Source organism: Cygnus atratus, chromosome 1 (assembly GCF_013377495.2).
Source record: "Cygnus atratus isolate AKBS03 ecotype Queensland, Australia chromosome 1, CAtr_DNAZoo_HiC_assembly, whole genome shotgun sequence".
NCBI lineage: Eukaryota > Metazoa > Chordata > Aves > Anseriformes > Anatidae > Cygnus > Cygnus atratus.
This window is the reverse complement of record NC_066362.1, coordinates 125,509,369-125,629,020: the sequence shown is the minus strand read 5'-3', so window position 1 is coordinate 125,629,020 and position 119,652 is coordinate 125,509,369. Positions and strand designations below refer to the sequence as shown.

Below are 119,652 nucleotides of genomic sequence, written 5' to 3'. Positions count from 1 at the left end.
TTCAGAGCAGATGCACTAGCATCTATCTACACTAACAGCGCTTCATGGTGGAGGGTGGTTTCCACCTGCTGCGTGGGTTCTGCTCCCTTGGTGGCCCGATGGCACCAGAGATGCTCTGCATCCAGCCCTTGCTATCCCCCTGGGCCAGGCAGCAGTGCCCATGCTGCAGCTGGGGCAGAGACGGACCTGCAGCCCCTTCCCCAGGGATTCCCCCTCTCTGCATCCTGCATCTGCTCAGAGACCATTGTTGCCTTCTGACCTTGTGCAGTGGGAACAAGAATAGCTCTCATGGAAGCTGCCCTGCTCACAGATCACTTCTGGACGCATGGAGGCCCCCCAGATACAAAAGCAATATTTCTGACACCCGTGAAACATGCCTGCCTCCACAAGACCTTGCAGCTGATAGAACTGGGTTCCCAAACATTATTTGCTTGGGTACTTCTAGTGGCAAAATGGGCAGCTTCTGGCTGTGTGACCACTAAGGGCAGGTCACCTGGGTCTGGCCCATCTGCCTGTGGCTACAGGTAGCCCAGTCCACCCTGACATGATTTCTGTGCTCCTAGAGATACATGTACCTAGTACAAAACCGGAGTAACTGTGGGATCCTCACCTCAAGTCTAAGAAAATGATAAGGAAATGGGGACTGGCTACTCATGGTCTCTCAATGCATTTACTTGTGATTAAAACTAGGATTTATTTGTATAGAGACAGAAATGCAAGGAACAGCCAGTGCTCTGGAAACACAAAAGATAAAACACCAATGACCTTTTCCTCTATTAAAACGCCATGTAGATGAAGTAAAGGTATAAGAGAGCCTTCACAGTTTGCTGCAGACTGCAGAGCTCTCTCTGAAATCCAGGTGCTTTTGACATAAGTTGGTAGGGTTTCACCTCTTCTGTCCTCTTCCATTCCTTAATTCACATTCAAGCAAATGCCCTGTAAGATACAGACTGTTGCTTAGCAAAGTAAAGGTCACAGCGTAATCAGCTGCTCTGTTACTCTAGGAGATAATAAGAACCTGATGTCCACACTCAACTGATCGCTAAAAGTGTTCCTAGAATCTGTATGCTACTTCATTATCATCATCATCGTTAGCATCAGCAGCATGTTAGCATGTTACTCGGTGACTCCAGACCCAGCTGCCTCCCTAGTCTGAAGCTCGGGCTTACCCTTGGGACTGAAGGGACTGCACCTGCTCCTGCTATTCCTATTTCATTTGCTCACAAGCACTCATGTTTGAGAGACTAGGATATGGGTAAGAAATAGCACCCAAGCACTCGCACCAGGCAAAGTGCAGCTGGAATGAATTGCATGTGTTGAAGGATGGGTGATGGATGGCAAACCAACCAAGTCTGTAGAGCATTTTTTGTCTTAATGATGTCTGGGTGAATAGAGCCATGCTAGAGTGTGGCAAAGGCATTGATGGGATGTGTTTTACTCACCCTCCTAATCCTCATGAGTTACTGAATGGTGTGTGACCAGCAAGCCTCACTGATCATTTGTCAGGCTGAGCTCAGAGCCAGTCAATAAGGGTAGAAGGTTCTGGTGGTCTTACTCACCAAGCAGAGACATTTCCCTCCATATTAGAAACATTCCTGAATTCCACTTCTGCAATAGATTTCCGGGGTAGCTATAGAAACTAAACTGCGTATGTCAAGTTTTCTTTTCCAGGCCAGAATCCTGGAAGCCCATGGCTTCAGTCACCTCCCCTTCTCCTCTGCTATGAGCTAGATGCAGACTGGGGCATGCATATAAGCTGTGGATAGTGGTAAGCCAAACCCCTTATCCCCAAGACACCTCCCAAGAACTAATGTACAGTGAGCTCATTTTTATTAATTTTTACTTTAGAGTTCTTGTGGCAGCAACAAGCCAAATATTGACTTCTTTGTAGCAGTGCAAGGATTTTTCTGCCCTCAAAAACAAACAAAAAAACAGTCTACTTAAACCAGCTAGAAATGCTGCAGAGATACTGACTTCTCTTTCAGCAGGTTTACTTTCTTCTCATCTGCCTGGGTAAGGACTGACATAAGTGGCTCCTGAAGAGAGTGAACATAGTTAGTTCATGCTCTGAGCCTCAGCAGTGTGCACCTGGCATAGCAGTGCAGCACCATTTTCTTGAATCAGCAGCAGAGTTTTCAGGGGACCTCTGGATTTTTCCTGAAGTAGAAGAGTCTTCAATGTATGTTAGATCTTCTGTCACACTGAAAAAATGAAATTGTAGACAGTTAGAGAAGAGCATAGGGTAGACAGACCTGAAACCCATGAAAGCCACAGGGGTAGGTGGAGGGGAACACAAACTTCAAAACAACCTAAGACCAAACTGCCTTTCCAACACTGCAAAAAGCCATCTGTCCATTGGTCTCCCAAGTGGCCTGTCACTCAAGGCCACTAGGTGTCTCCCAGCAGAACATCAGGATGTGTCTAACATTAAAAGTCAGCAGCCGTTGGATGGACTGCCTCAACCTGTCAGAGATACCAAGCAACACACCCAGGGTAAGCACATGCTTAGATTAAACTAAATGCACATGCTTCGAAATCATTAACTTGACAGGTAACCACATTACTAGTACTTTCTGGAGGTAGTTAACAATATAACAGGGTATCTGGAGGTAATATAACAATGCAGTTGTTTATGCCAACACTGACCATCTTGACAGGATAAGACTATGGCTTTCCTATGTTTTGGTCTCTTTCAGTCTTCCTCTTCTCTAAATTATGGGTCATTAAGCAAGTTACCACCAAGGAAGTTTCCTTAATTTACACCATGGAAATGGCAAATCTGATCAGAAGAAACCTGATTTATAAAAGGTAACTATGTTGAATTATGCAGAGGAGTAGATAATCTCAGTACTTAGATTTTAATTGAGCTCATGGTAACATATGTGCCTATGGCCCTGGCAAAAAAAAAAAAAAAAAAAAGTCAAAATTAATATATTAGCTTCAGAAACTAGGCTCGAGGCAGACTTCCAGCCCATCACTATGCACAGAGCTACTGCGCATTGCTATTATATAGCTTCATTACAATAGCTAAATCAAAGTTTTTAAAAACAAAGATTGCATTACGTATTTTCTCCCATACTTCTCACCATCAGCACCCTACAAGGAACCCTAACATCATTGCCAGGGCTGGGTAATTACATTCCCTTGAAAAGAAAACACTCAAGTTCAGCAGATGCCTTGACATGGCCATACCCACTCAGTTCTGATGCCCGCCAGCTGTGCTTTTAAAATAATAAGCAATCTATACAAACAAACTGTACACCCTGGTATTTCTACTACTCATGGCTATGGTTAAGAGGATTTAAGTGGAAATAATAAAAAGAAAATAAAAGCAATCACCATTCAAACCACTTGTCCATTTTTCCCCAAGTGGGTTTATTTTCCTTTGACTAAACAAAGCACCTGTTAAAAGTCTGACAGATCATCTGCAGGGGGTTATATTTTGCAATTTTCTTAGAATAAGCCTTGTCATTTAATAAATATTTTCCACTTCAGAGTTTACAGAGTTTTAGGGAAATAGGGGTTGGGTTTGGTTCCCTTGAAACCAATAAGAATTTTGCCATCAACTCTGATACAGGCAGAAACAAAATATTCTCATCACAGAGAAATTTGGGGGACCATAGTATCTGTCCTAGCTTAATTTTTCAGCCTTATATACCAGCTTTCTCACCTGATTTGAGGCTATATTATCTCCTAGTGGTCCTATTGGAATAAAGGTTGTGTTCAAGATCAAATACTTTACAGTTAAGCCTGCTATAAAGGGGGGCTGATGAGTTTCTACATACAGCATATCATATTTTCATGTGTTAGCTCTTGATGTGTAGACACAGCAGCAGCCTGCATGGGGTGAGCAGGCCCTAGTGAGTATGCTGTGCAACAGGGGGAGGACAGCAATTGTCTCTGGTCAAACATTCCCTTACTGCAGCTTCAATGATGTTTTGGGGAACAGAGTCCTAAGCACCGGCATGACACATCTGCACTTGCTATTGCTACCACTGATATCACTTGGGTTACTTTAGAAGTAGAAAGGCTTGCAAGATTGCTTTTCAACTTCCTCACCTTCTAGAAATATTTTCATTAAGTGATAAAAAGGCTGGTTTGTGTTTTTTTGGGGGGGTGTTTTTGTTTGTTCGTTGGTTGGTTTTGTTGATGTTTTTTCAATTAGGCAGGTAGAGGCTTCTGCTGCTCTTTCAGAATAGAGTTACTGGAGAAAAATACGACATTTCTGCAGCCTCCAGAATTACTGCACATTACCAAAACCTCCAGAAAACAGGTACTATAAGTTACTTAAGTTTCTATAGACTGTTTGTGATTCCCCATACATTAAAACTCTCAACTACAAAGATGAATGGAGAGGATAAATAGGCATCTCTAAGCCATTAGGAACAAAAGTGTTCAGGGAATTTTGAAAAGCAGAAAGAGCAGTCAGAGGCCAAGGTCCCTTTGGGTAGTTAAACAATCCTAATGACCGTTCCCACTCATGACAATGCCCTTCCTACTTACTGAAATAAAGCAATTCTGTTATCAAGGTGACACCGCAAAGTCTGCCTTGGTTCAGGACAGCACCGTGTGTGATAGACACTTCAGAAACATTCAGAAAGTGCCAGCAACAGCCCTCCCATGAACCCGCTGTTGTAAATCACTGCTGTCAATAAATCTGGTTGCTCTTAATTGTTTGGGTTTCTCTTGGAAACAAATATTTACCAGCTTCTGACTTGCACAGTCTTCTAAAGGTCACAGATGTTAGCTCCAAGGGGAGCCAAACTGTTCAACCTTAAACTATTTAACAGTGGCTTCCTGTGCAAGCCTGTGCTGCCATAAAAGCAGGAATTACTATGGGACTTATGTGTAAGGATGGAGGAGTAAACTTCTCCTCCTCCTGGCCCATTTCAGCATGTTATTTTTAAAAGCTTATGTATTCAGTGATTGAAAAAGCCACCTTCATTCTGCCTGTCCTTTTGGATAGGGTTGATGTGTTGCATGCTAATAGAGTCTGCTGGGAAGTTAGAATTACTTTCTCATATAACAAGCCTGGATGCAGGGTAGACAAAAGGATTTTAATTGGACTGCTATTAGTGACAAAAGTTTGCATCAAGAAGAAAAAAAAATCCAGGTTTTCCAAACCTATTACAGCCCTTCTATGTATGTCCATTCCACAACTATATGTAGTAACCTGTAGCTCCTGAAAAGCTTCTCATCTTGGCTGCTGGCCTCATCTCAACTTCCTAAGATTATTACAAAGATAAGAAACACTTCCCATCAGTTACTTCTTACATCTACTTTTCATTTCATCATGACCAAAAATCCAACAAAGGGAATTGCTGGGGAAGCTATTACCAAATTTTGTGTCCTGACCCTTTTCACGCTGTTCATTTAAATCATAGAAATTATGTAATTTCTAATGACACCAGTCACCTGCATGCTCATCTGAACTACTTGGTCTGCAGAGCTAGATCCTCACCCTGCTTCTAAGGATGGTTTGGGGCCTGAGTTTCAAACTTTTAGTTCTTTCTCCTTTCCCTTTTCCATCTTGCTTTGATTTTGGTCTTCAGAAAGAAGGCATCAGAGAAAGTGAAGCTTCACATGACTGAGAGCTACATGATTTCTAACGCCAGTTCTCCTGACCGAGATCATTCAGCTCTTCCCTGGGTTCAGCAAGAACCAGCTCATCTTTTTTTAAGAGCTATTATTTTTCTCATCTGACCTAGAAGAATCACAAGAGACCAAGGCCTTCGCTTAAGAACTGCTTGCATGCAAGTTAACCATGCCTCAGGGAACGTAATGTTGCGTTCTCACCCCCAGCATGGAAATTTAGAGGATTGACAAAATTTTCTAATTTGATTGCTCAGAGTTACATTTCCTGCACAGGTATCACTCTTAATATCACACATACATGTTACATTTATGCGGGCCCCTAATACCAGCTTTAAATTAGGAAACAGTTGCTAACAGCAAGGGTAATGAAATGCTAGAATAGGCTGTCTAGGGAGGTGGTAGGGTTTCTATCGTGAATAGGTCCTTAAAATATGCTGTAACAAGTATACCTGGAATTACACAACTGTAGTTGTTTGGGCTTGGAGGCAAAGATATGGATTGGATGGTCTTTTGAGTCCCTCTGAGGGCTGTAGTCTAAGATTTTCTGCTAATGATAGACCTTAAATCATGGAATCCTCTGAACTATGAGGAGTGGGTATTAACAGGCCTTGGTGATTCACACAAGTGATTTTCTAAACAGATATGCTTTTCTCAAAAACAAAAGCCTTAAACAGGAAAAAGTTTGGGATGCATGCTGAGGTGTGATGTTTTAGAGACACCATAATTGCTCCATGTGGAAAATTTAGTGAGCATGTCAGTAAGCTGAAAATGTACAGGACAAAAGGTATCTGTCTGAAAGCACCACCTCTCTGCACAGGGAGAGCCATTGAAAGGTCACTGCCCAACATCACTGCTGCTTAAAAAGCTGCTCCCTGGGGATGTCACAACTTGAGCACTTCTGCTGAGATCAATCTGTAAAGAATGTGTTTCTGACAGCTGACCGGAGTAGTACGGAAATGAACTCCACCATGGCTGAAGTCAGATTTCTTTCTTTTTTCCAGCCTCACGTACAGAAAAAAAATGTGGGTATTTTTCTATCATAGTTGATTTTTTTTTAGAGTAAAAGTAGTATTTGTTCTGGATGACAGGAATTTGCATTTCTGGATGTCACTTTCTTTCTGTTGTTTTTCCTTAAGAGAAGTATGTAAAATATCAGTAAGCCAAAAAAAAAAAAAAAAAGCCAGTAACAATGGCCACATTCTCCTATCTGACTCATTCTGTCCCAAGCCAAATAGGTATAGGTGCAGGGGAGAGATGCCTCACAGAGCTGTAAGCTGATCTTGTTAAAGATTTGCTCCACAATGCAACACCAGCGTTCATGCTAGGACAAACTGAGGACACAACGAGCCAAATTCTTTAGGAATAATGCCTCTGCATTGACGTACCAGTGTGTTTCCTGAAATAACAGTGCCATCCTGCAATGCAAAATTATTCTCCAGTGTGCCAGTTCACTTGATTCTCAACCAAGCCAGAACGACCTTGCAGTGGAAAAGCTGAAGCAATAAGCTTCTCCATGGGTGCAGGGAGTTCCTTCAGGGTGCTGGGCTGGACAGGGTGGTGGTGGGAGAGGCCAGGCTTGCAGAGCCTTGCTTCTGCTGAAGCAGAAAGCAGGAATTCAAGCACGGAAAAACCACCAAAGGGAAGGCAGCGTCTGCTGCTCCCCAAGGTGCCCTGTGTGTCCATGTAGGCTGTCCAATCCCTGCGGGACACATTGTGCTGACCTAAAGCACCACCATTAGTTTGGCTGCATCTTGTCCCAGGGCTGAGCTGTCCTGACTGGATGAGGTTGGTGCTGGTCTGAGGGACCCATGTTTCTTGGTACTGCTTAATTAGAGCTCAGGCATCCAGCGCTGCAGCCCTTCATGGGAGGCTGCGCTACTGTGCTCCACATGGGCCCAGGCCTCCCTCCCTGCTGCCATTCCAGTGGGATGGGGCTTGGGAGGCTGCGGTGCCACCTGATTCCTTTCTGGATCATGCTCTTCCTGGGGCTTCTCCAGAGCCCAGGCTCTGCTGCAGCCTTCAGCCAGGTGATGAGCTATGGTGAGCCACGTGCTTCGTAGATGAGGGAACAAGGCTTGCCTTCCTACAGGGTGGAGAGTGCTGTTCGTCTTCTTTACTCCCCAGAGATAGCAGCAGCAGACACTGTTCTGAGCATTTCTCTCTTCAAAGTCTTCAGTCAGAAGCAACTGCCAGTGCAAACCACCATGGCTTCAGCAACTCATGTGGTGTGATGCCACGCTACATTGGTAGGTGACCTGGCCCTTGTTTTTAGCCAGCAACAGGACTGTAGCACATTTTTCACTTGCCTTGCTGGACAAGCAATGTAGGTGAAGTACTTTCTTCTCAAGGGCTAGAGACGAGCACGGATGTCCCATTTGTGTCACAACGACTATATGAATTTCACGCTGAATTTTCTCAACCGTGTGGTACCATCCAGTGTCATTTCCCTGACCTCCAGCTCTCAGAGACAGAACAGTCAGCAGCATTTTATTGGAGAAAAAGTCAAAGCAGGGAACTAAGACACGGCCTCATTCGGAGACATTAGTGCCTGAGTCATTGGGATGTCATTCAGGCGTGAGGACAGCCTGTGAAGGCTTTCAGATCACATGCGTGCATGACATTTAGAAGAGGTGGGTGACCTCATGGGAGATTATCTGAGATCTAAACTGGCCGTAGAAAGTGGCATTGGAGGCTTTCATTTATCCTCACTAACCTTCAGCAATAAAAAAGGAGGATGAGTGCACGGATGTGCATGCAGGAAGTATGTGAGAAGCGCTGAGAATATTGTGAAAGCCAGAGGACTGGTAAACCATACCCCAGCTCCAGTGACACATGGCTGTCATGGGAAGAGAGGAGAAGGGCACTATGTGTTTCACGGGGCAGAGCGTTTTATTTGAAACTTTTTTCTTGTACATTTGCTATGTGACTGTGCAGTAAAACAATTAAGAAAGTATGCTCCTTTCCTGGTTTATGCGGGAAACCATGAGTTTGGGTATTCTTCTGACCATAATTCTAGACATGGCCACCAGGTCAGGCCAACCTTGGGAGCAACCGTGAGGCCAACCAGCAAAACTGAAAAGTAGAGTATGAATTATTCATTCCCCCCAACTTCTTCCATTGCTCACCCTGTATCTCCAAATCAGCACCTCATCAAACACCAGGCTGTTGGTAGGGGGCAAAGAGCAATGTAGTTTCCCTGGGTTCAGTAATAATAAGGATCCAAAGGGCCACAAGATGTCTCCTCAAGTCTATGGCCTTCCTCTAATTATTCATCTATCCTGTGTCAGGCCAGCAAATACCTTTCTCCAGACTTCCTGCCCTGCTCTGGAGTTCCTGCTGAACTACAAGTTAGCAAAAGTGAACAGCAAGAAAGAAGTGGTATGGGATCTTGGTAGCCCTGAAATCACTCTTAGTCCCCAACCTGTTTCTCTAGGCAGTAACCTATGACCTATGTTCTCTTCTGCCTCTCATCCACTGCTTTCTCAATCTCAATCTCTCCAATTCCATCTCTCTTGTGAGTTCTCCCCCTGCACTTGATGAGTCCATCTGCTCATCAGGTCCAAGCAAGTATGTGAATCCTGCTCAAACTCATCCCACATGGTCAACACCTATGCTCTGAGAAGGACAGAAAAGGCTGTATGCTGCATCATTACAATGTCCAGTTCAACCATATGCTGACTTCTGCATTTCTACTCAGGTCAGGGCTTGCATTATTAGTCTCCTGATGGGAGGAAGATCTGTTAAGACCCATTCTGACCCTGTAAATGATCAGCTAAGAAAATTATAAGTATTAGATGAAAATGAAGAACTACTATATTAGATGAAGGATACTCTTAATAGAAACTATTGCTGTACCTGTAAGAAAAATTACTAAGAATGACACATCTGTAAGGAACACAAAAGTAAAAGCAACAGTAGAAAAGTGCTCAGTTCTCCCAAGCTCCAGGTACATGTGATAGACAGTAGTCATTCATCCCCCTGATGAAATCCCATGTAGATGCATTACAGTATGGTGGGTTTCACAGAGTAAATGATGGGATCCCACGGCAACTCCACCCTCAGTGAAAGGGTTTAGATTGCTCCCAGATATGGGGCCACCTATAATAGATATTTCCAACTTTGTTAAAGGAGTGGCATGATGTTTTTGGACATTTATTTTATCTTAAATATATATAAATATAAAAAAATATATAAAAAAAAAGGTTTTGTCTTAAACTACTATTAAATTGAATTTCAGTTTCAATAAAAATACAGCAAAGGATTCAGTAACCTTTCCAGATAAAATCAAATATAATTAATTACCAGACCACATTTACCAACCACCAGCGTGTATGAAATCCACCATTCAGGGCCAGAATATTGCCACTTCATTATTACATTGCATGACTTGCACTTAGTCACAAGTCTTCTGTATCTTTGAAAACATCTACTTCGTAATTACTGCATAGTAGCATAGTGGGAAGTGAGTATAAGATCTGAACAGGCCTGTTTGTTTTATAAATGACTTTAGTCTGCTTCCAAGGATTCAGAAAAACTGAATTTTACCAGATTTATCTTATCTTACATCCAACCATTACTTTTTTCTCTCAAGAAAACTATTGGAGTAAAGTAATGAACAAAGCTGCAGTACTTTTTGAGGGCTGAAAAACTGGTATTAGTGGGAGTTTCCTTCATAGTTATTAATGCATCAGTAGTACTAGGCAGCTCATAAACCAAAATAAGGATTTTTTATTATTTATTTATTTATTTGCCAAGCACACAATTTAATCTGCTTCACCTATAAAGCTAAAACTCATTCAAATGAAATGCGCACGCATTAGGGAAACCTGGATTTAGTCAGATGAGCAAAAGAAATTTGTTTCAACATGTTGGCCCTAAAACTATTATCAAGAAAAATACAACTACTTTCCTCAGACAGCTCTCTCTGATTCCCTTCTCTCAACAACATCAATTTTTTATAATACAAAATGGCCAAAGTGCAGCATTTTTATTACATATTCCCATAAATAATTCACTGACAACGTGGAACAAGAGATAAATGAAAGAGCCATCCTTACCACTGACGTGATCACACTGAGCACAGTCCCGGTAAGATGCCACTGAACTCAGTGAACTGTCTCAGGGCTTTGATTTTGGGAGTTCACTTCCACAAACACCGTTGCCTGTAGCTACAGATGTTTTACTGGTAGATCCCATTGTGAGAATACCTCTCAGCATTTAGATGGGCCTCCCCATTTCTGTGTTTTGCCCAGCTGTGGCTTTTAGTCCTTCATTAGTTGGTGCTTCTGCCTGGGAGTCAGCTCCCTGTCATGTGCTTGTAAATGGATGAGTAGAGCGGGTCCTTCTTTTTGCTACTAAATATAATAGCTTATACCACCAGAGAAATACAAAACCATTCTATAATTCAAGAATGCATAAAGCAGAGCCTCCTGAGTTTTAAGGCAAGCAGCACTATTTGTTTTAGAAATACAGAAGCATTATAATCTTTTAATTGGAAATCATTAAACTAGAGTCATCACTTGAATTATATTCAAACTCGTCAAAATCTTCCGGGTAGCAGTAATCGCTACTTTTTCTCTACCTTTATCTTTACCTCTAAGTTAAATGTGTTTGGATTTTTCTGTGCAGATGATCAGAGGAACCATTAGAGCACATTTTTGCTCAGTGACCAATGACTGAAAGTGTCTTCCATGTGCTGAGGTTGTGATGTCTCATACTAAATCCTTTTCTGGAGGCACAGCAATAACTACTTCTGTTTTTCTAAGAGAACATATCTCCAGCATGTTATTGAATAGTCTGTCAGAAAAATATATTTGATTAGATTAAAGAAGTCCCTCTTTCAGAATTTGTAAACAAACAAACACAAATTACAGTGCAGAGAACCAGGTAGAAAGTTAGCAAAGGAAACTCCTCCTCCACTGTACATGAACTGAGCTTAGTGATGCCAGGGCAATACTATTCCTTTGATTTACTGCTATGCCAGCACCATGCAGAGAACAGAGCAGAGGGATGATATTTAAATCTCATAAAGTATGTTAGGGGATTTCGGGTGGAGGGGAGTTTCTCTCTGTGATTCATTTATGATAAATGTCTATTTTGCTGCAGCCATTTCTCTGTCTTCACTGCCTAGAGGTGGTCATGTAGCATTTCATTAGTGAGGTGTCAGATAGCTCTTAGTGAGTTTGGTTCACACCCACGAAGGCTGATGGATGTGTAACCAGATGAAATAGTATGATTTTAGCAAGATCTGTTATGTATTTTTGTGCCCATCCTTCATTGTAAAACCTCAGTCTTTTCTTAAATCTGTGACAAAATCTAGAGTTTGGGGTGCAAAATTTTGCATGCCAGAAGAATGCAGAGTTAATAGGATATCTTTCACTGGTCTGTGTATGTGTATGCCCCACAGTCAGACCCTTACATAAGATTTAGATGAAAAGTAACAGAACTAGCACATGCTGGTTCAGACCATTTGTTATCAGTTTGCTAGCTAAGACATGGAGATCCTTCATGAGCTCTTTTTGTGTTATTTTTCTTCCTTCCTTCCTTCCTTCCTTCCTTCCTTCCTTCCTTCCTTTCTTTCTCTTTCTTTCTTTCTTTTTTCTTTCTTTCTTTCTTTTTCTTTCTTTCTTTCTTTCTTTCTTTCTTTCTTTCTTTCTTTCTTTTTTCTTTCTTTCTTTCTTTCTTTCTTTTTCTTTCTCTTTCTTTCTTTCTTTCTTTCTCTTTCTTTCTTTCTTTCTTTTCTTTCTTTTCCCTCCCTCCCTTCCTTCCTTCCTATCCTCCTTCCTTCCTTCCTTCCTTCCTTCCTTCCTTCCTTTCTTTTTCCTGACACTTAGTTTCTGACTCTATGCTTTAATAGAGATTCATTGCAGTGCTAAGACATAACTTGGGGTCTTAGTGTGGGAATCTCACTGATCCCCTGTGCCCCCATAGTTTTCAACTTCAAGACCGTTTAAAATTATATATATATTGAAATTTCATTTAAAATACAAATCAAGCTAAGAAGATTATTATCATTATTATCATTATTGCCATTAAGATGTTTCTATGGTCACCAGTGGTACTACTCCACTTTGGAGTATGTTGAGTATGTTGTATGTAAAGTTGAAATACGGCAAAAGAAGCACACTTCTGTGTCAGGAATAGATATTTTCTTTTACTTACTCATTCAGATGTGATGACTTACACAGGAGTATCTGAATCTTTACAGTCCTGTAGGTTTTATAGGTCATCCTACAAGAGGATAGGCCATCTTCTACAAAAGCAATTATGAAACAGGACTTGTTCACTTCCAGAGTGGAACAGGATCTCCCTTGCTGTGGTCTCTGACCACACGCAATGTGGGTCTAGCCTTTGAACCATGGAGAGGGCAGGGCTAATGGGACATCTCCCACTCATCCTTGTGTAGTGCACTAACATACAGAAGAAAGCAATAGGCATCTGCTAAATAAAGGACAATTCAAGGACAATGATAAAAAAAACCTTTTGTATGGGAAAGAAAATTCAGAGTGGATTGAGTCAGTAGGAGTAAACAGTTACTCAGTTTATTTTATTTTATTTAATGGGGCTTCCCCATCGCTCCCAATTCTCCCCATGCCCTGCAATTTCAGTTACGAATGTTCCTAGTTGTGAAAGGAGGGGGAAAACGTGGCTTTACCTTTCTGCAGTTCTCTGAAGTATTTTTAAAGTGAGTAAGGAATAATAAAAGCTGAGTCCCTGACTCATCTCGCCTTCAACATGCTTTTGGCTCAAAGGATTGTGTTTTCTGCTCTTTTTATCACTTCCATATTGGCAGGAACAATGCAGTCCAGTATCAGTGACTGATAGTGAGTGTGTGGGAAAATTGTTCATTTTTGATTGAATAGACATGTTAATCTCATCAGTATGTAAATGAAAGGTGCTCCTGAGGCATTCTGCCTCTTGCCACTTTCACTTCAACCTGTCTTTTGGGGATGTTCGCCTCCAAGGAATGCATTTAGAGAAATCAGCCATAAGCATATAAGGATGAAGCAGGATACTAAGCAATGTTGGTAGCACATATTGAAAGTAAAAAATACAAGAATGTCCTTTGAACTAAGCTGCAGTGAGTAAGACTCCTTTCTAATTTCCTGTACAAAGCCATGCAAGTATGTGTAACAACTTAAAATATAAAAATATTGCCAGTCAGTATTTGTATTTTGTCAGGTAGCAGACAAGAATTAAATGGATGTAATTGTTAGCAACATTCAACTTGAAACCTGTTTTCTAACCAGAATAATGTTCTTTATTTTAACTAAATAAACAAGAGCCAGGCAGAGAGTTTCAGAGCACGTCGAATATTTTCGATCAGTGGTAGAAGAATATTATTACAAAACAGCTCTTCTCATCCCTTCACAGTAAACAACACAAGAGAGACCAAGGAGACACAGTGTATTAAATTTCTCTGACAATAAGATGTCATTTCCAAAAATAGAATCTGCATTGAACAATCTTCATTTATGTACAGTTCCATATAAAACAAGTGTCAGGGACTATTCATTATATGTTGGTGTGATCATACATGATTTTCACTTAGCATCAGTATTTCAATGTCCCCCTTTTATTTGTGCTTTTGAAGATAGTGATCCTTGAGCCTGCATTCATGAACATGTTCCTTCAAGGCTGGTTGACCTGTTTATTTGTATAAAGGTTGCAGGTTTTTTGTCAGCCAGTTCACATCGTGTACCTTTATTGTACAATGTAAGGGTGAAGCATAAATATCAGAACATCAGCACATTTTTAAATTCCCAGGAAAAAGAAATACTTCGGCTCTGCCATGAGAGAAGAATTTAACTAAACTCACTATAAAGACCACCCCTTTTAATATTTTATCTTGCTATTACACAGGATTCATGATTCCCATTCTAAAACCAGGAATACAAAACTAGAAATCAGACATTACATTCCTCACTCATTCTGCATTTTGTGAAATCATTTTTAAACTCTTTTTTTCCATGTTAATTTTTTTTTTCAAAAGGAAGGAAACCAAATTAATTGGAAATAACAATTTTTTTTTAAAAAAGTGTTTATTCCACCTTTTTTCAAACTTCTAATTACACTATTCCCTCTTCTCAGATTAAAATCATTCCTGAATATATACACATTCAGTATTAGTTACTGCATTCTGTTTTATTTCATCAGTGCTTTTCTATATCAAACAAAATGGACAAGAAGAAAATGTTGACATAAATGTACAAAGAAGATGATTCCTATGGGGTATTGCAGAGTTAGGAAGTTCATAGTGTTTATACACAAATATATAAAACATTTCAGACGATCTCCATTCACTGGAATCTGTTCAGTTTCTCTTGTCAGACCTGTGTGACAAATACAAGACCAGAAATTAATAATTTATCAGGGAACTAACAGATGTTTTAAGAGAATGCAGAGAAGTACCCGTAAGTTGTGAGGGGGTGTATATTCCCAGCACCTGCAATTTTGCTTTCACTGAGTGTACTTGTTTACACCTGAGCTTGGGGAATACAGAGTGGGTGTGAAACAAATCGTTTTGATCCACTAGCTTTTTCCACCCACTCTCCAAATCTCCATCTGATGAAACTTCATGACACTCTTAAGAGCTCATGATCTCTTTGCAGAGTTATGTTTTGTCCTCAGTACAGGGTATCTGCCACTCCTGCCCCATCCCATTTCCTTGCTGCCCCCAGCCGCCTGGTGGGCCATGGGGGGCTCCTGGGCTCCTCCAGCCCCAGCCCCAGCCCCAGCCCCAGCCCCAGCCCTATATCAACCCTGGGAGGCCCCTGAACTGCTTCTGCAAGTGCAGGCAGCAAATCCTGCAGCACGGCACAGCAGGATTTAGGATTTAGTAGGGACGCATCAGCTGGTTAGAAATCAAAGCAGTATTTACTTTTACCAGTGGCACATGTAAATATTTAAGATGCATATAAATATATATATTTTTTTCAACTGCATTGATTATCCTCTTCCCTTGCTTTCTCTGTTCTGTCCATTTGACCCCTGAGTGGTAGCAAGTCTCCTTCTTTGTCTCCTTTCCAAACTGGACAGTCGCAGGGTTTTTCAACCTCTTTTCTTATGGAAGTTATCTGTCCCTATAACTATTTTTGTCACATCTTCAATCCTCCCCTCCTTCTGCTTTAATTTCCAGGAGTTGCCAGCACTGAACACAGTATTCTGGATGTGGCAGCACAGTATTTTCTGTCCTGATTTTATATATCCTATCAATGTTCATTTATTTACTTATGTGAAGCAACATAGGGGGGTGTTTAGCTGCTGTCTGGAGAATGAGCAATTTCCATTGACCTGTCTGCAGTGACTCTTCCCTATGTTGCCACAGCTAATTTGAAACCCAGCATAGGGTCTATTCCTGTTCTCTTTGAAGTTAAGAGGTATCAGTGGTTGCTGTTGATATCGGTGGTTCCAGATGGTTCAATACTGAGGAAAAGAGGTTATGAAAGTAACTTCCAAAAGTTCAAGACATTACCTTTCACAGGGTATACGTTTAATTAGATAGGATGTAAATATTTGGGGTGAAAGATTATCTCTAATTTCTTATAAATTTTCTTGAACTCATGAACCTGTATGCTCAGAAAATAAAGAAAAAGTCATAGGGCAGTGAAAAATTACAACCTTCTATATTTGATGACGTGTTATATAAACTGGAGTTTTGCTGCTCCTGAGCATGCTGGGGGCTGCACACATTTGAACAAATATTGGAGGGACATTCAAAAGGCTGGGACTGCTAAGCTTTGATAAGAAACATTTCACTGGAGAAAAGAGGTGCTCTTCAGAAAAATACTGCATGGCTTATTCGAACTCCTTGAAAGTGTTGGTGACTTTTGAATAAAGAAGTTAAAAGTTAATTAACTGGGCTTGAGAAAAGTGAGGGGGTGTCGATGTCCTAAGGAAGAAGGTCAAAAACAACACAGTGCCACTGGCACACTCCTGCCATTAGCAATCAAACTTAATCATCTCTTAACCTGACTCAGTGAGGCAATGTGCTAGTCTGCTTCAGCTGAAATTTCCTTCCAATCAGGCAATTTTATGTACTTATGCTTCAGATCTCAAAATCAAAATCAAACCTTAGAGCTGTATTTGATGGCTCCCCGGGATATGCACGCACGTGTAATCCCGTCCTGTATAATTACCGCCTGCCTACACACGTTCTCCTTGCGTTTCAATCCAGTATTCTCTTTCTCTTTCAAACTGTGCTGTGCCTGTTCCTGAATATCACAAGGTGACTGTTTTGCAGTGGTGGGTGGATAAAACATTACTAGCTATGATTAAACATAAGCACTCGAGCCTGGGCTCAGAATAGAGGGTATCTATTAGCACCGGTGTGCACAGCGCAGCAGGCACCTTGAAGTATAATTGGGCACTCGGTGTCACAAGGTTTTCCTGATCCTTCCACCAAAAGAGGCCAATGCCATGCTCTGCCTCTAAATATATTGTGGGCAGGTTCATGGAGTGAGTGACAGCTGTAACTCAGCATTCTCTTTTATGAGGTTATGACATTTGTTACACCTTTCCAGCAGATTCATCGCCTCAGATGACAAGGCTGTGTTTCCTGCAGGTGTTAACCTGTGGGAGACGTGTGCCCTGCACAGGAGAGCACCATGTTCATCTTCCCCTACCTTGCTCTCCAAGTAGTTCAGCCTTTCCGGAGCTTTTAACACCAACTGTTCTGTGCCATGCACACCAAGGCACCAAACCCCAGCGATTTTGGTTATGAAGAAGATAGAAATGGACATTCCTCAGAGGTGCCCACTGACAGGACAGGATATAACAGGCACAAACTGAAATACAGGGAATTTAATGTGGACAGGAAAATAATTTATTTTTTTTTTTTAACTGTAAGGGTGCTCAGGCACTGGAGCAGGTTGCCCTGAGAGGCTGGGTAGTCTTCACCCTTGGAGAAACCCAGCACCTGATGGGACACAGCTTGGAGCAGCCTGCTGGAGCTGCCACGGCTCTGAGCAGGGGCTGCACTGGGTGATCTCCACCCTCAGGTGGTCTGTGAGTCTGGGCAGAGCCTCTGCTGGTCCCAGGAGAACTTGTCCTCTGCTCGCAAGGGTCAGGATGGTTTTGTGATCACGGTGCAAGGTCCCTGTTTGCCCCTGCTTCTCTGTGGGCCTGCCAGTGCTAACAGACTGAAACAAAAATGTGTTAAGTGCCATATTACTGAGTAGGATTAACAAGCCAAGTAATCTGGCTACTTACTTAAATTACTTTTAGCCTCAGCCTCCATTACATCAAACACTCCCTTTTCCCTCCCCAGTTTTCAAACTTTTTTTTTTCTTTTTTTTTTTTTTCTCATGGCTCACAGACATTTGACACCCAGCTCCTGATGAACTCAGTATCATTTAATACTTTTTTGACCTCAACCCTTAAGGTTCCCAGCTGGCACAATATTCCATCCAGCTGAACAAGAACCTCTCTTCTTCCCCCTCCCATGGCACAGAACTCTCACTAGGCATTGGATCCACCAAAAAGGTCCAATGTCTCTGCCTCAGAGCTCAGGTGCTGAGGAAAATCAAGCCCACTGTTCTCAAATTTTGTATGAAGCACACTGCTGGCAAGCAGTGCTATTTTAACATCTGCTAATAATATTATCTTTCTCTCAGGTGTACTTCCCGCTCTCTGGTTGCTTATAATTGCTACCTGAACTCCCTTGGCAGTCAGTGGACCTTCTATTATCTCCCCGTGATGTTCCAATCCACTCAGACCTCCCTCTGGCCAGCTACAATTCTCTCTCTCCCAGCTCCCAAAGGCATGTTATTTTTAGAGCTCAAACTCCTCCAGAGATCAATGGGAGTCTATAAACTCAAAAATAGTTTGCTTATGGTACATTAATAATCCTCACAGTTATGTTCCCTGGTTATCCTTTCAGCCGCTGCAGCTTATCTATCAGTGCCTCTCTTGCCACTCCAATCAACCTTATTCTACTGAACAACACTCTGCCATTTAAAGAAAACAGAAAAGTATGTACTTGACAGCAAATGCAAGCTTAAATGTTGTCATGATGAAGGACAGACTTAAGCACATGCTTAGGAGCTTTCTTGAATCATGGAATGAGGCTTTTTTTTCAGCCCTGGAGACTTTCTTCATTCCCATTTTGACAATCTGCAGGGCTCTGACTGCAGTCAATGAGATGCCAGTGCTAGCCTCTGTGGCAAAAAAGGCTGGGTCCCAGCATTTTCCAACCATGGGAAAATGTGTTACTATTTTTATGTAAGAAATCATTTAATTTATGTGTTGTTCAACATAGATGCAGCTTGAAAACAAATTTTTAAATAAATTAATGAATTTTAAAATCTCATTTTTTTTCCAAAGGCATAGTTTTTCATGTTGCATCTCTTTTTTTTTTCCCCCCTGAAAATGTACCCAAACTAGTTAAGTCCAAATGAATGAAAGATTTCCTCTAAAAAAAAAGCACCAGTAATTCCAAACTGTCAGCATTTTCTGTTCTTCTAAAACTTGTTAGCTAAAAGTAGAAGAAACAAGAAATGAACTCAGATTTTGGCTGTATCTCCATATATGCAATAAAATGACCATGTTCAGCACTAGTATTATATAATTAAAGACTGAACATGAATCACCTGAAGGCTAAGTAAAATGTGTCTTTATCTGAACAGTTTCCAGCCCTATATGTTTAACCCTAAGATTCTGATAATGCAGCTGGTTTTATGAGAAGTTCCCTTACAAAGGAGAAAACAGACATATCCCATTAGCACTTCATAGAAAATCAGTGATTATAGCAAGTGCACAAAGGTTCAGTAAATGCCTCCTACTCAGCAAGCTTCCAAAGTGAACGACCACATGATGTTTACTCCTCACCAGAACCCATTTATAGATCTCTTACTCACCACTATCACAGTCATACATGCAATATTTAAGAAAAGACAGCAAGAAGTCTACTATTTGGGAGAGGATGGGGGGTTACAGTGGGAGAATGGGGTCTTTTCTTTAGAATATTATTTCACCAAGCAGTGAAATGTGATTTAAAACATATAAACTCTAAAGATTATAATAATCTGAAAGCATTCATTACGTACCCTGGGCTATACATACTGTCAGTAAGCATGACTACTTGGAGAAAATTTTGCACAGGAAAAATTTGATAAAAAGGATCAGAAATGTCTCTTCAAAAGTGCAAGTGGGAAATGAAGGTAACAACTTCCTATGGAGTTAGGAGGCCCAGGAAAGGCTTTCATTCCCACAACTTTTAAGTGACATCTGGGCATTCCTGGTGAATAAGCACCATGGGAATGAAAAGGGTATTCATTTCAGTAAGGTAAGAAGGGGACAGAGGTCATGAACTTTTATTAGTGTGGAGCAGAGTTAGCCTAGAATTCCCAACACACCAGTCTTTAGAAGGAAAATTTTGTGAAAAGAAGCTAAATCCAGTGACATGCTTTCTCTGATTACTCTAGGGAATTTGGAGTGTGAAATAAAGTTCTTTGACTCCCCAGTTCTATTACTCAGCTGATAAAAGCCTTGTCCTTCCTGAGATAGTAACCTGAAGTGCCAAGGGATCTGCTTTAATTCAACTGCCCTCACTTCCCATCAGTGGGCACCACTTGCAAAGATCGTCTTCTCCTGCGCAACTGCTCCAATATTTATATCATGTCTGGGTCACTGTCTGTATGGACAGCGGAAGAAGCAATAGGAAGTCAAATGTGCTCCAGGTGAACATACTTATACTGTGACGGGGCATCAGAAAGAGGGTTCGGGTTGCAAAGGGGGGGTTCATCCTTTGAATCCCTCTCAGTGGTAGCTGGTTGACTAAATTAAAAAGTCTACTTTAAATTAAAACATGTTTTGCTTTCTTAAGTGCTCTTTGCAAATTATTTCAACACATTTGTTAAGTTTCTATCAGGATAAAAGTAGTGAGTCTCACATATTTGAGCACCTCTCATACATCTCAAATATATTTTCTCTCATATACATCTTTTCTTGACGTGGTCCTGGGCAACCAGCTCTAGCTGGCAGTGCTTGAGCAGGGGGGTCAGACCAGATGACCTTCAGAGGTCCCTTCCAACCCCTGCCATGCTGGCACTGCGTGATTCTGTGAAATACTGAAAACACTAAATAGTTTCTCCCTTTTTTCTTCATCTTACGTAAAATGAAATATATTGGGAAGCAGCTAAAAAATAGAGATTCAGGTTACACACATGCACACAGAGTTTCAGTACAAAGAGGGTCAGTTTTATATTTTTTTTGAGACTTATCCAACAAAGAATATTAGACACAAGTGTTGAAATATGAAAGTCTTTTTTTGTTTGTTTGTTTTTGCTAATGAGCTTTTCTTATCTTTGTCATTAAAAAAATCCTGAAAGCCATATGTGCTTTCTCACACGTGTTGTTCCTCCAATTAATTTACATCTGTCTTCAGACAGTGTAGGATGGGCAGCTAAAGGCAACGTTGACCCTTTGTACTCTCTGTAGTTCAGTATGTGCACAAGGAAGCTGTAGCAGAGTATTGTGTAAGACCATGTCCAGTCAATAACAATGGACCTTTTCATTTAGGACAACAGCAAAAATAATAAATAAATAAAAGCCAAGCAAAAGCATTCCACACATTATATCTTGCTACCTACACTGACACAAAGCTTAGTCAGCAAAGAAACTTGCAAAAGAGAGAAATTCAGTGTGGTGGCTCTGAAGTGACAGCTATTGAATGGAGGTCATTCAGATCAATATGTTATGGCAGCAAATTTATCTCCTGCCAAGTAAGGAACAAATCTCTGACTTTTTTGAAAGGTATAAATTGGGCACTTAGCCAACATAACACAATTAAGAAGAATGGCATTGCGCTGACCTAATGGCTGCCATAACAGTTTAAGTGGTAAAAAAGATTAGATAACAGTATGTGTTGGAAGCTCTTTGGAGGATTTTTGGCTCAGTGCAGTTGTATTAAACCATGCATGGTTTCTAGGCTGTTCTCTTAGTTATTTGGAGATAGCAACTACTTGGGCACAGTGGCTGTGTTATGCAAGTGGTTCACGGAGAGCTAATAAGCATGAACAAGAAACACAAAATCATGAATATTTTTTATGGTGAGGTTTGTGCATGGACTCCTGGTTGAAATCAGCTGAAGAAGGAGCTAGGCTTCTTTACCTTCTAGATAACAGATATTTTTTAACTTTCTAAAGCAAACGATCAAGTACTGTGTAAGCACAGAATCCTATCAGTTCCGTCAATGACCAATATTTGCTATGAGTTGTCAGTCAATTAATCATGTAACAAAGGTAAAATCTGTGATTTTAGTTGAATACTAAGGAATCTCTCACGCTATCTTAGTCATACAAAGGATGGATTGGTTGTTCTTTGGGAACAGTTCTTATTCAGAAGGAAACAATCCATTATGAATTTTTCAGGTGGAAAATTTGTTCTTTACTAATTCAGCTGCAGGCATCTCATCTCAAGTAGACAACAGTGCAGCTGGCTCACCCAGGGTGTAACATCTTGAAGTTTTCCTCAAGTTACTTTTCTTTTCTTTTTTTTTTTTCCTCAAGCCTTGATCCCTGCAATGGACTGGAGAGCCAAACAGAGATGGCAGCTCTTAGAGACTCCAAGCCAGGACAGCGTCCCACAAACTTGGAAACTGAGGTCCTTCCTCTGTCTAGGGATTTCAGTGCTCTTACTTACATGTAGAGGTTCTGAATCACACAGAAATTCTGGGCTCATCCAGGTTTCTGGTATCTCCAAGTTCCCAGCCCAGCTGAGGATTTGCAGTAAGGAGCTGGGCAACCCTCTAATCCATAGGTGGAGCTGGAGCCCTCAGAGCTCCTTGATTCTGTGTCCAGATCGAGGAGTTTCAGGGCAGCCACCCCACACCTGGAAAGTGCCCAGTTTGCCCTCACCTCCCAAGACATGCCCAAGAACAAAGACTGCTGCAGTCCTTGGGAAATATAAAACTGAAATATTTGTATTTTCTATGATTCTTCACTGAGTTACACTGCTTTTCCTTTCTCTTGATTATTGGAACCAAGATGCAGACAATGCAAATTTCATATGCAGTTTCTAAAAGACCAAGGTGTAGTAACTAGTAGCAGTTTCAAAAGTGGAAAAAAAAAAAAAAAAGGACCAGATTTCAGCCTTTCCAGTGAAAAAGAAAGAAATTCTACCCATAACAAATGCCTCCACTTCTTGACTTGTACTAATTCAGAAGGTTTAGTATTTGTATCATGTCACAGACATTATACTCTCTAGATCATGGAAATGTGCTCTGAACTTTTCTATCATTTACTCAGTTGCATCGGTCTTTTTTTTTTTTTTTTTTTTTGGGCAGCTCTTGGCTCAGATCAGAAAGCCACCGAAAGCAATACAACATGGGCTGCTAGTTATCATCATTTAAATGAAGTAGCACCTTACTGAACACATTTTTTAGCTTAATGATTCACAACAGTAAATTTACTGCTATAAATATGTTGGTTTTCAGGATGAAAATCAACAGTTTCTTAAAATTGGGAAAGCATATCTTGAGGTTTATCATAGCCGAACAGTTCATAGAAACTGAATTGATAAGGACTGATTATGCATAACATTTCAAAATGGTATTACAAAGAAAACATATGAGGTCTGATACAGCTTTTATTATTGCCATTTCTACCTCTGCTGTGACTTTCTCTGGAACTACCTTTCATATTCTCTCTGCACAGTTTACGTGTCTGAAAAAAAAAAAGAAAAAAAAAAAGTGCTTGTTGCATATGTTTACATCATGTTAAATTCATTTTTTTGCTTCATTTTTTTGCTTCAGTTTTATGATTTTCATTAATGTTTACCCTCTGATGTCTTTTAACCTAAAATGTCATCCCTATAAAAAGATTTTCAGACTCAATTTCAATTGCTTTGTGAGTCTATGAGGTCATTTATGATTTTTAATGGGAACCAAATACCGAGTTGTATATACTAAATACTTTGATTAACATTGTTGATGAGAAGCTGCAATAGCTCTTTCTACCTCTGTCAGTGAGAACTGTGCTGCAGTACTCACTACCTTTGAAATTAATACCTTCAGAAGGGAAAAATACAGCTTTTCCTTTGTGGCACTTTACTAAGGCCTGTTAGGTTCATGCAGGTGTGCGCCTATAATTACTATCCTTTGTAATTATAAATCAATATAGGGGGGAAACTGTTCTCTGAATGCATGTTAAGCTATTTTCATCCACCTATACCACCTCTGCTTTAAAAAAGCATTTGAGTTTTCCATGTAGGATCGCTCAAGGGCTTGTTCCCCTTTAAGGTATCATCCTGATTGCACAAGCAAGTATGTCCAAACAGCCTGTTAATGAAGCCACATGACTTAAAGGGCTTAAGTAGTAAAAAATTTATAGCACTAAGATTAGAAAGGAATTTCCAGGACAGTCTAGTTTTATTTTATTTTCATTCCCCGTAATAGCAATTTGGATTCTCAAGACAAAGCCTTACAGAGACAATGAAAGTTCAGGAATTATTGTTGTAGCAAATTTATCATTAAGAAACTAAAAGTCTAAGAACAGAACCTGCAAAATACTTATTACCTCCTTTGAGGTGCTACAAATCCTATTGATTTCTCCAGTGATAGCCAAAACCACTTATCAGCTTTCAGGCACAGGTGAAAAACAGACAGTAGAAAAGCACCTGGGTGGTGGTGCACCATGAAAATAAAAAGAAGTTGCTAGATCCCACTAAGAAAAAATAAAATAAAAATTAAAATTAAAAAAAAAAAATACAGACTCATAATTTTGGTGCCTTCAGATTGAAGATATACACAGAAAGAGCCAGGCTAAGCACTATAAGGAATAAAATAATGATTGGCAAAGTATATAAAAAGCAGCAATAAAAATCAACTACTAAAAGAAAAAGTCCAAAAAAGCAGTGCTATTTGAAACAACAGGACATCTTTTTTTGTGTGCTGAAAATGATGAAGGCTCTGTAAGGAGGCACTCATTGATGCAATATAAAATGCACATACTGGGAGTTAATTACATGACTGGGGTTTCTCAACCAGGATGTGTGTCTGAAAGCAAAGTTTCCAGCTAGGAGAAAATGTATATGGTGGTGACTACTCTCACTGCACAGACTCCCTACAGTCAGCTCTTGGTCACCCACCACAGAGATAACTTGGGGGAAATTCCTCACAGGTGTCTGCAGGTGAAGTACAGGAGGAGGAGGCAAGAACATAATGACTGATATTGCACTATGTAACCTGGATTAACCATGGGCAAACTATTATAAAGCTAAAAAGCAGAATTCATGGTTTTCAAAAGTGACTAATGATTGGGGGGGCATAGCCTTTGGGGAAGGACGGTCATGAGATAACCCACCACAAGCAATACAGCTCCAAGGAGCCAACCTCTCTCATGTCCCACGCATGGCAGTGCAAGCTGTGGGACCAAAGTCATTTTGCACTCCTCAGAACCTTGTCACCTGCTCTCATGGCATCCTCACTCACTTCGGTCATAGCTTCACCCACAATCGCCAATTCCAGCACAACCAAAAGCCCATGCTTCCCATCTATTGATTTTGCCATGGAAAGTGTTGGAAGAACTTATTCTCCTTTTTTTTTTTTTTCAGGGTGGGCAGGAAGCTGGAAATCTAATAAAGCTTCTAGTGGAAAGTGCCTGATGTAGTTTAAAAAATATATATATTCTTTAACAGGAAATTGAAAATCCTCAGATGTTCTGTGCTTTTCTTTGAAAATTCAGGCCACCTAGTTTTGCTTTGTTGTTGTTGTTGTTGTTGTTTTGTTTAGAAAAAAGGTTGATTTGCGGGGGCTGAAATTTGGAGAAAGGTGACTGTATTTTTACTGACATTTTTATGGTTTTATAATGACTGTTCCAGTTAAATCCTTTCAGCAGTCTTATCATAGTCAAACAGTGCAATAAAAGTTTTGTAGGGATGGGTTATCAGCCTCAAGAGTATGCTGTTTCATGCCATATGAACTCTAAAATGCATAACTGTGCTGTATAGTTAAATGGTGAACAATGGTTTGAGGCACTTGCCTTAGACTTCTTTTATGCTTGCACTTCATTTGGTCCTAGCTCTCCAATCAAATATTAAAACTTTAAATTATACACAAAACTTTCTCGCTACTCTAAATGCAATGTATCATACAGCAAAATGCTGCTGCTGGAAAGGTTCTCCGATTTTACACCTGAATGCTCATGTCTTTTGTTATTGTCACACTGGCTGCCACTTAGTACCACATATAAGTTGGCGTTTTCTTCAGAGTGCACGCCCAGTGGTAAGCAATACTGCTTGGTATCTGCATGGTTTTCACATGCTGAGAAGGGTTATAAAGTCTACATCTTCCTCGCGAGGGGGAGTGGAGGGGCAGGGGACCTATTCTCTGTAAACACCAGTGATAGGACCCGCGGGCACAGTGTGAAGCTGAGGCAGGGGAAGTTTAGGCTGGACATCAGGAAGAGGTTCTTCACCGAGAGGGTGGTTGCACACTGGAACAGGCTCCCCAGGGAAGTAGTCACTGCACCAACCCTGTCTGAATTTAAGAAGAGATTGGACTGTGCACTTAGTCACATGGTCTAAACTTTTGGGTAGACCTGTGCGGTGCCAGGAGTTGGACTTGATGATCCTTATGGGTCCCTTCCAACTCAGGATATTCTATGATTCTATGATTAGCTGTATTTTTAAATACAAATTTGTAAGCAAGAGGTAATGTATTTTTATTTTGTGGGAGTGGTAGAATCGCAGGGGCAAAGGCTGTGGAAAGTGAAAAATCTGGCACACTGTGGATTGCCATAAAGTCCTCAAGCAGATCCCCTCACTAATGGCATTTCTAAAATGCCACTGGTCTTTGTTGCCTACTCACATCTGTGGAGTTGGTGGCTTTTTCCTTTTCAAAAAAAAATTGAGAAACTACTTAATAATAAGCACATATTAAAACAGTATTAAGTTGATAAATGACTCACACAAGCATCAGCTAATCAGTTAAGACTGAACACATAGCCTAATAGTGCTGATTTGTATTCAGAAATTAAGATATAGGTACCAAATTTTCTTTCATCTGCACTTCAGGTGTATAGTCAGGTCATTTACTTCAGAGAAATACTGGTATGTACACAAGGTGAATTGGCATTATTGCATTCACACAAAATTTTGCAGATATGAGATGGTCAGAGGAAAATTGTTTTAAGCTGTAGTCTTCAGATAACACTATATAAGGCTGTACAGGATGTTAACTCATCTGCACCAGTGAACACATAAACACGCACCCTTAGCTTCCTGACTTTTCAGTTCCTACCACACTTCAACATTGTCTGAACATTTTTATTTCATTGTTCCTCAGAATTCACATATCCTCCAGGATGCTAGTTCTGCCATTCATTTTTCATCACAGACACTTTCCATCTTTCATGGAACTTTAATGTTTGAGGGGAAAGGTCTAAGCATTAGATGTTAATTCATTAGGCTTTCAAAAGCCACGTTTGAACCTTTGCATGGCAGACTTTGTCTTTCATTTGTCCCTGAAGAAAATGTGCACTTCATGCTGTTTTTAGAAAGGAATATTTCCAAGCAAACAAAAATGTTTTACAAAACAAAGTCTGATCATGTGTGTCCTGAGAGTAATTGAATTTTAGTGCCATTTGTACATACATAATTTGGGATTAAAGCTGTATGTATTTATATCATGACTGTTCATGAATTTCAAATTCCTGGGCAATGAAACTAGAAGCAAACAGCAACTTGGTGTACTGCAAACACAACCTTTCTTCCTTCAGTGAAGCGAAAGGGGAAAATGGCAAGAGAATTATTAGGTTGGATAATTACAGGAGAAAAAGCAGCGTTTGCTTGATTTGTTGTTTGAGAGTTGGCATAGTCTGAAGCTGTTGAAGTCTATTTAAAATGCAATGAGCTTTTGTACCTTGGAGTATGCCAAGAGTCAAACTGGTCCAATATTTTCTGATAGAACATCTCTCCACTGGGAAAGGTTTATGCTTTGCAAGTGTAACTTTTTATGGAAACATCTTGCTTTCAGCAATTCTCCTGATGCAGGGTGGAACATTGAGCATGACTGGGCTGGGCAGTTTCTTATCGGCCCCCGTGTTGGCTCCCCGGCAGCCTGCCAAGGTGCTGGCGAAACTCTTCGAGATGGGCTTCCAAGGGCTGACAACTTCTGGCCTGCCAGACTCCCAAACCTTAATTCCTGCTCAGCACTCGTACCGGCCAGAACTTGCTGGAGACAGTTTAGTCTTGCTAATCAGGGGAGAAATAGTCTCTTTTCAAAATCTCTGTAGTATGGTTTAACCCCAGCTGTTCTGTGTTTGTGGTCCTGCTGACGGCAGGGCCCAGCTCTGCAGAATAACATAAAATTGGCATTTCCAAACTGGCCCTGCAGCCCCCGCCTCATCTCTGCTTCTCGCAACGTTGATCTCCAGCTTCATTCAGATGTGTGTTGCAAAACATTTAAACACTGCCTTCAAGATTATTCATTTAGACAGCTCCATGTCCTGAAAAATTACAGAGTATGCCCCATCTCCCCCAGACTGTGAGACTGGCTCATGAGAAGTTAAAACCAGGGGTGGGTGGGGTGGGGCTCTGTTTGTTTAGTTTGCTTCTTGGTGTTTTGGCCACATAGGTTCACTTCTCTCCATTTTCCTCTGCCACTGCAGGGGTCTTTGTAAACATCCCACAATGAATGGGTCAGAAGCCAAGCCCCATTCAGATGCTAAGCAATACTCACGCATGTAATAAAAATAAAAATGAAACACAAAAACAAAACACCTCTCCAGTCCAAAGTGATTTCCAATACACAATAAGACACAATTGATGAAAGTAACCACTTTGAGACATAGGGAGGGATAAGAAAATGCCAACTCAGTTTTATTGGATATAATAATTAGCAGAATACCAGCTACTTGGCTGTTGACACATAAAACAATGAATATATATATACATATATTTATGAAATAGGCTTCCTGAGCCATATTAGGACAGTGTTTTGAAAGTATTTAGCCAGTTAAAGATGCAAAACCCCCACGAGTCAGACAATTAGCATGTTTTTGGGAAGTCCATGAGGTACACCTAGCCGCATCTTAGCTTGAACTGTTTTAGAAGTCTGCCCTCTAGTTGCCTATAAGAGTTACTGGTCACAATGCATTATTTATGTAACCGTTTTAACTGTGATTAACCCCTCACTAACGACTTCATCTTCTCTACCTAAAATAAAATAAAATAAAATAAAATAAAATAAAAATTAAATTTATGAAATTAAATGATATACTAAAAATAAAAAATACCACCAGCAATACATGGTGTAAAGCACCTAGATTCAGCATTAACCCTTTGGGCAATGTTTTGCACTAGAATCATAGCGTAGCACTGGTAAAAGCACAACTTCATTTGCAAACACATGTTTTGAAGAACAGCCTTTATTAATGACATAGCAAGCACAAGCACAGAAACAACTGTCAGAAAAGAGCCTTTTGCATTTTAGCACTTCTGACTGCTGAAGGAGCAGCAGGGCATGCCTCTCATGTACATTATTACTGAGGAGGGGGCGAAATAGCATTAACTTGTACAAATCCCCTTCCTAGAAGGACAGAGAGAGATGGCAAGAAATGCCCAGCTGCCTGTGTCGGTAAGCACAGAAAGGTCTCTGGCAGTTAAAAATCACCATAACAAAACAGCAGCAATAAAAAGGAGCCCTGGAGTCAGTGCAGTGCCCAGCGGGACTGTCACAGAGCACTCCCGCTGTCCTCTGGCCTGCAGCCTCGGCCTGCCTGCCCAGCCAGGCCGCAGCAACAGATAGGGCTACAATGGGGTTGTTTCTGCTGGTGGATTGCTTTGTTTCAGAGGCAGACATTAAGGTAGCAAGCACTCTGCCAAGATCTGGGTTTATTTTAAAGGGATTTCACCAGCACTCGGACAGTTGAAACACGGCAAGGCACAACACACTGCACCATGCTGCTCACCAGCTAAAAGAGAACATGTGCCCAGCAATGGCAGGGCCAGACCTGTTGGGTGAAGCTCTTCCAGTGGCCCTTCCTGAGGTGCCAGGGCAGAGTGGCTTTCCTCAACTGGGAGGGTGATGTGGAGCCATGTGGCTCGCCCTGTCAGCGGGGCTGTGCTGTGGGGCTGAGGATGGGGAATGTAGGGGTGTCAGGGCTGGGGCAAGGCAAGCGCCACCACTCATGAAGTAATACCCATCACTGAGCTCTCTCAGCTTGATTTTGTTGCTGTTAATGCAAGAGCAGCAAGTTGTTTGATCTTGGAGACACCGAGAAGGGGCTTCTCTCCAAGAAATGAAATAGAAATCTCAGCCTTCTCTATCTCTGAACAGCAATATCCAATTTATTCATCATGAATTCTGCCTCTTCTGCCACCTTACCCAGGCTGTAATGCAGATAGCCCACATTTGACTATCTGTGCTACTTATAGTTACTAAAAATGCTGCTTTCTCCTGGTCATATGGCTTCTTCTCAACAGAATTCATAATGTGTCAGTGTCATTCTATATAAATATAGTGCACATCTGATATGTCTACAGATAATATCACAGCACGACTGAACTATGATTAATCATGGTACTATTCATCCACCTGTTTTACTTCAATATAATTCTAGCATGTGCAATAAAAAGGGGGCTGAGACAATGGTCCTATCCCTGCAAATATAGTTACAGAAGAAATGGAAGTTGGGTATGGTATTATCAAATATCAAATCAGGACTGGGAGGTTTCTGTGCACTTTGCATATACTATTTTTTTTAAAATGCTTAGCACTTAGTATGAAGCAAAACACAATTAAAAAGTAGAGCAAACAGAAGGAAAAGGATGTGTGATAAGAAAGTGATTGCTAGCTGCCAAAAAACAGCAAACACTCTCTCTAACCCACATTCTCTGCACCCTCTTCTGAGTATGTAACACTCTTGTTCTGAATTTTGTGGCCCCCTTGCCGTAGGGAAGAGAAAGGTCTGAACAGGTTTGTGAACTTTGACAGCCATCTTAGACATAACTCACAGGACTTCTTCAGAGATGGATAAGCATGAAGGCATGACATCACACTCATGATGCTAATTTAATTTCACATATAACTGACTGTATTACAAAACTGTGTATTCTGACACCTGGTCTATGCAATATATGCTTAATTTCTTGCATTATCTTGTTTCTTTAAAGCTACTGCAGGTCATGTGGTAATTATTTCTTCTTTGGAAAGCTTATAGTTAATATTTTATACATACAGATACACTACATATGAAGCTCTTTCATGTCAGTAAACTATATATATGCATGTTGTGTTTATAGTTTTTCATCATTTATTACAGCTTCCAATATTACATGTTTTCTTGAAAATATTACATTTTGGAAAATTGGAAATATTTGAAATATTACATGTAGGAAATTGGAAATGCTGGAAATTGGAAATATTGGAAATATTACGTTTTCTTTTGTTTTCTACTCCAAAACATAAATGAAGGCATTGCAGCATGTTTTCTGTACAAGACTGTATTGTCAATATGCTTCTTGATTTTGCAGTCTATGACAGGCAAGCATTTAGAAATGAGGTATTAGGATTTATTGGAAGATATATAGTAAAACTAAACTTTTCTATGACATCCTGTTTCACAACACAAAATTAGTTTTTGACTAAACAAACTGAAAAAAAAATAATATATGTTTTCCACAGGAAAATAAAAGGAAAAGATGAGAGGAATGAGCTGCTATTAAAAACAGGCTTCTAAGACTGATTAACTTCTGATTTTGAATTTTTACCAATATGATCCACAGTTTCTGTGGAAAAGATTTATTTTGCTCAATTAGCTCTACAGACAGGCTTTTCTCAGGATTTACATAAAACAGTTCCTTTTGGAGCATTCATGCAGCTGTATCAGTATGTGTCCTGGATCGGATTGCAGAAAGACACAGAGGCGCATTCACTCTTAACAATGAACAATATGCAATTCGCACATACAAATTTGGAGTGGGATTTTGAGAAGTACACACTTAAGTGATTTCAGAGCATAGCTCCCACTGAGTGGCAATGGGATTGTGCTCTTCAATAATGGGAGCCAGAACCCTAGTGATTTAGCTGCCTGTGGTGCAACAGGGACCTAGGTGCTTACCTTCATAACTGTGGTCTAACTATACCATAATCTCAAAATGTGCTCAAACTTGTCTACAGATACCTAATTTTTCATAAACCTGCTCAGCTGTGTACCAGGGAGACATGTAACACTGAGCAGCACCCAGGAGCATGGTGGGTTTCCACAGAGACCTTCCTCTTCAGCACCTACCCTGTTGAATCAGGCTTTGTACAAAATGCAGCAGCAGCCACCCTAGCTTCTTTTAAAGCACAGCTTGATGAAACTATTGCTACATGAATTAGCCTTAAGACAAGGCATACAGCAGTCCACATGCTAAGGCACAGGGAAGCAGGTGTCCCTACTGACAACTGAACTCCTTGTTAAGCTGCCGTCAGGCTCACAGTCTACAGATTAATTTTAATTCATTTCTGCACAGCAGTCTTGCTTTAGTTCAAAGCCTAGAAAAGGCTCCCCCTGCCAAGGTAGTCTCCAGTCTCCACGGAGGCAAGAGATGTGGGGTTTAATCCTTTTGAGTAGAAGAAGGAGTTGAACTGCTTTATTCCTGCATCCTGGGTGCATGTGATAATCGCTGAGCCAACGCAGAACGGGGGGGCTACCAGCACATTCCTTCTCTTGCTGTGCTTTCAAATTGCTCTTCTGTTTGTTTTAAAGAAAGTACTCAGGTGCAAATCTGGAGGAGATGGTTCATACTCCAACCCAGTGTGAAGGTTAATGGCTCCTGGCTCAACTCAGGATGTTGCTGAAACCCCAGAGAAGACAATATGATTGTTTTCAATTATTTTTCTATTAGCTGTATCTAAACAACTCTCCCCTAAAGCCTCAAGATGCTGATTGCAGAAGTGGCTCAAGAATTCTTAACAGTGTATGCAGCAACATCTCCTTGAGATGGCAGGAGAGTAGGCTTCTGCAGGGCAGGTTTCCGAGTGGACCTATGTGAACAGAGACACCAGGGGCTCTGGGTGAGAACTGGGGACTCTATCCTGTAACCTCGTATGTCTCCTTACGGCCAGTTGCCTCTTAGGAGAGACCAGGACTTGTCCCTGAGCAACGCAAGTGCACCTGGCAGCTGAAGATAATGCCGGCCTTCCCCCAGGCCTTGGGACACAGCAGTCAAGGCAGGAGTGGCCTGGTTCTGCCAGGTCAGTGCTGTAGGCTCTGGGACATCTACTCTCCACTCATATCTGCCCCACCACCTGTGTATGTATGGGGCATTTGCTCCCCATTAGCTCCCCTCTTTAATGGCGGAGGCAGCCAACCAGTAGGTGTTTAACGGAGGGCAGCATCCAGGCAGTTTTGTCCACTAGACCACCATGCAAAAGAACCACCTCCATGGCAAAGAGAGACCTGGGGACACAAAGAGCTTTTAGTGCCTCTCTGAGGCAAATAGGTCCACAGTAGTGTGGTACGTAGTTCTGCCGTCCTCCATGGCTACCAGAAACAGCTGCCTACATAGATCGCTGAAGGACAATGAAACTTCAGCTCGAGAATGAGGCCTTTAGCCTCAGGTCAGCCCAAGCTTCTCAGGGAGCCAGTCTTCAGTCACCTCTATGGCGTCTATTAAGGTAAGGCATTTAAGGAGTTGGAGCTAATTGGTCTACTTCTCATCCTGCCTTAGGGAAATAAATTTCTTTAATTTCAACCAAACTGCAAATGACTTCACACTCGGACATGTGATCATGTCACCCTGCAGCTCAGCAAGCTGAAAAGCAGCTGAGCAGTGCTGTTTGGCCAGGCTCAGCCTCTTATTCACTGCACACGTGAAGCTGAACATGTACGTCCTCACCGAGCTTTCATGCTCAACAGCGATTCAGGCGTTGTTTACTAGTGCGTTTAACTGCAGTAAGTTGGCAGGCAACTGATTTGCCCCTGAAATAATTGTTCAAACATCTAATAGGAAACCCAAGACATGCATTTAGCACAGAAGAAAAATAAGAAAAGAATATACAGAGCGGAAAGGATTACAAATCCTCATTGCCTAATGTCATTGCCTAATGTCATTGCCTAATCTGGTACTTTTTGAATGATGGGCTTAAACTTTAAAACAAATATGTGAGGTACACCCATCCAAATTAACTCTATATTCAGCAAAGTGAGTTGAAAAAAAACTGAAAATATGCTCCTTGTCTTCAAAGGGAGAGCCTTTCTTGTCTTAAGGACAAGAGAGGAAGATTACTTTTTTTTTTTTTTCCCCCAAATAAAAGCTTCTATTCAAACCCTGAAGAGACAGATCGATTCAACTATTTTCAGAAAAAAAAAATCAAGGAAATTTAGAAATACAGAAGTATAAGATCTGAGATCCTTAAGTAAATGCTCTGTACAACAGAGGACCTACTTTATCCCAGTATTTGACAGTCTTTTGGAAGGATACTGCACTCAAGAACAGCATGATTTGCAAACACAGAAACAAATAGAGGCTTGCTTTTCACTGTGTTCTCCCTATTTAAGCTCAAATGTTTAGTTTCAAGTCTTCAGCTTTGTATTATCTTCCATTTCAGCACACACTTTGTGTTGGTTTTGTCTCATACACAAAGGCTGTACCTTTCAGAGCCTTGAAATAACACCATCTAGCTACTGTCATCACGTACTTCCCTTAGAACAAGAGCAGTTTGGCTTGGGGGAAGCTTTTTGTTCTTTGATGTTTCCTCAGCAAAAGCAATTTTGCCATCTGCTTGTGTACGCCAGTACTACTGCTACACTGCTGTCAAAATCCACTCATACAGCATCTGACATGAGCCAGTTAGCCTGCTTCTCTCTGGGTTCATTTGCAAGCAAGCAAGGCTATTGCCCCGTACAGCTACTGCCCACTTCTTCCCTAGGTGCATTCACAGTTGCATTTGTATTTGCAATGTTCATGCCAAGATTACATTTCTGTATGGTGAAAGGCTCTGTAAGGCCATGCAGGAGGAACAGCAATTTCAAGACAAGGTTTGCTGTGAGGCAGCAAACAGGAACAAAGACCCAGCAGAATTAAAAGATGAAGGACTCGATTTATTTTTTTAACCAATTGAATAACTGCATTATTAAATTAAAAGCAATGCTATGACAACTCTACCAAACTGGGGGCGTGAGGTCTGAGCATCAAGTCTGAGGGTTTTATTCTGCTTTTACTGAATCCATGTCCGTATATGGAGCTCAGCCATTTGTGCAAGAAACAAGCACAGCCACACTAATTTAACCACTAAATGGAGAGACAAAATCCCAGAGTTTATACTCGTTCCCAAGTTTAAGCAAAGTTTAGTTCAGCTAAGTTTCATTTCAAGTAGCTACAAGCTGCAGCAAATAAAATGCGAGAAATAAAGTATGACTCACGGGAAATGTTTATTTATGTTGTGTAGTTTGTTCTCCTAGTGCATGGAAATACATTGTATTTGAGACTGCTGCAGCAGGTCAAGGGGGAATTAGGTGGTTAAAACCAGAGCAGATAGGGAGAGCAAAAAACAGATATCTACAGAATAATCTGCAGAATAATATTTCCTCAGTAGTGCTGCCCAATAGCCAACAGAGGTTGGAATTACTGTCACGGTGAGCTCTACCTATTGCTACCATTATATGATGCTATTTTTTCTCAGAAGGAATTTGCAACCGAGTGTGGAATTGAGATAGCCTTGACACTAAAAAGCTGTATTTTTTCAAAACAAGTCACACAAGGAATAATTGAGTGGCTGAAGCAGGCCTAATCCCAAGTATAGAAAAGGGTTTGTGACACTTGTAGATGGTCTGCTCCCAGACACAGATGACAAGGCTCATGCAACATCGAGCCAAAATCCTGAATGAGATGCCAAAAATTCCAAAGCACGGTGATGCAGTAATTTATGTGGTTCTTGAGCACAAGGCTGTGAAAACATAATTAGGTAGTCTCTTATAAAATGAAACGAATAAAAGCTATAAAACAAAATGATGAGGCACTAAATTTAGGGGAAGAAAATTCATTTGATTATCACATCAGAGCCATGATGTTTCAGATCATACTGTCAGCTTAATTTGCTACAATTTATGTAGGTCTGATAAAACCAGCTGAGCTGTTAATAATGTAGGAAGTTGCACTTCACGTATTCAAAAGCAGTTAGCCTTTTTACTCTGATGGAGGCACTTGAAAACCCTTGTGCCCAGTTTTAACCCATCAGGTTAGTGACTGGAATTGTTTGTTATTTTGGGTTCCGGATGACACCTGTCATCACAATGTCTGAGGGCTCCACACATACCGAAAGCTGGCAGAACGGTTTCTAGGTGCAGAGAAATAGCCTTCATCTCACTCTTTTGTAGTGTTTGGTACCATCTCTTTCCTGCTGTCCAAATGGTTTCTAACGCCCGTGGTTCCCAATTAGCTCTGCATGGTCTCCTGCGTGTTTGCCTCAGGGTAAGCTCCATGTAAGTCAGAGGGCATTCTCCAGATACTAGGGTCTGTTCACCAATAGCCCTAATCGAGGCTGAAGGCTGTAGGGATTTCTAAGATTTCCAAGTAGAATACATGCCAGTCATACTTATTTTTTAATGTTGTGATTAATTCATACTATCTCTTACTACATATAGCAGAGAGAAGCAAGAAAAAAGCCTACTGACTGTACCCCACCTTCACACTTCAGTCTCTCTATATCTGATAACTTCAGGAGGCTTCCGGCCTTTATAAGTTTCATTTTAGGAGTGTGGACACAGCAATAGTGTCCAACTCAGGAATTCACTGAAAAGTGTAGTTCTTACAAAATCTGTCAGGAGCAGCACTGATGGAAACGGGATTATCTACAAGGGAGTGTGACAACAGAAGTTCAAGGCTAACTGATCAACAGAGGGATCACACAAAAGCAGGTACTGACAGCAGAGACTCATTTAAAAAAAAATAATTTCAGCTTTCCAACCAAATACTTGGACCTTTCTCCCACCCTGAAGACTGATGGTTCTCATCTGAGAAAAGAGAAGAGATTTGTGAGACCAGATTGCCAGTGTGGGAAGTATTTTGTTACTTTAAGAGCATTAATGTGTCAAAGTGAGAGGCTCAATGAAGAAATTTCTTCTGTGTATTTGTTGAGGCCTGTTGACCTCTACATGTCTGCAAACTCTCTGAGTGAGCCCTGAATATGGCAATGGCAGAGTAGTAAATAACACAATCACGTTATAAAAATTAATAGAGGCTTCCTGTCACACTCGGGCTCCTGGGAAAAATGAGAGCACTTTGAGTTACTACTTTGTGCTTGTCTCTTCCAGTAATAAAAACACATGAAGACATAGCTTGGAAATGAAAGATATTTGTTTTGCATATTTTATGTTTTGAAAAAAAAATAGTATCCATTTTTCTAGCTTGCGTTGGAGTAAAATGTTTTCTGATTTTACGGGGTTTGTTTTGAAGTTATTAGTTAGTTTTCAAAACCACAGTATACAATCTTTTTCTGTGTAACTACTTCATAGGGAAGCATTTTCTGTTCATGGAAACAATCCCTGTTCTTTACTCACAAAAATCAGTCTCCAAATGCATATCTTTAAGCCCTGTTAGGCATTTAGAAAGCAGCCTGTCCAGCCCGTTTACCTGCTCAAGTCCACCATTGAACAAGTGAATGTGAAGGCAACCTCTCCTTGATCTCAAAAGGCCCAGGGAACAACATGCTGAGGCTTACTGCAGCATTTTAGCAGTGGTAGAGAAGAGACCTTCAGTTCATAATGGACATCTGCAGGCCATGTTAGAGACAATCAACTAAATCTTTACTTTAAAACCCAGAAATTCTGGGAAAATAAAACATGAGTAACATTTATTTTTTTTTCCCTCAAGGAAAAACATGATTCCAAAGGTCCTTCTTTTATCAACCTATATCCTGGGTATTCCAGTTTTCTCTTTTAACAGAAATTTCTAGCTCTTTTGTTTTAAAGTCTAGAAGTAGACTCAAAAAAAGACCTTGGAAACTTTGGCACATCAAAAGAACCTTAAATATGCTATTAAATAAACAAACAAACAAAACCCACAACAACAACAACAACAAAACTCAACTACTTAGTTTCTTAAGAAAATTTTGCAAACAGAAAGTTGCCTGGCAAAATTGATGACTGGCCATGAAATCCCCAAGCACTCCTAATCTGGAAATTCCACCACTGAAAAGAGCCTGGCTCTGTCCTCTTTGCACCCTCCCTTCAGGTGTTTATGGACATTGATGAGATCCCCTTCTGAGCCTCCTCTGACTTTGACATAGAGAGACTGGTAGCTTTTCCTGCAAACAAATTCTTTTTCTTCACCCTGTTGATCCCACCTGTGGTAAGGAAGGAGATCTGAACTCCTGATCTGAACTCCCCAACAACCTCTGGATGTAGAATTTCCATTTCTCACACAAGGTTTGGCTAATTGGGCTTAATCAAATAAACACAATTTCTTAAAATCATGGGGCTGTTCCAAGAGCTTACAGCACGTCAGAGGTCCTCTACTAGCGAGACACTGGATATGTTTGCTGGAGAAAACATCAGTAACTTTGCTTGTTACTGTACAGCAGCTTAACCATGTTCTTCTGGTCTACCTGAGCATAGAAATGAGATGCAATCATTTAAAAATGTATCAAAGCAGTGACATAAGGAGAGGTAGATGGCTACCATTCAAGTGAGATGCAGTTTAAAAGCAGTACATAGCACGAAACTGTTATTAACATCCACAGTACTCAGTGGGCAAAATTATAATGTGTATTTTTAGCCCAGGGTAATTGACAATTTTTGCAAATAATTAATAGTGACACCAAGGAACGTCTTTTAGTATGTATAAGAGCTCTATCCTCTAAGGGACTTCTGTTGTTTTCCCTTCCTCTCTCTCTTTCTTCTCCAAGCGATGCCAATTTCAGAGGTTGCTCTGCTGACAAGACTACTCTTTTTTTTGTGAGACGGGATTCCTGATACGCTGTAGAGGAGGTAATGCTGCAAGTCTAAGCTGACCTGGGGAGCTCTTACTAGCTGTTTGTTCTTATGCCCTCAAAATACAACTCCCATGCTGACAACAGAACTAACATTTGTTGAGCAGTTCTGCTCAGGAGACTTCCAGGTAAAGACCAGGGCTTACCTGCAAGTACTGGCTATTTCTCATACCGTGAACAGGACAGGCACCCTGTTAGTGGGCAACAGCCCAGGCATAGCTTAACAACCTCGTCTGACCAAATTCTGAGTACATTTGTAATTGGGATTGAAATGGGGGCTTTCTCCAAACATGTCCAGAAGACAATGCCAGAGTAAAGGATATAGAAAGAACCCAAATATTCTATAAGTTCCGGTACTAACTGGCTGCAATTAATGTAAACTATACTTAAGAGAAATGACAATTTTTGCTCAATCATTATTTTCATGTGCAATCACCATGCTAGTTATCACATAAGGTATCACAACAATCAGTAACAAATCACAGCCATAGCAGGCTCCTTTTGTCAAATTAAATGCTTCCTACAATGGCCTTCTCAATAGGACATATACTTAGCTGATTAGTGTGTGCTATTGTGTTGCTATTTTATTTTGTGTATGTTTCACTCTTACGCATGTAGAAATGTGGATGTACAAAGGGAGCAGCAAAAAAAATGTAGATAGAGAAAATGAAAATGAATCACAACTCATTTGTATACTAAAACTGACTCCATCAAACTCATCGTCTACAGTTCCATGGAAGAAAAAATTTTCATTACGACAAAGCAGAATATGCTAATGAGTTAATTATAGATGATAGACCAGCAGTAAGGGATGACTATAAGAATATCTTAACTGATAAGCACTTTATGACCTTCACTGGATCCAGCGTTATGACATTTTACTAATTATATCCCTCCCACAAACTGTTAGACTCACAACTATGATCTTAGTAAATCTCTCGATATTCCCTAATTTGGTGAAAGAGCAAAACCAAAAATATTTAACAGAAGTTACTCTAAACTACAAATTATGCAGGAGTAGATTTGTAAATAATGGACCAACATACTGTTATTCATTTTTTATTTTTGCTGATAGGTTTGCACTCTAAAACCAAGCAAGAAAACATGGATCAACATTTAAACAAAATTGGCCATGTTGACTTGCAATTTACTGAAACTATCCGTTGGCAAATGATAATACTAAAAGGAAGTGTTAAAAATAATTGCCGTAGTTATAAAACCTTTGATATTTTTGACATTTTTATGTATATTTTTGATACTCTTATGATATTTTATTATAGAATCACAGCATAATGGAAATTATCCAGAGAATTTGGAGTTATTCCATCAGTTTCAGTGGGTACCTACAGCATACCATGAGAAATATAAAAAATACCAACAAAGGGAAATCCCTCGACTGTGAATATCTAAAGATTTATTGTAGTGATGTGAGAGAGAATTCATTTCCAAACAATGAAATCCAAAGATTGCACTCATTTATCAGTATGCACTCTGCACAGACATATTCTGTTGACCAGTCAATGTACCATTCTTTAGAGAGCATCACATCTAGAGGATGGTCAGTAACCCCTTCTTGGACATGAAGCAACGTATCAGGCAGATGTGAGTATGGACTTGTTGCAAAAAAAGATAATCTTCACTGGCTTGGAATGGACAGTCATAAAACAACTCACTGACTACATCACATTTTATATAAGGCTGCAGGCCATGCCTAAAACAACGGAACTGATGAACATCCCCTATGGGAGACAGTCCTTAGATTTGGTACCTTTCCAGGCTGCTGTATCTGGCAAGTGATTGATTTACATTTCAATTTTATGTAGAATTTATGCATATGCTTAGTTCTGCAGTGCAACTAAAACTGAACTCCTAGTCTCCAGTGAGTACCGTGTCTGAAAATCTTCTGGAAATTAAGTTTTCAGATGTGATCTGTGACTGTACTATCCAAAATCTAGAAAGCAGTATTTCTCACATTAGCCAGATAAATAGGTAAATGGTGATCATATTTAGCATCATTGCAGGAATATTTGGAATCAGAAACACTGCACTGTTTATCTCCTGGGGGAGACACCTCCAATCAATCACACGCACTTACAACGAGTAATTACTTAATGGCCGAATGTGTGCAACCTCAGATCACCTCCTGCTCCCAGCTGGACAATGTTATTTCACACAACCATTCCCTCTTGCCACCCTCCTGTATTTCAGAGTCCCCTCACCCTTTCCTCCTTTTTGCCCTTTCCATGAATGATGTGATCAGCCATCCCATCTGTGTCAGCGTTGGGACCTGATAATCAAATAGAACATCACAAGAAGGACGGAGACAGAAATGACTTCATAATGACCTCACAGCTTTCACTTTCATTTTGCTGATCTTCCTGTAGAAATCTTTTCTTTACAGTGAATCTCTGCGTGTGCCCTAAATGTTTTTGTCAGACTCTCAGTAAGCTAATTATAAAATAACAATTTTAAACATTGAAAATAGCAATCACCTGAGACTAAATATGGGGTTAAATTTCTATCTAAATATCTCTTAAACAAAAAAATAAATTAAAAAAATCTTTAAAGCCTCACATTAAAAATTCATATTTCTCTGGGCACTGCTTTAGTGTGATGACTACAATGTTACATTTTACAAAATGTTAATCTTCCTTTTCCCAAGTTTCCTGAAGAGAAAGACTCTGTTGCTGCTTCAAAAATAACATGCACATTATGGCAGAGCTGGTTAAAAGTAAGAAAAAAATAAACATATTTTCCTTCTAAATGGCATATTTATGCTGCACATAAAAAATAAATTAATGTACAGTGTGTATTGGGACAATTCACTCAGATTATACGCCATTTCTTTCAAGATTCCTGGACCACAGCACTTCTGTGTTCACAGAATCCTTTTGCACTGCTTTTTATTTTCTCTTCTTTAATGTTTCTGTGCAGTAAATTCCAGATGATGTTCTTTTACTCAGCTTAGCTCCTCTGTCTCTCTTCATGATAAAAAGGACTTGTGTCAGGCACAACTGGCAATTCAGATGACTACTCTGTGACACAAATATTTTTCTTACTGTAGTTGTTTGTTTTTTTGTATTGAAACTTCTCTATACAGATGAAGTTTCATTATAACTGCATCTTTACTGACTCAGGCTTTTCAAAGAAAATAAAATGATAATTTCATGGATAGAAAACATTATTAATTATTTTATAGCTCAGAATGTAAAACAACAGAGGTTTATTGGCCTTGTTTGAAATCAGATTAAAATAATTCTGAAATCCGCGTTAACATGCAAGGCCGTGCGCTTGGGTCAGGGCAATCCCAAACATGATTACAGGCTGGATGACAAATGGATAGAGAGCAGCCCTGTGGAGTTGGGCTTGGGGGTTCTGGTGGACGAAAAGCTCAACATGAGCTGGCAAGGTATGCTTGGAGCCCAGAAAGCCAACTGTATCTTGGGTTGCATCAAAAGGGTAGCTAGTAGGTTGAGAGAGGCGATCCTCAAAGATATGTTGCACATCCTTGGGTGCCACAAGTGGCACTGGCTGCATTTGTGTGATCAAATGCATGGAGCCATTACTATGTTAGCTTTGAATTACAGAAATAAAATAATATCCAATCTCTAATGTTCTAAAGGAATTTTTAAAAATACTGACCTACTTGTCCCTCACTGTAATAAAATTATTTGCATTGTAATACATCTATTAGTAGTTAGTGTACAAAAATACAAGTCCTGTATTCAGCAGAACTGGACCTTGTGCTTGTGAAGCACAAAGATGGTATTTGTTAGCTGGCTTCAATATAATAGCCAAATACACTTTTTGTTACGTAGGTTAATGGGTGCCATGTGTCATCAGGTACAGTCTCCTGCATGCTCCTTTTTTGAAATAAAGAAGAATTCCAAGGATTATGAGACCTCTTCTACACATTATATTTTGTCTTTGAAAGGTGGAATGTGATTCCAGGTCCTTTTTAATTTTTGAAAAGACATCTTTTGACATAAAAATGTTTCTGGACCAGCCTGCTTTTCCTAGAGCCATGCAAAGAACCTCTCTTACTCACCTGCTTATTCCAACTACTGTTCAGCTCTGGGGACAAATTTCAGCTCACTCTTTACGTTCTGAATCTCTGATAAGTTGACAGCAGGACCTGGAAGTTTCTTAGCTCCTGGGAGATGCTTCTTTTCTTTCTCCTCCTCTGTAGCAGGAACACTCTGCACAAAAGGATATCAGTGACCTTGCTGCTGCAATAGAAAGTTCTTGAGCATGAGCATAGGTCAGTTATTTGAGAAACAGAAAAGGATGTTTTTATACTAAATTCAATCACAATGGAAACCTCTGAGGGAAGGGGGGCAGGAAGAGATGGATAATTCTGTTGGTTGTTGTCCTGAACGTCTAAACACTTTACAAAAAATATTTAGAAGGTGCTCGGTGCAGAGGAATATGGATCTTTTTGTAAATGGTTAAGAATTTACAGTGTTGGATTGTTAGCATAAAATTAACTGAGTGAGGTATTAAAGACAACTCCCAGATCTTTCATTTTTTAGAGAAAAAAAAGCTGAAGAACCATTTTTATTATCCAATTTCTTACAGTCTCATAGGTGCTGGCCAAATGGGGAGGAAAAACATCACGCATTTCCCCAGCTCTGGAGACCAGCTATGATAGTAGGTTATGGACCCCAGAAGCTCCATCCAAGCTCAGCTTGAGTTTATGTTTAATTTTTCTTAACCTCATTGGTAAGAACAGAAAAAAAATTGTCACTATATTTCAATTTAAGGTAGTCCCTAATGGCTATTTTGCTGACACTGTAAAAATAACAGCACTTAACACAACAACAGCACTTAACACAACAGTGAGCATCTCAGCTAATTTCATGATGGACCACAGCTTTTTACCCCTTGGTACCTCCTCTGATGTACTATTGCTCCTAGGTGAGGTAGAGCATATATTTTAGACTATTTCTGTTCTACACTAAGTGATATTTTGAAGGAGTAGCTTTCCAGGAGGGAGTTTAAGGTCTAGCCAGTCTGTTCTGTATTTTGTATAGCAAACATACAGGGGGAATCATGTAGGATTAGAGGTGAATAAATATTTTACTGCCAATAACTTCACAATGCAATTATTATTTATTTATTTTTAATTACTCTGTGAATGTCTTCTTGGGATGGGCTTTTTGTAGTTTGGAGTTAATTTAGTATTCAGATGTATTAGCCTGTGATCAGCCTGTTCCTAATATTTAACTTCATTTTTAAAATTTCCAAGTTATCTGTCAATTATTATTGGTCAGTAAAAACCCTTTTTCCTATTGACTAAAGGACTACATACTAATAAGGAAGCAGACTTTTACAATGTCAAGTAGCAAATAAACAAAGAATTTTAGAAAACTGACAGTTTCTTCTTATCCGATCTTTCAGAACTTTCAGAACTTTCTATACATCAACATATAAAAGAAAACTGCAGCAACAATTATGTTGCTTGGCTTATTAAATTTGTATTACCTTTTCCCACTTTTTAGCTAATATGATGTTAGTTAATATAAGCTAATATTAATTAACACCATTATACTATTGTTTCTGTTTTGATAATTTAAGATCCCAGTCAGTAGTCCTGCCCCAGCCACCACACGTACTGTCTATTATCTAGCTTCATGATCTGACATCTGGGAACGGTAGCAAAGCACAACAAGAGAATAATTAGACTGACACAAAAGGTGTTTGGAGGGATGCATAAAATTGTATCAGTAGTCAGAGGTGTCCTGAGCTTGTTTTGTTTCCATTTACAGTTTTCCTGGACAGCTTGCTAATCTAAAAAAACAAACAAAAAAAAACCAACCACCATTCTAAAAAGAACACAGTTCTTACTAGTAGATAGCAGACACCATGTTAAAAAGACTTTTTCAAGTCCTTTGCTATAGCATTCCTTCTTGTAGTACAAATAGTGTAAACTTTTACCATGTTTTGGAGATTTTGCACTCCATAAATCCATGTTAGTTTTCCATCCCAGTCTCAGGTGTGTGCTATTTATGACTGCATCTCTCCCTAGATCACTCGCTCTGTGAGCAAGGAACAGCTGAGATCAGACCTCGGCCTTCAGTTTTATTGAAGGAAGTCTGCAGATTGATTTAGATGTATGACATGAGTTAACAAATACATGCATGGAAATGCTCTGACTGAAGAAAAGTTATATTCTCAAATTCCCACCTCCCATTTCTTTTGCATGTTAACATGTCCTCTCCTCTGACCTTCAAAAATATGCAGTCCCCTGCGACCACACCAACCCACTGAGTAAGAGCCATATTTCCCTCATCTCTTTTGCCAGGGTTTTAAAATCCAAAGAAAAATGCTAAGGACTGTTAGCAAAAGCTGTATTTGTCTAAGGCTGCTTTAAGGACTCACAAGCTCTATTGCAAAGCTTAACAAAGTGGTAGCATTTTTATTCTATTCATATGAGAAGAGCTGTCTCTGTAGTCTCTGCTACCACTGGTTTGGTTGAATATTGACTATAAAACCAGGACCAAGAACTTTTATTCCATAATGTCTGTCTCATGTATAGCGCTCACATAATTGTAAAGCAAAGCAATATTCAATTACCCAACCAAATCTAATTATCAGCACTTGTCGTTTATTTTATTTCTCAAATACCACCAGAATTCACTCAGACAACATTAGTTGCTGCTTAATAACTTGCATTCCTTCACCAGTTTAATTACTGCAGAGAGAATGTGGTTTGATTTCTTTCAGGGGAACAGTATGTGTTTAAGGTCACTTTCTATGTTTTGTTTTGTTTTCTTTTAAATCTTCTTAAAAAGGAGCTAAATTGGGCTGCGTTTGTTTTCTTCAGAATAATTCTCTGTAAGCAGAGCACTATTTATATCAAATATGTTGAAATTCGGAAAACAAACCTGTCTGATTTAGACTGAAAAGGAAGAATTAGCTATTATGCAGCCAAAACTGTCACTGATAAGTGCCTGTACCAGGTTGGAAGGAGCTGCTGATTTGTCCAAAGCAAACCTGGCTGTTTCTAGTTGGGGGCTGCACCACCAGCACTGTCACTGTGTGCCTGGAGTGAAGTGGCTGGTTCCCTCCTTCCTGGCCCTCGGGGCTCTGCTCTGTGTGAGGGCAAGGCTCCCTCCAACCACGACAGCACTGCTTCACCCAGAGCATGGCTGAGTCCGCCCAGCAGAGTCCTGCCAGAGCCAGCCTGGCTGAATGGGTCGATCTGAGTCTCTCCTGCCCTTGGCTCCAAGGAGCATCAGCAGCTCTGGCCCAGCAAGACCAGTTCTGAGGTGGGGATTATGCAGCCAGACTAAGCCACCTGGCTAAGAAGCCCTAAGCACCCATCTTACTTATGTCTTTTTCTCATTTGCACTATTCCTGTTTCTCCACTGTTGGTTTTAGTTCTAATTTGTTATAAAAGTTCCTAGTAGATAAGATGCTTTAATATCATCCAGAAACATGATATCTGTGATCAATGTTGACTAAAGAAGAATAAATTTAACTTCACATTCAAAACTCAATGTTAAATACTTCCAGTAAACTACTGGCATCGGAGCACAGAATTTAATCTGTCAGGGAGTATTTTCACGCTTCTGCAGGTTCACAATTTCTGGTTTTAATTTGCAAACGTATAGTCTTCACACTCAATCTCTACTTCTTGATAAATAATCCCAAAAGGTCTCCAAATGTTGGGTTTCAAAACCTGTCTAATATTGTTAAGCTGAAACAATAAATTACACCACAGGGCAGCAGGTAGTAATAGACCCTTCCAAAGCCTTCCTATAACTTTTCCTGCTGTATTTCACCAATTCCAGTCTAGATAAATACTGTTCATGAAATCCTGGCAGCAGATATCATCCTGTTGCTTAAGTGGAACTACATACCCTTGAAACAGTTCCTATACAGGCCTCAGCATCAAAAACAGAACGGTGTATATAGGAAGTCTTCAGTAAATGGCCAGTTACTCCCATGAATGATCCCTGTTTGTCAGCTGCGGTACCTAAGATTGGTAGGTAGTGCTCTAAGGTTGATTTAAAGGTTTTCTTACATCAATGGTAGGGACTCCCTTAAAAATAAAAATCAAAAAGCACCCTTTTTTCTTACCTCCTCCACTTCTTCAGGTGTTAGTTCTTTTCTTTTATGAGGGTGGCCTGCACCAGGTCGAAATGCTCCCATTGGGATGTTAATATTAGCCTGCGAGAAGGAAATTAGGATGTGTATAATAGCAACTGATAGATAGATGCACAATGGTAAGTGGCAAAACTCCAAAGGGGTGCAACGAGGGTATGGACGGTATTGCGGTTTCCGAGCACTTACGGCATCATCACAATACTCCCATGGTGAGGGCAGAAAACATTGCCTATGGAAGAACAGCAAAAATGTATCTGTTTCCTCATGTGACCCAGCCTGGCTTATTTTAAAAGTCAAATGGTGTGATCAACTAAATGCACAAATTATACCTATTCTTATCTCGTGATCTCAGAAGAGAAGCTGCTCGTAGGAAATGTCATCAAAATATCATGACTCCCACTTGTAAAACCAGCGGGTGAATCGGTAATGCTATTGAGAGTAAACAGAGAACCTTCAAACAGCGACCTGCTTTATTGTCGTTTACCATCTGACTGATTTGCACAAAATGAAGATGAACAATCCCCTCCTTCTGCTCAAATCCTGGCCCTGCAGATTGTGCCCCAAATTGGGTAGCCACAGGAACACAGCCCACTCTTCTTAGTACCAACAAATGTTCTGGCAGCTGCAATCCAGCATCAAACAAATTAAGTATCCATTTGCCAAGAAATAAACACCTTTTTTTCATTTTTTTTTCACTTTTATTTATGTACAGTGATGTTACCATTTCAGTGGGGCTGGCAAAATGTCTGTAGAGCTGTATATTTTATAGACAACTGGGCATTCATTTCGTATGCTTTTTCACTGAGCTTTAGTTTATATATTGCAAAACCTTTCAGCTGCACTTATTAAGTTCCCAGGAGACAAGGCATTTTCAGCCTCACAGTACTTAACCCATTATTTCATTTATGAGTGGAAAAAACCTGCTCTTCTCTTTTTAATTTTAAGCATCTCCCCAGCCAGGCGCTGGTATCTCCAGTCAGCTGCTTTTTTTGGAATAGGAAACAGTTTAGTGCTTTACAGAGAGCGTGGCCGTACAGGTTTGCAGAGCTGAAATATCAGAACTATTCCCAAGACAGATCTCTCCTCCTGGTGCTTGTTTTGAACTCGGTCATCCATTCCCCTTGGAGTCAATAAAGCAGAAGTCAGCCTCCCACTGCCACCTGAGGCTGACCACAAAACCCTAATTCTGATACCTGGTCCTTGCATTTCCTACTGTGACTAAAAATGGTTCAGGAATAAAAATAAATCAAGTGCCAGACTGCTAATTAAATTAAATAAGCCATTCTTTGCTCTGCTTCAGCATTTTCAGAGTGCTCTGTGTCACACTACAGCGGTTTGAACTATTTTATCTGCAAAGTGCATTCATTTCAGAGTTTGGACAAGACATAAAATATTAACTCAGCAAAACGAGCAGCCTTTAAGACACAGTTTAACGCTGTCTGGATCTGGTAACACACCACACTATAACACACAATAAATTAAAATATTTCTAGTACAAAATAAAAGTGTGCCTAATTTCCTAGCAGCTCCTGACCAGAGGTACCAGAATCCTGAGCCATAAATCTCCCTCCTAATCCAAGGCCAGTCCATGCCAGTGGATAATCTGCTGTGTTATGGGTGAGTGGTGGACTAAGTCCTGTATGCCAGTGCAGCTCTGCAAGGACTGTGCTGTGCTGTGATCAGCACAAGTGTGCTGTTGTGTTTTTAAAATCCTCTTCGGGGCTCTTGCCACGTGGTTGCTGGGATGGAGATACGAGTCTTGGTGACCTCTTCTTTGCCTGCTTCTCCATCTGGTAAATTGCTAAATTGGACATTTTTTGTTCCACACTCCTGAAGCTGTAAATTATAATTGCTGTAGACAGACTTTGTAGATGCGGTTATTATTTTTAATCACACTGATTCTTACTGGGCTTGCATCTTTGTTTCTGGAAAGTGCCTACCATATTTTGGATGTCATTGTAGTTTTCATGAGTGGAAATGTGTACTCATCTACTCTACTAAGATCTTTGTGAATGGACTTAAGGAAAAATATCTGTAAGCATGAAACACAGCATAAATTTCTGATTTGTCTTGATTAAACCGATATTTAGAGATTTGTTGGTCTCCCTTTTTCTTCTACAGAGAGAAGGCATCTAGATTAGGAACTTCTGGATCTTATACCACTGGTAGCCAAGCATGAGCTTAGGGACCCTGGTTTTCTGTTACCCCAAACTACTCTTGGGAACCAGCTGCTACCCTTAGCTCTCCCACGTCTGTATTTAGTGGCTGTGGGCATGTGAAACCTTTAGTGTATGTCCAGTACAGTCAGAAAGAAGCCACTTCTGACACGGAGCAAAATCGGACACTTCAGTCAGTAAGGTGGCATTACATTTCCATCACTGTAGCACTATGTTTATCCTCCAGGGGATGTCAATTCTACTATAATAGCACCTAATGGCAAAGGATCCTAATATATGAATCACAATATATAAAAGTAACGTGACATTTTGAGTCACAGTTCTCAGAGTTTTCAAAAAGAGATAGGCATCAACTCAAGGGCATGTCTCCCTGCTGGAGCAACCTTTGACACAATGTTTAATAGATTTATTTAAGTTTGTGCAGTAGTTTTCCTAGGGATTCAAATTGCCTTTGCAAAAATTAAAGTTTCTTAAAATATTAAACTTAGTGATTAAACTTATTGTACTCTCTTAAGAGACAAACTAGATGAATTTATTCACATTTAAAAGTTGGAAGGTCATCAGAAAACTAAAAAGGAGTTGCTACTTAGAGGAAAAGAGTAAACCGAATTCATTCTTTAAAAACCATTGTACATACCTATGAAGTTCAAATGTAAAATGTAAACACTTTTGAGCTAAAAATTATCTACAATTTTTCATTAGTCATACAAACATTTCCATAGCCTCTATATGAGGCACAACAATTTCAACTGAGTGACATCAATGGCTTCTGCTAATTTCAAATGAATTAGTATGGTAGTTTGAATGTCTGTTCCAGTACTCTTGATGATGATGATGGTCAGAATTAGCATTTTTATGTTGCCTTGCCACTTCAGTATGCTGTGTAGCCACTGGGTAATTAGTTTTGATGCCCCAATCCACTAGTTTAGTATTACCTTGGGGAAACAGACGGTAGGTCAGAAATTCTGTTTTGTGCTTCTTACACATTTTCAAAGGAACCTGAACTCATGGGAAAAGTTGATTGCAAGTGCATTTTACAGAATACATGAAAATTTTGCACAATTCTGCAGCTCACTAATTATTTTTGCTTTTAGAAAAGAATCAATGATAGCATGACTTCAATGCAGTTTAATTACTTTATGATGATGCTGGGATAATTCTACAGGTGTTTCTTTTATAAGCATGTAACAATGAACTTCACCCTTATGAGCATATGCCATTTGAGGAGGTATGTGACATACAAGATTTTTTCTGATGAATACATCAACTTTTCTCTCATTTCATTTTGGCTTTAAAATGTTTTTAAATAAATATTGGAGTTTTTTGTTTTGTTTTGTTTTTTCACTGAGGAAATGCAGAAATGAAAAACTTTAATTAGCTATGCCATCTTTTTAGCCTTCAGTTCTTCCAAAATTACATAAATTCTGTGGAAAATCCAATAGTTGCAAGAATTAGTTTTACTCATAATGCTGATTGGTTTTGCAAAAGTATCACCATGTTTTACTTAGCTGATACACCAACAGACATAAGCTAACATTGGAAAGAACATAGAAGCAAGCAAGTAAGCAAACAGCCTGTCTGATCTGTCTTTTTCTCAGCTCAGATCATAAGATGCTCTTCAGGTCAACATTTTTCAATGCTTTCATAACTACCAAGCTTTTCACTTTGAAAGAATAATTCCCAGTTAGGACTTCTGCAGTGTTTTGTATGATCAAAATGCAGTTTGTCAAACAATGAAGGTTGAGATTTATTATTTTATTGTATTAGAAACATAAATACTGTCTCTTACCTGAATGGCTTTGACATGTGACGCTGGCTGCTTTGACATTTTTAAGACAGAGTCTTATCCCTGCAAGCAAAATGGGAAAGTGTTACAGGCTCTGACATTCTGATAGCTAGGAGAGATAAACTAGAACTTAACCCATGCTGCTTCTTGATAGGCATCCATTTCACCTGCCCATCTCCTGTTTCTGTCTCAGTTTCAGGGTTGCTTAGGTATTCCTTCTGAATAGCAGAAGGAGACAGAACACCTGAGCTTCTCCAATTAATCTTTCATAGCCACAAATGGAGATCTCTCTTTCACATTAAAAACAATAATGAGTAGAGATAAGGAATCTCTCAAACCTTTAATGGCATCGTAAAATGAGTAAGAATTAAAGGAAGCATCTGAGGATAAACAATGCATGATAATCTCTGTCATGGTATGTACAACAGAATTATTAGAACTCTAAGTTTAAACCTTCCTTCAAATAAAACATAACTTGCTACAAAGTTTTGATAAATTAAGCAATAACCATTTTCTGACTCACACATTCTTGTAAGTCTTTAATACATATAGACCGAAAATGATCAAGATGGTTAAACTGTAAATTCTCTTTGAGAATTGCTAGGGCACAAAGTAACTTCTTTTCAAAGTTTTAGATTTATTATTTTTCTTAGCACTAATGCAAAAAAAGGAACAGAGTTTTTCATATAATTTTATGCATGTGTAGAGATATGGACTGGTACAGAATTAATACGCAATAACAAAGAGAAGCACAACAAAGTGAAAGGATTTTTGTAAAGGTTAAAAAAAAAAGGCAAGAAAGAAATTTACTATCCCTTTAACTTCAATATCGTCTCGGCCTTTTACTCTTTCACTGAGATTTACTACTTTAACTGGACTAGACCTTTATCAAAGTCTGATCATTTAACCCAGCTCATTTTAATAAAAAATAAAATAGTAATACTAAAAGGTGGTAAGTAAGTATACATCCATCAGAGAACTCATTGATAACAACCAAATTATAGCATATTTTGGCTACAGTATTTTACCTGAGATTGGAAAGAATATACTGAGAAAAAGAATAAATGATGTAAGAGAGAAGAGCAGAAATATACCAAGAAGTCACAAGTGGGTCAGAGACTTTGGTATTCCAAAGAGCATAACTGTCCCATGGAGGTAGTATCAGAGAAAAGTATAGATCACTTGTAGGTTGGCTTCAGCCCAGAATATCAGTCTGAAACTGTATCCCTGGAGCTGCATGGAAGATTTGCTCTTGCCTACTCTCACATCAGCTTTATATCTGTGCCTAATTTGGAGCAGAACTTAAAGTGCAAGTGACTTGCCATTAGAGGTCTCTCTCTGATTGCACACTCAACTCTAAGAGTGCTGGCCAAACCAAAACATAGCCCTAACATCAGAGGGCATAGGCTTCAGGGTTAAATTGGTTCAGCTACATCAGTAAATGAATTTTAAAAAAAATAAAAAAAATCCCACCATGCAAAATGAAAACAGCACCGTTCTGGAGAATTTTACATTGCGGCAACATTTTGAAGTCTTAGACAGTTAGAACAACCTCAGAATTCAGTTTATGGGATGAAATCTTGGCCATTGGAGTTCACGACAACACTTGCACAGATTTCAATGAGCCAAAATTTCAGCCAAAGAATTTACTGCACTCTTTCAAAATCTTTGCTATGAATGGAAATAAGCATTTCCTCAGGATTGCCACGCAGCTTATACTGATGCGTTGTGCTGTTAATCAGCAGTTGTATTCCAAAGACAAATGCAAAACAATCTACCAGTTTATTGGAAAGACAGGGCTTATAATACATAAAAGTTTAATTAATTTTTCTTATCATCCTTTCCTTTTTCTAATCAGAATGAAAACAAAAGCACAGGAAATTAATATACAGCATTTTAAAACACTGTGTTTCTACTTTCTAAACATAGTCACAAAGAAATTCAGGCCAAGATGTACTTTTCCATATCTTTTGCATTGCAAAAACACTGCTCTGTGCTTCTTTGGCCACCTTGAGCTAAATGGGCAGGGATTTACATGGGATCTCTACTTCAAAAGAAGCAGAGCAATCGCGCTACTCAGCGAGGTCCTCTGGGCTCACAAGAAGTCTGTGTTTGCAATGATTGCAATCAGACACCGGTTCCTAAAGATGGACGTATGATACAATTGTGTAGGACTGCTTTTGGAGGAGGTGATTTTCCTTACCAGTTTGTGCTGTCCTCATTACTGCTGAAGAAATCAGGACAACAGCACACCACTGAGTAAAAATAGACAATCTTTCCCGGCTCTGTCCCCTTCCCTCCCTTTCCTTAGCTTCCCTCCAGCACAATACTGACCATCAGCTGTAGGAAAATAAACCCCAGATTGCAGATGCAGCTATTACTGAAGTGATTATTTAATTTTATAAATTTCTGTATTCTTTTGCCAGGTATATCAGAAAGTCCAGCGTGCTGCACTGATTGCGTTATTTCTGGCATCCCAAACAGATCTGCAAACTTAAACAAATAGTCTCCTCCACAGCCGAATCTCTCACGTGCATGCCCAGAGAAGCACAGAGCCATGCAGCCTTTATGCTCCGGTGTTTTTTTGGCCACCCCACACCTCACCTCTTACCTTTTATGGTCTGCATGCCGAGCCAAACTTAGGAAGCAATGGCAACAGGATTTCAGAGCTGTTTTATGCCAGGCTGCCCCTGCCAGTTCCCGTGCTCTCCTGACTTCCCAGTGAAAGTGACTGCTACTTTTTGCAGAGTGACATAAAGCCAGATTGTGAAAAGACTCTTTAAAAAACAAAGGACCTATCTACTGTCCATAAGCTAAAAATAATTTCTGACAGGGCTGCAGAAAGATAATAAGCTGACTGATTCAATTTGCTTTAAATACGATTTGATATCATAATGCCATCTTTTGTAATCTGTACAAGAGTTGTACAGTAGCTGATACACACCAGGAGGGACACACACACACACACACACCCCAGCTGAAAGCTGCCCCTTTCTGCCCTGCTGTACTTACGGCACCAAGCACAAAGGGTGTATTGGGCACAGAACTGCAGTGTATTATCTTATTAAAAGGCTTTGACAGGAACTACACCACTGTGAAACCCAGCTAGCACAAATAAAGAAGAGAAGCCCCCACTTCACAGCTTCCAGACTGCTACTACATGATGTAGGCAAAACACCGTAATATTTCCTGTAATGAAATTGTTTCCACCACTGTTACCTGTTAAGCTTACAATGAAAGAGCACCATTCTTAACATCAAATCTCCCATGTAACATTTCACTAGCTACAATAAACATATAGAAAACAATAAGCATGTACCTCTGTACATGTTCGAATTAGCGTTCGAGCTAATACAGTTATGCTTCTTACGAGTCAGCAGGTATTTAAATGACTTTCTGTTTTAAATCTTTTAAGATCCCCATAGACTATGAAGCAATAACTATAACAATCTGCTCTGAATACACTGCACAAGACATTAAAACAGGAAGAAAAACAGAACTACTGCAGTCACCTCACAGCCAGCTATTAAAGAGTTTTCACAAGTCTTCTGAGTTTTTAATTGACCCCTTCAAGATTATCTACTTATCTACTTATATAAGAAAAGTTCCAAACCGTCAAGTGAGTATATACACCTCCTTTCGATGCTGAAAGAGGTAGCCTCTTCCACCAGCTGAGATATTGACTGTGATCCTTTGAATGTGTCTGAAATAGCTCCGATGCTTTCAGCCTGGATGGCACCGAGAGCTGCTCCAGGCTGCAGTGGAACTCGGTTGAGAAGCAAAGTGTAAAAGAGAATTCCTGTCATAGCTTCCAGTTGTTCTTCCTAAATATAGCGTTTGATTCACCCTGCAGCTCAGTCCCCTGTGACACTTGACCGTCGTAAAACCAGGGCTCAAGTGTCAAGCAGTAGGTGGTGAAGGAACACACCTTTGGGTCCTTTTCCTGCCCCCCTCTCCCTGTCACCCAAGAGTGAGGCATACGATGGTGGGAGGTAATGCACACCTCCTCCACGGCGTGTGGGGCAGCACGTGCCTCCCTCCTGCCTCACTGGAGAAGGAAATAATTATGGAGACATAATTATGAAGAACTCACCTCGGTGGGACTATCTAGGGGAGGTGAATGCCACACCAGTGTGACTGTATTGCTGCTGGGTTGGGAGCGAGCTCGCATGGCAGCTGCCTCAGGGTCTTGGCATGGTGCTCCTGTGAGCAGGACAGCCATGATGGCAGGGAGGACGAGAGCTCCTGAAGCTGTAAGGCCATGGCTGCTAGCTATTGAACAGCAGGGGATGTGGGTGAAGCTAAAGGGTGAGGGGAGTTGATACAGTTTAATAAAGAAGTGAAATGTTCTTATACAATTGTGCTCATGCTACCCATGACTGCTGTCAGTGAAGGCTACTGAAGGAGACCTGACACAGCAAGTCGCATGTGGGGCACAGCCCCATGTTTCCACTCCCAGAAATGCAGCCTCCCATTCACTGCAGCTTCAGAGGAGAGAACTTTCCTCTTGGGTCCCCTTCCTCAGCTATGCCTGTTTTCCACTGACCCATAACCCTAACTGCGGCAGCAGCAGTGTTGCTGTTGGCAATGCTGCACAGGCCTCTGCTGGAGAAGGACCAGAGAACCTTTAAGTTCAACAATTTTTAAGTTCAACAAGATCGACAATTTCAAAATTACTGCCAAAGGTATATCTAACAACTAAATAATAATGGTTGGGGTAGTGATTTCAGGGAGGATTTTCCTTGACTTTAATTTATTTCGCCCACCACTCTTTTCATTTCAAGTACCTCCTCCAAGGGGAAGGTGACCTCCCAGACCACTTCAACAAGCCTGTGAATGACTCACTCTCTGGTGCCCTCCTTCCCAAGAGTGCTGCCATCTGGAAGCAGCTTATAAAGTTGGCGACTTGCTCTGGCAGCTTGTGGCTACTCATGGCCATGCCCTTTCCAGTACGGACACACAGGTAGGCATGCCACGGGCACATACATTTTTGCTAGGTCCACACAGGTGAAAATACGCATGGCAATCAGACCCTTCCTTAGAAAGGCTGGACATGACTGCTATAAAATGTCTTGAGGGGTGGAAGACTATGGCACTTGAAACATGGCAGAGTTTATAACAGAGCTCACAGTCCTATCTTTTGCCTAGAATGAAGGAGTTTGCTCCGTCACAGTCTAAGGTCATGCTTTCCAGGTGGCTGAGACCATGTTGAAGTATTGTTGGTGCCAGATGAGTGACTTTATTTACCTTTTTGTGAAGGTTCATATTTACAACAGAGGTTCTAGAAGGCAATGAAAGAGATGGCATATTTTTGTAACATGGTCTTGTACATGAATTTATTTCAAATTGTATTACAAATAGTTATATTACAAATCAGCTCTGAGATACAAGAAGCATACGCAGTTCTTTTTCCCGTGTGCCATTAAATTAGCGAAGGTTTTGTAATACAAACCAGGCCATTGTTTCCGTTTTATAATCCCATCGTTTTACAGATATGCTTGAGGAAGATCAAGTCAACACTGTTTCCTGCAATATTTTTATAATTTAGTAATATAATAGGTAACCTTAGTGATGTGCAGATAAGAAGAGAATCTACCTATGTCACTCACCTAACACCCATAAACTATCACAACTAAGCTGTACTAAATTTTGATGGACTTGAAGGAAAAGCCCATATTTTATCATTAAAATCAGAAAATGTAGCTCTGCATCGATTTTAAAGGAAAAAATATAATTTTTACAATAATTTTACGGAGTAACACTGCCTTTGAATAACCATTAGGATGCACAGCCCCATGACTTGCAGATTCATCTGCTAAATACATGCAGCCGATGATTTAATAAGTAAATCATGAGACATATGTGCATTTCAGATGATAGATTAAAAGCATGATGTGTTAGGCCCAGATAGCTGTACACTGTCACACAATGTATAAAATTATTGTCTTGTGTACAAAGATCCAAAAGAAATAGTAATGATATATTTAAAGTAGGAAAATCCCAATATAGTCCAAAATATACTTTTGCTGCATTTCTAGAAGCTTGTCTAATTAATATGTTTCCTGGAACAGCTTATTAGTTTAGAAAATGAAGTTGACGGTTAACAGAAACATGCATGTATCTTACTTCTTGACTGGGATATTTCACTGTATAATGTCAGAATTGTTTCTTTAGTCTGTCAATGCTTACTTAAATGTTTTCCTTTTTGAGAAACCTCATGAGCACAGATATAACTTCCCTGAGGCTCCCAAAAGAAAAATATTTTTCTATAATAGATCAAAATGCTTCAGCTTAATGCAGGCAATGTAACACAATTGAAACTGCAAGTCAACAAAGGAGCGGTCACAATCTCTGCTAGCTTGAAATAAGACTAGTTTTTACAGTAAGAAGTTAAAAAATACATTCCTGAAGTTTTGCTTCAAATTACCAGGTAGTAGCAACATATTGTAATATGTTCAGCAATGCAAAACTTTGCATCCTATCTTAAATTTAGCTCTATAAAATACAGTTTATTACTGGGTAAAATAGTGGGCTCAGGATACTAAGTATTTGGTTAATTATTTATCTTCATTTGAATTGTTTGGCAAAGAACATGAAAAGTTAGGCTGCAGTGCAAGATAAACTATTCTCCTCATTCAATACGTTTAGGTTTGAAAGTTATTGATACGTTTTTTTTAAAATCACAGTTATGACTAAGGTTTAAAAATAAGAAACCTGCTATCAGACTGATTTATCTGAGGACTAACCTAGAGGATCCTGGAGAAAAAAGAACACCATCTATCTTCTAACTTACATAAATTTTATTTGTACGTCTGGGCTCTTTTCCCTTAGCAAGGATGTGTCTACTGCAGGTAATAACTATTTGGCGCGGAGGCTTGATGAAAGAGAATTTTAGCAGTGGTACCGTCATATGAGGTTAGACAGAACAACAAAAGAAATTAAAATACTCCAGAGCTAGCAATCACTAGGCATTGGAGCCCATTCCTACTCTTGCTTTAAAATAAAAATACCTTTGCATCATAGATTTTAGAAAGACTGACAGACCTCAGCTGCTTTGTCAAAAGAAATACTGTCTGAGGAAGTATCATCTACTCTTTGATTGTTTCTCCCAGTTTTCCCCAATCTATACGTTTCTTAATATCAAGAAAAAAAAAATCACTTTCTCTTGAGTTTCTACATGTACAGCTATACCAACAACAACAACATCAGTCTGTTTCAATAGGGAATAGCATGCAAAAATGTTTGATATTATCTAATGGACAGGAAATCAACAAACACATCTAAATTAGCTGGTTTTGTTTCTGTGACATTTCTGAGCTGCTAAATATTAATTCAGCTCCTGCATGCTCTCTTTCTTTTCCATATAAAAGCACGGTGATTATTATCACCGACTTTTCCATCAAGAAATAATTAGCCTTGTATTAGGAAGATGGTCTCACTAGAGGCTACCAGTGACCTTGTTCTAAATTTCAGAGTTCCAGCATCTTTTAATAGCTTTGTTAGCATCATAAGAATTTGTATTAAGTTCTAAAACCCGCATTATGAATATAACCCACACAAACATTAGAACATCATAGCTTTAACCAGTGAATTACCCAAAAGCCATATTCTCTGTTGCTTTGTATTCTGTAAAATTCTTACATGCTTTGACTAAATGAAATATGATGGTGACATAAAAATAACAAATTTGTTTCCACTTTCCTCCTGGGAAATTTTAGCCACTACATCTGGCAAAGCTGATATCATAATAAAGAGCACAAGTACTGGCAGATTTTGAAGGCAATATGAATTTTTAAGCAACATGTTGATTTTGTAAACATCCTGTCTGCTATAATGATTCAGCATAATTTGGAAAAGATATGAAAAACATGACATTGCACCATCAGATTTTGTTCTGGGCAGGCAAGTGTGACAAAATAGGAACTAACCGAATCATTACTGAAATTCTGTACAGAAGACCATCCATCTTTTTCACAAATCAGGATAATTCAAATCGAGATCTATTATCTTTTTTTACTCTCACAACAGGTTTCTTCTGATGAAGGCCATCCCCATCAGTAAATTACATCTGCTGAACAATATTACATCTCACCTTCAATGGTCAGATGACGAGGCCTCACCAGACAGGTGGTAAGGAATTTTGCCATTGTATCCACCTGGCCCAAAGATGAACGAGAACTAGGTGCAGATATACCAGGGGATCGGGGGGCTCAGCACCACACAAAGCAAAGTATTTATCTCCTAGAATAAAGCATGAAATTAAATTGCAGCTGTGCAGGTGTTCAGCTCACACACAGCTATGATCCTGCTGTGGGAGCAAATGTAGTAGACTTGAGTACAGCAATCAGCCAAAGTCTAAAAAAGAGAACAAAGACTAATTTCTGATGATTCTTCATCTAAATGGCAGATTAACAGGAAAAAAGGCATGGCTGGGACATGAAAAATCTGCCTGGTTAGAAAGATGGGCACAGAATGAGGGAGATAAGGCAATGGGCTGGAAGAAGCAGAACATCAAGGGCAAGTTAAAGAAATTAATACCTTTAGATTAAAACAATGACCAAATTCAAGGACAACTGCACCAACCTGCTGAGTCATACGTAATTGATCAGTTGCTATCTTTGGTTTGTGTCTGCTGAACAGAAAATAAAAGATGAAGATTTATAAACTGTGGGTGTGAAGAATTTTGAAGTTTGAATCAATATCAAGACACTTATCTTAGTTTCCATGAGTCATAAGGAAAAAAATCCTTAACTCTCATAGCTCCAATGTTCAGAAAAAAAAAAGAAAAAAAAAGGAAAAAAAAAAGACATCTAAGAATGAATGCTTTCCACAGTGAAGATATGAATAAATCTAGTAGTCATACCTATCTATCAAGCAGTCAAATATGATCTATATCAAACCTTAATTTTGTTGAATCAGATCTGCTACAGGAACATTTTTCAATCATTTGTGGTCTCCTGCCATGCAAACATTGGACCCATTCAGAGAGAAATTGTCAACAGAGATCAGTGCTGGCACAGGCAGACCACTAGAGTCGTCCAGCTGCTAACTTCTAAATGATGTTTCTCGACACAGTATCAAATCTCAAGTGTTAAAAATAGTATAAACAATTTCTGTTAGGAAATTGCACAAAGTATTTTTAAAACCTTCAGGTATTATTTTACACCCATATGAAGTAAGGTTGTGGACTAGCAATATCTTCTATCCAAGGGTAACAAGGAACCTCAAAAAAGAAACTATAAATATTAAGCTGCCTTATTCAATCAGATCAGGCTGCGCAACACAGGGGGTAGCCCTTTGAAGTGCAGTTCAGTTCTCAAGAGCTGGAGGCTGAAGCTAACAGTGGTGCTTGAAAATCATCTGTCCTGAAAGTGACTTTTGAGCACTGCCAGCCACTCTGCATCTCCTGTGCCCACCAGCCATTGGTGAGGTGGTGGAACATATATCTTTATATTCTGATTAGAGTATACAGGAAGATGCTTGCAGCCAACTTGCAAACTGATCATTTATTTTTATTAGGAAAAAAATAAATGTTCTTTATGTTCCTAGCATAGATAAACATATGTTAGGCCAAAAAAAATGTGGTTTTGTTATGGATAGTCCCCAGGAGCTATGAGTGACGAGAGGCAGGGGAGATTTGTAGCACTGGCACATCAGTGAGGATTCAGTTTATCTGCTGCCTGGAGGGCTAGGTGGACATGAAGCAGCTGCTCCTTACAGCCCGGTCCTGGAGGCAAAATGGAATGAGTGCTGGTGTAGCCAAGTGCTATGCTGTATGCTGAAGCACCTCAGGAGCTGCCTCACCTTCTGTACTGTCAGGGCAGACAGTTACAGTGATAACCTCACCTGCTCCTCCTGTGGAAGACATTCCCGTTAGAACAGCTAAATGCCATATATGCAGAGGAGAATAAAAGTGCTACAGGCTTGAAGTCTGCTCAACAATAAACCAAAACCTGCTTTGTCTTCTTCAAAGTGTTATCTCACTGCGACTTACTCAAGCTAAGTGCACTTTTTTCTCAAGGGTTCAAAGCTGCCCTCCAGGTTTGGGGATTCAAAATAGATAGGTCTAATACTATCATGTGCGTTCATTTCAGGTTACAGTGAGCATGAAACAATACCCATTAGAAGGAAACTATTTATTTTGCATTCTGCTGTAGAATAGAGGTTTGTGTACCTAGGGACTTCACAGGTAATTTAAAGCGCAGAAAAGCAGAACAGCTGTTTGGCATCATCTTCCCATGTGTGCTCCCCTCCTGCACTGACTGAGCTCTTTGTTTTCTGCAGTTTTGATAAATCTATTTGCAAGGACAGAATCCTAATGTTGTAAAAGTATCCAAGCACAGGAGCTAAGGCTGAATAGCTACTCTGCAGAAGATATTCCATGCTTTTTCTCATGTATAAACTCTAAACAGTTGCAGAGGATGCAAAGCCAAACAGTCTAGCAAGCAAGACTATCAGCTAAAATGAGCAGAGGAAGCACAAAACTAATATTCTTACAGAACTGAATTCTAGAATAACATCTGAGCCATGGCTCTCAAGTTTCTACATTTCCTTTTTTTTTTTTTTTTTTCTTTCTGCTTCTCTCCTTGGAGCGCAACATCCTTGGAGGACCTTTAGATGTAATTTCAGTTGTAATGTTCCTAATAGAATTGTGATAGATGACTAAATGCTGAGCATTGATAGCAATTAAGAAAGACCTGTAATTTGTTTTGTCATAGATCAAGCACTAGTAACCAGCAATTGCCGAAAAAGCATGTACAACTACTCTTTGCAGCAGGTGAGTCCAGTAAAGGCACATTTCTATGAATGCTTCTGCTTCTCTTTTATTTACACTGTTCATATGAATAGTGCCTTACGAATAAATTTCATTTGTTGGAAGAGTCAAAATCCCACCTTTCCAGCATATATTTTTGATAACCGGGTTAACAAATGCAAACAAATTGTGCTTAATTTAATAAAAGGCAACTTAACAGAATATTTTGATCTCGGTTGTATTTAAATGAAAATTGTTTTGTACTTTAACTGGAACACAAACTATCACGAAAATTGTAAAACATTCTGCTATTGTTTTCCAGGCATAGCAAGGATCAAAGATTGTTTTTTCTTTCCTTGTTTGGGTTTCACTTTAAAACACCCTGTATATTACACGTCTCCATAATTCTCATTACCTGAATTTCTTCCATATACTGAGATTTTTAGATAATAATTGTAGTAAGTTAAACGAAGAGATGGGTACTGGTTGTTCAAACACTTATAAGCAACACAATAGACGTCTCTGTAGTGTGCCAGTCTCTTTATCTCTCTTGTGGCTCAGATTTATTCTTTACTCTGATCTTTTTATTCCCTCCAGCAGCAGTATCCAAACCTGCATAAGTGCTGAATAGACCACCCATTTCCTCTTTGCCCATCCGTTTCTTCTTTCATGCATCCTTCTCTGTGCTTGAAGTTCCAGCTAGACTTGGGTGCTCATTCTGCAAATGTACATGTGCTCCATGAAAGCACCCCTTCATTTCAGGTTAAGCTACCACATGAGCTTTTGTAGGATCAAGGTCACATTTTGTTCCAGCCTTCCTTTCCTCTGCTTAACTTATCTCAACACCCAACAACTTAATATCAAATACTACTCAAAACATACCTATAAAATCATTTGTTGTCCTCAAGTCTCAAACTCTTGCCCAACCAAGTCACATTCTAATTGTATTGTCCTCAAACTGTCAAATTCCACGTCTTAGCTGGTTTTAGGTCTAAGCCTGAAATGAACTGTGAGAAGTTGCAATTTCCCTGGAGCCCAGCAAAACCCTCTAACATTAGAGCTTTTGAAAGCATTTAGACTTATTTTATTTTTAGTTTGCCATGCATCATGTGTCTCGTATGGCAATATCTGAATAATCCCTTATAATCCCTTATCTACTTCAATAACAGGTGAAAGTTGAAGAGATCAACGATCAAACATGTTCATAATTAATTTTTTAGATAAAGATATTTGTTATTTCTATAAAAAGATGCTTATGATATTAATCCACTAACTTGACAGTGTCTTCACTCATGTATTATTTAGACATTCTGTTTGGTATTTACTTGCCAAATTACATTTAATCAATATTATTATGCTTACAAGGTTATTCTTTTTCTGTCTAAAGTTTTGGCATGGACTTAGATACACTTGCGTGTTGACTGGTATGTATCCTTTTCCAACATTCTTAGATATCAGCCCTTTTGAGGCCCACCCAAGCCCTCCCATTAGTACACACCTCAGCTGTGACTTCTTAAACTGTGAGTTAGACTGCCTTGTCATAACTTCTGGATACTGTGCACTGACCTGACTACAGTATGACATTTTGCTTTAGTCAATACTTTATCATTGTATGTGTGTGCGAGGAAGAACAAGTTGTAGTAAAAAGCATCTATCAGTATCTCTGCTACCTCCTGAACCATTTTCAAGTGGAAATCTTTAATCATGAATATCTTAAAATAGCAAAATGCATTCTCTCCCTGTAACACTTTACAGTCTGCAACAGTTTTATTCTGTCAGAATATGTATTAATTTTGCCTTTCAGCCACCAGCAAAATATCCACTAAAGTTATGTGAGTAAAAACAGTGGGGCTGACAGTGCTCTAGTTCACTCAAAGTATCTTCCACATTCCAGAAAATTCTCATTTTTGTTTGCTTTCTTGTGATGAGCTTTCCAGCAATAAAATAGACAGTGCATTTTAGTTGTATTCCTTTTTATCTGCACTGCCAATTTCTATGCAAAGTCAATAAAATTAATTTTTCTATTTTGTACGGCATACTAAATAAACATTGAAAAAAATATAATGTTACAAAAACTGTTTATGGACTGGATCCATTAAACAGGAGGCATTGTGTCCATTTTACTATGCCTGCTCTCAGTGAGACTGTCACTACTGTAAGTACTCATGTTCTTAGCTGTTTATTGCCCTCTATTTCTTCCAAACACCACAATTAGAATATTTTTATATATTTATATTAAATGCATGTTGGTCTTTGGAAAAACTTGAAATTTCAACCAATAAAGTGTAGAATTTACCATATTTGCATTGCTCCTTGATGATTTTCAGTTGAGTATAATAAATTGGGGACCATGGCAGAAAAGCCATAGCCATATCTGATTATTCTGGGACTCTGCTGATGATTTCCTTTAGATGCTGGGGACATCCCAGAGTTGTCTATGTCATTGTACAAACTCTATTTTGATTGCATGCAGGGCTGAATACATTTCATGTAATTCTTCTGCTTTTATCCAAAGTTCTCATAAGGCGTCAGTTAGCAGCTCCCACCAAAGTGTAATGGCTTAAGGACAATGGAAAATCTGGAGCTTGTAGGAAAAGCACCTTCAAGCTGAAAGACAAAGAAATTCACCACATAGAGAACAAAGAGAAGCCAGGTATGTATTACTAGTTCTCACGCAATGGCCAGTCTAAGGGACTGGCCAGGGCTGGACTCCTATCTTACAAATGTAATAAAATCTAGATTTTGTCTCCCCTTACTTCCCTGCTTGACCTACCCACCATGTCCCTCAGCAATGCTATGTTATCAGTGAAATGAAGGGAAGCAAGAAAGAGCAATGAAGTTCAGAGCTGAGATGCTTTTCTTCTTGCTGGTACTGGTGAGTAAAGCTCCCACCAACAATTTTGTTACGGACAGGGTGAAGATGCATGTGCAGAACAAAGAAAGAGCTGAAAAAAATGAAAAAGTGACTGAAAAATGGCATTAAAACATTTACATTCTAGCAAAGGGAAGGCTTGTCTTATATTTTGATTCGAAGCACAGACACTGGCACAGCTCTTGAAAATACAACTTCTACAGAGCTTTCTGTGTGGAAGTGCAGGTTGTGGTTGGTTTTATGAACCTTACTCAAAACAGCTGTCCCACAGCACAGTCTGTGAACCCACATATTAACACACTAGAGCTGAAGAATGGATGGAATAAGCATTTTTAGTAGAGAGGTGTCCTTCTGAGTAATCTTTGAAAAACTGAGGCCAGTGATATTTTATCTGGAGCATGCAGGGAAAGGCGGACTGGAAGCCACCATCTGCAGAGGGCTCTCCCACCACTAGTGTCTTCATTCTTGAAAAAATCTTTAGAAATAATGGGAAAACTGAGGATATGATGGTACTTTTTTTTTTTTTTTTCAGGGGGGGTGTAGGTTCAAGTTCACAGTTTGTATAGGCAAATAAATACAACTTTTCCTTATTGTTCGCCAAATCCATGTACTTGTTTACCTTTGGTGCTCAAACCCAGAGTTAAAGTATTTAAACTCGGGAAGGCCCAAAGAATCCAACTTTTATGACGTGACCTCATGGCAAGTCTCACTCCTAGTGAGAGTGAAGGCATGCCTGAGAGCAGCAAGGGATCAAGAGGGGCACAAAATGAGAGAATTTGCATGATGGTGGGCTGGGAAGTAATATAATGGTCTGGAGGGTGTTTGGCTGGAAGGCACTCACAACCAGCCTCACAAAAAGCTTTGTGTCATGCAATCTGTGTTAAATTATTTCTGGAGGCATTTTAGTAGTTGAAGTGAACTTTATCACTCCCTTTTCAGGGAAGCGCTTCCGCGATCTCCTTGAACCCCACCACGGCAGAGGTCTGCTGCCCCCCGCCATTTTCTTTATGGTTCTCTGGGAGCTGCGCTCGGGAGGTCTGCACCCGACCTTCAACAGGCAACATGAAGAGATGTGCTCGCATGGGCAAGCACATCACCGTACCTCTTCACGAAAATAAATAAATAAGAGAAATAAAAAAAGAAAGAAAGAGCTGAGGTAAATTTACAGAGGGCGGGGCCGGCCGGGGCACGGCCCTCAGCTCTAGGGGGGAGGGGCGGGGGAACGTCCCCCCTCCGGCAGGGTGGGGCGGGGCTTCCCGTCCCATGGCCCCGCCCAGTCACGGACAGGCCACGCCCACATAACACATGGCACCGCCCACTCCACCCCTGCCGCCATGCGCAGGCGCAGTCAGGCCCGGGTCTCGCAGCGGCGGGAGGGGCACCGCTGAGCGTCGCCTCGCCGTCACGCCGGCACCCGCCCCTCTTCCGACGCGGTGCCCGGAAGCGTCCGTGCGGGCGGCGCAGCCGATGCACAAAAGTTCCGGGACGCCTTTAGTTCCGGGGGGGGGGGTTCCTCCGTCCAGAGCCGCGGCCGCCGCCGCTTCGTCGGGTGCCGCCATGATCCCGATCCCGGTGGTGGTGTGCGTGCTGGGGGGCTGGTGCGCCATCTACCTGGCGGACACGATGCTCAAGGTGAGGGCTGCGGGCGCACAGCCGGGCGGGAGCCCCGGGCCTGGCTGAGAAGGGGCAGGAAGAAACCCTCCCGCGTTTAATTTATAAATGTGCTCTGCGGAGCTTGTGTCTTACGGCGTTTCTCTAAAATTTAGGTTAAAAGTAATTTACGTTTCCTTTTGGGCGCTCTTAGTTTACTGGAAAAAAATACCAGCGCCCTATGGAGCTACCTTTCAAATAAATAAGTCTTAAGAGGGTATTGCGTGTCCTTCAAAGAATTAAATCCTAAAAGAGCATTATCAGCCTCATCTTTTTCCTCCATGTGGAGAAGGAAAGGTTTGAAACCAGAATATGCCACTGATATTATATTTAGGAATGCATAAACCAAGATATGCCATCAGTGTGTCATTATAGCCAGGAATGCATGTGTGCACTGCATGAGTTTCATTAATATTTTTATTTTTTTTAACGCTTGATATCGATGTGAGATATGGATGGAGTTGCTTACTTTGTATTCAAAACAGGACTTGTGATAGTTAAATACAAGGAAAATACCAAACAAAACATTCAATCTGTAATTCCTTCACTTTTTGAAATTTACATTACAGTCCAGGAACTGCATCTGCTTCTGCTGAGTGTAAATAGGGCTCAGCATCATTTCAAAGTAACAAATGTTCATTTTGTCACTGGTGTAAAATACAGGAAAAAATGTTACAAGGAAAGCTAAGTTTTGGGTGGTGAGGAAACTTGAAAGATACGTAGCTCCCCCTGCTGCTAATTGTTATGGAGCAAACAGCTCAGCAAACGATGAAAGCTATTATTGTCAAATATTAGTCTGTACATTTTAATGATGCAAATGACAACAACAACAACAATAATTTATCTGAAGATTTTTCAAATTTTATTACACCAAGTGAATATTACATATTATGTTGAAAAAGGAAGGGGAATGCCTGGAATTCCCTAGCAGGCAGGAGAGTCCAGGAGTTAAATTTTAGCTGTGATGTTTAACTAGAAGTTGACAAAGGTAATTAATCATCAGGAACAATGTGTGAGCTGTTGGGTTTTGGCGGATTTTTTAGTAGATCTGATGTCAGTACATCTCAGTGATAAGTTTCATTGTGAGTACCACAATCAAAATAGAATTCGGCTTAAATAACCAGATTTATATAATTAGGAAACTCATGTTTGTTTTATTGCTAGTACTCTTAATCTCCCACCACACTCATAACCCTAGATTACTACCAGCTGTAGCAAAAGGTAGTCCCTGCTTAGATCTCCAATTACTTAAAATTTAAGTACACCAAAACGACACACAGAGCATGAATGAAAAATATTAGAGTATTTTAATTTATTTTTAAAAATATTTTTGGCAACAAAAGGAGGTGTGCTATAACTTGCAGTTGATGTTTATTCTGATAATTTGTTCAATGTTGAATGTCTCTTGCTCAGTTTTCTCTCATACAGTTTTTCTGATTTCCAGCGTTTTTGGGTGGGAGTCTCAACCCCTTCAAACTCTTTGGTGTGAAAGGAGGAACTGTGTGTATAAATGTCTTTTTGCACAAATAAACTAACATAATATTGCTTGAATTACAAAATGTATTTGCATTAGCAAATCAGCAAGGAATCAATGTGGGACTTGGAAATGTAAGCCCCTCTTGTTGCTCTTTACTGAAGCGCTGATACAAAAGTTTCCCAGCGAAGCTTGGGTCTTAAAAAATGGAATCACGTAGGCAGACCCCTGAATTCCTGCTCCCCAGCATGCTAAATCATCCCATTTCATTCTGCCTGAAGGATCAGGGATGTGAAAAGGGTGGAAGGTTGTCCCTCCTTCTGCTATCAGAAATAAAAGATGCATTAGGCGCATTCAGTCAAGGTTAGCCTTCAGCTTTTAAGGTCAGGAAGCTGAAATGGTTCGGGGCTCTTGAACAGACTTTGTCAGTGCGAAAGAATGTTAAGGGCTCCTGCTTGCTGGCAGATAGTTATGGAGCTCCCAGTGTATTCAGCAGACATTCATTATTTTGAAAGCTTGCATAAATAAAAAGGGTATTGCTTTTATAGTAAAATTAATATAACAAAGATCACTTAGAGCTCAAGCTAAAGAAGCGGAGCCAAAGTCCGTGGAGGGAGCTTGAAATGAGACGTAAGGTACCAACATACTTCATACCAGGGAGTGAGGGTGCACATGGTAGTGGGGTGATCCTGTTGGGCTCAGGGCAGGAGGACCAGAAGTAGAGCTTTTTAATGCATTTTGCAAAGGAATGCAGTCATTTACTTCTTTGTATTAAAGGGATGCCATCATTTAGTGATTATGAACACCACTTACTCAACTTTTTTTGAGAAAAATCCCAAAGGAAAATTATTTTTGGTGTCTTGGCCAAAGTATTGGTCAGTAAACTTGTATTTCTCATTAAGAACTGCGTATTTGTTTATGCCTTGCTGGTACAGTGGAGCTGTGGTGTGGTTGCAATGAATCGATGGGATGCATTGGTGGAATTTCTAGGGGAGAAGTTTCTAGGTTGATTTCATATGTGATAAAGAGAACAGCTATTTTTGAAGTGCCAAATTTCTATTTCCAGTTCTAACGTGTGAGGTTTTTTTGTTGTTGTTTGGCTAGCTGTTGGTTTTTGGGATCCTGTGTGAATAGGATATGTTTGTTTCCTTAAGTCCCAAAAGACGGATGTACTAATGTTGTGCATATTTTTGCTCTTAACTATTCAAGATTATGCGAGGAGGCATTTGCTTTGTTTCTCTGGCTTATGTATGATTTGTAAAAATGTGATATTCCTTGTGGTCTCTTCTGTTAAAGTTAGGCTAGCAAACACTGATATGGTTGTGGACAACGTAGTGATGTTGTAGGGTAAGACCAGTGTTGACTAGAGGATGCATTATGATGAAAACTTCTATGGTTGTCCTCAGCTGACTGAACATCTTAGTGAAATCAGTAAATTGAAGAAGGAATTTATGCATAAACTTATGGGTAAGAAGGATAAAATGGTGTAATAGGTAATAAATGAACAATGAGTAAGTGGCTCTGGCATCATGGAAGGCTTTTTTAGTGTTCAAATTTTAGTTAATTCAACAAAATGAGAAAAGCTATGGCTGTGCAAGATGAGCTGCTTATTCCCCACTGTTGCTGTGGAAGGAAAGGAGGAACGCAAGGAACTTGGCGAGTTCTAAATTTGTTTCACCAACAGCCAGAAACTTGTGAAGTTCCTTCTGGGGGTGCAGAAGGGAGCCCCTTGTGAACTGCGCGTTCCTGATCTCTTCAGTAGGTGCTGCTGCTCATAGGGAAATTCGGGAACAATGCTGTAGTTCAGACAGCTCTGAAGACTTGTCTGGATTATGTCAGACACACTCCTGCCCTCGGAACGGCCCAGAGTCAGAAGGCTGACAGCTCTGGTACGCTTTTCCTCAGCTGTGAATTCCTCCTTCATCTCTAAGGAAAGCTGTCCTTCAGCAGGCTTTCTGATGCTAGCTTCCATGAATTAGGCTGAGTAAAGACTATTGAGAAGACCACCACCACCACATACTATAAAATAACAGTTGCAAAACTACTTCTCTTGGCCTACAATATTGGATACTACTGCAGTAAACTATTAATTATATAGTCCATAGGTCACATTCATTGTAAAGGCAAGTTGTAAAGAGAAATCTTTGGAATTAGCAGGAAGGAGTTCCAACAGTATCTTGAAATGCTGGAAAATGATCGTAGTGAATGAAATTGTTGCAATATATGTTGGTAATTTTAAAGTCTATTTGGCTTTTTGATAGTGTGATCAAATATTTCAGATGCTCTTAGTCATTGAAATAGTAGATTCATTAGTCATTGAAAAGTAGACCTCGTTTTTACCCTTGCTAAATAATACCCACATTTCTGATCCACATCTCACCAATGTTGGAAATAAGATGGTGCCAAAAGAAAGCCAACAGATTGTTTTTCTTTGTTGTAGTTTTAACTTTTAGCTTTTACATTTACTAAAATGTAATTGCATATAGAAAAATACCATCAACAGTTCATTCTTTAGCCTTCTGACCAGGCAGGTGAAAATTACGGAAAGTGATTTAACACTAGGAAAGATGATACAAGATTGTAATTGCCAAATAACACTGGATGGCTGATCTCTCTTCCAATCCTAAACTTGTGATTTGCATCATAACAGTGGTGTAGCCTTTTTGTATTACAGGTCACACCTATATATCAAAATATAAATAATGCACAGGACATGTACTTGAAGTTATACATCTGTCTTTATATAAGTGGATCTGATTTGCTGCTTGGTCACATGATACAGAATCTTCCTGAAAGTTTTGGGTTAAACTAACTTTCCATTGTTTTGCAGTCATCCAGCTCTTTGAAGGCATCTTATGAAGACTGGTTGCTGACATATGGCTTGAGCATCTCTCCTTTTCACATGCGATGGCAAACAGCTCTCTTCAACCGCCAGTTCTACAACTGGGGGAGATGGAAACCCAGATTTCTCTATTTATGGTATAAATTCATGATTTTTCTTTTCTGTCAAATACAGAGGCAGCAACTATCACCACATCTGTGCTTTTCATCCTTAAAAGTGGAATGCTTAGATGTGGTTATTTCTATAGGCTGAGGATAAAACCAACCAAACAGGGTTGCTATAAAGATATTGTGCCAGCATAAGTCTATGCCCTCTGCTAAAAAATATACAGCTAGATTACATATGGGGATGCTGTAAAACAAGACATCTATAAACTGTATTTTTACCTATGGTTTGAGCTATTCATAGCTCTTAAGTATAAAGCTTTTACATATAATACTCTATAGAGGTAGATCTGAAAGCAGCTTCTCATATCCCAAATCTGCCCATTACTGTACACTGAGCTCTCCTCTGATCACTAGAGTTTACAAATTTTTCAGAGACAGTTGTGCCCCTGCTGCCAATCATTTCCCAGACATTCAGCAAGTGTACCTACTCGGAAGGACATTGCTCTAGTTCTGTCTTTTACCTACCTGCACCTTTCCTTGCGAAGATTGCACAGACTGCTGGTAATGGGTAAATAAGCTGGGTGGTTAATATGAATGCTTTTGGACTGGTTTAGAAAATTATTGGTGAATTGCCTCCCTAGTGTTGTTTTATATCCACTCTGAAAATAAAAATGAGTTAGGCATGAATTTCTTTTCATTTCCTGTATTGCTACCATTAGTGAGATAATTGTGAAGAGAAGTCTGCTTCATATTGGTTTCTCTGGTATCTAATGGTTTTACTTTGGTTTTAAGTAGTTCTGTATCAATCACAATTTTTTAATGTGTGTAATTTATTACAGTATAATGTTTCCATCGGTCTCTTTAATTAGCATTACAAGTGCATATTGCTTAAAATAAAATTGCTAATTTCCAGTGAGCCTTATTAAGGATGGTAAGAGAACAATTACGTGATTGTGAGAGGAAGAAGGACTGGTAGTGAATTGAAATGTTGCAGCTAGAAAATAGACTTTAGCACATCCTTCAACTATTGAATAGTGTAAAATAATAATAATAATGGTGAATAAAAATTTACCATTAGGTGGACTAAAATAAATTGAAATGATTTTTCACACTGATTTTAATGAAATATGAATGGGTGAGAAGAAGAATGTGTTTTAAGTAACTGATTTTAATCTGGTCTTGCATTTGTACGTTTTAATTTTTCTTCTTTAAAGAAGTTTGATTCTCATTTATTGTTCTTTAGCACTTTTTATTGCTGGTGAGGAAGATGCCAAATTTATTGAAAAAGCTTATATAAATATGTATGCCACCCCATCACTTGATCCAGATTTCTAAATATGTGATGGTGTGGTGCAACATGGTAAATTATACATTGTAAAGTTATGTTTTTATTCATAGCTAATGACAAGTTACTTGTGTTGGGTAACTGAATAAAAAATAGAATGCTCAAGAACAGCATAAAAATATTTGAAGATGAATCGGGATGTGATTTGGATGCCAAACACTTACTAAACAAGGAAAATATTATATATTATTAAATATGTTACTAGTATATGTTATTAGTCTTATTAGTTTCCTTTAGCTAATATTTACTTACTTCCTTGTTAATGCATGAATAGTAGTAGCCCCGGGTAGGTTTTGCCCTGTGTTTTGTTTTGCGTGCTAAGTTAAATACCCAGAGAATATGCACGAGCTTCCTGTGCCTATGTATTACTAAACTATTTGCCTATCATTGCAGGTTCAGCATGGGAATGGTGTTTGGTATAGTTGCCATGTTTGGCTCTGTTATTCTTCTTGGAAAGACACTGATGCAGACGCTGACACAGATGCTAACTGAGGCACCAAAAGCCCAGAATGATCGTATGCTACAAGTTGTGGTAAGTGTTCTCTCCTCAGGTCTTCATTTGAGGGCTGTGAGCTGATACTAACCAACGTCTTAATGGGATATATGATACTTAAATCCTCCTGTGCAAGAATAACCTAACTGCTAATATTTGTTTAAATAAAAAAATTGCTGGTTTGTTACCAGCCTTACAAATGGAGGGTTGAGGTAGTAAAAGAGGGGAAGACGAATGCAAATATGTGAAAGAATTTATATTAAATATTCTCAGAAGTGAGAACTGGTTAGCAATTTTGAAAAGCCTTAAATTATCATAATACTAAGAATCCAAAACTGCAATAAGAATTTACCTTCTCTGGGCCATGTGATGCCATGCAGACAATGATGGCCTTGAAGCCTGCAAAACAAGTCCATAATCCGCAGGAAGAGAAGAGTTCTCCTTCATTTATTACAATACAAAACATCAGTTGAAAAGGAGAGAAATGTAAAGAGCTTTGTGTGATTGTGGAAACAAAGATTCATTAGTGAGGAGATTGCATATTTTTGGATTGTTCAAAGACCTCTGCATAATTTACACTGAAATTGAGTGTTCTGTTTCTGACAGTATCTAGTCAAAGGCCTAATAATTTATTTGATTGTTTCATGGATTTCTGATGCTGGACACTACTGTGTTGTTTTAGGAACAAATGTAGTTTATAGAATGTGAGAGATTGCAAATATCGTCTTTATGTCTTACGTCAAAATACATAAGGCAGTAATGGAAGAAGTATCATTACCCTTACAACAGGTTTAACCTGGAAAGGTTCCTAGCTAACCTTATTTCACCGAGAATGCTCTCTGGCCAGAATGTGTGGTCATTTTCCAGGAAAGCAAAAAGTCCTATAAGATTACTCTGCCTTCTACCGTATGGCTTAGAGCAGTGGTACCCAACCATTTTGCTCTGTTGTATTACTCAGCTAGTCTAGCAAACAGAAGTTGGGAATTGTGTGCTGCCTTGACAGACCTTCCCATAAGTGCTAAATTGACCGTATGCCACTAGACTTAAATAAATTGCATGAGCGTGAGCAGCCTGATCGTTAGCATGCGTTATAAACTCAGTGCATTTGGGATGGTTTGGATTTGTTTCACTCATGTAGGGTGAATGCAGCAAATGCAGTTTGTGTTGGCAGAAGTGGTAACCTGGGAGAGAACTGCTGGTACCGCCACTGTTAGTCACCTGGTCTACAACCTGCTCCTGAATTATCTCCAGAAGCAAGCAGGAGTGAGTGGGAAGTCTTGGTGTTATGCTGTGTGTCTAGTAGAGCACAAATTGAACACGGGACTGAAAATTTCTTACCTGCCAACAGGGTCCATTTTAAGCATGTGTGTCTATTGCATTCCAGAATAAGAAATAGCTCTCTTATATTTTCATTTTTTGAGATCAGTACATGAATCCATCCACTTTTGTGACGCCAAAGTAGTCATTTGCAATACTCTGCTCTTCTGCGAAAGTGACATAAATAAAAGGTGAGCAAACTGAAGATGAGCTTTAGCAAGTAATCTGGTGTGAACTGTAACTATGAAAGCAGAAATGTAGCACAATATTAACAATTTCAATGTGGAATGGATTCTGCGATGACTGCTCATTGGCAGTATCACTGCACTCAAACCAAGGACAGATCAGTACTGAAAGAGATGGATTGTATACAGATAATGTAGTGTCATGTATGGAGATAAGGTTACTTCTCCTAAGCTGTGAGAACCTGTGTGGTTCTCTTTCTTTTGTTTCATTTCTCAATGGTCACAGTCCTGTAATTCTGCATTCACAGAGTTTGAGTATTCTATTGACCGGAATGTGGTAGTGTAAGTTGACACTAAAAGTGACCCAGATGTGGTTGCAAAGAAGTGAAGAACAAGTGAGGAGGACCTTCTCATCATTTAAATTAGTCATCAATATGTTTCATAATTAATTGACTGCCTTGGAGGAGAGAGAGCATTTTTTTGTTTTGTTTTTTTGTCTTTAATTGTTAACTGTGCTTTAGCCTTTGGCATAAATCTGCTTAGCCTTTATTCTTGATCTTTGGAGAAAGGGAGTTACGCTTATGTTTTATTGATTTAGATTTTTGCACCCATCCTCTTTTTTTTTCAGCCATGTACTTTATTCAAAATACCCATCTGCAGATAACTGAGTTGTTTTTCTTTAGCTTCCTCCTCTTGTGTTGGTTGCCTGTTAGCAAAAGTGGGGAAGAAGCAGATCAGTTATTAGGAAAGGACCTTTTTTTACTAAAGGCATTTCCAGAAGACCATGAAATATGAGGTGACAACGCTTGTTAACAAAATACTGCGTGAATTCTTCATGAGAGTTAGCTTCCTCTTCAGGTGTGTCGTAAGCTAGCTTCTTTGACGTGGTATGTGAAAGCACTGGGTGTTTTCTAATGTGATACAGTCACCGTGGTGTTGCAATAGGAACTTTTGCTATAGCTGTCTGTCCTCCCATGCTCCTGGAGCAAAGAGCCACTGAGAATGCCAGTTAACTGATCTATTAGTGCCACCAGCTAATGCTTTAATGCCAGCAATGGAAGTCTCATGAGTGAAGAGCAGCTGTCTTCATACAGAGAGGTACAATCATTATGCCAGTTAAGACAAGTATCTTGGTCACCATCACACTCTGAACAGAATTTGTGAAATGATTCGGTGTAACACTAGTGAAAACAGTCCTCCAAAGGATTTCTTTTAGTTAGATTGTCTCATCAAGCTGTCTCAGGGTTCCTCATGGATAGCTGAATGCAGTTATCATGCTGCTCATGATAACTGAGCAACGGGCAGGACTGAATGAAGGTAGGGTTGAATAGGGTGTGCTCAGTTGTATCTGATGCCCAGAGAACAGCAGCCAGGAGCTGCAGCCTTTTGTGTCACACAAGGTCATTTTTAGACAGTCTTACAGGCGGGTCAGAAATGTTTGCCCATCGCATCTCTTTTCTGCCACTGGATCACAATTCATGCCATGTACACAGTGGTTGTTGGCACTGGGGTGCTCCCTGCCTGGAGTGTGGGGAGCAGCAGGGACAGCTGTCCCTGAGTCAGCAGCAGGTCTTCCTACCGCAGTCCCAGCAGCTGAGAGGAGGTGGGAATTGAGCAGTCCTCCCTGTCCCATGGAAAGAGGGCAGGCTTCCTCCTTCTGACTTGTGACTGTTTTGGAGCCTGGCTGGAGGGAGCTGTTGTCTCATAACTAGTGCAGAGAAGAGCTGGGGAGCGGTGGGAATCCACAGCAACAGGAAGACTGGGGGGGCTGCGTGTTATGTCCTACATCAGTTAAAATAGTATCTCCATTGCAAGTGCTTTTTTTAATCTTAATCTGCTATATGCAGACTGCCAAAGCTTGAACAATAGACAGAAGTTACTCTTTTTTTGATCTTTTCAATTTGGGGTGGTGTCATGTTTTATAGAAAGAGAGAAGGGAGACTGACAATTCCAGTTTTAAATGTATTACACTTTTTGTTTTTTTTTTGAAGGGTGGATCTCAATAACCACATGACTATCTACAGGATATTGTAAACTACTGCTCACAGTGCCAAGCCTGTCTCATTTTAGTTGAAGTCTGTGTATGTTTTTATAAACTTCTGGAGCTTAATATAGAGTAGGGCACGCTCTGTCATGGTTGTGGGGACTGAGTAGGGGAGGGAAAAGGCTTTTTCACCTGCAGAGCTTTTCAACCTTCAACAAAAGAATATATATTCAGTGTATTTTAAACTATGTTGAATAAACAGAGAGAAGGGGTACAAACCAGTAGTGCTGTGTGTGTGGCTCCTGTTGTGTTGGTGGGCTGAGAAAGCTGAGTGAGAGCAGCAAGGTTAGAGGCAGGATGATTTGTCTTTGTACCTCTTGGTTTCCTAGTGTGTTTTGTTTTGTTGTCATGCCCACATGAACAGGTGCCTGGTGTAAATTTGCCTGTCAGCCAGCTGACCTATTTCTTCTCTGCAATCCTCATCAGTGGTGTGATACATGAAGTCGGCCATGGGGTGGCAGCTATTCGGTAATACAAACTACTTTTCTCTTACTATGTGCCAAGAAAGACTAATATTCCAATTACAGGTGAACGTTGTTAGCATTTCTTCAGTTTATCTAGAGAGTCTGTTTATTCTGTATTTCATAGCTTCCTTAGATTTTAAGTCTGGAAGGCTGTACAAGAAAGGACAGAGTTTTAATACAGTGCCTATTCTACTGATCATGAGACAGGACTCATGACAGGACTCGTGATCAGACCACACCGCGTGAGGTTTAAAGTAATTCTGCTCATAATTGATCTTGCTTTTCATACAGTAATTTCATTTCTGCAGCTGTGGCATTTGCAGAGGACCTGCATGCTATTGTAGAATGGTACTTTAAAATAGATTTTAAATTAGTTTATTTAAACGCAGCTCATGAAGTAGCATCTGAACAGCAGTAACTCAGTCAAATGTGATTTGCCCTTATTAATCTCAGAGATGTGTTAATTTTGATCACGGTTGAAATTTTTAATGTCACTATTAACTGTGATGATTACTTCACAAAGACGTTATTTGATGATTAGTCAATTACTGTTAAACGACACTCCAGCATAAGAGGGTTAAGTGGTGGTTACCAGAACTGATATTCAGGTGTCTTCCACATTTCCTAGGGACATCATAGGCATTATTTGTCCCATGGGCACGAAGCCCTAAGCTGTTTCACTGATTTTCTTGAGAATAAGAAGTCATGACTGCATTTGAACCTGTTACAACCTGTTTTATAGCAATGAAAGTTCTCAGTCAAAGGAGTGATGTGGGACCCTGTGTGTTTCATATACTCTGTTTGTCTTTAAGCTTGGTTTCTGTAATATCCAGTGGTTTGTTTTTTTTTTTGTGGAGGATGAAGCTCTTTGCTCTTGCTCATCCCATGACAGGAAGAGACAAGAAAATTTCCTTTCTCTTACAGTGCCTTCATGTGCTGCTGGCTAACTGCAGAGAATCCAGGAGTAACTATGGAGCTGTTTTTAACCAGAATTAATAATTCTTATACCTTAGTGGTATGATACTTTCACTCAAGATCTGGGGCAGTGGCTCTGAATATTCAGCTTTGGGTTATGTTTTTGTTAAAAATCGATTCCCATCTATTTCAAGGAGAAAAAATTGGATTGTCCATTGTAAAATTACTGTCAATCAAAATTTGGGAGATTATTTTTTTTCCATTTACAGCAACTTTCTGCTGCTGTTTTCTCCTTGTCATTTTGTTGTGTTGTGTTTTTACGTTTTTGTTTTTCTCCTAGTACAGATTGGGTCTATAGTGCTGTTAAGGTCATCCTCAGGCTTTACTAAATAGGTGTGCTATGGGAGAATTGTATGATTGTTGTATATAATAATAATATTTTCTGGTACATCATTTTGACTCCCTCCATACTTTCACCAGCTTCAGTTCAAGGTAGTATTGGCTACAAAAGCATAAAATACTCGAGCCTTAACTTAGTCAAGGCTTATATCAAAAAAGCCTTTTTCTCTTTCCCTTTATACCTTCTACCCAAGTCGTGAAATCTGGCATGTGCAGGAGATTACCCTTGCTAATCTGTAGTAAGGGCAGTTTTTATGAGTTACCTGCAGAGAATTCATGTATTATTTTGTTCTGATTTGTTTTGTGTAATTTTATGTCTTCTCATAATTTTTTGTCTCCTTTTATTGTATATGTGCTTCATTCTTGCAGCTGGGATTGTATGAAAAGTGACTAAATATAATGCTTTGCCCAGTGTACTGTCACAGAAAAGATATGAGAGTAGCTGATTTATTTGCAATAAATGTCTTGAAACGTGATTGTCATGCCTTTACAAGTCCCTTCGGAAATATCTAGCTTCGTCAAGTCTTCACGTAGATATTCTGAAAAGTGCCCTTTAAAAGCAATTGTGAAAACTCTGAAACTGTTATCTTATCTGTATGACAGTGTCAGCTACTAATATATTTAAATAGCATTTGTCCTTTTACCCTATTGACTTTCAGATGACATTTCCCTCATTTTTGTAAGTTTACAATTTACTCTGAATTTCACTTAGGACAAAGAGAGAAATGATAAATTCCAGAAATCTCTAAGTGTTCCTGTTAAAGGAAAGGCATTGCTTTTCTAGATCATTTTTCATAGATTATTTTGAAATTCAATAATAAAGGTTGCCATTTTTTACCTAATAGACTCCTCCAATGTTAAAATATATGCTAAAATGTATATTACTTAAAAGCAGATTTTTTTTTTAATATTTCATGTGTTATTGCCAGAAGGCAGAAAAGAAGTTGAACTCTAGCATTTGTTTTTTACCAGCCTCATAAATTCATGTTATTTAAAAGTGGCAGTTAACGCAGAAAATATCCTCTTGTTTATCTTTCCATCCTTCATGTTATGAGGAATAAGTTAGTTTGATAATTGTAATGTTAATTATTCTCATAGTCAAAAATGTGTGCTATGCAAAACCTCCCAGTTTTTCATTTGTTGAGTGCAATAACTGCTCTTCATTTTTCTTTTCTTTTTCCTTTTATTTCTTTTTTTTTTTTTTAAAGAGAACAAGTACGATTTAACGGATTTGGGATTTTTATCTTTATTGTCTATCCGGGAGCATTTGTTGACCTCTTCACAACCCACTTGCAGCTGATATCACCAGTCCAGCAATTAAGAATATTTTGTGCAGGTAATAGTTTGTGCTCTTATTAAATCTCTCCTTAGCACAGTTACTTATTCTACAGGTATCATTTATAAATCCTTGATAGAGGATTGAAGGTTTAAAATGAAGAAGCATAAAAGCTTCTCTTCACCTAAAGGTGATCCTTCTGCTCTGAACTTGAATTGTGATGTCAGAAAATCCTTTTGATCATTGTCCGTATTGTGCTGTCTTCTGGGGGAGATAATTCTGTTTCTAGGAACATAAATTAGTACGAATTTCCTGACTTGAAAAATGTTTTGTCCTAAATCAGACTCAGAATAGTTGTTCATATGGTTGGGGAAAAAATGTGGTTTCTGACCACCTTTTCCCATTATTATAAGCTCTTATATCAGCTGAGGTGCAGAAGTTCCTTTAACTTTCTTTGCATATCATACAGCTTAAAAAGTGAAACATTGGAGCACAAAAATAAATAAATACTCAGCCAGAAGATTGGTGGTATGAGAACATGACTTGCTATCACAGGTGAATACCCTTGAGCAACCACTACCATCTTCTGCAATAGGAGCAACCTATTATGTGATTTTCAACAATAGCTTGAGTGATTGTCAAAAAAGTCTGAGTTACATTGTTATGTAGGTGACTGTATTTTGGCGATGCTATCAGAACGAAATAAAAGATAAAACACAAACATCCAAAGAGAATTGCAGCTTATAGCTCCAAATAAACTTCCAAGGAGTTTTGATTTAATGCTTTTTGTACTAAAAATTCCTTGGCTATTGGGAAGCAGAGCTCAATTGCTGTGCAAAGCTAGACTGAGACTGTGTTATGCTTCCTCAATTGCTTGTATTATTGACTTCTAGAGAAAAAGGGGCTTCCCAACCTATTGAAATAAAGACAGAAAAAATAACATTTTTGTTTAGTTCTTGACACTGACGATTTTCTGTTGCAGGGGGCAATAGAAAGCAGCCAGCCTGCAGTACTGTGTACGTGGTAACACTGTTTATTGAATATTATAACTATAAGAAATTATAAAGAGTATTTTAGACTGGGCATACAGAAGCATTTAGCAAAGCTTATTTTCAGGTTTTCGTAGATCAGGTAAATGAAGATAAATGCTAGGTAAGTAAAGGTATCTATATTCCAAATACTGTAATGTACCAAAATCATTTGATGTGATAGGCTAACTTTTATGAAGCCCTTTTTCTCAAATTAGTCAATTTCCATTTTCAGCTAGTGTGAACAAAACCAAAAGAGAAGACGTAATTTTCAAAATGAGTTGTTTACTTACATTCCTGGGAAATGATCTAGAAAAATGATTTTATAAGCTGCAATAGAAAAGAATTGCTTTCATGGCTTTGATGACAAGTAAACACCTAGAATAATGTTTGGGAAACCTGACATAGGGAATGAAAGGTAGGAACAAGCACTTTGCAAGGCTGTTTAGCGTTAATGGCTTGTGATCAATTTGGTATAACAAATACATGCAGTTTTTACAGCTAGTGCTATGTGTAGTTTAGTATGAGGATGTTTGATGTCGATAAAATGTGATATTTGGTAAACTGTACTAGTTTATTTTTTGTCAGAGCAGTTGAATGAACCTATTATCAGATCTTCAGTGTTCTGAAGATTTGAATTTACAGGGCAAGTTTTTAGATTTTTGTACTGTAGCTACAAGGAAGAACTAAAAGAACTAGAGTAGAGAACCACACTGAATATTCCTTTTATAGTCCACCTGTACTCTGGAGTTTAAACAGTATATTTGTTGTACAGCAGATGGCATCATGAGTTCAAGAATAGTGAATGAGACTTGTGATGTTTTTAGCCTTCACTGCATGCCTAATAACTAAAACGTGCTCCTGTGCAGCCTTTGCTTATAATTAGTTCAAATATGTGTTATTTTTGAGATTATTTTTCAGATAATATTTTTCAAAATGTTTTGTCTTTAACAGAAAAAAGAGCTAAAGATTTTCGAAGCATGAATTTAAGGTGTTTTAAGGGCTGTGTGAAGTGTGCCTTTTTAAATATAAAGAATTAAGTTTCCAAGGATGAGGCTGTTGTAGCAAAATGAAATTGATGGTATACTCATCAGTGTGCCTCAATAGGTATTCTCATTTCAACGCTGTTTATTTTTCTAGGTATCACCTGGGATGAATTTGAAGCCTTTCTATTTTAGACTTTTCTGCTGTATTCCACACAGCAAATTGTGTAGATTATTGTATTAAAGCCTATGTTTTCCTAGCTATTGGAAAGCACTTTTTGTCACCCTCCAGCAGTTCCATCACCTTTTTTTTTTTTTTTTTTTTCCCTTCAGCTTACACATTCTAGTGGCCACACTGTTGCAAGGCAATTTTGTTTCTTAGATTTTTGTACTTTGTTAAGCTGGAAAAAATAAAGTTTATTTTTAAGATAAAAAGGTTCTAACAATTAAGTTCAAATATTTACTTAATACTTTTGTTGTACTTGTGTTTTATGCGCATGCGTGCATTTGTGTGAGATAAAGTTTTTCAGCATTCAATTCTCTTTATCTATCTAATTATCTTTCAGTGAGATACGATTAAAAACTTACAGAAAGAGAAATCACTTTAAGAAGCATCTATTAGTGGAAACAGCAACAAACTCTTATTTAAAGTACTCCAAAAATGTTTCTCATTTCTACAGCATCAGAAATGTAAAAGACTGGGTGGCTTGTGAAGATAAGCAGAGGAAATAAAGAGTCTGTCACATGTTATGACTGCTATATTATATACAGTGCAAGAAAAATAGGCTTGATATGTTTTTAGATACATTTATTTCAGTTCCTGTCCTGTAAGTGTACTGTAAATATAGAATTGAATCAAACCATCTTAACCAGATGAAGCACTGTAAGAAGGGAATAAGGAGCCTTTGACACTGAAAAGTTTTCCTGCATGGGTCATAGAAAATGTTTATCCAAGAGCACAGAAGGAATGAAAAAATTTGTATAGTACTAGATGTTGAAGGAAGGCAAGCCTGCCTTATGACAGAGGTTTGTTTCATCCTGTGGAGAACAGCATACTGTAAAGATTGCAATTAGAAATATATTGGCAAAAATAATGTTAGGAATTGCTGATTGGTGAACTTAGTTTCATGGTGTGGTTTTCCTGACTGTCTTGTAAAAGGAGCCATTTTTCAAATAATTTTCTAACCCTGTTTGGCATATATACATGTAATTATTTTTATTGATACAACAGGAATAACCGTGAAAAAGTATTGAATGTCAACTAAATTTTAAGCTTCTTGCTGACAAACAGAAAAAAAGCATTCATATATAAGCCTGTTTATTAAGATTCTTCAATTCGACAGTTTGTTGTGGTAGAAGGTGACAAGTAATACATTTCTTTCCACTAGTTTTTTAATATTTATGATTCTTGACAATTGTGTGGATAGAAGCTGTAGCTTAAAATTGATTCAGAAGCTCATATTTTCTTCAGGGTGCCCTGCCATGAATTAATGTTTCATCCATTCTTATAGTAATTGTTTCAGAAAAGTTAATTAGAAGTTAACTGTAAGATCTTGTATTTCAAAAAATACCTTTTTATTAGTAATATTAATGTTTTATTTAGAAACTTTTTTTCCTTTTCTTTTTAGGAGTGTGGCATAATTTTGTTCTTGGTGTTGCAAGTTTCATGGTTTTGTTTCTGCTGCCAGCCATTCTTTTCCCTTTCTATTACACGGGTGTTGGGGCACTTGTCACTGAGGTAACAGAGGTAAGAAAAGTTCTTTACTGATTTCATATTATATGGTTTGTGATTTGGAATGTACCTGAGTCTCTTATTTTCACAATTAAATTTGGTCGGTGCAGCACTCTTCAAAGTCTAATATATTGTGCTTTTTGTCTGTTTGAAGTTGCCTTCTCAATCTTATGTTTTTTAGTGTTAGTAAATGAATGGGCATGGCATGAATAATTACAGACTACTAAGCATAGTATAAGACTATTTAGATATTTGAGATAACTTTGCAGGCTTATTTCTGTGGGGTTGTTTTGTTTGTTTGGTTTTGATTTGATTTGTTTAGTGCTGGCACCAGGTAAATCTACTCAAATGTGCCTTATGACTAGCTTATTGTTATCTGTTTTTAATGTTAAAGATTATTCTGACTTTCACGCGTCTTTGGTCAGCTGGAAGCAAAGCAGAAGTAGACTGAGTTTCTGGAAAGGACTGATTTTTTTCTGACTTAATCAAATACAGAACAGTTGAAGAAAAGCAGAGCTGAAAGGTCTCAGTCTTTCTTGGGTTTAAAACCAAACTGCTATAACTCAGGAAAAGAATGACATTTATTGTGCTTTATACTTACGACGGTATAGGTACACCCTGCTTTGTTGGAACATTTAGGGAACTAATTTATGTTTCTTCAATTTGAAATGATAGGAAAAAACACATTAACTTGTATGAAAATAATTGCTCAGATTTGAAGAGGTCCTTTGAAAACACTTGGAAACTTGCCCTTTTTTTTTTCCCTTTATGCACTAAATAAATTATTCTTCATGGAGTGTGTTGTTTTTGTGATACTTTTACCATCAGTGAAAATAATCAGAGTTCTAGTGGAGCCTAAGTTTTTCTGTTTCTCTGAAAATAATGTCCTAACCTAAACGTTTCATGGATGTTCAGCATCCATTCAACTGTAAACACATCCTTATAGTTTCAACTATAGCAACATGACTGACCTCAGTGTTTCTTCTCAGGATTCTCCTGCCAATGGACCAAGAGGTCTCTTTGTGGGGGATATTGTCACTAGTCTACAGGACTGCCCAATCTATACTGTAGAAGACTGGAATTTGTGTCTGGGAGATATTTCACAGAAGTCGCAGATCGGCTACTGTATAAATACAGCCACCCTACAACAATTAAGCTTTCCAGCTAGAGGTATGATTTTAGGTGCTCTCTTTGTGATTTGTTATAATTTTATCACATCTTAAAGACTACTTTGGATTTAGGATTTGTTAGTGGGGACAGACTTCTCATTAAGTTGAGTCTGTTGTCTTCTCTTAAGTAGTGACCAATATGCCATTCCTTATTTGTGAAATAAAAAGTGGGGAAGGGATGGACAGAAGTTCTCTTGTCTTCCAGTCATCCTATACAAATATTCTGTATGATCTGAATAATGGAACTTGCCTCATTTGGATATTGTATAACTTGGTTATTAGCAGTAATACAGTTATCTTCTATATTTTTAGTTCAGTTCCATGGATCAAGTCAGTGACCTTTTGCAGCTGTGAATTCCACACATCACCTTACTGCTTTGATTAGTGTGACATTACAAATTGTGTGGCTTAACCCAATGATGTGCTTTATTATGGACACTTCTTGTGATGTTTCTCACTAAAGAGGTTTTGTGTTTCGTTTGCTTCTTCAACTTCACAATGTCTTTGCCAGTTAACTTAGTTTTGTCTGGACTGCACATATTGCTTCTAGAGGTCAGTCTGTTTCCTTCTGTTTTCATTTATACATTAGAGTGCTGTTGCTGTAACAACTTACCCCTGAGAAACAACAAAAAAAAAGTGTACTGAACTAAGCTAGAACAATAAACAAAAATTAAGTAGAACAAAAATGAACAGTCAAGTTTAATTGGCTGAATGTCTTGCAACATGCCCTACAGCTCTCCAGAGTTTGGTTCATGCAAGCATCCATGGACACTGAATTCCAAAGCTAAGGGCCTGCAGCTGAGCAAAACCTATATGATTCTCGGAGCTTGAAAATTGACGATGCCATTTTTTCATCATACTGGGACAGATGGGTCAGGCAGCTCAAATACCTATATTTTAGATGCATTATAGTTGTCATGTGAGACTGAAAAGGTAATCTTTTGATATTTTTTTTAATATGTAAGGAAAGTAATCTTACAGCTGGAACTAAGATAAATACTTAAAACTGGAAATTAGTGGAGTATGGGTAAGATCCTTTTAGATATTTAAGAGTTTGGATAATCCTTCTGAAAATGAGGGCAACTCTGGAAATGTTTACAGCTGGGCTGGGATGGCAAGTAAGAACCTATTCTTAGATGCCATAGCTATATATTCTGAGATTCTGCTGTCCTCTGATATGTAATTTCAGAGTCATAGATAATAAAACTGCATATTGTGCAACTGAACCAGTCCTATTTAGATCGGAATACCAGGGACTTAATACTAGAGACTTAATATTGCATCCAAGCTTGGTTTGCTGTATTGTGTTAGCAGTCCGTTGTCCCACTGCTGCATTCTAATCAGACCAGTCTGCCTGCATTTTCAGAGCCATAAGCCTCCAGCAGTGAGAAATGTTCCTCTGAAATTAAATGAACTCTTTTCAGTCTCTAGCAGCTGTTATTTGTCAAAATCTTGACAGTTCACAACTGACATAAATGCAGAGTATCAATAAAAATATATATAGCAAATGGATCCTATCTACTTGACAATAAAATAAATGGAGAATAAAATATTTGAGTATGAAGCTAGACAAAAAACAATACTCCAGGGATCTTCTTGAAATTAAAAAAAAAAAAATTCAGTGCAGTTCATAAGGGAACTAATTTCATGGTCATTCACTATTCAAAACTATACGTTGGCTGCTTTAGGGTACTTGAAGGAAGGATTATATGGCACAGTGCTTACACCTGTAAGCCCCAGGCATAAAGCTCCATGTTAGTGGACTGCAGTTTATGCAGTGATAAATCAGCAACCACTATGTCAAGCATGATCTAACTAAGGAAGGTACTGCAATGTTGACACAGATTCTTACAGTAACTATTCTTCTGAGTTGTTCTTTTGTTTGTTTAAAAAGCTGTTGCTGTAGAATAAGTTAGGTTGTATTAATTAACAGTATCTATGGAAGGATTCTGCACCACACTGTTAACAGGGTTTTAAAACAGCATTTATTCACTGCTGCAGCTTTCAGTGCTTGGAAATCTTTCAAAAACTGAATCTTGTAAAGGCTTTCGTGTTTTAAAGAGGACATCTTGAGTGTTAGTTATCTCAATAGTTAGCCAGTGAAGTCAGTACAACAGTAAGTAACAAATTTCTATGCTAGCCCTTAATGCAAGTTGGAGGCAACAGCCAATTATTTTATTTTATTTTTTTGTAATTCATAATGCTCATAACATGGAAGTAATAGATCTGCCAGATCTCAAGGAGATCATTAAGATGAAAAAATCAGCATGTGACATGTTTGAAATCTGTGTTCTTAAAGTGGTGAAGTTTATTTTTAGTTGTGACTGAACCACAAGTAGAATCTGTGAATTACTGTAATTCTTGAAAGCTGCAGAATGGTTGTTCTCTTTTATTCAGAGACTAATTCAGGAAGTTACTATGCTATGATATCATTCTTTTGATCTATGCCTATGTTCTTTAGTCTATAGAAGACTCGATGGCACAGTTGAATGTTGTAGTAACAACAGCCTCACAGACATTTGCTTTTCATACAGCAATAGCTTGGACAGCCATCTGGTAAGTTACTTAAAGTGCTAATTCTGTTTGGTAAATATGATATTGTTTAAATGAAACTAGAAATATTTACCAACATTTATGAAGCATGCTCAAGTGCTTAAGAATACCTACAGTTTGTATTAAAGGTTAATATGTACGTTACTTTTCTCATTTACAGCTTACAAGCCAAAATATATGTTATAATTTTTCCCATGATTAGTCAAGGAGTCTCTGGAAGAACCAGAGAAGATTTTATACCCCTCATTCTTTAGGCAGAAAGATACTTTCCTCATCTTCATTATTTGATGCAGAATATTGGTGAGAAAAAAAAAACAACTTTTGAGAAGAAGTTAAAATTGCTTATTTTCCTTATTTCAGTCTTTGAAGGTAATGAACACTACAAGCAAAGTAAAGTACTGGATTATCTGTTCAGTTATTTTTTGTGAAGTCAGCAGTGCTGTGCTGCTCACTAGATAAAACTTAATTTTAAAACTTAATAAATAAAATTGCCTAATTTTTTTTTTTCAGTAAGGCCTCTATTTGATTCCTTTTTCACCACATTGTTTTTCTGTAGCATGTAGAAATATACAAAGTTTCCCAGCAGGATTTTGTGTTACTCTCTTTAAAATATAGAAATGTTTCTTAAAACATATGATCCATATTGACAGTGATGGAGTATTTTTAATAGTTCTGTTTACAAGAACAAAGAGCACAAGTCTGAACTGTGTAAACTTTTCTACACATGCCAGTCTGTTACTGTTCTAACCTGTAGGATAGATACCTAAAGAAATAGAAATGTCTGTTACTACATCTGCTATATTTACAGATTCTCTGTAACAAATACTCCCAACAAAAACAAACAAAAAACCAATATCCAGTTTGTGGTATTTAGTCACTGAGAACTGAGCACAGACCAGCAGTTCATTTGAAATATGACAGTGGCTGGTAACATCCTGGAGTTCAGCAAGCTTTGATAAACACTGCCCTACTGAGCTTTGACATTCTTAAGCTCATAGCTGGTACTTAGGAACAGCGAAGAAATAAAAGCATCCAGAAGCCTGTGACCTTCAAATGTCCTTGGCATGTTTTGCCAAGTGAGTTTTTGGACAATTATTTTAAATAGTTTTTGCAGTGCTACACAGCAATATTTGAAAATGTGCCCCTTCCCACTAATTAGAATAGAAGATCTTGTATTGAGGTTAATGGAGTGTATGACACCCATGCGTCTATAAGGCAGCGTAACTGTCAGGCTAAGAAACAAGATCTTCTTTTGTCTTTCCTAAGGCAAACAACAGATTAAGAACTTTCCTTGCTTGTGTTTAAGAACAAAAGCAAAATTGCCATGGAGCTTTTATGAGAGACATGAGGGGAAAAACAATTTCGTGTTCCTTTATGCTGTTCTCTGCTTGGCCTGTGGGGAGCAAGAAAGATCTGGTCTTTCAGCATGCAGAGAGTGAATGAGTGTTACATAGGTAGGACCTGGGACATAGCACTGCACCGGGTGCTGTGTTCATCTAGTTCAAAATGGTCACTTCACAACCACACGATCAGCGCAGGGTGGTTGGTTGCTTTCGTGAACAATGAAAGCAACCTGATCTTCAGCCTAATCAATGAAAGCTGAAATTTCTTAAACAGATAAGTCAGTTGTACATTGATGAAAGCTCTGTTCATTAGAAATCACTGACATACATGTCATGCCTTAATACTTGTTGTGTGTGTCTGTAGCTCTTTAAAAAGTTAGCTTTTATTTTGGTACATGCATCTTTTCTACATTTCCACTAAAAATGGAATGACAGGTTGAATGTATATCAGGTAGAGGTTCCGTAGGATCTGGAAAAAAATAATCAGATTCCAGCTCTTTGTGGGCTAGTAACATATCAGTGAGATCTTTGCTTTAAAAAAATGAATAAATAGTACTTTTATTTCTGATCTGTTGGAAAATACCTTTAAATTTGACAATCTTTTTAAACACCCTTTGCAGTATGCCTGTCTACCAGCACGAAAAGTTATCGAGGCCAGCAAAGTTTGTCGAACCAACATGGACTGCCAGAAGGACTTTGTTCCAAGCTTTTGTGTGACTCCTTCTTTAGAAAATCAAACAAGGTTAATCAGGGTAAAACATCCACCCCATATTGACATGCTGTTTGTAGGACACCCTATGCACTTACAGTACACAGGTTCGTATTACTTATTAAAGCAGTCTAACGAAAGAGTTCTAATACGGTTTACTTTTCCTGGCTGCTTGAACAAGGTCTTGGAGCGCTTGTCAGTTAACTTATTTAATGCACAATCCATTTCTTGTTACAGCCAGTGGAGAGACATGGACTACTCAGGCCTAAAATGAAATGTGCACAGTGCAATGAGTTACAAAGGTAATAGAAACAATATGTGATATGAGATAGTTGCTTATTCAGAAAAGTATAAAAGGGCTATTCCTATAAAAGATACCATTCAGCTTAGTCATGGGAAACAGGCACCTGTATTTTGCTAACACATACACTTTTCGAAATGCTGTTGCGAAATCTCCAGGGCATCTTGCTCCAACGCCTTTACTGCAGTATTAGCACGACTGCTTAAATCACTAATATCCAAGTATGTATGACAGATTCCCATGACTACTAAACCAAAAGTACAATGGCAACATAATTTTTTCCCGATTTTTTTTTTTAAGTGCCCCAAATTAAATAGCATATAGCAGTTTAGTTCCTTATTTTGAAATGGATTATGGCTTTCCTTTAGACAAGATTTTATCCTTGAGTCAGATATACAAGGAAAAAGTAATTCTCTTGGAGCAAGTATAGGAAGAATTAACAAACTAATCTTCATGCCTACTTAGTAGCTTGAGTGGCAGAGTGAAAATGAGCTTCAGAAGGGCTTAAAAAGGTATTAAGTGTTAAAATACTGTCCCTTTCTGTAAGGAACTTGTCTGTTACTCAGACAGCTCTACCTCACAGGGAGAGGTTTTGCTTCAGGCATCCTGAAGTATCTCCTTAGCAAGGCATTATGCTTTACTGAATTAGCATTGAAATTTAGTACAAAAGAGCTTTAGAAACAGTGATGAAGTCTGGTTGTGTAAATCCTCTAGTGTTCTTGCATAAACATATCTTTTGTTAATCTGCCAGTCTTTACCTTTCTGTGCTGGTCTTATTTTGATACTCCTTGAAAAATCAGGTTATTTATTTCTACTTCTTTGCACCATAAGGCCATTTATAAGCGCAAAACAGGATTTCTTTACTTGTTATTTCTGCCCTTTTGCCATTCAGGAAGAGAAGCATTGGTCAGCTGTGTGATATTAACACACGGTTCAATATTTGGTGACATCTATTCCATATGCAAGAATAATTTGTAAGAATAGTATTTGTTCCAATGCTTTGTTTAAGTTCCTTTTCTCAGCCCTCTAGTTTAACAATACAAAGTCTAGGTACTCAAGAAGAATTGATACTGTTCTCTTTTTCAGTATGTTGGAATTTTAGTGTTTCCTACTATGTGGTAATTCTGCAAAGCAGTCAGACCTGTCTGTCATTCCTTTAGAAATGAGGAAATAATATTATTGGATTTATCTATAGAGGTAGTTCTAAATTAAGAAATCACCATGTGAAAATAAATAAATTTTTAAAAAGCATATATACAGGGATATAGTTTTAAAATGATTTACTATACCCTGGGAACTGCCTAACAAATGTGTTAGTTTGAAAGCTAAAATCTGACTTTATTACGGAGTTTGCTGACATGCAACCAATGCTCTATGTTCCCCTTGGAAAAACACCAGAGCTAAAGTTAGTTACAGGAGCCTGGCCTGGGCAGCAGTTAGTCCAGCTGCAGTGTTCCGTGCATTCCAGTGAAACAACTTTGATGTATTTCAGACTTACTTTGCACTGTACAATACTGGCTTGGGGCCAGCAGATTTTTGTTGTTGTTGTTTTTTTCAGATGTGACAATCAGAATGTGGTAACTATATATATATATATATATATATATATATTTTAATTGAAAAAGTGAAAATAATTTCTTTCTCTACTGTGTGAATTTTGAAATAGAAATAATGCCTATTCTTTAGCATAACCTTCCTGCTTGCAGGAAACACTACTTTTTAGAGAAATGCTACATTTATCATGCAACCTGACAAGTGAGTTGCACGAGTGTGTTCTTGCCCTAGTAATGCCACTAAAGTTATGTTTGAAAAACATTCTGGGTTTATGCATGTGTTATTTTCTGTTTAGGCTTGCATTGCTGCCATGGTAGTCCTGGTTTATGGAGAAGCAGTGATTATTTCATATTTTCATTTGAAGCCAATTTCAGGATACGATATTTAATATATATATATATATATATATATATATATATATACATATTAGCTATTTACAAGAAATAGGCTGTGCAGCTAAATGTTTGAGATTCCCTGAATGTCTTATTCCCTGAAGTAAAATATCATATCAAAAATGATTTTTGTTAATGTGGATTAATATCTATATTTAGCTCTTGTTTTCTGTCTAAAATAACTGTAAAGAATCACACTCCTAAATGCAATTATACTGCTGGAGATATGGCTGAAACTGAAACAGAAGAAATGATTAGGAATGTGCGTTGCTAAGTATGGACACATTGATTAATCTTTTTAGTTGGCATCCTCTCTGTGAAAAGTCTCTAATGTATTCTAATGTAAATTCATACTGTGGGTTTAATTCATGTGGTATTACTCAAGACTTTCAGACTTTTCTCACTGCAGGCCTGTTATACTCTAGAAGCTCTCCTTATGTTGGACAGATGATATGTAAGGTTGAAATGGAGTGCCCTGTTATTAGTGTTATGCAACTTTGCAGTATTTCTTAGTTATTTTGATTTTTTTGGCTGTTAGTTTTTATTATTATTCCTTCATGCAATTTCTAGTATTGCAAAATCTTGACTTCCTTTCCTAAGTGGTTGGGAAAATCTGGTGACTAACATTCACATTTGGAATTCACACTCTTTGAGGGAAGACCATATCCCTCAATGTTACTGTACCTCCATCACCCATCAGAAGAGGGATCAAAAAATTGCAAGATTTTCTTCATGAAAAGAAGATGGAACTTACCTAGTACAAAACTGGACCAGCCTCCTACCTCTGTTTTATCAAAGTCTTCCCCAAAAAAGCCATTTTCTAGCTCTGGGGAGTTTATTGGGCAACAGTCATAATCTCTGATGAAGGTCTGTCTGTCAGAGTCTGATTTCTCGTTCTTTTAACACTTGTTTCCCGTTATTGTTGAGGATAGTAATTCTTTCTATCCAAATGTAAAAGTTCTGTTTGTTTTCTTCTGGAGACCATACAGAAATATCTCATGCCATACTTTCTCCTCCATAGCATATGTTGTCTTTTCCTCTATTAAGAGATTTTAAAAATGTCGTTGGTCGACCTAGTCACTAAATCACTTTATCAACCCTTCTGATTAAAATTGTGTCTGATGTGCACTCTTCTCAATATTTGCAAATGCCATCTAGCATTAGCCAACAAAATAAATGTTAATTCCAGGTCTAAGAATTACTCACTTCAAGCGTGGAAAACAATGACTGTTTTCTCTCAATCAGCTTCATTGCTGTTCACCTCTTCTCAGCATTGTCCGTTGAAGACAAGCATGAAGAACATTATTTCTACAATCCTTATCCCTCAAAGGGCAGGCTTGCGTCCCACCATTAGGTTTGATCCATTACAGCCACTAGATTCATTGCCTCATATTTCAGTGTCTGGAGGTCATTCCTGCAACTTCGTGAAGAGTTTTGCGGTTCTTTGGAGATATTGCTTATGCAGCCAGGTTTGTAGTTTTGATCCAGGTCTGGAAGCTATTAGGGACGGGTAGTTTGTTGTATCAAAGGGGGAGGGAGATTGGTGAACAATTCTGAATGTAGGCACAACTTCAGGATGGTGACTTGTTAGTAGCGTTAGGTGTTTGTCAAGAGGCAATCAGGTTTTGCAATTACAATATATTGCAGTGTATGTCTTTTGAAACCTTTGAATACAATGGCTGTCTCAGCCATTTTGCTGATTAGCTCATGAACAAGGCGTTTGATCAGATGTTCTGATACCAGCCTTCAACTTAATGAGTTGTTTGTCTTGGATATCATTTGACTTGGATGCCTCTGGCTTTCTGAGCTGGATTGTGTCCAGGATTTCTGACTGTATGTTCTTCACTCAGTAGTCCAACAGACTTACTTATTTGCTCACAGACCCCTAAATTAAAGGTCTTTCTTCAGCTAAGGTAAGAGAGAACATGATTTTCAAACCATCTTGGTTTTGCTGAGGCAATTCTGGTATTGGGAAGTTCTGTGCTTATTGCCGCACCAAAACCACTCTATTTTTGGGACCCCTTGCTTTCCAGGTTTCTCCTGCCGATGGTATGCTTACTTGCTGTACTATGTTTTACTTTTTTGATTACTCATCACAAGGGCCTCAAAAAACAGAAGTAATGTTAATGTGGCTGAGTGGACCAGTTCTCAGCCTCACGTTCCTTTGGAATTGTTCTTTCTCCTGTGTTCTGTTGTTCTTCAATTTATTGAACCTGAAGAAATCTGATCTGCTAACGAAGATACACGAAGCAGCAATAATGGCATGTTACATATTAATGCTGCGATTTCCAATGTTGTCTTAGCCTATGGTTTTAGAATTTCTGAATGGGTAAGTTAATCTTGTTCCTTTCCCAAGGGATGTTACTGTTAGAGTGGGATTGGAACTCTTCTGCTCAGAACTCTAATCAATCTGTTCTTTGAACTCTTGCTTTCATGTACCTCTGAGGAAACGGTATTTCTTATGGATGTATTTTTTTCCAATGTTAGCAGGGAAAATTCAAACCATTGTGGCTTGCCTCAACTCTGTTCAAAGTTGTTCTTTAGGGACAGAGCGACTATTGCATTTGCTGTGCAAGCTCATTCTTGAGGTGATTTTCTGATTCTACCTGAAATTACCTGAGCCTCTTTGCTCTGGGGATAAGAGTCCACTATGCTAGAAGTGGAGCTTTATGGTAGGAAAGGAGCCTCTCTTTCAGGTATCACAAAACTAAGGCTTTCAAACAGTCTCTGAAGCTGACAGACTCAGACAACCCAGGTAGAGCATCCCTGTACTAACAGGGTGGGAGATCTCAAGCTAACTTAGTTTTCTTTGAGGATAAACTCTCTCATAAGCATTTGACGTGGTCAGCTGAAATTTCATCTATACCTTCATCTATACCTTTTATGGTACCAAAGAGTGTTTCAAGGTCGTGTGGAGTTTGACAATGCAGTCTTCCAGCGCAGAGGAAGGTATTTATACAAACGGTACTAAGTCTCATCTCCCAGGCTTTTTTGTTGCACTAAGTTAAATCTTGGAGTCACCTATGGTATCATCTGAAGATAGAAGGTGCTGTTTAATTACTGGCTAACTGGTGTTAAGAAGTGTAATGCACCTGTGTATCATTTCCCAGCCTTTGCTTTCTCAGAGTTTCTCTGGTGCTCTCCTCCCTGTTTGCCCCCCTTCCATGCAACATGAGCTCAACTTCAGAACATAGTAATCTTCTGTAGGTAGTGCAAGAGAAAAATTTTGGGGCCCTGAGAGAAAGTACACGTGCACCCACAGTATGAATGTATAGATGTGGACAACATATGTTGAAAAAGCCTGGTAACTATAATCTCTTTTTATATGATTTTTTTGGGAAGAGACTTAAATTACACCATATGGTCTTTATGACTACAGATGTCCAGTTGTCTCTGAAAATATACATCTTAGATCTCCTTTTACTAAAATCATGCTAGTCGTATTTTGTGGTATGATTTTACTATGTTAGCATGTTTAAGAGACGTTTAATGGCTGCACTGTGTCTTTTGAAAACAAGCCAAGCAAAACCATATTTAGATTGGCTATTCATGCTTGAAGAACTGTCATTTAAAATGTGCTTTTTTTCTGGAAAATTAAAAACTCGAATTCATAATATTATATTTCTGCAACAGCTATTGATTCTTTGTGTTACCTTTGTTTTCATTTCAGTAAGTCTCAGCAGTTTTGTACCACGACATAACTTTCTAAGCATCGATCTGCCTGTGGTGATAGAGACATTTTGCAAGTATCCTTTGAAGTACGTTTGTTCTTTTAAGACAAGAAGAAGACTGTTCAGAATTTAGTGAGCCAGCAAAATTTCACTTGGATATCATTTTAGACAGGATGCTCAGAAACATTTCTGTAGAGTTTTGACATCTTTATCCCATCTCTGCATTAATTATTGTCCATGTGCCAAGCCCAGAATGGAATCTCCCACTTCCTTGTGCTTAGCGGGATATTTTTGGTCAGCTTTTTTTTTTTTTTAAACTCTTTCTTGACGATGATTTTTAGCAGCTCTGACAAGAAAGTCAAAGTAATCCTGAATTTATGGCAGGATAAATGTTACTGCTAGCTTTGATATGTCAGAGCTTTATTAACACCATTTCTGAGCCATTATGCTGAACTAAATAACAGAGTATGGTTGTTCACTTCCACTCTTTTTTGCTGTTGTTGTTGTAGTTTGTTTGTTTTGTTTTTGTGTGCTTTTATCTTCAACAGAAAACTTGTCCTATTCAAAAGCCAGGACGATAATGCATTTAAATGTGTTTATTAATGAGCGAGATCATATATGTACTTGGGCTTGTATATGGCTAATCTAAGACCCTTAGCCTTAGAAACTGAAATGTTTATGGGTGGTTAAAATACAGTTAAGCAGATTTGTCCATAAAAGTATAGTAAAGATGCTACCTATAAACTTCCCTTTTCTGGAAACATGCCAAGGTTCCCACTGATCCAGCTCCTTTCTGAGTCATGTGTCTTTTTGTCCAGCCGGTATAGGATGGAGGTAAGTAGTAATGTTAGCAAGGCTTTACAAGCAATAGAAATGATCTACCTTTGTCTCATTCTCACATGCACATGCATGCACAGAAATAGACTCCACTTCCTGGCTAACAGGTAAGTAGAAGAGGCCAGATTTCAAATCATATTTTAGCCATGTGCCTACACCAATAAGGGAGTGTTTGGAAAATATTCCTAATCATTATTGCATATTAGATCATAGGTCTAGAATACCTTCTTACCTCAGGTGTGGTGTCAGACCTGTAACCTTGCTCCAAAACCACACAAGGCAAGGGAGGAAGATGGGCAATATTAATTGTGGTTTTGCTGTCTCCTGCTTTTATCTGAGTTATGAAGAGCACAGATTGTTGAAGTATCAAACGCTAGTGCTTTTTTATTACTTTAAAACAAATGAACTCATAAGGGCAGTTCTGTGGGCATTTGTGTTATGGTTATATTATGTATAATTTATATGAAACAGAATGGCACCTAAAGATAACCCTCGTTTCTCTTTGCATACTAGAAATAAGAAATGCATTTTATATTAAATTTGGATTTATATTTTCTTGGATTTTATTCTTGAACCTTAACTAATGTCAATCAGATACCTAATATCACTGTCAGGAGCATTGGCAGTTATCAATGCTGTACCCTGCTTTGCTTTGGATGGTCAATGGATATTAAATTCTTTCCTGGAAGCCACTCTGAGCTCCTTGATTGTAGAAAAACAAAACAGAGAGCTTGTTGGCTTTTTAATTTTGCTTGCTGGTAGTACACTTTTGGCTGCCAATGTTGCACTGGGACTTTGGATGGTGACAGCACGATAGAGGATTGGTTATCCATCAGTTCTCACAGTACGCAGAGAGAATGAATCCATTGCTTTTTAAAACTTGTTCAGTACAGAGATTGAAATAATTCCCTTAAAATGACACTGAAAGAAAATCACTGGTGGCTGCTGTTGTAACTTAAATCTGTACAACGTTTTGTCTGTCGTCATGGGAAGACTAAGAAAAAGCAGTATGAATCTTGTCGTGTACTCTTTAAGCACTGTACTAATTTTAGAGAAGTTGCATTGTAAATCTTCACAGGAAGAAGCCTAATTTATTAACTTAAATCTCAGAATAAGAGAATTATTTGGCCTCAAACATTTGTAAAGTGGGAGGAAAAATACACTTAGGTTTTATTTTATAATCTGAACAATTTAAAACAAATCTGTGTGGCCTCTGATCATTTTTCAGTCAGCATAATCTTCAGTGTCTTTGTTCTGTATTTTAATCTGGTGTTGTAGCAAACTGGACTCTAAGAAGCCCTTAAGTCTCATATCAAAATGGTGTAAAGCTAAGCAAATGATTACCATGTGTTAATGAGGGGAGAGAGCCCATATGGATTAGTGTGTTTCCTTTTCAGCTGGCCAAACGACTGGAAGCATCCTCAGGATGTAAATTGGAAGTGCCTATGTCTGTTGAGAATGAGGTATGTGGGAGGATAACAAAGCCCACATGTTTCTTACACATTCGGTTGTATATTACCACACACAGCTGAAGATATTTTCAATATCTCAAGTCAATATTTCAAGTTTCAATATTTCAATATTGAAATATTTCAAGTCAATATTTCTCAGCAATAGCGAGGCAATAAAGAAATTTAGTTTCTGAGTGCTGAAAAATGCTGTGCACAATTATTGCTAAATGGTAAATAATGTTCATGTACTCAAAAAATAATACTGTATTATACCTGTTTACAGTTAAAAGTGAAGCCTGTTCTTACAGCGTCTATCTTCTGATTCTGTGAATGCAATATGCCCAGTTACTCACTGACATCTCTGTCTTTCAAAGGTTTGTTTTCATTATAATTCATAATAATAAGTTCATAGAAGATTTTTTAGTTTATAGAAGATTCATTATAATTGAAGAAGTTTTGTTGAAGCTGGTCTTGTATCAGAATTGTTTAGAGGAAGAATATGATTGTGAATCTGTTTTAATATTTGGCTTTGCTTTCTGAACTTAATATGGACCTTGTACTTGTTTTTAAAAGAACAGTGGAAGAATGACCAGTGTTTTGCTGACTGAGGTATATCTGACTTATTCTGAGACCCTTTAAGTCTGTAACAGTCTCAATATGATTATACATGTTAAAAAAAAAAAAGGCTCTGGTTTGGAATCCCATATAATTGAAACAGGGAAAATTTGAAAAATACTCTGCAACTTCTAAACTGTATAATGCTCCCACCAGGAGCTGCGGCAGCTCAGAGTTCCTTTAATGAGGTGGCCTTTCCATTCAAGAAAGTAGAAGCTAAGCTAATGGATACAGGCCTGCAAAGAGCCATGAAGCCAGTGCTTCATGACTGGCTCGATCGTGGCCAATTCATAATCAGCTAAAACAGATTCTCTTGGCACTAGAGGTAGAAGCCTGGGTAATTTCAACAGCGGGGTTGGGTGCTATTCCTGGTGCTACTGCATGGATTCCTAACTCCAATGTTTGCATTTGGCCACTGATGCATTACTGTATTTTTGCACAGGAGCCTTCACACTTACTTAAGATGTATTCTTTTCTCTTAAGATGATGCAAACAGTAATGAAAGAGTGTACTTGCTTGCTTGTTGTTGTGTTAGTTTACTTCTCTTCAGTGCTATCAGAGGCTCAGCCTCCTGAAGTTCACCTCTGTGGGGTGGCAGGCCTGTGCCTCTGAGTTTCAACCATTTCAATCCAGGCTTCTCTGCACAGATCCTGGTAAGGGAGAGTAGAGTAAATCCGTCAGCCGATCAAGCAGGAGTGCATCCCCGTGGGGACTATTAGAAGTCACAAAGTGCAAGAAAGGAAAAATAAACTAGCAGACACTGCCAACAGGCATCTCTTTCTTCAGGAGTCACCTGGAAAAGTATGGTTCATCGTCACTCCCAGTAATTTGCAGAAATTTCAGAGTAGCCATTCTGATGTTCTGTTCTTCCCTCTCTCCTTGGACAGCAGTGACATGAGCAGCCTGGTTCTTACTCAAAGCTTGGCTCTGAAGTGATGCTCTAGAAGTCTGTTCGCTCACCTAAGTAACTACTTACTAATCTGAGCTCTTCCTTTCCAGGCACAATGCCACTTTCCTCTGTCTCTGTGTCTTGTCCAGTTGCCAGTGCACAAGATTAATTTGCACTTTAGGAGTTTAAGTGCAAGTTAGTAAGAGAGATTATTTACTTTTCAAAAAAGCTACTATTTATGTATCAGAGTTGCAGTGCTGTCTTAATCTCTAAAGGAACAACAAACGCATCTAGGGTGATTTAAAAAATATTCTGTGGAGAACATTTCAAGTTTGATGTTTTATATATTCATGTTGAATCCAGCTGCTTGGGATAATCTGTTTAGCATCGTACTCCTCCTGGCAATGGAAAGGAGAAAAAAATTTGAATAACATACACAAGATACAGCTACTATACAGAAGCTGGCAGGTTGTTCCTTGTTATTTAATGTGCTACAAAAACATGATGTTTTACCAAAAGAATTTATTTTACTTTATATCACAGAAAGTCACTTTCACTAAATAAAACTTCAATCTGTGTTTGACCTCATAATCAAAACAAGAGTGGAGAAGACACATTGGTCATGGCTTCACCAAAACAGACAAGTTAGCACACTGTAAAGACCCTAGATAACATCTGTGGTAGAGGTAGTACTATAAAGGTTTAAAAATATTCATGGGTCCATTTCTCCATGTACTGGAATTCTACTGAATAAGGATTATGTACATATAGGTGCTTTGAATCAGGGCTTTAAGCAAACTGGGATCACTTTGTATGAAGGGTGACCCAGCACATATCTTAGATTACCTGTGGGCAAAGGGAATAGTTAAGCTGGACCACTGTGAAGAAAAAGTTGTTGGTTTCAGTGGTTCCATTTTATTTTTTATATTTTCCATTTTGTATTCTGATAAGCAATTGCGGTTTTTTGCTTACATATAGTTATTGGGAGTTTTATTGCTGTTTTGTTTGTTTAACAAGATTGACTACAGAAGGGCACAGAATGTTTTTTGTGTGATTTTGATTTTTACTCCTGGGGTATTTGCGACGTTTCTTCTATTTATATTTTTGTAAAAATTAAAAAGAAATCTTTCCTTAAAATAAAATCTTTTCAATTCTCATTCTAATTAGCCCCTCAGAATATAACTTATTCTTTAATACAGAATCTATCAGTGTCATTATAGAGGATAATGACTCAAGTGTAAAACAGAGCACTCTTAAAGATTGGATGGATACTACTATATATGTATATACTATGCTTTTTAAATCTGTATCAGATGGAAAAAATAATGTGTAACATTAGGAGGTGTTGTATGCTTTTACTTGATAATTGTCAGAATTCCATAAGTGTAATCAGTTCTGATTTATTTGTTTGTTTTATAAGATTTTTTTATATCAGCAAAGACTTCCATAGCATGTTCGGATAATGCATGATGTGACACGATAATGCATAACTTAGCATGTAGGATGTTACACGGTCATTGTTAATTTAGGAAATTAAAACCAGCTTGATTCCTTACATGTTAAATGAAAGAGACTTCAAAAATGAAAGAGACTAGGAAAATTGCAGATAACTTTAGACTGACTAATCTGCTAGCTTATGAGTCAGAGTGAAAAATCTATTAACTTATCCTTTTGAATTAGAATGAAACAACCAACTGTGATGACAATGACATTTATCAGTGTGATGATTCTGATTTTTTTGTGTATATACATACATATACATCTACATACACATGTATATATGAGTGTATGTGTGTGTATATACATATATACATACACAGCCACAGTCTATATCGCAGCTTTTTTAGGGATAACTTCTGGCAGTCCTCTATATTCTGCAGTGTTGGCATTTTTCTTTCTCTGTATGAATTCCTTGGCTTTCTCTACATTTTAAAATTGCAGCTGTGTTCTCCTTCTGTAACCGATCTATAGGGATTTCTTATCAGAAGATGTGTAATGGACATAATGTAACCACAGCTGCATGAGTCCTGTTCCGCTGATGTTCAGAATACATTTCCTGCCTTCTGAGAGGCCTCAGCTATAGGCACAGTAAACAAAGATTTCCAGGGCAATTAAAAGAGGTTGACTTCAGAATCTATCACTCTCTAAATGCTGCTGGTTTTGCTAATTTTGCATGTTAACTGGGATGAGTGAGACTGTGTAGAGTATACTGATGAAACCTTCGCATGGCAGCCCGGGTGTTCCAGGTTTCTTGAATACCTTGCTACAAGACAGATTTTTGTTCAATCCAAGTTTCCCAGTAGTTTCCTATACACTTTACAGGATGACAAAGGGTGCCCTGTAAAAAATAGATTTGATTTTTTGTTTTAATGAATTCTATTTATCTTCTATCTGAAAGATCTGCATTTGTATCTAGATATTATTTATGACAGAAGAAATGACAGATGAAGAAGGGGTTGAAAGGTTTATGTAGCCTACACAGTATTTAATTGTTTTTAGAAGTTGTGATTTTAACTCTGGAAATGCATAGTTCTTTGTAAAATACATATCGTGTACACTTGCATTTAGATCAGTTCCCACAGCTTTTGTCTTGCCTTAGCTTTGTTCTTGTGACCTTGTGAGTAAGGAAGCTCAATCTAACTCAGGTAAGATGTAGTATTAGAAGTTTTTATACCCTTTTTATCCTGAACTGCATGTAATGCTACATACAGATTTGTTGTTTAATGTAGCTGTATGTACCTGTGTATGTATTGTATATGCTGTATTAATGAAGCATTTGTGGAGCATTGTACTAGGGACTGTCAGCAAACAGAAGCTTTGGGACTCCTCCTTGTTCCTTGGATTCATCCACTATGATCATTTGAAGAGCAGATGGCAAGGACTAAGGGAGTGAAGAACCTCAGTTTATGGCAGCTTTATGAAACCTTCACAATGCGGAGCTAGCGTGAAAAGATAGGGACAAAGAGCAGGATATGACACTGCAATTCCAGTCATTCCATTTACATCAGCATGAAATGTGAAAAGAACTTGTAATTAACATTTCAGAGCATGCAGATACATTTTCCAGTCCTTCACTGAATCATTCAATGAGATGCTCAAATTTTTTTTTTAACTTTGTTGTTCCACTGATAAATGTGTACTTAACAAGTGGTTGGGGTAGTTGTAGTTTATTTATTAAAATGGACTTGGATATTTCTTACTTCTAGGTGTTTATCCTTTTTTTTTTTTTTTTTTTGTGGCATACCATAACTGGCCTTCACTTAGTAGTTTGAAAGTTCAAAGTCTATTTCAAAACCATCATAAGAGAAATCTGATTTCTTCCTTCCTAAGTTGGAATATTGTTAATATTTTTAATTCCTCTTTTCCTTATATAATTTTATGTTTACATTTCATTTGTTTGTATGATCTGATCTGAAGCCTGTCAATGGAATATGTATTGTTTTGAAATTCACTATTTTTTTTCCTCTACGTAGCCTTATTTTTCACACTGACTCACAGCTGTGGAATGTTAGATTTCTAGACCCTTTGTTCCCACTATGTATTGTTCACAATCATTTTTTTTTTTTTTTTTTAAAAAAAAAAAAAAGGTGGGGGGGAAGAAAGCTTCATTTTGAAAATGTCAGTTAACAAATATATGGAACGCTTTGAATAATGTATTGTGTTTTTGTTGTGCTCTTTTTCTCTATTTAATCAACCAAACAATAAGTATTGTTTTCTATGTATGATAAATATATCCTGCAAATAAATTCATTGTTTGATTGTTAATGTGTTTAAATCTGTTTTTAAAAATAAGGTAAAATGACGTAATGCTGTGTTTATGGCAATTACTATATTCCATCTCATTTTCTCACACTCCTCATATGTAATTTATATCATCTATCTAGGTACCCACAAGCTTACCACTACCCTTTTTATTACCTGACCACCTCCTAAAATTAATAATAACTGTCAATTTGCTTTCTCTTATTTACCAGCTTATCAGAGTAATAGTTTGATTTATAATAGAAGTACATCTAGACAGACACCTACATGCTATTCCTGAGCAAAGTAGTAGTCAAAGTAGTCACTGTAATGTGACAAAGGTACATAGTGACTGCCTTACAGGAGCACAACCTTACTTCTTGGCGTATCTCATGTGTAAATCTTCTCTTCTGGCATTGTGGACTTCGTTGGCTTGTTTTGCAGTGAAATATTTGCCATGGGATTCCACAGTCAAGGTAAGTGGAACCACTTCTTCAGGTGTTAAGGCTACTCCTATGGGAGGAACTTAAAGTTCGGACTGTTGAATGACATTAAAATGATGCTACGTGTTACAACCTTTGATGTGTGTGTACAGGCCAGCACGAAGCTGGGCATATATCCTAGTTTGTTTTCAGCAATTTTCCTTAGGTATCCAGATGCAATCTGTGGCTGTTAGTATGGCATGACCAGACTGTTTAGCCTCATCTGAGAATGAAGTTTTATTGCTACATTTCTTGAGCAAACTCATCTAAAGTTATCTAGGTTATTTGCACGGAGAACTAAATTGTCCTTTGTTGCTTATTGGACAAGCTGTTACTTTATACCAGCAGAACTGTTTCAGCAAGCATGGCTTTGTTCCCAGATAAAAGATTACTGTGAGAAGTAGGCACAAAGCACAGACTGCAGACAAATTGGGAGAATTTCCCAGGTAGGTCTGCATGCATGCATTCTTCTGAATCCTTGCATGAGGAGATGGCTTTTATATTTTTCTTACCCATGTTAAAGGTAGAGTTCATTTATTTTTTATTAAGCTTCTAAGAGGGTCCTGCAATTTTTCAGTTGATTTGGAAAATGTTATCCCTTATTCTAATTATGTATGTTCTATAGTCTAGAATAAAGTCAGTAATATGCTCATGTTGTCATGAGGAATGATGACTTAATCACTAATATAATTTAAGGGTAACATTTAAAAAGGTATACTGTATGAATGTGTCTCATTGCCAGCTTTGCTTTGCTGAGCATGCCAGTTTGAATTACCAAGCAGAAACATTCCTAAACATCTTTATTAGGTCTGTATGCAGTGAACTCATTTAAATCTTATTTAAGATTTTTGTGACCTTTTGATGTGAACTACCCAATGAAGTAGTACAATTTAAGATTTGATTCTAATTTTATGGTAAACTCTGAGAATCCACCATATTCATGAAGTATAAGCAGCAGAGTCACTCAGGCTTCTAATAATTTTGTCTCTCTTTCAACTCAAACAGATGTGGGTCTGGTGCTTACTTTGATACTTTTAAAGCTGCAGTGTTGTTGAAATACAGTTGGATGTTCTTACAAATTTTGCAACTCATTCTCTATATTTCTGATGAATCGTTGGCGTCTACATTTTTTTTGTTGTTTGCAAATGTAGTGGTGGCTGAATTCTGTCTAACCACCACTTCTGGCATTCTTGAAAACATACAGTTTTACATCCTTTTTCATTTTCCCTGAAAGGAATCATTTAAACAATAAAGAAACACTTCTCATTTATTGTCACCCTTTTTGCTATTATATTGGGAAAGTGTCTGTCTTTGTCCTTTTCACAGCTCTGTGAGGATCTCTATTAAAACATTACCTGATTATTATTTTTTAAGTGTAAATTCCTCTAAGCCTTCTGCATTTGCTGCAGTTACCCACACAGACATCTAATGCGGTCTGAGATATCCTAAGGTGTTCTTAGGTTAGTAATTTTACTTGGAACAATTTTTGAGTTTTGAAACACATCCCCCGCTTGTCTCCATTTGCCTTATGTTGGTTTAGGTCTTAGGGCTTCTGAAACCTACCCATGGGGCTGGCAGATGAGGCCCTACTGGAGATCAAAGACGTTCTGGACCAGCAGCTGGATACTACGAGGACTACCTGAGGGCATTTCCTATCATGCCAGATGCTTACATGTGCGCAACAAATCAGCTCTTACTCTTCCCTAGAATTACTTTTTGTCTCATGAATTGAAGTGGAATACAAGTCTTTTGGGGTGAGTTTTATTTGGCATAAAAGTACATCTGAGCATTTCTGGTTTTGCACAGTACAAGCTTCTTTTATAAACGTTATGGCAGCAAGTGCCACACACACTCCTCCTCCGGACCTTAGGTCTGGAAGCAGCAGAAATGAGTACCGCAAGTTCTGCAATGAGTACTACATTGAGAAGAAGGGCTTATTTCAAAAGAAAATACCATGCTTCTCCAGATGTGGAGTGGTGGTAGCAGAAGTGCACAGATTTATGGTAGGCAATGGAGAGGCACCAGGTGGAGACAATGCTGCCCAAGGGGGAACATGATGATCCAAGTTCTACAGTAGGTCACCTGGCTTCTTTTTCTCCTTTGTGGGGCCGAAGAGGTGAAGATTCAGTTAGACATTCAGTTAGGAATGGGATAAAATCGGGCTACAGGTGTGGCAGAGAGAGGTTGTTTGTTCATTTACAGAATCTTTAGATCAGAAAGAGCATGTATAGAGCATGATATCAAGCATTTTTAGAGCTAAACTGCAAATAACACTGACAAACTTCCATCACTGGTGGCTACGCCCCATGAAATAAGATCAGGGAAACGAAAGTCTGTACTTTCACATGGCAGTTCAGGGCATTTATATTGGCAAGTCAGTGCCCTGGTTGCTCTGCAGGGATCAGGCCTGATCACACTTTCAGTAGCCCGTGTGTGAGGTCAGAACTTTTCTTTTGTTTCCACATTCCTTCTTCTGTATGACTTGACCTCACAGATGCAGTTACTAAGAAAAAATAATCCACTTTTATAATGTTTTGCCCATTGGCTTTGTTTCCATTCCTGCAGTTATTTGAATAACTAGCATAAACAGGGCCAAACCACCTGTATCTCTATCGCTGCTGCAAAATCAGCAAAGTCAGATTGTGAACATGCATTGCAAATGCATTGCAAACCACACATTCCTCAGTACTTACCACTGTTACTACCAACAAACTTTTTTTTTTTTTTTTACAACGACCGTTTACTGTTCTTCATTAGATGTCTGAGTTTATTCCTTTTAAATGTTCTATGTTCTGTGGGGCATTTATTATGCTCAATGCTGTTGAAGGTAGAAACAGGCAAAACAGAATAAAACATGCATACTATGCTTTTTGGAAGTAGACAAAATTCTCTGTTTCATTTACTGGAGTGATATGGATGAGTTAGGCATATATCTTCAGCATTTATCTTCGAACTAGAGAGAGTACTTCAGTAGTTAACCTAACTGGCCTCTGCAGACCACTTTAACTACAATCAAATGCAACTGAGGCAGAAGTTAAAATACCACTGAAATAGTCGTGAACCCTTTGGCATATTATCAACCAGTATTTTTTCATAGAAGTGCAGAAGCCCATTGTTAACCTAAGACTTCACCTAGCTGTGAACTGCACAATCTTTTTAACCTCCATTTTGTATCTTGACATGAAAATACCAAAAGCAGTTCTGAAGAAAACATCTCAGCTTTCACTTACAGGGTTACTTAGAAGGAAGTTGCTTTTAGCATGTGCAAATGTTTTTTTTTAAAAAAAAAAAAAAAACTTAAAATGTGATATTAAATGTGATAATAAATGTGAAAAATTACTCTGTTTGCATATATGTGATTCTTCCAGTTTCTCTCCTGTACTCCATCCTAAGTCAAATGCCAGTTCAATGCAAGTTATTTGCATGAGCTTTTACAGCTGTGCAGTGTAGCTGAAGACATTAATGTTGCAGCCAGATCAGGAGTCCAGGTTTGGTGAACTTAGTTCATCATAGGTACAGGGGAAAAAAGCCAGAAAGTGAATATAGCTGATTAAGAAGGGGAAATCATGAAATCAAATTTGTTATATAATGAGGTAAAATAGCAAGAAAAGAATCCAGGAAACGAGTGATCATGAGGGTTTAAAAAATGATAATTTTTATTATTAATTACAAACTAATAAGAAAATAATGAAAATTTGTCCCCTAAATGAAGGCCTACTTCTAGATCAAAAGGGTGCTTTGAAATGCAAAACAAATCTCTTCTGCCATAGATTTCCATATACAAACAGATGCTAATTTGATAAGCATTCGGTTAACTTTTCCTGACCTGAACTTATCATCAGCTTAGATAAATATAATGATTGTTGGTGGCCTTAGAAAGCTGTGAAATACATAGGCTGTAGCTGCAGGGAAGAAAATTGAAATGGCTTCGTCATATCGACAAATAACAGGTTGCAGTGAAGAGAAGTGGTTCAGCAGCTATGTGTGGGCCTAGGGCTTGAAAGCCTCCAGTGGGGCAGTCTGCTGTGCTACACATACCCTGTGTGACCTTGAAGGTCTCTTCCAACCTTAATGATTCCATGATTCTATGTTTCTATGACCTGGAACAGAGGGACTGACATCCTAAAGAGAGAGGTAGGCCAGTGGAGCTCACTAGGCCCTACAGTGAGGACCTTGCTTGCCCTGAGGTGGAACCCTCGTGCTGAGGCTAGGGGTTGAGGGTGAAGCAGGAGGCACTTGTTGACTGCACTGGTGAGGGAGAGGTGGTGGAGTCCCCGTCCTTGGAGATGGCTGCCCTGGGCAGCCTGCTCTGGGTGTCCCTGCTTGGGCAGGGGTTGGAGCAGGTGGCCTCCAGAGCTCCCTGCCAGCCCCAGCCATGCTGAGAAGCCCGCCACTCCTCCCACCTGAGAGGCTCAGTCAAGCAGTTGGCTTCAGTGTGGAAGCTTTAAATTGAGCATCCCACAAAATGCAGCAGTGGTTACATCCACATTTTTAAATGCTGTCTACACAGGTAGGAACAGGATACGTCATTAGGAAAACACTCTGGATACAATCCAATGACTATCCGTTGACCTACTGTCCAGACTGTTTGTATAAAACCATAGGTGAATTTGAGGTCTTGGCTCCAGGACAGAGCCAGGATGTTTTCGGGAATGTTTTAAATTCGGTGTGGTTTTTGGTTGTTGTTTGCTTTTTAATCTTTGCTGTATTTGTTTTGGAGCATACAGAGTTTGGTATCCAGGGCCATTACGTCTAATATCACACAGCAGCGTGTGTGGGGAAGCTTCCTCTAAAGATACATACGGACCACGTAAGAATGAGCTAGTTGGAATGTTAAAGCGATATTGTCATTTAAAAGAAAAGGATTGCTATTATTTTAAAGAATAAAAGCTCTTTAATATTTGAATAGCCATTTTGCTTTTTTCCAATGTCTGCTAAGATACTTTTTCTACCTTAAAATACCATAAATTAAACTTTATTCACAGCTTAGAGAGGGTTTTGCTTTGGATATGGAAATATATGAACAAAGGAGCTTTGAGATGGGCTTCAGCTACTCCAAATGTTTGACCTTGATGTATCAGTGAGAAGAAATTGTGGCAAGTTTGGTGCTGATAAAAGCTTGCTGTTCTCCAGTCATAAGGAAAACCATCTGTCTTAAGAACAGCCTAAATAATTAACCGGTCAGGCATCTGAAATTAGAAATTTCTGCTGGTGCATCCCAGGCTTTGGAATGCTGTGCTGTGAAATCCGACAGTGCAGTAAGCCAATTATACCTGCTATCAGAGGATTGTAGGTCTAAATTAAACCGAACCTGTGAAGTAAGCCCTGACTATGATGCTCACATGAAAGCGTAACCAAATTATGCATGAGTAGTAGGGCTGTTACCAATTTGAAAATAAAAAGGGCTCCTTTCTTCTGTCCATGCTCACCACAGGGATGATCTGGCTACACTGAAGTCAGTGGGAAACATTCAGTCCCTACATGGAGTGCAATGTAAAGTGTTAAAGTAATGGTGGAATAAGGTGACTAACAGACTAAAGAACAGTGACAAAATGGGACCTGTCAAGGCAGGACAACACTTTTCTTTCCTGCTTCCTCAATCTGCAGGCTGAAGCAGAGGTTTTTCCTTGCTATAGTTAACTAGCTTGGCAAAACCCCTTACTTTGCATGCTATAAAACATTGGTCTGTACTTCTAAGCACATTTGTAAAAGTTATTTAGTCTTGAAGCATGAGGATGAAGCAATCAAACAGAATCACAGTTTTCTCTGCTTTGGACTCTAGCAAGTTTTCAGGGCTACTGGTCTTCTGAACAGGGTGCTGCAACAAGAGAAGAATTCAGGGATTCACCCACACCTGGCTTGAGTCACTTGCTTTAGGCATTTGGATAGTCATCTTCTCCTCCCTCTACAGCCAATAGAGAAAGAGATGCCACCACAGATAAGCCATCTGAGGAGCAATCATGTGGGAATGCTTCTCACCCAACGTACTATAGATGCAGCCTGAGTACACAGCCCAGGTGCAGCCTGCTCCACTGCGATGCTGAAAAAGGAATACATTAATAAATAGGACTGCTCACAGCACCCAGACCAGTAGTATGTAGTGTAATGGGATAAAATACTGCCACTAAAACTATATAAAAAACTTGGAGCCAAAGAGTATTACTCTGCCTTATTTCTCCTGTGATCCGTAACATGTGAATGAATAGATGTTGACATAAATAATCACTGTTTTGTGCCTGATTGCCTTACTCAAAAGGTCTTCATTCATGCACACCACATTCCTCTACAGGATATTTTAGAACATGTTCTAAAAATTGTAAGTATCTGAATCATTCCTGATTTAAAATACTTCAGTCTAGCAAAAGAATATTAAATTACATATATGTGTGTCATTAAGACCACTGAAACATGATGATGAGCAACTTAGAATTGCTAGGTATCTGGCATTATCAGTCTCTTTTTATTTTTAAAGTAAAAAATGCAACAAAATGAGCCAGAAAAATAGACAATAATGCTTTAAAATATTGATGATGAAGATAGTGTTTTAGAAATCAACATAGCTAGGATAGATTTAGAAATAAGCCAAATGTATGCCTAAAGACAGGGACTCTTTGTTAAAAGTGTGGCATCAAATGGCCACTTTCCACATTCTACAACTCTGTTGTAGTTGTGAATAGATAGGTTTTTGCCCACAGAAGAGTGCACTCGCCTTTTAGCCATCTTTCTGCAAAGATCATGACTGTGGAAGGGAAAGCCACTTAGAAATACATCTTCCCTGCCAAAGCGGATTACCACTACCACATTCATTACAAGTTTGACACTGAATTCACAACCTGTATTTCTTCTACCTCCTGCCTTTTCCAGCAATGCCTCCACCTCCCCATCTTGACTTCATCATCTCACTAACAAATCCTGAACCACTTCACAGAGTTATTAGTATCTGACTGGCTTTTTTTAGTCAGTAAAAACACATTTTTTTAATGAAAAAGTGAGAATTTATCAGCAACCCCTGAAGTCAGGGAGGAAGGAAAGGAGGGGGAAGGCATCTGTGTGTTTTAATCTTGATTTTTAGGAGTTATACTTGTCAACCTTTCTGTTCTTTATATCTCTTTAAAAGATGTGACTGTGAGGATATGATTTTGACAGAGTGTTTACAGAATTATGACTCCCTGCCTAAATATGCTTAGTTTGCCAGATGTGGCATCTATTTGAACAGCTGCACTTCCAGTTGGTGTTTATCAGCAGCTTATATATACCAGTATATATACTTTCATACTACACATTCCTTAATGCTTTACCTCCCTAGAGGACATTAGGGATGCTAGAGTAAAAACTGGATTCATCTTGAAAGGTTATTTGCCTTAGGAAGAAAGAGGTTTTTGCAGTGAATAAGCATTAGATGCATCATATAAAAATTTGGTCAAGATTCTGGGAAGTGACCATTGAATCCGGAGAAGTTTTTAAGGTTTTCATTCTAAAGGATTTAGTTTTCCAACACAACACTGCAGAAAATCAGGGCCTTTAAAAAGAGCCAACTTGCACACCAGAAACTTTCCTTACTACATATTCACTTTTCTGTTTATATCTGTGAATGTCTGGGATTTACTACTCACTGAAAGGAAAATGAAAAAGGATGGAAAACCTGAGGAAGGTTGCCAATAAGGGCACTGACCATATTGTTACCATCAGCTTCCTGGACAGCTGAAATAACAGCAGCCTGTTTTAGCGTTCTTGAACCAGTTTCTCCAGGTTGATTGCACTTCACAGTAAAGTCTGCAATACAACCATCACCAAAGCTAGCAGCACCTTAATTTTGATGCAGAATAGCTACAGTAGATGTTCAGAAAATCTCCTTATCCACCCAGACTTGGTTTGGCTTCTAGGAGAACCCGTGAGAATAGAGTCCATGCAGTAGAATAGTTCTACCATTAACAACTGACACTACATTTTACAAGGTCTGAATTAAACTCTCAGTTCAGAGAACTGTAAAACAGGAGCAATAATGTTTTGCCGATCCTTTTATTCCCCTTATTTGGACTGTAAATTCTCTAGGGAGAAAGGCTTTCTTCCAATGTGAGGGTGTAACGCAGTTTGGAAAGTGGGCCCTCCAGGTACTGGAGCAAGGATGATTTGAGAGTGGTGTGCACTGGAAAGAGAGGCTTCTGGAAAAAGATGCTACCTCTTAAACAAGACCTCTGTCACATAGTCCAAACCCAAACAGCAGTTACACATTTTGAAAACTGATTCAGCCAAGAAGTCAGCAAGAGTGCAGGCAAAGCTAGAAAAAGAGGTTGCAAACAGCAGAGAAATCAGAAATTGCTGGGATGAAAAAGGACTAGCAGCAGAAGGGATGCAAATGGCTGGTATCAAAAAAAAATGAAGTGTGGCTTGGGAAAAGGAGAAGAAAGGAAAAAGATCTGAGAACAAACAGTACATCATACAAACCAGCTTGGCAAGTGACTGAAGTTTGTATAGGAAAATCAAGATAGCTCCACTAATTTCTAAATAACGATTCAAGATGCTAAGATGAGCAAAAGATAATAAGGTGCATTAGGTATCAAAGAGCTACAGACAGAAGCAGGGCTGGAAGAGCATACGGCAAATGAAAAGCCAAGCTGGTGGAGAGAAAATAAATGGGAGAGCATTAAAGAAGGACGTCTCCAGTCAGTAAACATGTGAAATGGCGATCGTGCAGAAGAAAGGAGAATGGACCTGAAAAGAGGAGAAATTCAGAGGAGAAATGGGAGAGATGACTGGAGCTTGGAACTGCAGAAGGTGTATAAGGATTAAAGAAAGGTCATACAGATTTCCATTGCTTTTCCTTCATGCAGAGGTACCTCATCTTATTTTGTCTTTTTACCTCCCGCTCTTGTTAGCTAGCACTTTTGTATTTACACCACAGGTGCGTGACTTGTTTTTAACAGATGTTATTTCAAGCAGCTTGAAACATGACCTTAACCTTAGGTTTTATAGCAACCTTTTACCAAACCAACACCTCTTCTCAAGCAATTTCCAGTTCAGTCCTGCCATGACCGAAATGCTGCATGATAACATCTTTGCAAATCCTACAGAAGAAGCACAGGGCCAAAACAAAATGTATGCATCTTATTGCTTCTCAGTTTACGTTTTCTTAAAGTCAGTTTAATCCCACATATTTAGTTGTGTAAACAAGCAATTTTAGAAAATTAAGTAGGAATTTCCCTGTGTGTTTATGACATGCCCATAATGATAGATTTTTGTTTGCAGTTGAATATTTCCCTGAAGTGTTTACTGATTAAACATTCAAGGCACTCAGGAAACGTGATTGTGGGCTTGACTACAAGCTAGATGAAGAGAGAAAATGTCATTGATTTAGTGGGTTTATAGGATTGATAAAAACAGTCCAGAGACTGGTTTGTGAATAAATGTGTACGTCTCTGTATTACTTTTGAAGTGGGAACTCTTGCTTTCATGGACAGGAACATTTACAAGACATCTAACTTCTAAACAACTTATGAACTCTGAACAGCTGCAATCTACAGAAGGATATACTGTAAATGTGTTACTTGGGGTCACCATTCAAACAGCCTGCATATAATCCAGGCAATGAAATATGCCATGCACGATGTGTTTTGTATGAACAGGACTAGTCTGCAAATAACACATGCACTGACATTTGTTTCCAGAAACCAGTCCCTAAGAGTTAGGCTCCATGAATTATTATGAAGGTAGAAATGAGGCTTACTACCAGAAGTATGCCTAAAGCTAATGTTACTAACAGCATAAATTTGACTGGAAATGTTGTCTACAAGCACAAAACCAGGGGCTCTTCCCCATCAAAAAGTATTTTTTTTGTTTTGAACAAAGCACATGCAAACTTTTAAAAAATATAATTTTAGCTTTGCACTGTCCATGAAAAAACAATAAAACTCATTCAAAACAAAGCCACTTTGTTGCCAAGTGGTCAGTAGTTTAAACAGTCCTATATGCTTAGTAATAATAGACTTGTCAAGAAATTTAAGAAAGAAAGAGACTACCTTAGGTTCACCCTGCAAAATCATAATGATGCGGTCTTGCAACTGGCAGGAAAGATCCAGGACTAGGAAGGTTGACCAGACTGCATTTTTGGAGGAGCTGAATACTTAAAAAGTAAGGTGCCTGCTAGTATTTCTTCTGACAGCCTTGGCTTCCCCTGCAACTCTGCTGTGGATCCTCCCTGCTTTCCCCTATGGCACGTGTTTCAACACCATCAGAAAGTGCTGCCATGGATAACTTTTCTGCAGATCAGACAGGCGCGAGGCACTGATGCCATCATTCATGCTCATTTTATGACGGGATAAGCTTTTGTCTTTTAGGGCCAGGTCCTTTAATCCTGCTGAATTGTGTCAGCGCAAGGCAGCACATTGGAAAGCAGAGTGGCAAGCTACCCCTGCCCTCCTACAGAGATGGAGCTGGGGAAGGCCTGGCTGCATTGGCTGCCCATAACGCAAAGGACAATTGGTCTCATCTTCCAGGAAAGCCCTGGGCTCCTCTTGTCATCAGCTCACAGTGGCATAGCATAGTGATGTCAGAGTGTAATGAAATCTGTGGAAAAGGTTTCTAAAAGAATGGAGTCAGGCAACTGCAAAATTTTTTTCCAGAAAGTCTGTTTAATATATTGGCTAGAGTTAAGTTCTGTGGCTTTGTTTGATATAGTCAAACATGGCTATTACAGAGGGAATGCATCTTGCCTTTTCCTGAACCACCTTCATTGCAAAATCTGTCATTCATCATACATTTGGTCAGAAAATGAATTAATACTCTTTCAGATTAGCTCCCACACACTTCCTAAGCAAATAGTAAAAGTTAAAGACTGGCAGTTTGGTCCTGTTTATTGTTGCATGGGGCTATGTTAGTTTGAGTATGTGATGAAGAGAAGTACAATAGTGTACACTTTAAAATAGGAATCAAGAAGGAAATATAATCCAGAAGTTTCATTTCAGCTGCCTCTAATGTCTTTTCAAATCAATGTCTTCTGGCATTGTGTGGACTTGGCGAGACACCAACCTTAGCTCTTTAGGCACAACGAGAGCCAGTATTGTAGACTGTGACAGATGTAGCCCTTGAAAACAAGGCAAAGCAGAAAAAGAAGTAAAGAAAAAGTGAGCATTCAGAACAGAGCAGCTTGTTTCTTGAATTCATCAGACTACAAACTCGATGCTGCTGTATCACTGCCTAGATCAGAAGACAAAACTAACCACAATTCCCTGCAGGTGTGAACCAATAACATTCTTTCTGTCTTACGACTGAAACCCGGCATGGTAACAATTCCAACAAAACACAGGAGCCAGCCCAACCTAATTTATTTCTGATGCTCGCCATTTGCTTTAGGTCATAAAAGCAACCTCTTTGTCAAGTACAACTGAAAAATTGAGATGTTTCCACACCAGAAATTATAAGGAGATTATCCGTTCATGTACATTTGTAATTTTGCATGTCATGCTGGTAAAGCTGGATTTGTGGACTTACAGGAAATAAAATAGCTACTTGCTCTTTTCAGGATTCATACACACACAAAGGAAGAATCTAAATTAATAACCTTAAAAAAGAAAATACAATTGCATGCTATCATGTGAGATATTTGAAGTTATTAAATTACAAAACTGTAGAATTAGCCCTCCTTTACATAGCTGAGCAATCCTACACCTTTGTTTATTAAAGCAACTGGCATCTTCATTGCCTGTACTTTGACATACAATTCATCAAGCAAGTTTTTATCTTTTAACTATGTCCAGACAGAGGAAATCAATAATGGTTCGATTTTTGTATAAGAAATTCTTTTGTTCTGTCTATGTTGAAGTCTGCATTTCTCTCATCATTTTCAGCCTAGAATTCCTGCCTTTGAAAATTCTACTCAGGCATTATCAGCATAATGTGGCTGCAGTTTCTACTGGAAATCCCTTTAAGTATTTGAAAATGTTGCTTGTTTCTCATCTCTTTGAAGAAAGCCTTCCAGAATTCTGAAGCTGGGAAAACAAACGAACAAACAAACAAAACTACGCAAACCCAAAATATGTTGTGTTTGAACTTTGCATATGGTAAGCATTCCTAACTGGTTCATTTTCTGATTTTCCCGTATTTTAGGTTAACATTGCCGGCACAGTATTCATTATATAAATGCTGCAGTCAAAACCTCTAAGCAAACTTCTTGTTCTCCTTTGAACAACTACTCAATCATTAAAAATAGCTACGTATGCCATTCTGTGCATTCTGTGTTCATCAGAAGTTCTTTCAGTTAAAAATTAAATGTCAGAATGGTGAAAAAAAAATGGGAAAAAAAAATGATTTTTTAAACTAGTGGTTAACCGACAGGAGAATATCATATAGAATGTCTGAGAAATTGTTCAGATAATATAAGGCAAGTATAGAAAATTGAGGTAGAGTATCAAATATATTCTTCACAAGTGAAATTTACAGTTAGCTGTTGAATTAGTATTTTTTTAAACGTCACTATTGAAACAGCTTGTGTCCTCATGGGTTTACAAACTAGTAGAGAAAGAAAGTATTTAACACCACATTTCAGAAAGACTCTAACTTATCCAAGGTGAAATAATCAGTAGCAGTTTAAGAATTAAGCATTGATCTGACTCTCTTCTCTAATTAGAAGACAGGATCATTCTCTTAAAGTTTCGACTGAGACATTTTATTAAATGCACCAGCAGGGACCAAACTCCACAATCAATTACATGTTATTGACAAACTTCTACGCTGCAAGAACACATAAGTTTTCTGATGTTGAAGACAATAGGCTGTTTTAGGCTGAATGTTTTTATGTTAATTCCAAAAGCCATTTTGCTTTAATTAGTGCAAACTATTACTTTATTGGGTTCTGGTGTAGTTTTGATATCAGACAACAAAACACCTTCTACTTTCATCTTTTACTTTATTAATAAGTTTAGGACCTTTTAATGTACATTTTGGAAGATTAACTACATTTCTCTGTGTTTCTCCAAATTTGGTTGATTCATTGTAGCTCTAATTGCGAAACTATTTAGGTGAGATATAGATCATTCACTTTCAATTATATTGCTGACTCTATCTTTTGATTTAATTACCTCGTATTTAAAAACACAGATTTATAATTAGATGCTACCTGGCAACATCTTACAGGACCTGCCTCTGAATAACCATAGTCCTTCCAACTTCTTTCTGTGATGCCTTTAATAAACTCAAAAATGGTCTGGCAGCCAAAAGACTGAGATCATGGCCTGCTGAGTTGATCGCTATTATCTTACTGCATTGTTTTTCCCTTGGAAAAGTCATCTCTCTTTCCTAAGCACATGCTGTTTCTCATTTACAATAGAAAATGAATGGAGAAGTTTGTGCAAAACTTTCTGCTAATGAGAAAACTTTTAAATAATCATTGCTCTAGCCCCTCACATGGCAATACTTATTTCATGTTAATAATATCTTGGAATAGAAGGAAATAAATTTAGCCTGTGCAGAGCAGTGTCTGGATGTGGAATGCCAGACTGGCATTCACCTGAACTGTGAATAGAGAGAAGAAGACCACAATTTGATCTGTTTTAGATATCTGATGCAGGATGACATGAATCTGATCTTAAAAATGGCTATGTTGACTGTGAAGGCAGTCGAGACAACCAGATCCAATATAGACTTCTGCTCTGTAGACACCTGAAAATCTCTATAATGACGATCTTCACTCACAGAGCTCACAGGAGACCCTAATGTGGAACACCCTTCCTGCACTACTCCTTTAGTCCTTTAGGCAGGTACCTTTATTTAGTCTGGAGATCACTTTGAGGAAGAGACCATATCTTTACGTAGAACTTATATCGCACTTGCAATGAGAAGTATGACAGGCAAGATGGTAATACTTCTGCTAATAATCAAAAACCTGATCTAGTGAACATACACTAATACCCCTCATAGAGCTATGACAGTGTGCATGTGGTGTAATTGTAGCTAGTATGATTTGTCAACATGTCCTTGAGCTCTTAGTTCATTCTCCCTGGTCTTATATTTTGAACACAGTTATGTACACTTCTGCCTAGAAAGCCAAATGGCCATGTAAAAGAGCATAACTTTAATCCTGCCTGCAGGGCACCAGGCAAAGACTGAAATTCTGTCTCTCTTGAAGTCAGCAGTAAGTCTATCTTTGGCAGCAATTCACATCTAGAGCCCCAAATCTAGTGCATAATACAGATATGATAAAAAAAAAAAAAAAGGCGCATTATCATTTACCAGCATTTCTTACAGACTGCACATTCATAGAATCACAGAATGGTTTGGGTTGGAAGTGACCTTAAAGAGGTTAGCACCTCACCTGGTGCCAACCCCGCTGCCATAGACAGGGACACCACCCATTTCACCAGGTTCCTCAGGGCCTTGTCCAACCTGGCTTTGAGCACTTCCAGGGATGGGGCACCCACAGCTTCTCTGGGCAACCTGTTCCAGTGCCTCACCACCCTCACAGTGAAGAATTTCCTCCTAAAATGTTATCTAAACCTCCCCTCTTTTATTTTAAAACCATTCCCCCTTGTCCTATCATTATCTGACACAGAAAAAGTTGTTCTCCTTTTTTTTAATAAGCCCTCTTTAAGTATTGAAAAGCTTCAATGAGGTCCCCCCAAAGCCTTCTCTTCTTTAGGTTGAACATTCTCAGCTCTCTCAGCCTTTCTTCATTGGAGAGGTGCTCCAGCCCTCTGATCATCCCTGTGGCCCTCCTCTGGACCCACTCTAACAGGCCCACACCCTTCTTGTGCTGGGGACCCCAAAGCTGGACACAGCACTCCAGGTGGGGCCTCACAAGGGCAGAGCAGAGGGGGACAATCACCACCCTCCACCTGCTGATCACTCCTCTGTTGCTGCAGTTGGCCTTCTGGGCTCCAAGCACTCACTGCAGGCTCATGTCAACCTTATTGTCCACCAGCACCCCCAAGTCCTTCTCTGCTGGGCTGCTTTCAATGAGTTCTTCTCCCAGCCTGTACTCATGTCTGGGATTGCCCTGACCCAGATGCAGCACCTTGCACTTGGCTTTGTTGAACCTCATTAGGCTCACATGGGCCCACCTCTCCAGCCTGTCCAGGTCCCTTGGGATGGCATCCCTTCCTTCTGGTGTATCAACTTCTCCACTCAGCTTGGGACCATCTGCAAAATATCATTGAGGCATCACCACTCAAAAAGGAATTAGAAAGCATAACTAGAAGGAACAACTTTCTGAGAAACAGTATTGTACAACATGTATATAAAGTAAGGTAAGTATTACTGGTCTCTGTTGCAGGTAAAATGTCTTTTCCACTGTCCTTTTCTTACAATCTAACTCTCTTTTGGTCATCTATTTTACTGCCTCCTGTGCTGGCTGTGGATGAATAAATAATTCTTATTTTAATCAATTTGTCACCCATTCTTTGCGCAGGACTCCCTCCCTTATAAACATTTTGATCAGAAAAAAATAATATTTCCCTCATATTATGCAAGGCTTGGGTTACAAATTATCAACTTATGCATACTTCCCTGTAATTTACAGTTTTTAAAGGTATGAAAGCTATCAAGAAACTTTCTCTCCCTGCCATTCTGTTGTTGTTGTTGTTGTCTTGTTAAGATTTCATTAGTCTGATTTCATTTTTACATCATTTCAGCTGTAGCTGCTCATCTAGATTAAAAGAAAGGAGAATGTCATCCACCAGATACAGAGTGCTGTGACAAAAACCATAGGGGATTTACCTGTTCAGTGTGGTTCTTTGCAAACCAGGAGCTAACCTCTCAGTGAAGTTACCTGAACAAAATGGGAAATGATAAAATGGTAGACAAGATGTGACTTGGCTGGATTAGGAAAACAGCATTACTGGTTTTGTGGCTGTAATTATTAGGAAATGCAAGCCAGAACAGAACTGAAGGAACTAGCTTTCAGTAATAGAAAAATTACTTTATCACTGATGGAAACCAGGGGAGGACTATCCTAAAGTTGCAGCTGTTGCACACAGAGCCACTTAGCACTGCTTTGCCGCCATCCCCTGAGCTTGCCATGAGCTTTACATTCAAGGAACCAGGCATCAGAATCCATTTTTTTCCTGTGTTCTTTTTGCCTGTGAACCACAGGTAGATGGGTCTACAAGTCACCAGCTTGGAGAGGTTAAGATACTTCAACTAACTGATGCAGCTATCAAATGTAACTTAGGTCATAAAGGAAGACTAGTATTAGCAAGCCCTCCTGATGTTGGAAGAGCTATATCTGGAATATGTGACAGACAGGATAAAGAAGGTGGACAAGTCAAGAAAGCCCTTTTATTGCTGTCCAAGGTAATGATCATCTGATGTGGGGTTGGGATCACTTGATGAGCTGACTATGGATCAGCTGATGACGGGGGATGCAGAGGGAGTGGGGGATGTCATCTGATAGAAGTTACAAAAAGGTTTCTCAGGGTCTATTTTCAAACAACAAAAGGGACTGTTTATAGGATGTGGCAGTTCTGAGAGATGACACATCTTAAGGAAAAGCTTGATCCCATTTTGCTGTGACATGTGATGGGTTCAGGGGCAAGACTGCGTTTGAGCTGGAAAAGCAGTATTCATCCAGCCCTTCCCTGTGTTTGGTTTGGGAAGAAATATTAGCTGGGATTCTGGGGCATTTTATTGTATAGTCAAGAGAAACATGGAAAGTAACTGCATCAGGCCTGTGGCATTTTGGGAGTTGGGAAAAAAAATACATATTACGTGTGGGTGAGAGGTTGGAACTTGGGCTAAGGTAGAATCCACTGACAAGGAGGACACCGGTGAGGAGCGAAGGTGAGAAATAGTCTCTGTGGCTGCTTCTCAGTGTTATCAAAAGAATTTGTTAGTATGTCAAGCTTGAACCTCAATTACTAAGTGTACTTGTTGCAGATAGAAATATGCATTTCACTTGGAAGAGAGAAGCAGCAATACGGTTCATTGATATAGAGATTACATTGGGAATCTTAACTGTTTGCCCTATGAATTGCACGCTCAGCTTCTTGGCATCTTGGTTGTATTAACATTAACATTTGTGCTCCCTTATTCATTAAAAAGTCTTTGCCAATTGTTCTTAAGGACCAACTGGAATTTTATATATACGTAATTTTATGTATATGGATATATAGACGTAATTTTTATATATATTGTAATATATATAGGCAGGCCCAATACCTTCTGGGCAGTACTTGTTCTTACTTCAGGCCTTGCAAGTACTTCCTAGGGTAAAGAGAGGGGTTGTTTTCCATATGCTCCTTCCCTTCACTGTTACCTCATTTCTGGAATGCTACAATGAGACTCAAGATAATGCCAGTAAGCTGACCATCAGTCGTGCCTCTGTGAATGCCTAAGGGTAATGTTTTTCTCCACAATTCATTTCTCCATTTTTGAAATTCTCTTTGCATGAGTTTACATTTATTTTCCTTTTATTTATTTTCTGTTCCTTGTTTCACGGGTCCTTACTTTATGATCTCCCTCCCTGGGGCTTCTGATTTCAATTTTCAGCTGG

The 119,652-nt window shown here is 38.8% G+C and overlaps 2 protein-coding genes across 5 annotated transcripts; one reads left to right on the top strand and one right to left on the bottom strand.

The window, feature by feature from the left end:
- Positions 1 to 14,838: 14,838 nt before the first annotated feature.
- SMPX (small muscle protein X-linked) lies at positions 14,839 to 54,809 on the bottom strand. Its single transcript, XM_050712301.1, has 4 exons — positions 54,681 to 54,809; positions 46,598 to 46,687; positions 42,561 to 42,711; positions 14,839 to 14,927 (listed from the first exon to the last, which is right to left on the bottom strand). Exons 1-3 carry the CDS (start codon positions 54,807 to 54,809, stop codon positions 42,574 to 42,576), a joined length of 357 nt encoding a protein of 118 aa, XP_050568258.1. The 3' UTR covers positions 14,839 to 14,927; positions 42,561 to 42,573.
- Positions 54,810 to 65,648: 10,839 nt separating this feature from the next.
- MBTPS2 (membrane bound transcription factor peptidase, site 2) lies at positions 65,649 to 101,962 on the top strand. Of its 4 annotated transcripts, none has more exons than XR_004777974.2 (12): positions 65,649 to 65,844; positions 70,167 to 70,315; positions 72,024 to 72,162; positions 76,034 to 76,137; positions 78,656 to 78,783; positions 82,363 to 82,481; positions 83,456 to 83,636; positions 86,097 to 86,191; positions 88,152 to 88,347; positions 94,158 to 94,233; positions 95,590 to 96,458; positions 96,730 to 97,276. XR_004777974.2 is itself a non-coding variant. In XM_035542290.2 (12 exons), the coding sequence occupies exons 1-11, from the start codon at positions 65,680 to 65,682 to the stop codon at positions 95,810 to 95,812; spliced, it is 1,575 nt and encodes a 524-aa protein (XP_035398183.2). In that variant the 5' UTR covers positions 65,649 to 65,679; the 3' UTR covers positions 95,813 to 95,839; positions 96,393 to 97,276. The 4 variants fall into 4 exon arrangements, 2 of the variants coding, with proteins under 2 accessions (XP_035398183.2, XP_035398182.1); XR_004777976.2 differs by lacking the exon at positions 96,730 to 97,276 and adding an exon at positions 88,478 to 88,542 and having other exon boundaries at positions 95,590 to 95,630; XM_035542290.2 differs by having other exon boundaries at positions 95,590 to 95,839; positions 96,393 to 97,276.
- Positions 101,963 to 119,652: the final 17,690 nt, after the last annotated feature.

Bases quoted from the DNA above. Each gene is read 5' to 3' on its own strand.
- SMPX (XM_050712301.1), bottom strand. From the start codon at position 54,809: ATGGCTGTCCTGCTCACAGGAGCACCATGCCAAGACCCTGAGGCAGCT. The intron at 46,688-54,680 runs GTGAGTTCTTCA...TCCTTCTCGCAG, and splicing joins CCCTAGATAGTCCCACCGAG to GCTAATATTAACATCCCAAT. The intron at 42,712-46,597 runs GTAAGAAAAAAG...CCTTTTGTGCAG, and splicing joins CACCTGAAGAAGTGGAGGAG to AGTGTTCCTGCTACAGAGGA.
- MBTPS2 (XM_035542289.2), top strand. From the start codon at position 65,680: ATGCACAAAAGTTCCGGGACGCCTTTAGTTCCGGGGGGGGGGGTTCCT. The intron at 72,163-76,033 runs GTAAGTGTTCTC...CCACATGAACAG, and splicing joins ATCGTATGCTACAAGTTGTG to GTGCCTGGTGTAAATTTGCC. The intron at 94,234-95,589 runs GTATCCTTTGAA...AATGTCAATCAG, and splicing joins GTGATAGAGACATTTTGCAA to ATACCTAATATCACTGTCAG.